The 126,316-nt window shown below is 43.2% G+C and overlaps 5 protein-coding genes and 1 long non-coding RNA gene across 8 annotated transcripts in view; 2 read left to right on the top strand and 4 right to left on the bottom strand.

Moving 5' to 3' along the window:
* The window catches only part of gins3 (GINS complex subunit 3), a 22,473-nt gene extending 18,882 nt beyond the window's left edge, over positions 1 to 3,591 (bottom strand). Inside the window, exon 1 of the mRNA XM_023985259.2 lies at positions 3,291 to 3,591. Coding sequence (XP_023841027.1) covers positions 3,291 to 3,461 — 171 coding nt within the window. The 5' untranslated portion in view covers positions 3,462 to 3,591. The remainder of the gene's footprint in view (positions 1 to 3,290) is intronic.
* Positions 3,592 to 4,793: 1,202 nt separating this feature from the next.
* znrf1 (zinc and ring finger 1) lies at positions 4,794 to 36,062 on the top strand. Of its 3 annotated transcripts, XM_023985255.2 has the most exons (6): positions 4,794 to 5,095; positions 5,450 to 5,968; positions 20,475 to 20,570; positions 31,560 to 31,665; positions 33,958 to 34,049; positions 34,837 to 36,062. In XM_023985255.2, the coding sequence occupies exons 2-5, from the start codon at positions 5,584 to 5,586 to the stop codon at positions 34,013 to 34,015; spliced, it is 645 nt and encodes a 214-aa protein (XP_023841023.1). In that variant the 5' UTR covers positions 4,794 to 5,095; positions 5,450 to 5,583; the 3' UTR covers positions 34,016 to 34,049; positions 34,837 to 36,062. The 3 variants fall into 3 exon arrangements, with proteins under 3 accessions (XP_023841023.1, XP_023841025.1, XP_023841024.1); XM_023985257.2 differs by having other exon boundaries at positions 4,794 to 5,968; positions 35,009 to 36,062; XM_023985256.2 differs by having other exon boundaries at positions 4,794 to 5,968; positions 35,003 to 36,062.
* Positions 36,063 to 37,003: 941 nt separating this feature from the next.
* On the bottom strand, positions 37,004 to 46,734 carry ldhd (lactate dehydrogenase D). Its single transcript, XM_023985254.2, has 11 exons — positions 46,509 to 46,734; positions 42,582 to 42,694; positions 42,047 to 42,188; positions 39,639 to 39,780; positions 39,166 to 39,325; positions 38,772 to 38,971; positions 38,381 to 38,509; positions 38,111 to 38,238; positions 37,911 to 38,001; positions 37,672 to 37,783; positions 37,004 to 37,549 (listed from the first exon to the last, which is right to left on the bottom strand). The coding sequence occupies exons 1-11, from the start codon at positions 46,605 to 46,607 to the stop codon at positions 37,384 to 37,386; spliced, it is 1,482 nt and encodes a 493-aa protein (XP_023841022.1). The 5' UTR covers positions 46,608 to 46,734; the 3' UTR covers positions 37,004 to 37,383.
* Positions 46,735 to 50,126: 3,392 nt separating this feature from the next.
* Positions 50,127 to 90,754, top strand: snrkb (SNF related kinase b). The gene is made up of 6 exons (XM_023985252.1): positions 50,127 to 50,474; positions 61,167 to 61,886; positions 83,572 to 83,713; positions 86,634 to 86,846; positions 87,042 to 87,179; positions 87,264 to 90,754. Exons 2-6 carry the CDS (start codon positions 61,298 to 61,300, stop codon positions 88,516 to 88,518), a joined length of 2,337 nt encoding a protein of 778 aa, XP_023841020.1. The 5' UTR covers positions 50,127 to 50,474; positions 61,167 to 61,297; the 3' UTR covers positions 88,519 to 90,754.
* Positions 90,755 to 90,758: 4 nt separating this feature from the next.
* Positions 90,759 to 94,133, bottom strand: LOC111962283 (uncharacterized). Its single transcript, XR_002877092.2, has 2 exons — positions 92,338 to 94,133; positions 90,759 to 91,600 (listed from the first exon to the last, which is right to left on the bottom strand). It is a non-coding gene; the product is annotated as an uncharacterized lncRNA (long non-coding RNA).
* A 17,448-nt stretch (positions 94,134 to 111,581) lies between these two features.
* Positions 111,582 to 126,316, bottom strand: part of LOC111962279 (anoctamin-10) — a 23,501-nt gene continuing 8,766 nt past the window's right edge. Inside the window, exons 2-13 of the mRNA XM_023985250.2 lie at positions 124,075 to 124,280; positions 123,530 to 123,703; positions 118,132 to 118,272; positions 117,402 to 117,521; positions 115,206 to 115,838; positions 114,892 to 114,947; positions 114,441 to 114,515; positions 114,051 to 114,215; positions 113,681 to 113,872; positions 113,307 to 113,444; positions 112,756 to 112,872; positions 111,582 to 112,648 (exon numbers count right to left, since the gene is read on the bottom strand). Coding sequence (XP_023841018.1) covers positions 112,640 to 112,648; positions 112,756 to 112,872; positions 113,307 to 113,444; positions 113,681 to 113,872; positions 114,051 to 114,215; positions 114,441 to 114,515; positions 114,892 to 114,947; positions 115,206 to 115,838; positions 117,402 to 117,521; positions 118,132 to 118,272; positions 123,530 to 123,703; positions 124,075 to 124,273 — 2,019 coding nt within the window. The 5' untranslated portion in view covers positions 124,274 to 124,280 and the 3' untranslated portion in view covers positions 111,582 to 112,639. The remainder of the gene's footprint in view (positions 112,649 to 112,755; positions 112,873 to 113,306; positions 113,445 to 113,680; positions 113,873 to 114,050; positions 114,216 to 114,440; positions 114,516 to 114,891; positions 114,948 to 115,205; positions 115,839 to 117,401; positions 117,522 to 118,131; positions 118,273 to 123,529; positions 123,704 to 124,074; positions 124,281 to 126,316) is intronic.

The raw sequence follows: 126,316 nt of genomic DNA, 5'->3' as shown, positions 1-126,316 counted from the left end.
GAGTCTACACGGCATGGTGTCTGACCAGATGAGTCTACAGGCTGGTTGTCTGACCAGATAGTCTACAGGCATGGTGTCTGACCAGATGATCTTTACAGCATGGTGTCTTGACCAGATGAGTCTACAGGCATGGTGTCTGACCAGATGAGTCTACAGGCCATGGTGTTATCGGCTTTTTTTGTCCTCCAATAATCGGTATCGGCTTTTTTTGTCCTCCAATAATCGGTATCGGCGTTGAAAAATCATAAATCAGTCGACCTCTAGTACCTATTAAACTGGCCACAGTGTACACAGTCACAACAAACATCTCCCCAAAATGCATTTCAGTTTGGCCACGCACAAGGCTCATGACTTTATAACGTTATATGGGTCTATAGCTACACAATGTGGGTGCTTATATTTGTCTCCTATTAATAATGAGAAGTATAGCCGCAAGCAGCAATGCCGGGGTTCAAGCTGTGGGCCCACTGAGACCATCAGGACAAAATGGACATGTCGCCCTAGAATTAGCTACTTCTGTAGTCTTTACCACGCTTGCCAAATACCAGAACATTCTTTTTTTTGCTTTTGATACATTTTTGGACCATTTCTAATGTTAAAACATCTTCTCCAGAACCGCTGGATCGCACGCACCAAATTTGCTATATCGTGTCTATGGATGCACGTCTTCAAAATTTTTGCATGCTATTTTGGCATTTATACGTGTCACATATCAGTTTGCAAACAATGCAAAAATATATCAGTGAGTTTAAAAAAGCCACATACAAACATGGTCTCTTGTTTTCTTGAGGAAGGCAGCTCAAAAATCCAGGTGTTTCAGCCTAGCTCAGTGCTTTCTGTGGTGGTGGGGCAAGCCAGGAGAAAATACGGAGTGTTGCGCCGTGATCGGCTCAGTGTTCTGTCACTCATGGGGACACCACGTCACCGCCAAGTCTAAGGGCAGAGCTAGAAAATTCTAGCCCCTTGGTTTCTGCCAGAGTTCCATTAGACATGCCCAACCAAGAAGGCTCAATGTCATTGGCCACAGATAAAATTACATCAAATCACGTTACATGTACAGTAGCTTTGATTGGACTGATCATGTTAACATCATACTTTCAAAATCTTAGCTAGCAGTCATCATCATGAATCAAGTCGACAATCTACTGACAAATCCTTTTTAATCCTTGTTGTATGAAGGAAAATAAATTTTAGATAAAAGGTATCGGTGCTCATCGGCCATAAACATTACACAAGTTACACATGGAAATCACATTACACAAGGAAATCTCAAATTCAACTATGAGTGGTTTGGAAGGATTCAGTGTGGCTAACTGCAAGTATTGCAAAGCAATGCTATTCTGTGGCATGGCTGTGTGGTCGAAAGTCTATTATTTTAAACTAGGAAAAGAGACCCTTAATCTTAAATATTCAACATTGGCCATGGTGTCAATGAAGCATGATTTGTGCCGCGCTCAAAACAACTAACTTTGAACTGAAAAATCTGGCTTTAGTGAGTTCAAGACAACTGGGAACTCAGGAAAAACGAGCTACGACTGGGAAAATAGGTTTCGAACTTTCATCCAACTCGGAATTGTAAATTCAAAACTCGGGCCTCTTTCTAGAGCTATGACCTGAAGATCACTGACGTCATCATGATTCAACCCCCCCCCCTCTCAGAGTTCCCAGTTGTCTTGAAAGCACTATAAATCCAGAGAATTACAGACTTTGATGACAAAATTTGCCCATGAAGGACTGCTGCGCCACCTTCCTGTTCAAGTGACCTGAAAAAGGTGAGTCCAAAAGTGTCTTGTATGCTGCTGCATAAATGACGCAATATGCCAGGGAGATATGTATACTGTAGATATGAAATAATACTAAGTGTATGTTGTGTTGTAAACTGTTAGTAGCCCATGTGCCTCATGCTAATAATTTGATTTATTTTCACCTCTTAATTTTGCCTACTGTTCTGACTTGGTGGTGCACATGTAGCCTATTACCTGTTTTTGAGAAATGTAATCATTGAATATTGTAAGAGCTTTCATTGTCTGGTTATATGCTCCCTTTATTTATCCTACGGTTCTGATTTTGTGTACTGGGAGAACACTAAGAACGGCCCATGTTCTGAATTATGTTGCTGTACATTTCAAAAGTGCTGAACAAATAGTTATTGACTACGTCCGTCTTAGTTCGCTCATTAATATCTTAATSGAAATTAYGGGTTACCTCTTATCCGCTCGTCGTCCCCTTACGCCATAGTTTGTACATCTAAATTGTCTGTAGAAACCACAACCAAATCAGCATTTTTTTTTAAACATTTACATTTAAGTCATTTAGCAGACGCTCTTATCCAGAGCGACTTACAAATTGGTGCATTCACCTTATGATATCCAGTGGAACAACCACTTTACAGTAGTGCATCTAACTCTTTTAAGGGGGAGGGGGGTTAGGAGGATTACTTTATCCTATCCTAGTATTCCTTAAAGAGTGGGGTTTCAGGTGTCTCCGGAAGTGGTGATTGACTCCGCTGACCTGGCGTCGTGAGGGAGTTTGTTCCACCATTGGGGTGCCAGAGCAGCGAACAGTTTTGACTGGGCTGAGCGGGAAGGCAGTAAATGAGCCTGAATTAACTGTTTCGCGGCAGACAAGGCTCCGCTGATAGCCAGGTGTAGCAGTGGTAAGAAGTTAGGACTGCTGTTGGGACAGCTTTATGTAGGCACCGTTTGTCACCGTTATAGTGCAATTAATGTATTGTGTTGTGTAGTGGCTTTGCTGGCATGCAACCCCCACTTTTTTTTTTTTGCCCCACCAAGATTTACATGCTAAAATCACCAGTGCACGTCTATGTTTGGTTCAGATTTTGCCCGGTATGGACGAGCCTTATTTGGCCCAAACAAAGGTCTATAAATTTTCAACTTTCATTCAGAACCTAAAATGAACCTTATTTCAACTTCCGGAAAAAAACATTTTTCAACGTCCGGAAAAGACGCCTTTTCAACATCCTGGAAAATATGCATTTTAAACATGAAATACCTTTCATGCTTTCATTCAGCAACAAATTTTAAGTTAATTTCAACGCCTAGAAAATACGTATTTTTCATTTTGCTTTCCCCCAGTGACTTGTGTAATGTAATGGAACTGGGTCATGATCAAGGGCTAGTGAACGAGTTGACTGAATGACTAGCAGGAATTCCAAGTGGATAACTAGTTAGCTAGCTAACAGCCACAGGTGATGAGATTAATGGCTACACAGTAACATTATCGGATGGCGTTTTTAGCTAGTTCTACATTGTTTCACATGTTCGACTGACCTCTTGAATGTCTCGCGAGTCACTCGATTTCTCCAGGAATCCAAGTCGGGGAAATGTGCATTCTGTCCGACTAGGTAGCCTCTCGTGAGAAAGCAAAATGTCATCAAGAGATAAGAAATTCTCTTCCATCCCCACCCCGGGAGGCACGGGAAGGTACGAATGTGTTTCCATTAAAAACTCACAGTAGTTCAAAAGTAGATATCCGACAAGTTATTAGCGAGCTAGCTAACTTCTGCTGTGTGGGACTGTTTACACTTTGCTTCTCTGGTTTGGCGCGAAACTTCAAAATGACCCGACATGCGCAACAGTCCACTTTTGAGCCAGGCAAGAGCAATCGATTTTCGACAGTCAAAACAATCGGATAAAACAGAGAGCTTTCTTAACATTTAGCCTATAATTACTGGTTCTTATGAGAAGAGTACATGAAAGACGTGCACATTAAAGACATATGCTTAATGCTTATTTTTCTTTGTTCTTTAAAAAAAAAAAAAATCTCCGTGCATTATTAGCAGACTAGCTATATTTTTCACTGATCATATAGGCTAAAATACTCTAACCTGTATCGCTGAAAACACGTTATTCAGTCTCTGAACAGCATGGTTATCTGAGGTGGCATGTATTTCTTTGCAACAACAATGCAAGTTTAAGTGATGGTGAGTGATTAGTAACTTGCAATTACTAATTTAGCCAGTGGAGGTCCCAAGGTCGCCTTTGTATGAAGCAGTTCAAATATTTATCTTGTGGGTGTGTTTGTTTGTAGGCTATGTTTAATGACCACATCAACAAGGATGGCCTAATTGGGTTATTTTGACCTGAGATATGACAATCTGATATACTGTTAGTTAGACTGCCTTGTTGCATGAGTGAATGGGAGTGACAGGTGTCTGTCACCCCTGACTGTGCTGTCACTCAAACCCACACATTCAGACACATAGGCCAACCTGTATCACGTGTAGCCTAAATCAAAGAGATTGTTAACACACACGCACACATTTGATGTGTGTTTCCTGGCACAGTGGCACACCCACACACATTAATAAAAGAAGGCAAAGTAAATACCTCTGACTCGTTCCGTAGGCCTATAGGCTATCCTTTGTCTTTCAACTGTGATGCCATGGAATGATACACTGTTTTCTCAGTCAGATTGCTTTTTAAGAAACACACAGTGGTAGTTTATTTTACATTCTGGCACCTTACAAATTGTTTACTGGGTTTATAAATGGTGAATAGTGTTCATTGTTTGTTTATTTATAGTTTATTTAACAGTAGGCTAATAAACAGTTAGGCAATAATTTATGCCAATAACAAATAGGACTATTTGGGGGGAAATACATCAAGGCTACTAATCAACAGGATGAGATTTAGTAGGCCTAATCCCATAATTACTCACGAGTCAATAATCTCAACAATGCAGTATATGGTGAGAAATATGAATACTGTGCCATCTGCATGTTAACTTGGTTATGACATCAGGTCATATCTCGTCCTCTGCTCACACTCTGATTTGGCAGCCGGGGGCGAGACAGACAAGAGTCATCGTTGGATTTCTAGAAGAGATAGACAACGAGGACAATCTGTTAATCAATTAATCGTGATTAAGAAGATAGAGTACTGTGTTTTCCCTCTTCACACGGTCTTTACATTGATAATCCGAGTATGCGCACTGAACGCCATTGTCTGCCAGCAGCAAGAGTGAGAGCGAGCGCGCGGATATGATAGTGCAGGGGAGCGGCATACATTGACCCGAATCTCCGGGAACTGGAGAACAAGTGGACTCGGACACACATCGTTGGAAAGACATACTGGTAGACAGACAGCAACAGTTGTCATTGCTATGATCAGCTGAGCCAGTCAAGGCAAAATAATAAATGCAAATGTGGTAGCCTATTGCGGAGAAGCGCGACTGTCGGATACGTTTGTTGCGCTTTGTGTTTGTCATCCCTGTTGTGATTTGGGGCAGGCTACCTGTCATTAGCTGTGAGGGAAAACGTGTTGCTTATCTTTATCATTTTGTTTTTCTGTCATTCGTTTGACATCATCCTATAGATTCTAGTTTTTCTCGGTTGGTGGGAATCAAAGCATTCAGTCGCTCATGTTGTGGTCAGGGAAATGGGCTGTTGCGTCTGTTAGTCAGACTTGACAACCCAGATTTTTTTTAGGTGCCGTTTTGTCTTTGGCAAAGGGCGAGAAGTCCACTGCAGACAGGCGTGTCGGGGGCGATTCCAGTGACGGCTCGACTCTCTGCGGAGCCCCCATTTCAACAACCCCCACCCATTTTGCTCGGGTGYTTTGGATGGGGGGCAAGCAAAGTACGGCAGGGCGGCCACGGGGTGCTTTTCCCGGTGTCTCGACGGATGACAGCGCAGTGCCGCCCTCGGCTCACTTTGGGCACTACCGACCAAGTGGCACTATGGGGCTACGCAGCCGCTCAGTGAGTTCAGTGGCTGGGATGGGCATAGAACATAGTCCTGCGGTGCCCTTTGGGTTTTATACCCCCAGAGGAACTGACTCGGACAGGGCGGGAGGGGGGTCTGGCACTAACGCTGCCCATGGTAACGGCTACCAGGAAACAGGCGGCGGGCATCACACGGACGGTATGCTCTATCTGGGATCCCGAGGGTCGTTGGCAGACACCTTGCCCCTGCACATTGCACCCCGGTGGTTTAGCGCCCACAGTGGTAAGTGTCAACACATCCACCTCTGGCTGGCAGCATACATCACATTTATCAGGGCTTACAGAGGGATGCATTGACATTAGGCTAGATGTCATCAGAAAACTTCCCTACCATCTATGGAACTTCATTAATTAATTTGTGAAGTGTGTGTGGCAGGCCAGTAAGTCAGGGTTTATAAAGTGTCTGACCTCTTGTATGCCAGGATGTCTCCAATACCTTGTTGTGAGAAATGATGCTAATAAGCTATGTTCCCAAATCTAGCTCAGTCAATTGGCCTATGATTAGAGAGGAGGGAGGGCCCAGCATTATCATCCGCTTACCTCAGACCACAATATGTCTCACTGACTGGGCTTGTCAGGGCCTGAGCTGCAGAAAACTGAGGACACTGGCTCAGGTCCCCAGGCCCTCATTACCAAAGCTCAAACCAGCAGCCCACAGGAGGGAAACAGAAAGTTAGGCATCATCCAGATTGTTTGCCTCCCTTTTATCGCTAGGTGACCCCTGATATTCATGTTTGTGACTGAGAAGCTTTCTGTGAGCAAGGCGGGGGGGGGGGGGGGCTAATAAAGAAGGCCTAATGACAGAAAAGATAGTCAATGTATTCAGGTTTCAGATTCACAGGATATTAATGGGGATTGAAAAGTGAAGGCCATGCTAAGTAGACCAATGCCTTACACTGGTCTTTTCTAGACCAACAGTATTAAAGATTTCCAGTAACTCCATTCTGAGCTCCATGTCCATGTCTCTGATAGAGACACCAAATCTTCAATTGTATCAATTTCAAACCCTCCAGTCTGTTGTGGTCACACTCCTATCATAGTATGTAGTATTTTTTCTGGATATTTCTTATCTCAGTGGAGCATTTGTCAGACATCTTGTTGCCTTCAATTGATTAGTCAAACTAGAAACAGTACTGGCAGTCTGCAAAGCATTTTAACACACAAAGGCTTGAGTTGCCACCATGGTAGACAGTTCTGCTGCAAAATAAACAATGTAATGACACAAAGTCACATTAGAGCACTCCTATGACAATGGGATATACTGTACTTCTCCAAGGGTTTGATCATTACAAATGGGCAATTCTATGGGAGCAGAATTACACTGGTCCAAGACAGCCCTTATCTCATTATCAAATCATTTCTGGGTAACAATTAACTAACCTACTCTGATTGTTTTCAATTAAAATTGTCAAAAAGAAGAAAAAATGCTTCTTAGGAAATAGCAATTTCTCAAGCAAGAATTTTGCTAGGACTGTCTGGGAGTGGTCTGAGTGGGGAGGCAGGCCATCAAATCATTATTATAATTTTCACAATTTCACAGTATTATTCCAACCTCATAGTGTGGAAAAATCATGTTTTTGACTGCAGTGGGCCATTAACAAACCATACAACTTTATTCACAAGGACTGCTTTTAAACATTTCCACTGAGAATTTTTCAAAAACTGATTTACAGGATGAACTGTGCAGATACGTTTAGTAACAGAATAAAGCTGTGTTACCAATTAATTATGTTACCAAACTTTGCACAGTTTTTCCAGTGAATTATTATTTTTTTACTGTGTAAATTGTTCAAAATAGTCATTTTGCATAGAGTTGTATGGTTTGTTAAACTTTGAAATCAATGTTTTTTGTTTGGCATACGTCTTAAATGGAAATATCTGAGTCTCAGCGTAATTCCGTTACAGTGGAATTGCCCAAATATCACAGAGGCCTCTGATCTTTACCAACTGGACTGTTTTGGCCTGTCCTTTTCCTCAGCCTCCGTGATACTGCATTGACACTCTATCAATAGTGTATGACAGTGCCGTGGCCAGAAATTAATTTGTGGGTGGGCCAGCGGAAACTTGGGTGGACCAAAAACAGAACAGCTAACTTCCTGCATGACAAATAATGTCCCGTTTGGACCACTGACAAGTAAATTGTTTTTTGTTGTTGTTGCTCAATCTGATTGGTTGGGCCTGGCTTCCAGTGTGTGGGCCCAGGCCCACCCAGGCCCTCCGTGCCTACGTGGCTGGTGTATGACTGCCTGATAAGCTTGATCCTGACAGGAAACCTCCTTCTGATAGTCAACTGTTTGATCTAGATGCAAGCAGTGAACAACACTGAGACAATTCTCCCTCCACTGATGCAGTTCCTATCTGCATTGCCACTTAGTGAGTTGTTCACCCACTGTTGTTGTTATGCACTTTCAGATGAAAGACCCTTTAACAATGGTCTGTGTAATATCTCTCCTGTGTTAGACCCACCGTGTTCAGTCACCTGTCACAGAGATAAGTAATCACTCACTCACCGATGTGAATGTAAACTGAGCAGAGCAATGACTGAACTCTCTTTTAGCGGAAGCCAATGTAATTGTTCTCAGATTAGAGCCATAAGCAATCATGCACTTGTGTGCACCGCCATTTTAATTGAAACGTAAATAATGACAACGATAACACACATGAACACACGCACTACTGTAGACACACACACACACACTGTTGTGGCTGGGTTTTAGTGGCAAGTCTTTTTGGAATGATGGGATTGTGGAACATATGTGCTAAACTGTCTGGCAGTGGGATTCAACAATATAGGTCACTCATTTTATTTATGTTTTCCCATCCCCTCATACACTGTCTCTCTCCCTTCTCCCATTAGCTCAGCACAGTGTATACAGAGGAAGAGGGACACACACACAGTCTACACTGGATTGCTGAGAGAGGATTTCTGTTGCTGTGACAACCATGTTGCTTGTCACTGCTGTTTTCAAGATGCACACTTGCTTGCTCCTTGCTATCCCCACAATATCCTCACACACTTGTTTCCTCAAGAGACAGAGGGCCAGGAAGGGAGAGAGGGATAGAGGGAGAAAGGAAGAGACTGAGGTAAGGGGAGAGAGAGGGATAGAGGGAGAAAGGAAGAGACTGAGGTAAGGGGAGAGAGAGGGAAGAGGGAGAAAGGAAGAGACTGAGGTAAGGGAGAAGAGGGATAGAGGGAGAAAGGAAGAGACTGAGGTGGGAAATGAGACTGAGGTAAGGTGAGAGCGGGAGAGAGGGATAGAGGCTTGACAAGTTCCTCTAACAGACTTTCTGTCACCAGTGTTTCACAGCCAGTCTGTTATTGAGTGACAGCCGACAGACCTTTCTAATAAAAGGACACCACAAATGGACGGAGCTAAGGCAGTGACGACCGTTGCCGTGGTGTAGGGACTATATCCTGTCATCACACAGCAGAGACTTTCTTAAGATAAACCTTTGACATCAGTAGCAGGGGGCAATGGCTCCTGTCAATCAACTACACTGATAATGGCAATGGCTAGCAAGCATCACTGATCACCGGATGCTTTCTATATTATTAAGCATCACAACTAAATCACATTGTTTCTCACCACAGCATAACAGCCCATTCTGTCTTATTCGCTATGTAATGATACCCCTTTCTCCMCGACACAATACACACCAGTGCCATTACACACCTCCCTCCTACCCATACTCTACCCCCGTCTCACCTGTATCTAAGGCCACATTACTTCCTGCAATCAAAGAGTTTAGCTAAAACAACAATAGGTCAGTATGTCAGCTCTCACGGCCCCCTCCTCCCCCTTTCCCTCTCCAAGTCTTTGACTCTCTCATTCAGCTGTTTCCATGGAAACTGCTGTTCTTTCCGGTAAGGTAAAGAGTTGTCTGAGTTGGGTTTGAGTTGGATGTGATGTAATCAAATGGCTACTATCCATGTATGGGCATAATGTCCTGTATTCTGAACATAATGTCCTGTATTCTGAACATAATGTCCTGTATTCTGGACTAAACAGGTCTCTAGACACACTCATACACTCCTCATTTAGTACCATCATTAGAGGGACAACCAGCCCAGACACGTGGAAAGAAGATATACACAAACAAACAAGGTCACTCATTTAATAAGATAATCTATGTTGTCTTGTCTACTCTAATGACCTGTGTAGACAGTAAACAAGCTATGTCCTTGACTTGACAGAGAGAGGGCTTGAAATAGCAAGGTGTTTGCTCTCCTCAGAGACAGAGGCTTTCTGGACAGCAGGCCGGGCAGGGTATTACAAGGAGCTAGCTGTCACCTTGCCTGCTAGAGGGAGACAGACTTCCCATCTGTACCTTTTTTAATGGTGTCTTATCCCCTCTCTCTGGTTGCATCCCAAACAGCACCCTATTCCCAATATAGTGCACTACTTTTGTAGAATCTTATGTAGGATCTTAATTTGATCACCCTATTGCAGGATAACTTTTCTGCAATGCAGGAAATGTAAAACCTGTAGTATATTTGAAGTTTGATTTCCACTTTGTAATTTCAGACTTGATTTTCCCTTTAAAAAAAATGTAGCAACCCCTACAAAAATGTCCATTAATTATAATCCACATAATTCACATTTCCTGTTACCGCAGGATGATTTTCCTGCTGTAGCAAACTGGCTCAAATTTAAGATCCTACATTTATATAAGGAATAGGGTGCTATTTGGGATGTGCACTCTGTTTGTCTGCTACTGTACCTCTCGGCTCTGTTCATAATGCTACTCCTGAACCTCTGTGCTGTGTCACTGTGTTTGTCTGGCTGGCTAACACAACTCCCCTGCTCCTCTCTTCCCTCCATCTCTCCCTATACATGATTCTCTGAGCAAAGACGGATTTGGTCGAATGTCATTTTGAAAACATCAAGAATGTAGGGAGAGATCTAGTCAGGAGAGTTTATTTTGTGTTTGTGTTCATATAATTTCACCAATGAACCAAGGGAATGCTATTAAAATATGAATCTAAATATTGATATTGTGACTTTAAAATCCAATGATCTGCTCCTGAGGTGGTCTTCTTGCTGTGAATACTCCCTTTAGATAGTGTTTATGTTTATGGAATGATTAATAATCCCCAGTTTACAATTGGCTCATTCATCCCCCTCCTCTCCCCTGTAACTATTCCCCAGGTCGTTGCTGCAAATGAGAACGTGTTCTCAGTCAACTTACCTGGTAAAATAACGGATAAATAAAAAAAAATAAAAAAAATAAAGGAACAGGTGGGTAGGCATCCTTGCATTTTAACCCACTGAAACTTACTTCTTACTTTGTTCTAATAATACATGTTTAATGATATTCTGATCTATATAAACCATCATGTATTATATACAGTGCATTAGGAAAGTATTCAGACCCCTTGACTTTTTCCACCTTTTGTTACTTTACAGCCTTATTCTAAAATTWATTAAATAGTTTTTTCCCCCCTCATCAATCTGTACGGAATACCCCATAATGACAAAGCAAAAACATGTTTTTAGAAATGTTTGCAAATGTATAATWAAAAAAAAACGGAAATCTCACATTTACAAAGTATTCAGACTCTTTATTCAGTACTTTGTTGAAGCAAATTTTGGCAGCGACTACAGCCACAAGTCTTCTTGGGTATTGGCGCAACAAGCTTGGCACACGTGTATTTGGGGAGTTTCTCCCATTCTTCTCTGCAGATCCTCTCAAGCTCTGTCAGGTTGGATGGGTAGTGTCATTGCACAGCTATTTTCAGGTCTCTCCAGAGATGTTCGATCGGGTTCAAGTCCGGGCTCTGGCTGGGCCACTCAAGGACATTCAGAGACTTGTCCCAATGCCACTCCTGCGTTGTCTTGGCTGTGTGCTTAGGGTCGTTGTCCTGTTTGAAGGTGAAACTTCGCTCCAGTCTAAGGTCCTGAGTGCTCTGGAGCAGGTTTTCATCAAAGATCTCTCTGTACTTTGCTCCGTTTATCTTTCCCGCAATCCTGACTAGTCTCCCAGTCCCTGCCGCTGAAAACATCCCCACAGCATGATGCTATCACCACCATTCTTCACCGTAGGGATGGTGCCAGGTTTCCTCCAGACGTGACGCTTGGCATTCATCTTGGTTTCATCAGACCAGAGAATTTTGTATTTCATTGTCAGAGTCCTTTAGGTGCCTTTTGGCAAACTCCAAGTGGGCTGTCATGTGCCTTTTTACTGAGGAGTGGCTTCCGTCTGGCCATTCTACCATAAAGGCCTGATTGGTGGAGTGCTGCAGAGATGGTAACCTTCCTTCTGGAAGGTTATAGCATCTCCACAGAGGAACTATGGAGCTCTGTCAGCGTGACCATTGGGWTCTTGGTCACCTCCCTTCTCCCCCGATTGCTCTGTTTGGCCGGGCGGCCAGCTTTAGGAAGAGTCTTGGTGGTTCCAAACTTCTTCCGTTTAATAATGATGGAGGCCGCTGTGTTTATGGGGACCTTCAATGCTGCAGAATTGTTTTGGTACCCTTCCCTAGATCCGTGCCTAGACACACTCCTGTTTTGGAGCTCTATGGACAATTCCTTTGACCTCATGGCTTGGGTTTTGCACTGTCAACTGTRGGACCTTTATATAGGCAGGTGTGTGCCTWTMTRWMYMATGTCCAATCAATTGAATTTACCACAAGTGGACTCCAATCAAGTTATAGAAACATCTCAAGGACGATCAATGGAAACAGGATGCACCTGAGCTTCATTTCGAGTGTCATAGCAAAGGGTCTGAATACCTATGTAAATAAGTTTTTTTTATTTTTTTATTATACATTTKCTTTAATTTTAAAAACCTGTCTTCGCTTTGTCATTATGGAGTATTGTGTGGAGTGATGAGGATTACATTTAAAAAAAAATCTATTTTAGAATAAGGCTGTAACGTAACAATGTGGAAAAAGGCAAGGGGTCTGAATACTTTACGATTGTATAATTTATGCAGAATGCTTGAGGCGATGACAGGATTGTTTTAAGTAGAGATTAATGATTCAKGAAGTGTTCAGATTCATGATTGCTTTAAAATCAATACAAGTTCAAGGTAGAAGCCAAACATTTGTCTAAATGAATTGCTACAATTAATTAAAATAGTGTGTTGGCTTTGGGTGAGTGTGTCATGATGGTCTTCAGAACATCTGGAAACTGAACATGTATACTTAATTCAAAACCAGATCTTTCCAAGTTAGTGTTCATCTGGCTCACAGTTTTGGCCTGTGGAGGCAGGGCCGGTTCCAGGCATAAGTGGTTGCTAGGAGGCCCCCAAGTGAAAAAATTAAAATAATAAACAGTACACGGAACAAAAATATATAAACGCAACATGTAAAGTGTTGGTCCCATGTTTCATGAGCTGAAATAAAAGATCCCTGAAATTTTCCATACGCACAAAAGCTTATTTCTCTCAATCTCTGTTAGTGAGCATTTTTTATTTGCCAAGATAGTCCATCCACCTGACAAGTGTGGCATATCAAGAAGCTGATTAAACAGCATGATCATTACATAGGCGCACCTTGTGCTGGGGACAGTAAAAGGCCACTCTAAAATGTGCACTTATGTCACACAACACAATGCCACAAGTTTTGAGGGAGCGTGTAATTGACATGCTGACTGCAGGAATGTTCACCAGAGCTGTTGCCAGAGAATTTAAGGTTAATTTCTCTACCTTAAGCTGCTTCCAACATAATTTTAAAGAATTTGGCAGTATGTCCAACCGGCCTCACGACCGCAGACCACGTATAACCACGTCAGCCCAGGACCTCCACCTCCAGGATCTTCTGAGACCAGCCACCTGGACAGCTGATGAAACTGGGGCTTGCACAAATAATTTCTGCACAAATTGTCTCAGAGACGCTCATCTGTGTGCTTGTCGACCTCACCAGGGTCTTGACCTGACTGCAGTTTGGCGTCGTAACCCACTTCAGTGGGCAAATGCTTACCTTCGATGGCCACTGGCACGCTGGAGAAGTTTGTTCTTCACGGATGAATCACTGTTTCAACTGTACTGGGCAGATTGCAGAGCGTGTACGGCGTCGTGTGGGCGAGCGGTTTGCTGATGTCAATGTTGTGAACAGGGGTTATGGTATTGGCAGGCATAAGCCATGGACAACAAACACAATTGCATTTTATCAATGGCAATTTGAATGCACAGAGATACAGTGACGAGATCCTGAGGCCCAGTGTCATGCCATTCATCCCCYTCCATCACCTCATATTTCAGCATGATAATGCACGGCCCCATGTCGCAAGGAACTGTACACAATTCCTGGAAGCTGAACATGTCCCAGTTCTTCCATGGCCTGCATACTTGGGATGCTCAGGATCAACGTGTACGACATCYTGTTCCAGTTCCCGCCATTATCCAGCAACGTCTCACAGCCATTGAAGAGGAGTGTGACAACATTCCACAGGCCACAATTGACAGCCTGATCAACTCTATGTGAAGGTGTGTCACGCTGCAAGAGGCAAATGGTGGTCACACCAGATACGGACTGGTGTTCTGATCCACACCCTACCTTTTTATTTAAGGTATCTGTGACCAACTAAATGTCCTGTCTCTGAGCCCGCCTGCCTTGACCCTGGGCCTGCCTGCTGTCCTGTACCTTTGCCCCACTACTCTGGATTATCGACCCCTGCCTGCCTTGACCTGTCGTTTGCCTGCTCCTGTTGCTGTAATAAATATTGTTACTTCAACACAGTTTGCATTTGGGTCTTACCTGAAACCGGATACTGTATCTTTATTCCCAGTCGTGAAATCCATAGACTGATATTATTTTTCTTGGCTTTTTAATTTTTTTTTTAGGAACTCAGTTGGGGTCTCAACTTACTATTGAGAGTAAGAATAGTAGAATACACCAAGTGCAATTTATACATTTAGTTGTGCATTAGCAGGTTTTCTCGTTATGTCAGTCACTGACAGTCACTCAATTAGCCATGTCGGCTAAAAATATCTGGATTGATAGTTAGTCTAGCCAGCTATCTAAACTTGTAGTAATCATGGCCGAATATAGACCGGGCATGCAGGGATACCCACTGGGCACATGCCCAGGGGCCCTGACCTCCAGGGGGTCCCCATTTGATTTTGTTAGTCACTCTCACTCAGATATCATATTAACATGGCATAAGTCATGGGGAAATGTGTAGAATTGCTGAGATTTAGCTTTAAAATGGCAAAAATCTCTCTCAATCCCATGGAAAAATAGGTAGATTTGCAGGAAATTAGCTATAAAAGTACACATTTTGTCTCTGCCCTAGAATTGCATGACATTTTTTATAAAACTGCAACATGTTCTCTACGCCCCATGACAAAATGTGTAGAATTGCAGGAAATTAACTTTAAAACTTTACAGTTTTCTCTCCACCGTCAAGAGGGGGGCACTAAAATGTTTTACTGCGAAGTGTGGGGCCCCCCAACCAAATCGCACTTATGGCCCCCAAAAGACCCATGTGGAGGAAATGATTCTGAGGTATTTTAACTGTGCTTATGCAGTGATGTTTGTGCCACATGAGTGAAATATTGTGTCAGATGCATGGCCTTGCCTTACCATCAGCAGTTCACTGTTATTTGCAAATAGTAGCATTTATCCAAAACCTTTTTCTGTGTTTTTCGGTCTTCCGTTTCAACCGGGCCTAGAGCCTAGATATTTATGTGAAGGTTGAATACACTTGTTACAACAATATATTGATTCAGTCGGAGTGTGGTTTCCAAAACAATTAATTTAACCGTTAATTTGATCTAAACTCATTTAGGGGGCTGATCCTATCTACTTCCTTTTTTGTTTGGTGGTTTAAGTGATCCATTTCTTATGCCTAATGTTTACAATTTAGTCTTAAATCACAGTAATTAAATTTGAAGTGCTTCTTCAGAAGGGTAAATGCAGTTTGACATCATCTAAAAGGAGATGGTGTTTCTTCTCTCACACACAGGGAGAGGAGGGGTTAGGTATCGAGAGGGTAATGATCCTGAGGAAGGAAGCTATCGTAATGCTGGTGGCCAGTCATGGACATTTTATGAGCTTCTGAGACATAGGTATTTTTGTAAGGTTTTGAATTCTTTATCATTGACGATGGGGAATGGGGCTGGACTGCAGCGGTATCATGAAAAATGCATGAAGCAGAGATTGAGTCAGTCGGCTCGGCTTGAGAAATATGTCGGCTTTGTCGAGAGGCGCCTTGGGACACTTTAACAGAAGCGCAGTGTGACGGCTCTATTTCACCTACAGAAACATGGGGGCAGCACGCTGGTCAGCTTGGGTTAGCATGCCCACTCCATAGTTACTTTAACAATGGCTTGATATCTATACAGTTGTGTGACAACATCTGTACTCTACATTGTTCAGGGTAAGTATACAGTGGCTGTACTATTACCAAGTAAGAATATCAAACCAAATACAATTTTAGTTGTCACATGCTTCGCAAACAACAGGTAGATTAACAGTGAAGTGCTTCCGGGTCCTTCCCAACAATGCAGAGAGAAGAAAAACAGAAATAATAGAAAAATAATAACACAAGGAATAAATACACAATGAGTAACGATAACTTGGCTATATACACGGGGTACCAGTACCAAGTTGATGTGCAGCGCTATGAGGTAATTAAGGTAGATATGTACATATACCACAGGAGATTGGTGTCACCTTAATTGGGGTGGACGAACTCATGGTAATGGTTGGAGTGGAATGGTATCAAATACATCGATGCTATTCCATTCGCTCCGTTCCGGCCATTATTATAAGCCGCCCTTCCCTCAGCAGCCTCCTGTGGCATATAATGTAGGCAGCGATAAAGTGACTAGGCAACAGGATAGATAATAAACAGTAACAGCAGCGTATGTGATAAGTCAAAAKAGTTAGTGCCAAAAGGGTCTAKCAGTCTTCTGGCTTGGGGGTAGAAGTTGTTCAGGGTCCTGTCGGTTCCAGATTTAGTGCACCGACCYGCGTACCGTGCAGTAGCAGAGAGAACAGTCTATGGCTGGAGTCTTTGACAATGTTTAGGGCCTTCCTCTGATACCGCCTGATATAGAGGTCCTGGATTGCAGAGAGCTTGGCCCAGTGATGTACTGGGCCGTGCGCACTACCCTCTAGCGCCTTGCCAAGCATTTGCCATACCAAGCGGTGATGCAGCCAGTCAAGATGCTCTCAATGGTGCAGCTGTAGAACCTTTTGAAGATCTGAGGGCCCGTGCCGAATCTTTTCAGCCTCCTGAAGGGAAAGAGGCGTTGTCGTGCCCTCTTCACGACTGTGTTGGTGTGTCTGGACCATGATAATTCATTAGTGATGTGGACACAGAGGAACTTCAAGCTCTTGACATGCTCCACTACAGACCCGTGGACGGGGGCGTACTCGGCCATCCATTTCCTGTAGTCCACGATCAGCTCCTTTGTCTTGCGGACGTTGAGGGAGAGAGGTTGTTGTCCTGGCACCACAATGCCAGGTCTCTGACCTCCCTGTAGGCTGTCTCATTGTCGTTGGTGATCAGGCCTACCACTGTGGTGTTAATGATGGTGTTGGAGTCGTGCACGGCCACGCAGTCGTGGGTGAACAGGGAGTATAGGAGGGGACTAAGCACGCACCCCTGAGGGGCCCCAGTGTTGAGGATAAGCGTGGCGCATGGGTTGTTCCCTACCCTTACCAACTCCCGTCAGGAAGTCCATGATCCAGTTGCAGAGGGAAGTGTTTAATCCCAGGGTCCTTAATTTAGTGATGGGCTCCCGAGTGGCGCAGCGGTCTAAGGCACTGCATCTCAGTGCTAGAGGCGTCACTACAGACACCCTGGTTTGAATCCAGGCTGTATCACAACCGGCCAGGATTGGGAGTCGCATAGTGTGGCGCACAATTGATCCAGCGTCATCCGGGTTTGGCCAGTGTAGGCCGTCATTGTAAATAAGAATTTGTTCTTAACTGACTTGCCTAGTAAAATAAAATAAAAAAAATAGCTTGGAGGGCGCTATGGTGTTGAATGCTGAGATGTAGTCAATGAACAGCATTCTCACGTAGGTGTTCCTTTTGTCCAGGTGGGAAAGGGCAGTGTGGAGTGCAATAGAGATTGTCGGGGCGTGTTGGGGCGGTATGTGAATTGGAGTTGATCCAGGGTTTCTGGAATGATGGTGTTGATGTGAGCTATGACCAACCTTTCAAAGCATTTCATGGCTACAGATGTGAGTGCTATGGGGCGATAGTCATTTAGACAGATTACATTGGTGTTCTTGGGCACAGGGACTATGGTGGTCTGCTTGTAATGTGTAGGTATTACAGACTGAGTCAGGAAGATGTTGGAAATGTCAGTGAAGACACTTGTCAGCTGGTCAGTGCATGCTCTAAGTACGCGTCCTGGTAATCCATCTGGCCCTGCGTCCTTGTGAATTTAACCTGTTTAAAGGTCTCACTTACATTGGCCACGGAGAGCGTGATCACACATAATAAATCTGTTATGGTGTGGTGGTTAGTCTTAGTTTCATGTAGGTACATTTTATTGTGTTGATTATTTGTGTTTTCTCTGCCAGTATGAAGTATGTCTTGTACGTGTGGTTTGATGAAGGGCCAGCTCTGTGTTCATGACACACACTGTGTTCACTGTAGGGAATATCTTTGTTTGCTTATGTTTTGATGCAGTCTTGTGATTTTCTTTTGCCCCTATTTGACCTCACAGTAGAGTGCTATTTCTCAGTTACAGTATGTTCTCAGAGGCTGATGTCGCCTCAGTGGATGGACACACACACACACACACACACACACACACACACACACACTTCTATTCAGTGAGAGAAAATGGGCGAAAGTCTGAACAAGATAGGGAAGGGTAAATTAGCATTGTTTCCATTCCATGATGAGGGTAAAAGGTCCACAGTGTTGTCAAGTGAACTCTGTTTGAACACTTCTTTGATCATTGGAATGGTCATAGAGATGCTGCCATATAATGTCTGCTTTGCCATTTACAGATAGGGCCTCTCTGGCCTCTTGCCTTCTGGGAGGTGATTCATGGGCTTTCTCAGTCCATCAGATCCATCCAACCTCTGCAGAGCATCTCTCTTATAAAGTCCTCCTGCACCTCCTCCTTTTTTCCTCAAATTTCTTCCATCCCTCTCTCCGTCTGTCCCTAAGGAGGGGCTGAAAATAGCAGCCAGGGGAAAATTGGGTCAGCTGCCGTGGGGGGCTGGTGGGTGGGGGGACGGCCCTGGTTTACTGACTACATTTACTTCCCTTCTTAGTTTCTCCCTACCTCTGTCTATCAATCCCACCTTCATCCCTTTGTCATACTTATCTTCCAAGCTACTCCATAGACCTCTACAGCTTGTCTTCATCTCTCCAACTCTTCTCCCGACTGTGCTGGTCCGTCTGCTTAATGCTTTATGCTCTCTAGGTAAATCCCAGACAGACTCATAGAAACCAGACAAGCCTCAAAGAAAGAGTTTAGACCCTGACTTAACACTAAACACACATTCCGGTGCGGGAGCGTGGCGTAGCGGTAGTGCTGCAGTCTCCCAAGCACATATTGTCCATGGGCAATACGGTTACAAATCCCACTACTGACACATTTATGCTGTCCTTTCCTCTACTGAATAAAGAGAAAATACGGAAGGACACATTCTGCCCACTGCTGTCCCAGCGGCACATATATATATATATATACCATTTCTAAAACATTACATGAATAACTAACTAGTAATGAAGAATAACTCGGTCATATGCTACCAGTATAAATGAATAGCAACATCTTCATGAGTGCATAGTTATAATTGTACCAAAAGCACGCTGATTTTGGCACGGCTGAGCTCATTTCTGGCCATGCACACACAGCACAGCGTGGTCCCTGTACTGAGTGGTTTCATGGCCAACGTGATAATGGCCTGCTATTGTGCATTAAAACACTGGCAAGTCCAGCCCAGCGCTGTAGGATCTGGCATGGTAACTGTGTAAATAAATGTAAAGAGTTTGGTGCAGCAGCCAGCTAAACACTACTGGGTTGCGTCCCAAATGAGACCCTATATTCCAAAGTCGTGGGGAAAGGGTGCCATTTGAGACACTGCCCTGGTGTCTGTTTTATGGTTGCTGTGTACATTTTAAAGTGTTGGGTGCAGCCAGCTGAACACTACTAGTGTCTGTGTTTAAGCAGTATTGAGAGCTCATGATGCAAAACTCAACCCGTGGCTGGATAGAGAGCGACGCCAGGAATTGATGTAATCTCCTGTTATGTGCTTTGCTAATGCTGTTGTATGCACAAAGCTGAAACCAAACATCGTAAGGGAGATAGCTAAAATAGGGCTTTGCAGTAAGTCATGTCTGCTATTTGGGATGGGATATACAGTATGTGATTAATGACTCACTCTATGTGCCAGATTTGTATCAACACAGTTTGAAAAAGAGTTTAGTTTATTAGTCAGGGACAACATACTGTATATCTCACCAGATTTTGCAACACAGCTCATTTCCATCTGCAGTCCCTTTCCATATGCAGGTAAACATTCAACGTTTTTAAGGATGATAATTGTTGTATTACATGATTAATAGGGGACAGGTCTGTATCACATTGTCATGCAAAGGGGACTGACTAGAAAAGACAGACAGTGATTCAGTGTGACTCTACATGGTTGATGCCAATGTTTGTGGTGCCCCTATTTTAGTTTGGAACATTGGTTTGTAATAATCTAAGATAATTTGTTTCACTTATTCACTGTTGTAAATTGGATGGTTGCTTTGAGCGCCAGTGTAACGTGTGTATACTAAGGTCTAACCTCGTTCTCCACAGGGTTCAAGTGTCCTGTCTGCTCCAAGTCTGTGGCGTCCAATGAGATGGAGGTGCACTTCATCATGTGTCTAAGCAAGCCCCGCCTGTCCTATAATGGTGAGACACACTTCCTCTACCTCTCCCCAGACCCTATATCCTGCTCTTGATCTCTTCTTCTCTCCCCTCTTGTTCGTCACTTTTCCTCCTCTGAATCTTTGCATTCTTCTCATTATCCCTCTGTCTCTCTCTTGCGCACGTAGCCTCTCATCCCCGTCTCCCATGATGCTCTCTCCCCCTATCTCTTACTATGTCAATGTTGGCTGTGACTGTGGGAATGTAGACGTGAACTTTATATGAGCCGTCTCTCTAGCACCAGAGCTGGGGGGTCACGGCGAGTGTTATTCCCTCCATCGATTCTCTCCATATTACTACTGTCTGTCTGTGGACAGAGAGTTCAGGATTGTCCAATGCAGACTGTAGCCATAGAAATAGAATTAGAATCCTGTATTTCTATATCAATGGCTTGAGCTGCTTGTACTTAAGTAATCACAGTATCTAAACAAGAAAAACCTGATCTTCATGCGCCATACAGTAGCGACACACAGAGATAGTGTATGTATGCCATTAGCTCTGTAATTGGTTTTGGTTCATGGGTAATCAGTATGCTCAGATTGTAGGAGAGACAGTTAAATGTTCAGAGTGTCAGCTAAGCACATATAAGTATGTTCAGGGAGTCAAGCCAGGTATATGTTCCGAGTCGATTCAGGTATACAATCAGCTTTCCCTGGGCATTATGGGTCCTTGTCTGCTGTTCTTTTCCCGTGACCATGTGTACCAGCTTGGCTCCAGGTTGTTTGATTGACAGCGTGACTAGCTGAGATGGCTGCCTGCAGCCTTGGTCACCCCTGTGATTGACTGACTGCTACCTGTTTGAGTGACCGCTTTCCGTTCCGGTCTGGGGCTGAAGGTGACCCTGTGGGCTACGTGTCACGTATGACCAGTCTGCTTTCTCGGGCTCATTTAAAGCCAGGTCTGTCAGGACGGAGAGGTAGAAGTAGATAGATGAGGGGCTGAAAAGGAATGGGGGTAGAAAAAGATTGAGATTGTAATTTTTATTAGGATCCCCATTTGCTAACGCCGTAACGCTGGCTAATCTTCCTGGGTCCAACACCAATTAATAAGACAATACAAACAACCACATTCAAGACTTCTCAGTCATTCAACAAGTAGACAATACAGATCATTAAAATACCTGACATGAACACATTTAACATTCAGTTGATGCTTTCTATTTGCTGTCCAGTCATATGGTCTATCGCATTAGATGTTCTTTTATTTTTTTGCCTGAGAAATATGGATTGGTAAATTGTTCCATTCAGCTATGGCTCTATATAAAACTGTAGATATAAGGCGATTTCTCCTTGGCTTGGGTTGTTTTAGCTGCCCTGAATTTGCCTGTCTGGTTTGGTGGTTATGTGTGTTGCTAGTATGTACTAACTGGACTGAGAAATACTTAAAAAATGTAATATAACATTCCTAAAGAAAATCAGAAGACTAGATAGTAATTTGTTTTTAACATGAAGCAATGAGAGATTCTGATGCATTTGGATAATATTCATACGGATAGAGCAATGAAGAGGTAATCTACCAGCCCTGTTTTGAGCCTTTTGAGCTTTTTTATATCTTTCTTTGCTGCAGATGACCATTTAACTGGACAGTACTCTAAGTGTGATAGGACCAGGGATTGACCATTTAACTGGATAGTACTCTAAGTGTGATAGGACCAAGGTTTGAATCACCTGATTCAGTGTGCTAGATGTTACATACTCAGAACATTTTCTTGTGACAGCAATTCCCTTACCCATCTTAACAAAAATATTATCTATGTCATGATAAAGCTGCGTCCAACATGGCGCCTAGTAGTTTCGTTTTTTTCACTTGCTGTACATGCGTTCTATTCATCGACAAATTCAATTGGGGATCATCAGCAAGCATATATCTTGAACCAAATACGATACATTTAGTTTTAGAAATGTTCAACACCAATTTGTTCGTATCAACCCATTCAGACACCATTCTTAGTTCACTGCTCAGTACATCTGTTAGCTCATTACATTCTGATGCTGCGCTATACATTGTAGAGTCATCAGCATACATGACCACTCTTACTTTGCTCATTACTGAAGGTAATGAGAAGTGGGCCTAGGCAACTTCCTTGAGGAACACCACAGTGTATATATTTACTGTTTGAAAAGCTACCATTAAAGARCAATTTTTGCCTTCTCCTGGATAGATAGCTTTCCATCCAGGATAGAGCTGCAGACTTAAAACCATAACATTTGAGTTTACCTAGTAACAGTTCATGATCAATTACATCAAAAGCAGCACTGAAATCTAGCAACACCAACTAACTTCCTGTCATCCATACTCTTTAACCAATAATCTGTCATTTATGCTAAGGCCGTACTCGTAGAATGCCCTTCTTTGTATGCATGCTGGAAACCCGTTATCAGACCATTACATGAGAAATAATCCTTATTTGTACAGATACATTTTTTTCTCCAATAATTTATTTAACTCAGGCAGCGAACTTATAGGACTATTAGGACCAGTGAATGCAGATTTTTTATGCTTAGGTAGTGGAATAACCTTTGACTCTTTCCAGACTTCTGGGCACACCCAATACATCAAGCACTTATTCAAAATACACTGCTCAAAAAAATAAAGGGAACACTTAAACAACACAATGTAACTCCAAGTCAATCACACTTCTGTGAAATCAAACTGTCCACTTAGGAAGCAACACTGATTGACAATAAATTTCACATGCTGTTGTGCAAATGGAATATGCACATTTGTGGCCTGCTGGAGGTCATTTTGCAGGGCTCTGGCAGTGCACCTCCTTGCACAAAGGCGGAGGTAGCGGTACTGCTGCTGGGTTGTTGCCCTCCTATGGCCTCCTCCACGTCTCCTGATGTACTGGCCTGTCTCCTGGTAGCGCCTCCATGCTCTGGACACTACGCTGACAGACACAGCAAACCTTTTTGCCACAGCTCGCATTGATGTGCCATCCTGGATGAACTGCACTACCTGAGCCACTTGTGTGGGTTGTAGACTCCGTCTCATGCTACCACTAGAGTGAGAGCACCGCCAGCATTCAAAAGTGACCAAAACATCAGCCAGGAAGCATAGGAACTGAGAAGTGGTCTGTGGTCACCACCTGCAGAATCACTCCTTTTTTGGGGGTGTCTTGCTAATTGCCTATAATTTCCACCTTTTGTCTATTCCATTTGCACAACAGCATGTGAAATTTATTGTCAATCAGTGTTGCTTCCTAAGTGGACAGTTTGATTTCACAGAAGTGTGATTGACTTGGAGTTACATTGTGTTGTTTAAGTGTTCCCTTTATTTTTTTGAGCAGTGTATAAGAGATTGGGGTAGATGTTTGGCTAGCTGTAGCTCTAAGCAATTTGTCGYCAAGATGATCTGTACCAGGCGACTTGTCATCCGAAAGAGACAACAGCATCCTTTCTAACTCTTCCCTTTCTACTTGATGAAATTTGATACAATCTTTTCTAAGGGTATATGACATGGAGCCATCAGTTGGAATCATAGCATTCCTCAACTTGTCCACTTTGCCTGTAAAATATGAATTAAAGTAGTTTGCGATGTCATGTGGTTTTGTAATAAATATACACTCTAATTCAACAAAAAAGGCGGACATGCTCGAATTCCTACCCATAATAGTGTTCAACGTTCCCAACAGCTTTTTCACATCACCCTTCACATCACCCAGATTTCTTAATTTACAATAACTTTGCTTATCAAACAGAGTGCCAGATTTATCTGCTACTTTTTTGGCATCATAATCATAAATTTCTCAGCTCATCATCAATCCATGGGGCACCGTTTGACCTCACAGTGCATTTTCTTAAAGGGGCGTGCTTATCAACTATACTCATAAATGATTTCTTAAACTTAAGTGACATTTCAGGATCATCCTTACTACACACTTCTAACCATTGCACATTCTTAATCTCATCCACAAATGAGTCCTGATTGAACCCTCTGTAGGACCTGCGGTAGATTATCTTTGGGCCAGCCTTTGGTATTTTAGCTTTCCTAGTGAGTGCAACCAAGTTATGATCACTGCAACCTAGTGCCACTGATACAATGTTCAGCCATGTTAGTAAAAATGTGATCGATACAAGTTGATGATGTGATACCGGACCTATTAWTGAACGTTCTGGTTTGTAATGTCATAACTTGGGTCAGGTTACATATGGTTGAAGTCGGAAGTTTACATACACTTAGGTTGGAGTCATTAAAACTCATTTTTCAACCACTCCACAAATTTCTTGTTAACAAACTATAGTTTTGGCAAGTCGATTAAGACATCTACTTTGTGCATGACAATGTAATTTTTCCAACAATTGTTTAAAGACAGATTATTTCACTTCTAATTCACTGTATCACAATTCCAGTGGGTCAGAAGTTTACATACACTAAGTTGACTGTGCCTTTAAACAGCTTGGAAAATTCCAGAAAATGATGTCATGGTTTTAGAAGCTTCTGATAGGCTAATTGAAATAATTTGAATAAATTGGAGGTGTACCTGTGGATGTATTTCAAGGCCTACCTTCAAACTCAGTGCCTCTTTGCTTGACATCATGGGAAAATCAAAAGAAATCAGACACGACCTCAGAAAAAAAATTGTAGACCTACACAAGTCTGGTTCATCCTTGGGAGCAATTTCCAAACGCCTGAAGGTACCACGTTCATCTGTATAAACAATAGTACGCAAGTATAAACACCATGGGACCATGCAGCCGTCATACCGCTCAGGAAGGAGACGCGTTCTGTTTCCTAGAGATGAACGTAATATGATGCGAAAAGTGCAAATCAATCCCAGAACAACAGCAAAGGACCTTGTGAAGATGGAGGAAACAGGTACAAAAGTATCTATATCAAGGGTAAAATGAGTTCTATATTGACATAACCTGAAAGGCCGCTCAGCAAGGAAGATGCCACTGCTCCAAAACCGTCATTAAAAAAGCCAGACTACGGTTTGCAACTGCACATGGGGACAAAGATCATACTTTTTGGGGAAATGTCCTCTGGTCTGATGAAACAAAAATGGAACTGTTTGGCCATAATGACCATTGTTATGTTTGGAGGAAAAATGGGGAGGCTTGCAAGTCGAAGAACACCATCCCAACCGTGAAGCACGGGGGTGGCAGCATCATGTTGTGTGGGTGCTTTGTTGCAGGAGGGACTGGTGCACTTCACAAAACAAATGTTATCATGAGGAGGGGAAATTATGTGGATATATTGAAGCAACATCTCAAGACATCAGTCAGGAAGTTAAAGCTTGGTCGCAAATGTGTCTTCCAAATGGACAATGACCCCAAGCACACTTCCAAAGTTGTGGCAAAATGGCTTAAGGNGTTGTGGCAAAATGGCTTAAGGACAACAAAGTCAAGGTATTGGAGTGGCCATCACAAAGCTCTGACCTCAATCTTATAGAAAATTTGTGGGCCGAACTGAAAAAGCATGTGCGAGCAAGGAGGCCTACAAGCCTGACTCAGTTACACCAGCTCTGTCAGGAGGAATGGGCCAAAATTCACCCAACTTATTGTGGGAAGCTTGTGGAAGGCTACCCAAAACGTTTTACCCAAGTTAAACAATTGAAAGGCAATGCTACCAAATACTAATTGAGTGTATGTAAACTTCTGACCCACTGGGAATGTGATGAAATAAACGCTGAAATAAATCATTCTCTCTACTATTATTCTGACATTTCACACTCTTAAAATTAAGTGGTGATCCTAACTGACTTAAGAGAGGGAATTTTTACTAGGATTAAATGTCAGGGATTGTGAAAAACTGAGTTTAAATGTATTTGGCTGAGGTGTATGTAAACTTCTGACTTCAACTGTACATTGGCAACAGAAATACGTTTCTTTCTCATTGGCCAGTTGGTGCTCAAAAAAAGCAATATTCATATCTCCCCCCCAAAATATATTTCCCTATTTTCATCAGATAACTTATCCAACATTTCGCAAATTACATCAATATATTTCACATCAGCACCAGGTGGCCTATAGCAGCCACCAACTAGTTTAGGTTTCAAATGTGGTAAATGCACCTGTACCCATAGCGCCTCTAATCCATTCAACATGAAGTCCTTACGTTGTTTTGCTGGAATATGACTCTGGATGTAAACTGCAACTTCACCCCCATATCTATTTCTGTCCCTCCTGAACATATTGTCTCCATGTATAGAGATCTCAGCATCCTCAAAAGAAGAGTCCATGTGAGTCTCTGTTATTGCCAATACATKAATATTGTTTGACTGCACTAGACAGCATATTTCATGATTTTTGTTCCTTGAACTGCATATATTCAAGTGAGCAATTAACAGACCTTTCTTTGGTAGATGCACAGTATTTATATGTCCAAACATGAATCAGCCGTTGGAATCTGAGAGAGAGATACTCAGTCAATGTGTGTGGAGCTGGAATTACTTGTCTGTTGCTCCTCCTAACTCCTTGGGAGGGAGGGTGAACAATCAGTTTGTCATACCTCAGATATGCTATGTCACCTCGTTCTCTTGCAGCCTTCATGGCTGGTATTAGTTCCTTTCTTCTTTGACGGACTGCATCTGAGAAATCCTCATTGATGAAGATGAAGGACCCTTTAAGGCGTTTGGCTTTTTCAAGGACTGCAAGCTTATCCTTGAACCTGAGGCATTTCACTACAATTGTCCTGGGTCTGGCTCCATTTGCACCACCAGTGCCCCCTGGTTTCCCAGACCGGTGAGCACGTTCCAGCTCTACCTGTTGATCCAGTTGTAGCTCCTCAGAAAACAGCTTTCGAACTTTGTCCTCTGATTCAGCCCATGTCTCACTTTGGCTTTCCTGGATACCATGTATTACAAGATTATTTCTCCTGGATTGTCCATCCAGGTAATCAGCCTWCCCAGACATGTTCTGGAGGCCCTCCCTGACTGTGGTGATTTCATTCCGCATAGAGGAACAGTTTCTGGAAAGTGTATCTTCAAGTGTGTCTTCAATACATCCACATCCTTCTGTGTGAACTGAAGGCTTGTTTTAATGTCTTGTACATCTTTAGTCAGGTCGTCCAGCCGTTTGTTGGTAGACTCCATGATCATTTGTATGAAGCTTTTACAGTTATTTTCCTGCTGAAGTATCATTTCCTTTTAGAAAACTTTCTGCTTCTCCAAGAGTTCACATACCTGTCCAGCAGAGATGTGGTCCTCGTCTTTTTTYGGAGGCATGACAGTAATGATAGTAGGACAAGCACGCTATTCACTCCGTGAAATGAGAGGCGCCAGCAGTAGAAAACTCTGGAAATTGGTGGTCCTAAAACCGAGACACATTGAAGTGCGGTCCTAGCCACAAGGGCTAACCGCTTAGCGTGCTTGGTATCTGGCAATAGTAGCCCAGGTTGCCTGGCTTGATAGTGAGCAGCAAAAGTAGAGCGAAACTGACTGGGATGGATGGAATAGTACAGAGAGTGACTGAGAAGGATGGAAGAGTCTGGAGAGTGATACAGAGATGGCTGATATAGAGTAAGAGGAGAGAGGAGAAATCTCTCCTTTTTTTGGGTTGTTTTTCAACTGTCCTGTCAAATTTTATTTCTGACACGTTTGCTTTTCTCTCGCCCTCTCTCCTCTCTATCTACTGTCTGTTCGTCTGTTCTCTCTCTCCACCCCCCCCCCACCCACCCCCTCCTCTGCCTGCAATCCCCTGAGTTAGTGACACATAGGGACAGGACTGCGGCTTATCTTATTTCCCAGAATGCTCTGTGGTCTATTGTCAATCAGCTGGGCCCACTGCCTGTCACACATCAGCAGATCTCTCTGCATGGCCAATGTACCTCCACACACACACACCATGTCTGCAGTGGCAGTGATAAATGTGTGTGTGTCTGTCTGTATTCTTACTGTTTCTGTTTGTGGAGCAGCTAGAGAGTTGTGTGTGTCTATAATAATGACATAGAGGATCCATACAGTGGGTGGGTTGGGTGAGGTGTGGGTATCTGGCCAGCAAGATTGACATTGTGATATTGGTTACTGGTTAGAAATGCCACACATTATTTGTGTGGTTTACCCAGTGGTCTTTAATGGTGCTTATACCTGTGAACTCCTGTCTACCCCAGCCAGTATTGATCCTGATGGGAGATTAACATAGGGGTGGTGACACCCAGCTAATACAGAAATATATAAGTGCATTAATATTGGTCAAAAACAGCGCCGTCCGCCATCAACTGTAAGAGACAGTGTAATATCTTGACGTTATTGAATTATTCATTTTTATTTCACAGATAAACTCCTTTCCCACTCAGTGTCATTTGCATACAGTATATTGCCAACAGAGATTTGGCATTCTTCCCAAACACATCAAATAGGATTAAAGTACTTTTTCTTTTATGGCTTTCTCAAGCATGGCTTGCTTCCCTGTGTCCTCCAGACTAGCAGGCAGCCATCACCTGTGCTGTAAAAGCCAAACTCTTTCTCTCTCCTCTCTCTCTCCAACTCTCCTCTCTCTGCAAGGGCTAAATTTAACCACAGGTATTAAAATATCATCATGCAATGTCGTAGCCCAAAAAAGACAGTGGTCAGCTCACGTGGACTGGCTACACCTATCCTTCAAACTCCAACTTACATTTCTACTAAAACAGTGTCACATTCAGTCAGTCACTCACAAACACCCCTAGATTCCTAGAAAACACACACGCATACATAAGCATAAAACACAAGACCTAACTAACTTCACACAAATAATAATGCATACCCACAGACACAAATATATAGACATATACAGTATACTGCACTGTACATTGCAGTGTGAACACCTAGACCTAAATCCCCCCATGTACACAACATTGCATGCACAAAAACACACACCTTCCCTCCCTCTGGCTGGCATAATGCGAAGAGAGCCGCTGATGCCATAGCTCCTAAGAGGATAACAAGCTAAGGAGCAGGAGTTGAGGACGGGGGGAGGAGGAGGTGCTTATTGTTCTATCTGCAAGGGTGTGGAAAGGGAACAGCTGTGTATAAATTTACTGAGGACCAGTTTTGGAGATTGAGGATGTTGTGGGAGGTAGGGAGAGAGGGGGAGGGTTGACGGGACTGGGCAGCTAGCTAAGCTGATTTACATTCAGAGCATATGTCTTCTGTCTGTCTCACTCCATCTCACGCTGTCTTCTCCTCCCTTCACCTTAGCTTCCCCACATTCCCTCTCTCATCCCTCCTCCTCCCGCTTTCCTTTGTTCTAATACTGTTTTCACCCAGTGCTCAAACCTAACCAAACATTTCATTAAGGGTCATTTAAAAATATAACCTTCACTTCCTTAAATGCTTTGAATGGACTACCAGAGGTTCAGAGCATCACGTCCACCTCACCATCCCGTTTTATAAACTGGGTAGTTTGGGTCTGTGATGCTGATTGGCTAAAACAGAATGTGTATATCAGACAATATACCACGGGTATGACAAACATACTTGTTTACTGTTCTTTCAATGGCATAGACCAACCAGGTGAAAGCGATGATCCTTTATTGATGTCACTTGTTAATTACACTTCAATCAGTGTAGATGAAGGGGGGGAGACAGGTTAAAGAAGGATTTTTAAGTCTTGAAACAATTGAGACATGGATTGTGTATGTGTGACATTCAGAGGGTGAAATGGGCAAGACAAAGAAAAGTGCCTTTGAATGGGGTATGGTAGTAGGTGCCAGATGCACCGGTTTGTGTCAAGAACAGCAATGCTGCTGGGTTTTTCAAGCTCAACAGTTTCCCGTGTGTATCAAGAATGTCCTTTGGGTGGTGGACCATTCAGCCAACTTGACACAACTGTGGAAAGCATTGGAGTCAACATGGACCAGCATCCCGGTGGAAAGCCTTTGATACTCAATATTAGGAAGGTGTTCCTAATGTTTGGTATACTCCGTGTATGTTGGTAACCAGTTTATAAAAGCAATAAGGCACTCCGCTTCACGTTGTGCCTAACAGCCCTTAGCCATGATATATTGGCCATACACCACACCCCCTTGGGCCTTATTGTTTAAGTCTACCCTTTGTTCTAAAACTCCACTCTCACTCAAACAAAACAGTCATGACAAGAAAGATGTGTGTGTGCACACACACACACACACATACACACACACACTGGTGTTTCCAGGGAAAGTATTGAGTTACTGTAACAGGATGTGGTCTGGTGTCCTACTCTGTTCTGGCACTGTGCAGTGCAGCATTTCCTGTCAAATTTAAACTAGGTTTTACTGGAATCCACAATGTCTTACTCTAAGAACAATGGCTGTTGCAAAATGTGTTTCTGTGACTCACTGTTGGGGTATGAGCTACCGTGTTCTATCCTGCTGATCATTACCTTGCTGGATGTTTCCTGTAACACACACACACACAGTATTCTGGTTCGTGTACCGTCTGCCTGTGCACAGAGACARTAACTGTGAGCCATGTTGGGTCTAGAAGCCAAACGATGTGTCGGCTGCATCAGTGAGTTGTGTTAGATACTTTGTATAAGCTGTGTGAGATGGTTGTGTCTCTGCCCTTAAAATAGGAGTCGTTGTCCCAAAAGGCGGGTAGGCAGGCGGTCTGCTTATCGGTCTGCTTATCGCTGTATTCCCGCGTGGACAGATTTTAACAGCAGTGGACCCTCTTGCTTCGCCTCTTCTTCTCTGGTTGTGTTGGTCCAGACCAGCCTGTGCTCAATGCTGCCCCCTGCTGTTTGTTTTACACAGCAGCAACCAGACCAGGCCTAGTCCTCCCTCTCCTCTGACGCACTGACTGGATGCTCTTCCACCTGAATAGCAGAGTGCACAGCTGCGTTTCTTTTGCTCTGTTCTATTCTGGTGTATCTGTTCGATTGTTGCTTTAGTGGAATAGTCTCCAGTTTTTTACTGAATTTAGTTTTGTTCTTGTGGCAGTGACACACTGCCTTTGTTTTTCATATTTGGTACGATGTGATGTGTCATTGCCACTCACCGTTGTCTTGCTTTGTGTGTGTGTGTGCCTGCGCCTGATTTCCTGTGTGTGTGTGTGTCTGCGTGTCACAGATGACGTGCTAGCAAGGGATGCCGGGGAATGTGTGATCTGTCTGGAGGAGCTGCAGCAAGGAGACACCATCGCCAGACTGCCTTGTCTCTGCATCTATCACAAAAGGTGAGGTACGACTCAGCTCTCAGGCTGCATCTCAAATTACATCATATCCCCTAGATATTGCACTACTTTTGACTAGGGCACATACGGCTCAGGTCAAAAGACATGCACCATAGGGAATAGGGTGCCAGTTGACGAACCCTCTGACTCAACTCCTGGTCCGGACTGTACAGTGCATTCGGAAAGTATTCAGTCAGACTCCTTGACTTTTTCCACATTTTGTTACGTTACAGCCTTATTCTAAAATGGATTAAATTGATGAGGGGGAAAAAAACTATTTACACACAATAGCCCATAATGACAAAGCAAAAACAGGTTTTCAAAAAATGTTGCTAATTGAAAAAARAATATATAATATCACATTTACATAAGTATTCAGAGCCTTTACTCAGTACTTTGTTGAAGCACCTTTGGCAGCATTACAACCTCGAGTCTTCATGGGTATGCTTGGCACACCTGTATTTTGGGAGTTTCTTCCATTCTTCTCTGCAGATCCTCTCAAGCTCTGTCAGGTCGGATGGGGAGCGTCACTGCACAGCTATTTTCAGGTCTTTCCAGAGATGTTCGATCGGGTTCAAGTCCAGGCTCAGGCTGGGCCACTCAAGGACTTTCAGACTTGTCCCGAAGCCACTCCTGCGTTGTCTTGGCTGTGTGCTTAGGATCGTTGTCCTGTCCAAAGGTGAACCTTCGCCCCAGTCTGAGGGCCTGAGTGCTCTGGAGCAGATTTTCATCAAGGATCTCTCTGTACTTTGCTCTGTTCATCTTTCTCTCGATCCTGACTAGTCTACCAGTCCCTACCCCTGAAAAACATCCCCACAGCATGATGCTGCCACCACCATGCTTCACCGTAGGGATGGTGCCACCACCATGCTTAACCGTAGGGATGGTGCCAGGTTTACTCGAGACGTGATGCTTGGCTGCCAGGCCAAAGTGTTCAATCTTGGTTTCATCGGACCAAAGAATCAAATCATTAAAATCCAGACTGAAAATATTTACACAAGAAGCAACCTAATATCACACAGTCAAGAAAGAATAACAGTTACATGTAGTGGAGTTACTTTTAGTCATTTCCATATTAATTCAACATTTACCAATATTTTTTTGGCCAACATCCATATATATATGTCATTTTCATTCATGTTATAAACAATTTAGAGTATTTGAGCTGCACTTTAATTTAKCTTGGAGTTGGTACTTTTTGGACTATTCCACAGTATGAGTCATAATAGCGATAACCTAGCTGTCAAACAAGGAAATGGTTCCAATTGTTTTTCCACCATTTATTTTTCCCATAGGGGATTTTAGAAACACTTAAAATAAGGGCTGTGTTTTGTGTAGATTTACCCTGGCGTAATGTTTTTGTTTCTCATGGTCTGAGTCCTTTTGGTGCCTTTTGGCAAACACCAAGTGGGATACCATGTGCCTTTTACTGAGGAATGGCTTCCGTCTGGCCATTCTACCATAAAGGCCTGATTGGTGGAGTGTTGCATAGATGGTTGTCGTTTTGGAAGGTTCTCCCATCTCCACAGAGGAACTCTGGAGCTCTGTCAGAGTGACCATCGGGTTCTTGGTCACCACCCTTCTCCACCAATTGCTCAGTTTGACCAGGGGCACAGCTCTAGGAAAAGTCTTAGTGGTTCCAAACTTCTTCCATTTAAGAATGATGGAGGCCACCGTGTTCTTGAGGACCTTCAATGCTGCAGAATTCTTTTGGTACCCTTCTCTAGATCTGTGCCTCAACACAATCCTGTCTCGGAGCTCAAGGGACAATTCCTTTGACCTCATGGCTTGATTTTTGCTCTGACATGCACTGTCCAATCAATTGAATTTACCACAGGTGGAATCCAATCGAGTTGTAGAAACATCTCAATGAGGATCAATGGAAACAGGATGCATCTGAGGTCAATTTGTCATAGCAAAGGGTCTGAATACTTATGTAAATAAGGTATTTCTGTTTTTTATTTAAGACAATTACAAAATATTCTAAAACCCTTTTTTCACTTTGTAATTATGGGGTATTGTGTGTAGATTGAGGGAATAATTTTTTWAATTTTAAAATAAGGCTGCAATGTAACAATGTGGAAAAAGTCAAGGGCTCTGGATACGTTCCCAATGTACAGTAAGCACGCAGGCTCACAGGATTACCCAGCCTGAAATGACTCCACTAGATTAATTATACTCAGTGGGGCAATACATTTAGGCTCAGTGATATACTCAGTGATATACCGTAACTGAGGCCAAAGAGATATGTGCATTCATGTAATGGTTGTGTTTTCTCCTCTCTTCCTCTCCCAGCTGTATAGACTCCTGGTTTGAGATTAATCGGTCCTGCCCTGAGCATCCTTCAGACTGACTGACCTCTGTGCTGCTAGTCCTACTACTCCAAGGTGAGAGCATCCCTTCTCTTCCACACAGGAGACTGGGGACAGGAGATTCTTACAAGAATACTATGATACAAATAGGACACTCACTCAGTGTAACTCGGTAGTAGTAATATGATGAACGTACTCTTGAAATAGCTCACTCACATCTACGCTGAGTGTACAAAACATTAAGAACACCTTCTCTTTCCATGACTTAGACTGACCAGGTGAATCCAGGTGAAAGCTATGATCCCTTATTGATGTCACTTGTTAAATCCACTTCAAACCAATGTAGATGAAGGGGAGGAGACAGGTTAAATAAGGTGAATGGGCAAGACAAATTATTTAAGTGCCTTTGAACGGGGTAGTAGGTGCCAGGCGCACTGGTTTGAGTGTGTCAAGAACTGCAACGGTGCTGTGTTTTTCACACTCAGCAGTTTCCCGTGTGTATCAAGAATGGTCCACCACCCAAAGGACGTCCAGACAACTTGACACAACTGTGGGAAACATTGGAGTCAACATGGGCCAGCATCCCTGTGGAACGCTTTTGACACCTTGTAGAGTCCACGCCCCGACTAATTGAGCAACTCAATATTAGGAAGGTGTTGCTAATGTTTGGTATACTCAGTGAAAATGCACTGTATAATGCATACATACGCACACATGCATGTACAGTATAACCACCCTGAATAAAACGAACATTCTCAGTCGTTATGAAATTATAGCATTCTGTAAGTGTGAATTATACATTTAAAATAACACCCTTAACTGTCTGTGTATCCACTTTGATTATATGGTTATAACCTCTCAGGGCACTTTATGGTCCAACCATGGATATCTGGATACTGAAGTAACCAAAACAACCAATCAATTGATCTATCAAGAAAATTCCTAGCAAACTGAACCAAAAGAAACATCAAGCCAATACTGTCACTTCCACATGCATTAAGGAGTGCCCCTCCTCCCTGCCCCTTCAGCCCTAGAGACTGCCAGTCGGCCCAACCAGGCTGACCCCTCCAGGCAAACTGCCTCACCAGGCCGCTTGTCGCCCCACCCCAGCCAGCCAGTTGCCCCACCACATGCCCTGGCCCCCTGCTCTGCCCTCCATTCTGCCTCCAGAGTCTAGCGGTCCCTGGCTCCCTGTCACTCATCTGGATCCAGTCCTCGCATGGCCTTCACCGGAAGAGACGGGGGAGGAGGAAGAATCGGGCTGGATGCACCCTGTGTGCCAGGGAAAGGTCGACTCCCAGGACGTTGTCTGATCATCCGACAGACGCCCCCCAATCACCAGAGTTACAGCACCCACCCACTCACTCATTAGCTGGAGTCACATGTGCTTCTCTTAGTCTTCGCTTTGAGGTGGAGTAGCGGTGTGTGAGGTGCAGAATTGGCGGGGCAGGGTCTGTCTGTGTAGGTTTCTGTTTGGGTTGTGTGTGGGTGGGTGGGTGGTGTCAGGGGTGTAGTTTATGCTTCTATATGTGTTGAGGCAGTGAAGATGCCAGTCAAACTACACTTGTTCTGTGTGTGGAGGGGGTACATTGTTTATGCTTGGTGGTGTGTGAGTGTGTGCTTGTGTGGAGGGGGTACATTGTTTATGCTTGGTGGTGTGTGCTTGTGTGGAGGGGGTACATTGTTTATGCTTGGTGGTGTGTGAATGTGTGGAGGGGGTACATTGTTTATGCTTGGTGGTGTGTGAATGTGTGCTTGTGTGTTGTGGGGGACAGTTGGGGTTCGTTGGTTTACGTTCTATGTGCTGGGGCGGTGAGGATGTCAGTCACCATACCTGTGGTGTGGTTGGGGTGATGATGATCTCTGTAGTGTGAGAGCCTGATTTGCTAAAGGGTCAAATAGAAGTCTGAGACAATACTGTGTGTTGGTCTGTGTTTGAAACGTTTACAATTTAGATGTCCATTTTCCCTGTGTGACTGTGTCCTTTCTCCCTTTATTTCGCTAATGTTTACAGTTACAGAAAATTGACATGACATACTCTATGTACTTATTTTTGTCCGCCAGGTTTTTGTTGTGATGGGGAGACACTGATCAGAATGAGTCATTTCTTTGTAAGGGCCTTGAGTGTGTTCATGTGAGTGTGATGCCTCTTGGCCTAAGAGACTGTCTGTGCCCCATATGCTTTCTGCTGAAATAGGTAATGTCCTCTCTGGTTGTGTTGGCTGATTTGTAATGGAGGTGTTCAAGACCCATCAACCCAAACATTTTAGAGCTATTCCGGGGTTACAACTGAGCTATTCCGGGGTTACAATTTATTTATTCACATTTAAGAAGATTTGTTTTTCCAAATCTGTCAACTCACAGTACTCTTCAGAATGCCTCTAATGTATAAAGAATAACAGAATGATGATTCTGAAAAAAACAAAAAACAAAGCTGAACAAATGGGTGAATATTTTTTTTCCATTTGTGCTAGATTAAAATGTAGAGAATAGTATTTTTGCAGGGTTATCTGCTTCATACCTGTGAGGGCACTACAAAAAACATTCATTAAGCAAGCAGACAACCACCAAGCTTCTCAGACACAGGGGAGACAGACTACTAGTCAGTTATGATATAAACTATATAACTTAATGTCTCCTGCTAACTGTAGCCCTGCTCAATGCTCTAAAGGGCCATACCTTCATTTCTTGCTTTTTAGTTTTAATATCTTTTGAWTACTTTTTTTCCCCAAGGATGTGAATGGATGCCTGTTTTGGAGGTATCAACTAATTGTCTCATGATTTTGATGTGCAATCTGTGGGATGAGTAATGATAAATATAATAATAAAAAAGTCAAAATAAACATTTTTCCCATGTAATTTCCTTAATTTGATTCCAGGCCTAAATGTTAAGTTTAACAAATCTACACATGAAATGGTGTGTAAATGCATTTAGTTACTTTGTTCACCCAATTTCAAGGCATCAGCTAAGATTGACTTAACAGGAACAAATCAGATTGTAAGAAGAAATCTTTAGACATAAGAGCAACTTCACCATGGCAATATGAGGGATTTTTATTAAAAAATACTTCATTGTCAATCAGAAGTGGCCAATTTACAGTTTAAATACAGTATGTGCACACAATTTAGCAGAAACAAAAACACAAAACGTTGCATTAGGTTTGTTGCAAATAAATAATTTCAAGCTACTGTTCCATTGTAATAACATCTAAATTAGCAGCAGTTCATTCTGAGGAACTTAACAGGAAAAACAGGGGACAGGCAAAAATAACACAATTTGCCCTTGGTACTCAGTCAGTTACGCTATAAAATACCAAACTCCTGACACCCTGTGGCAGACAAAGGTATTGTATTACACTTCATTCATTGATTCAGTGCTCTGATAAGGTCATAGCTACAGTACCTTCAGCTACAGAACCTTCCCAGGATTCATGAGGTTCTTGGGGTCTAGGGTGGCTTTGAGGCCCTGCATGACCTCGATGGCCAGGGGTCCCATCTCCTCTCGGAGCAACGCTCGTTTCCCCAGGCCTACCCCGTGCTCCCCCGTACATGTCCCGTCCAGGGCCAGTGCTCTCCTACAGCATGAGAGAAACAGAACTATAAATACAGGGATAAGAGAGAATGAGTTCAATGGTCAGGAACAAGGGGGCGATTTAATGGCGATTAAAAGGATGGAGGAAAGAGAGACATACAGTACCTGGCCAGTCGCTCAGTGAACTCATGAACTCTAATGACCTCATCCTGGTCATTGGGGTCCATGACCATTATACAATGGAAGTTTCCATCTCCAACATGACCCGCGATCGGACCTCAGAAGAGAAAGAATCCTCAATACACTACTGGTCACACACAAACATGTACAGTAACATACACAAACACTGTACCCTGAGTGATGCCCCACGAGGGAGTCTGTGTTGATTGTTAGCTAGCCGTTACCTGTGAGTCCGTTTAGCATCAGGTCCTCCTTGGTTTCCACAATGATCTGAGGGAGACGAGAGAGAGGGACGCACACATCTGTGGAGTAGGCCTGCAGGACCAAAATGGAGTCAGCACATTTCTGTTACAACATTACAAACAATAATGCCAAAGTGATTACATTATTTAGCAATAATTATTTGAGTCAGAGCCTTACTTACCTTGCAGCCCGGTCTGAGTGCCAGGGCAGCGTACCAGGCATCGTGTCGTGCCTTCCACAGGCGCCCGCGGGTCTCTGCATCCCGTGCCCAGCTAAAGTCTGACCCACCGTTAGCCTGCGTGATCTCCTCTGGACAGTTTCCAATCAACAAATAAGAAGAAATCTCACTCTCACAAGTCAAATTTACAGCAAACTATCGCAAGTAACGTTAACTTAACGTACAATTACATCACACATTCAGTATAACACCGTACAGCAACAAAACACACACCTGTGACGGTAACCTGCTCCTCCAGACTCTTCTCAGTGCCGTGGAACTCCAGGAAGAGAGTGGGGGCCACGGGGTAGGACAGCGAGTTGAAGCTGTTACAGGCGTCAATCATCACATCATCAAGGAACTCTGGAAAGGACAGACGTGGTTGGATTAGAACAAGGCTCCAGCTCCACTGAGAAGATGGTGGTAAAAAACACTTGGTCAGTGTTTCAAATAGCATCAGGTCCTCCAATTAGTGTCTAAAGCCCTTGGTTACTCTGAGTAAGAATGCATAGCAGTCTCTTGCTCAGTGTCAGTTTAAGATGGACAGGCACCTTTCAGTAAGAAAACAATGAACGCAGAGGTAAGTTCTGTGTTAAACTAGTAAACGGCCACCTCGTCTACTCACCGATGCGTGCGATGGGCACTCCAGTCTGGAGGACCTGCACAGTGCTGTCCACTGCTGCCTGGACAGAGGGGAAGGTGCACACAGCAGACACCATGGCTTCTGGCACCCCATAGAGACGCAGGGTGGTCTTCGTGATCACCCCCAGAGTGCCCTCTGAACCCACAAACAGGTTGGTCAGGTTGTACCCCGCTGATGTCTTCCTAACGGAGACGAGAGAAGGTCAAAGGTCATACATGTCCTCATTACTGGGGAAATTACAGAAAGAGAGAACACCACATAGGTTGTTAATAGCTAAACACTAAAACATGTTTTAACTGTCACTTTCTGTTTCAGGCCTGGCAGTGTAACCAATGATGTATATAACCATGAATATATTTATGTCTGGGACTGTTACCGGGGCCGGCGCCCCCTGCCTGCTGTGTGGATGATGGATCCATCTGCCAGCACCACCTCTAGGTTGAGTACGTTCTCCCGCATGGTGCCGTAGCGCACCGCATTGGTGCCTGATGCACTGGTGGCAGCCATGCCACACAGAGACGCGTCTGCACCAGGGTCTGTGTGTGCCGACAGACAGTAGAACACCTCAGTGATTTCATACCCAACACTTCACAAATATTCTTCACAACTTCAGGCACAAAATGCCAGCTAGAATGACGATCATGCAATACCATTGTACATGAAAGTAGTTTGTATGATTACTTATATCAGGGGTTCCCAACATTTTCCACCCATGGACCCCTATTTCACGATAGAAAAACGTGCCCCTTAATTTCACAATGATTAACTAAACTCAGGCGCGTGTATAGTGACAGGCCTATGGGGCCTACCCGTTGGAGCAGTGACATCATTGCAGGTCACGTGACTCACCGACAGGAAACCACAGGCCCGTGTCTCTCAGGTAGGAGTTGAGGCCTTTGCGTGTCACACCTGGCTCCACGCTCACATCAAAGTCCTCCTGATGGAGGTCCAACACCCTGTCCATGTTCCTCAGACTAAAACACACCCCGCCCTTACACACACACACACACACACACACACACAATTGGAATACTTCCTATAGACCCTCAATGAAACGTTGTGAATACAAGGACCCATGAAATCAGAGGTCAGGGATGCACTGTACAGACGTCTGCCTGCGCTGTGTACTGACAACACATTGAGCCCTTTTTCAAGACCTCTTACACAGCACCCTTCATTTAGACACCTTTAGGAGATGATGACACTGCATCCTGTCTTACTCTGTCACACACATTCCGACTAACATTGTGCGAGAAACAAAAAACGTCAATTATTACGGCTTTTACACAAAAACAACTTTCTCTCTCACTCTAGTAATCTTTCTCTCTAGGGTCATTCCATGTCATTTCAAAAAGCCATGTCACCCACCATCTCAGATTGTTATTGAGAAATAAAGCTGATTGATTGCACCCAAATTGGATTCACATAATATTCAACAAATTATAGTACCCAACATCCAATTTGGTCTGAACTTTTCCTACCATTGAGTGAGACACAAGGAATCTAATAAAATGGTGAAAAGCCACGCAGGCCAATCCCACCCATCAATCAGTGTCCTCACAGCCTGGTTCCTCTCTAGGTTTCTTCCTAGGTTCTGGCATTTCTAGGGAGTTTTTCCTAGCCACCGTACTTCTATACCTGTATTGCTTGCTGTTTTGGGTTTTAAGCTGGGTTTCTGTACAGCACTTTGTGACATCAGCTGATGTAAGAAGGGCTTTATAAATACATTTGATTGATTGAGTTCTCTATGTTTGACAAGTAGTATGGAGCTGTGGCTTAGAGTACTGCTTATTCACCATTTGTAATGTATATCCCTGTGAATCTGGTGATGGTTTTTAACCCTGTTCAGAGAAATTAGCCATTGAAGTCGCTTGCATTATTTACCATAAATGTGTGTGAAAGTACCACGTTTTGTCCAATAGATACCGCTGTTCCTGCTACTGCCACTGCACCGTTTTATCCATTTTGCTGGTCTCTTGTGTTTATTAAATGAATCACAACGTTTTCTTTGGAAATTGGGTAGAAAAACCAATAGCTTTTGCTCATGATGAAAATTGATTGTGTGGTCAATTGTATGGTCAAGCCAGTCCTCCATGAAAGCAATTCAATTTGTCCTTCTCTTAGCAACCTAATGCTTCAACCCAGCTCTCCTTGAATAGTCCAACAAATGGCAGCTGTCTGAGAACTATCCGTACGGTGCAATTCTCATATGAAGACTTTTCTTTCAAGCCCAAAACTTTGATGGCGAAATGGGCTAGTGAATAAAATGTTATGACAACCCTTATGAAATAATTCAAATATAATCCATTGCATGGCAGTCATATGTTTTTCAATCAAATTCTTAGAAAACATCTCTATTATGTAGTGTGATTAGTGACATTTACCATTAAACCCAACCTAATACAATTACCATTGCAAAACACTATATATACAGTGTGTATTTGGGACTTTTACCATTGAAGTGCTGTACCCTAATGGTTTGTTTGTTCACCAGGAATGGTCTAACTAATCCAGACCTTTTTGAAGGGAATACACCACACACAGAGGGTCTGTTTCATGGAGAGAAATTAAGCCTAGGAGAATGAAAAACGGAATTGCTTTCATGGAGGACAGGCTCGAATTGTGAGGATGACCATAAAATCTATTTTCATCATGAGCAAAAGCTATTGGTTTTCTACCCAAAGTTGCAAAGAGAATGTTGTGATCCATTTGATAAACACAAGAGACCAGCAACATGGATTAAAGGGTGTGGTGGCAGTAGCAGGAACAGTGGCATCTATTGGACAAAATGTGGTACTTTCACACTTATTTATGGTAAATAATGCAAGTGACTTCAATGACTAATTTCTCTGAACAGGGGGAAAAAACATCACCAGATTCACAGGGAATACATTACAAAGGACGCAGAAGAAGCAATACTTCATACTACTTTTCAAACACTGATAAACGATACTGTATACTGGTTGTTGGGGTTGGATTGGCATGGGGTGTGTAGGCTCCATGGGTGGCTTTTTATAATTTATTGGATTCTTTATGTCTTACTCATTGTTAGGAAGAATTAAGTTCCAAATTGGATGTTGGGTACTATATTTATTGAAGATTATCTGAATCCTATCAATTAAAATGGCTAATTTGTGTACAATCAATTATTTTAATCAAATTATATATAAATTCCTCTATAAATTCACAGAGAGATTAATCAAACTTTCCAGGCTGGTATTTATCTTTTTTCTTGACACAGACTGATTCGCTCTCACCTTAAGTGCACCTACTCCTCCCTCGAGGCCTGTGCCTGTGCCAAAGGGGATGATGGGAAGGTGGTGGTGGTGGCATATCTTGGCGAGGGCACTGACCTCCTCCACACTCCGCGGCCACACCACTACGTCTGGGGGGCGACATCTGGGACAGAACAATCACTTAGACTTATTGGATACTCCTAGAACCACAAAGGCACACCCCAAATCCCTGAAGCTATCCATCACAAGAAACACATCAGGGTTGGGTCAATTCAAATGGAAGGCAGTCAATTCAGGAATTTATATGAATTTAATATTCAGATTTCGATTTTTTTTTTAAATAGCTTCTACTGTTCAGTTTATTAAGAAGACATTGAAAATAAATGCACTTTTTTCAATTATTGAATTGTAATTTAAGTTCACTTCCTGAATTGACTGGCTTCAATTCGAATTTGACCCCAACCCTGAAACACATACACAAATCGAGTGTGTGCGTATGTGTGCATGCATGTTGGAGACAGGACACACCTGCTCTGTGCCAGACGGCTGAGCTCACCTGTGTACAGACTCGTCTCTGCCATGTTGCTCCCTGACTGCTTCACCCAAGGACACTCCATCTTCACCACACACAGAGCGGAATGCAGGGATCACCCGCTCCCACCCACCATTCTAACACAGGGACACACACAATAATAACAGTATAGCCATACCTGAACAAGGGGACTATACAAGAACCACATAGGCTTATTGGACTTGTGACTGAATTAATACACTGTATACTTCTATAGACAAGAAAGGCATAAAGGAGAATTTAAAAAAAAAATGCACAGAAATAAATGTCATTATAAGCCTTAAAAAGACATGTATACATGCTTGTAACAAGTAATAAAGCATTACTGTTCACAAGTCCCGAAAATTACAACTCCAAAAAAAACGACAAAAGATAAGGATTGACAAGGAGAGACCCTTGTTTTCAGCACCTTCTTAAGAAAGTACCCACTAAGCATTTGACGTCATGCAACGTCTTTTTTGGGCCAATCATAGACATCTATGTTTCACAAGTTTGGACGGCAAAGTACAGTAAAGAAAAGTAGAGTATAGTACAGTACAATATAGTAGAGCACTGCTGGCTTGCCTCTGAAGCTAAGCAGGGTCGGTCCTGGTCTGTCCATGGATGGGAGACCAGATGCTGCTAGAAGTGGTGTTGGAGGGCCAGGAGGAGGCACTCTTTCCTCTGGTCAAAATAGAATAACCCAATGATTAGGCTCATTGCCCTTTGTAGGGTGCCGTCTTTCAGATGGGACGTTAAACAGGTGTACTGACTCTCTATGGTTATTATAGATTGCATGGCACTTATTGTAAGGGTGTTAACCTTGATGTCCTGGCTAAATTCCCAATCTGGCCCTCATGGCCTCCTAATCAACCCTGGCTTCCAATTGGCTCATTAATCCCCCTACACTCTCCTGTAACTATTCCCCAGGTCATTGCTGTAAATGAGAATGTGTCCTCAGTCAACTTTTTTTTAAAGTAAAGCAAAGTATACTCTTGTGCAGGGTTTCCCAAACTCGGCCCTGGCCCCCCCGGGTGCACGTTTTGGTTTTTGCCCTAGCACTAGGGGCGGCAGGTAGCCTAGTGGTTAGAGCATTGGGCCAGTATCCGAAAAGTTGCTGTATCTAATCCCAGAGTTGACAAAGTAAAAAACTGTCGTTTTGAACAAGGCAGTTAACCTACTGTTCCCCGGTAGGCCGTCATTGTAAATAAGAATTTGTTCTTAACTGACTTGCCAGGTTAAATAAATACACAGCTGATTCAAATAACCAACTCATCCTCAAGCTATGATTGTTTGAATCAGCTGTGTAGTGCTAGGGTAAAAACCAAAACATGCACCCAATTGGGGCACCAGGACAGAGTTTCGGAAACCTATTGTACCCTACTAAACTGTACTCTACTAAATGTATCTCTACTGTGTCGTATTCTACCGAATAAAACTCTACTGTCCTGGGCCTGGTTTCCCAAAAGCATCTTAAGGCTAAGTTTATCGATAGATATCTGAGCACTATAAACGCTTATATTCTAACGCCTGCCTCAGACCACTCTTAGAACAGTTAAGTGCGTCGTTAGATGCCTTTTGCCCTTCCGTGTCACTTCATACACAGAAGAGGTTTATGTGTCTCTGTGATGCGGATAATTTCACAACGAAGTTGACTACAAATACAATGTCAATGTCTTTGAAATTGTTGCAAACAAGCAAAGGATGAAAAGATGCTTCAAATGAAAACTGAGATGACTGCATTAGATAAATAGCCTACCTAATGTACAGTATAGGCTACATAGGCCTATATACTGTATTTCAATGAACATGAAATACATTTCATGTTCATTCAATTTAGTTTTATTTGGCTCCTGTAACATATTTCATGATGTGTAGCCTAACATGAGCTCAATGTTCCAAATCTGTGATTTAGTGCATTTTTATTGGATAAGAATTAGAATAAGCCACCTCAATATTTGCAGCCATGAGTGTTTATCTCTCTAGTAGCTGATTCGTCATCAGTATTGTGAAATAATTATAATGTTAAGGTAAGATTTTAATGGAAAAGGGTGATCCGAGAGCAGCTCTACGTTTCTTTCGACTCCATCAGTATAGACACATGCTTCAACAAAACACTTAGCGACCGTGTGGTGTTTTGGGAAACGCATGTTACATCTTCGCCAGTTGTAGGAAAGATGCATTGTTAAAACACTCATAAGCCCGAAACCGGGATCTGTACTGTACTCTGTGTTCTACTATACTAAACTGTGCCGTACTGTATGATTCATTCAAATTTAGATCTGGCTCGCACCGACCAAACGTGTAATTGTTTGGGGGCGCACCTAATTAGACTAATACCCATCATGCTTTGCATTACATTTGTTATTACATTTAGGTCAGTCAGCAGACACTCTTATCCAGAGTGACTTGGTGCATTCAACTAATTTGTTTTTACATTTAGGTCAATCAGCAGACACTCTTATCCAGAGTGACTTGGTGCATTCAACTAAGATAAACAACAACATTTCAGTCATAGCAACAAATAAAACATCTGTAACCGTTACTCTAGAATGCTATTGTAGTTGAAGTGGTCTGCCGTCTGCTCCTCTTTCCTAGGAAGATATATCGCAAATATTATTGCGATATAATGCTTACTTAATTAAGAATGTGTAGCAGTTGAATTTTGGCCATAGATTCAATGCCTGAAAAATCAGTATTTTCCACGTCCTTAAAATACCTATTTTTACCTTTCATTCAACACCTATAATGCACTGATTTCAATGTCCGGAGAAGACGTCTTTCAACGTCTGGGAAAAAACGTCTCTGTGACGTCTGTATAAGACGTCTTTTAATTTTCGTAAAATATATATTTTGACGTCCAGCACCTGAAATGCATGTGATGTCCACGTCTGAAAAATACATATTTTCAACGTAATTTTGCTTACTTGGTAGCCTAGATGGCTAGGCTATACTTGCTCTGGAAAACTAGGTCGCATTATGCCTTCTCCCTACAGTTCTCAGCCATTAGCTTCGCCCACAAATGCCACACGTGAACTACAATCCCGACGCTGTATTGTAACGTTTATAAATGTAAATAATCATCACTTGCTATATAGCTTTCGAAAAATATCGTATCTTTCATCAGTGAGAAAGAATATTTCAAATAAAACATATACACATAATGTAGCAGTTTGCACAGATCCATTCAGCTATGGGTGCCTCCTGACTAAACTACACTTCAGCTTCACATCCCGAGTTACCCTTATGCCACGTTCAAAACAACTGGGAGCTCGGAAGTCGGATGAAATTTAAAAAAACTGGGAACACGGGATAAACTAGCTCTGACTGGGAAAAATCGATTTGAAGGATTACCCAACTCTGAATTCCAACTCAGGAACCTGGGCCTCTCTCGAGTTCCAACCTGACGATCAATGACTTCATGATTTACACTGAGTTCCCAGTTGTTTTGAACGCAGCAGTACACACAGGTGTTCTGAACATGCTAGATAGCCTCTTGTCTTCAGTAAACAAGTGCTGTAACATAGAGAAATGGCCACACTAACCTTAACACGGTGTGTATCAATTTAACCTTTAGTTTAACAAAAAAGCGAATATTTCTCGCTGATATGAAAGAAAAGGTTCTTGTGTTTCCAAAAACAGTAGCGCAAGAGATGCATGTTAATGTTCAGACCGAGCGTCGGGATCTTAACAAAACTCCCCCTACAGAAGACGCCTTCGTCCAATGACTCATGTGTAATGCAATGGAACGGAGTCATGATCAAGGGCTAAGGCTCTACTAGCCTACAGAATAAATGCAGTCGTGCATTTCGGTTATCTATCTACCAGAACAAGATTATATCATGCAGCTCATTAAGCTTTTAAACATTAACTACCGGTATGATCAAAATATCAGAACAAACGGACACATTACCAAGTTAACTGAATGCTCACTTTTAAAGTGTGTTCTTTCTTGATAGTGCGACACTGCACGAAATTAGACGTTAACAGGTGAGCGTACAAGCGTCGCGTTGGTCTCAAGGCAAAGGTCATATTCACAGATCAGAATGTCGGCACGTAAAATATTTTTTATAATAAACTACTGTATACTAAATGCACTTATCTGTTGCCTGTGATTTCATAATGGACAAAGTATTCTTCCGGATCAGAAGTTTACAGTAGTGACGTCGATACTTCTTCTTCGTTTGGTTTTCTGGTAGACCAGATGCTGTGTTGTATTGCTGCCATTCGCAGGCCAGAGTACGGATTGCATATTTTGTGACCAAAAAAAAGGGAAAAGGGGAATGGGAAAAACTTTAATTGCACCAACATCTAACCCTGCACCTATACACTATCCCACCACCCCATCCCACAACTTTGGACCTAAACGAGCCTACAACAGGCTGTCGGCCTGGGAGGATGGAACCCCTTCTCTCAAAACATCCTGTAGATCTTCTAAACTAAAAATATTTCACACCCAAATATTTATCTGCTGCTGCAACTACCACATATATTTTCTGTGATTTCCACCCAATCAGTGCAGTGCAGTTGATCACCATGGCTATAAATGCAAGAAATCCAACCTTACTAAAACATCCTCGCTGGCTCTCTCTCTTCAGGCCTACTCATGGGGGCATCCCAGTCGACTCACTCATCCTTGGGCTATCTTCTACTCTCTTCACTGCCTCAAAGGAAACTTTCTGCCCCACTTGAACTCTGGCAATCTCAACCTGTCTCTCTCTCACAGGGCACTTCGGATCCCCAGCTGCATGGGCACCTCCACAGTTGACTACAGTGCTTTCTCTATCCCAACTGCACACTCCCTCTGACTATACCTTCCTGCACATTTCTCACATCGTGGGATCTCCCTTCTACACACTGCTGCAACATGTTCGAATCCTTGGCAGCTAAAGCACCGAAGCGGGTTCAGAACATAGGCCCTCACAGAATAGCAAAGCTAAACATAACAGACAGGGTATTCTCAGTCTCACCATTGCTACCGAGTCTACGTCTTACCAAACGGTCGGTGTCACAAACACTAGGAATATACCTTTTAATTTGATCCACCTCTACACTCAACGCTATCCCACTGATCACCCTTTTTAGTGGCTCCAGAGAGCAAAGCCCACCACAGGTTGAGTCCCGAGCCGCGTGACTCCAAGTGCCCACTTCCTCTAGGAGGCAGATACACAAATCTAAACAATTCCACTTCTCGAAACTTTCACAAATGTAATCAGTTTGTCCTTTACCCAGCTTGACTCAATGTATGGGTCAGCCAAAAAGCAGGAATCCCCTCTTTCCAAAAATCGCACTCCTACCCGTCCAAAGTCATCTCTGGTACGATTCTCAGGGCAAACGTTGGAAGACTCTACCACACCTGCCACCACAGGTAGGCCCAATACATCCTGGACTGGTTCAACTTAAGAGCGCTCACCACTGCTGACTGACTCCATTTCGCGGATCATCAAGGGTCTCAAGAGAGCTTGATGACCTATAAGTGAGATTACTTGGTTTGTAATTAGGAGACATAGGTATGTACACCTTGAACGAAGGTGCATACTCAGGGGACGAGTCTCTGATCTTAACAACAAAGTCTTACGCTTTCGCGTCATCACACTTCTGACGTCGACCTCACGCCAGGTACCTGCCTACACATTAGTCTCAACTAACCAGACCTTGGGTAACGGCTTGGTCCAGTGCAGTCAAAAACATGATTTCCCTGTGTTATATATATTTCCACACTGAGGTTGGAATAATATTATAACAATTATGATAATGCAATTTTGTTGTAAGAGCTGTTTGAAAAGACCTCCTGAAATTTCTGCCTGTTTTGGTGGGATGGAGTTTGGACAGGTGCAAAATTAGTTAATAGATCAATTAGAGAGTTCCAAAGCTAGTTTTCAGTTGTCCCCTCCCACAGACCATTCCCAGACAGTCCTAGCAAAATTCTTGCTTGAGAAATTGCTCTTTGCTAAGAAGCTATTTTTGTTTCTTTTTGACCATTTTAATTGAAAACAATCACAGTAAGATACTCAGAAATGATTTTATATTGAGATAAAAACAGCTGTATTGGACCTTTTTTAACTGTAGCATTTAAAGATTGCGGAAGTAATCCGTCTGGCTCGAGACACTACCTACATATTGAGCAGCAATATCAAGCAAAACCAATCAGGTTACTAGTGTTTCAAATTTTAACATTAAACAGGGGTTTTGTCTTGAATAACATATTTGGAATAATTTGTATAATCTACTATCCATTCGACTGTAACCAAGTTTCGTAAGACATAGCCATATCTATGAACAAAAGCCATTTAATGAGCCTTTTAATTAAACCAAGCTTTTTTATCAATTTGGCCAAAGTCACAAAGTAACACATTGAATGGTGACGCATTTATAAATGCAAATGTCATAGGAAAGAAGCCTATAGTGATAGCATCGTTCCACTAGATGGGAGTATGGTACCACAAGTCTCCTCAAGGCTATTCCTCATCTAGTAGGCTATAGTCAGATGCACTATTATTTTCTTCACTTGTTTATGTAGCTAGCCATTCTATTTAGAAAGCTCTGGTTTTTGCTCTAGTGACATGTCCGCAGGTCATATGAGACAGCAGATAATTGGAATGAGATATCTCCTTTTTTCCCAAGATGAAATCAATCAAACTATCTAGCTTCTCAGCTGTGCTGCTGGTAGGTTTTGTATTATAGCCCCAGTACATAGTTTTGTCAATACACTTGTCAATGGTGATGATGGATTTTCACATTTCAGTGTGGGTCAGTGGCCTGCAGTGAGATGGGCTCGGTTGGGGGCCCTTCAACCAGGATCAATAGAGAGAGAGGGTTATTTGAGGCAGTATCTGATACCCTTATTATTCCACTGGTTCCAGAATAGCTTTTAGCAGACAAGCTGTCAGTCTGTGTGGCACAGGTCCCAACACCACAGACCAGAGCCCTCTGCTGCCTGGGCCAAATATGTTCAGAGACCTGATCAATGCCTCTGGGATGATAAAAATGCTCTCTCTTTCCACTTAGAACTCCAGGACTCTCCGCACTGTTTGCCTCTGCTCATCTGCTTTAGTTTGTTTACAGGACTTTCTGTCCTTCTCCTTGGGTTTTTACAACTGAGCTTATGTTGTGTAATATGTACTTATATTAACAAGTTGATTACATCTGTTACAGGTGTCTGAGGATAATCTTGTGTCATTTATCATAGGCTACAGTAGCCATACTGACTCAAGAGAACGTGTTTTCATTATTTCTCTGCAAAGGCATTCTAAAGAATTACAATTTGTAAAAAGCCTTTGTAGTTATGAATCATTGCTAAAGGCTACAGTTGGCCTAATGTGATGTGGTTGAAAGGCCTCCACTAATAGGCCACTCTGCCTCAACCCATAGAAATATGGGAGTAATATGGGAGTATTATCCCCATTGTTTCTTGCTTTCCTCAGCCTACCTAATTATAGACAGTGACACGCTGGCTGTTGCATTGCATAATAGTCTTCCTCTCTTGACTTCAGAACAGACATTTTTTTCCCTGTATAGGCCCTCAGCCCTTCCTCTCGCGCACTGGGAGAGAACATCGGCCGCAGAGGACGCGAGTGAGCTGGAATGCTTTGACGTCAGTAGCAGGCCAGCTCTCAGAGCCGATCAGACAGTGAATGAATGGGCGAATACTGCACTCGAATACTGCTGCGCACTCGCAGCATCGACCATCCATCCCTGTTGCCTCGTCCTTTCGGAGAAATCGGGGCATACACACGCAACTGGCACAGTGAACACAACAGGACGTCGGGAAAATATTGGAAACCAATAGCTTTACGATTCTAACTCATCAAGTAGTATTGGAATAGCAAGAAGTGCCAAGCTGTTTACAGAGGCAGGTCGCTCCACAAGCCTCAAGGATAACGCATTTTCCTCTCAATGGTAAGTTATTTTTGTAACCTTTTAAGGTAGCAATATTCTCACTCTTTTAGCAATTTTAGAATCATCATCTTTGGTTAGAATGTTATTGTCAGACCGCGGATGTTTACGACATGTCTATTTTTGTGCATTTCATCAGATGCGTAGTAGATGCGTATTTTGCGAACTCAGGACTGCAGTTGCGGAGTGGAAGTTTACCAGTCGAAAGCAAGTGTTTACGCTGGGCTGTTGTGCTGCTTGTATTAATCTACGTGGGGACAATGGGACAATTGTTATTTGCATTTTGATATCTAGCCATATGCGCTCGCAGCTTTCACAGAAAATTACACTGACTGACTGATGATCGATCCATCCGCTCTAATACCCAGATTCCTATTCAAGTTTAGCTGAAACTTTGAATGCTTTAATGCATGTAAAGAGCTGTTGATGTTCATGATCCCATAATGAAAGATGATGATGATTGTAGTACAGGGGATGATGAGTAAAATTATTGTTAATGCGTTCTGTGTGTGTTGTCCTTTGTTAGGGGGGTAGCAAGTCCGGTGGCATCTCACAGTGCATTGTGTGAACACTGATAACTCTGTAGCCTATTGGTCGTTACTGTAACAAGAGAGCTGGATCCTGGCCTGCACCTTGTCTTTTTATTGCCTTGGCTTCTCCAGGGAAACCATGGAGCATGGGTCAACTCTGAGTCATCACAGGACCACCAACCAGAGAGGGAGAGAGAAGGAGAGGGTGGACAGGAATACAGATGGGGTGATTGAATAGCAGAGGAAAGTTAACTCGAACCTACAGAGTTGATAATTGAGGGAACAAGCATGTGTTTGTGTGTATACAGTCAGAGTGCATGTGTGTGTGAGGGCTTATTGGCATGTGTACAAGTTACTGCTTATGACCATCTTGTCCTCAGTTTATTTTTAAAACATTTCCGGGACGAGACAGATTGTCCTCTGCCTGCGCTGTGTCCCCTGGGTCATGGGGAGAGCCTGGGGGAGAGAGAGGGGACAGGAAAGAAGGGAGAGCAGCCAGGTCACACATTCCCTGCAGCAGTCAGTCTCAGCACACAGCCTCTGTTAGTGCTTCGATCTGCTGCATAAGGGAACAGAGCATGTGCTGCTCAACACATCAACTAACTATGTGTCTCGGTAGGCCTTGAGAGCCATGCTGTCCTCAACTCCGCTCTCTCATTACCACTGATAGGTGAAAGGACTGGATAGGTGTCCACCATATTGATTTGACTGTCCGTGACCAAACTTTGGGCCCTAGTCATGCGGGAAGGAAGACAAGGATAGACCGATATAAGGGTATTTAAGACTAGAGGTCGACCGATTATTGGAGGACCAAAAAAAGCCGATACCGATTAATTGGCCGATTTATGTTTTTAAATTTTATTTATTTATTTATTTGTAATAATGACAATTACAACAATACTGAATGAACACTTTTATTTTAACTTAATATAATACATCAATCAAATCAATTTAGCCTCAAACAAATAATGAAACATGTTCAATTTGGTTTAAATAATGCAAAAACAAAGTGTTGGAGAAGAAAGTAAAAGTGCAGTATGTGCCATGTAAAAAAGCTAATGTTTAAGTTCCTTGCTCAGAACATGAGAACATATGAAAGCTGGTGGTTCCCTTTAACATGAGTCTTCAATATTCCCAGGTAAGAAGTTTTAGGTTGTAGTTATTATAGGAATTATAGGACTATTTCTCTCTATACCATTTGTATTTCATTAACCTTTGACTATTGGATGTTCTTATAGGCACATTAGTATTGCCAGTGTAACAGTATAGCTTCCGTCCCTCTCCTCGCCCCTACCTGGGCTCGAACCAGGAACACATCGACAACAGCCACCCTCGAAGCATCGTTACCCATCGCTCCACAAAAGCCGCGGCCCTTGCAGAGCAAGGGGAACAACTACTCCAAGTCTCAGAGCGAGTGATGTCACCGATTGAAACGCTATTAACGCGCACCCCGCTAACTAGCAAGCCATTTCACATCAGTTACACCAGCCTAATCTCGGGAGTTGATAGGCTTGAAGTCATAAACACCAGCCTAATCTCGGGAGTTGATAGAGCTGCTGGCAAAACGCACGAAAGTGCTGTTTGAATGAATGCGTACGAGCCTGCTGCTGCCTACCATCGCTCAGTCAGACTGCTCTATCAAATATCAAATCATAGACTTAATTCTAACATAATAACACACAGAAATACGAGCCTTTGGTCATTAATATGGTCGAATCCGGAAACTATCATTTAGAAAACAAAACGTTTATTCTTTCAGTGAAATACGGAACTGTTCCGTATTTTATCTAACGGGTGGCATCCATAAGTCTAAATATTCCTGTTACATTGCACAACCTTCAATGTTATGTCATAATTACGTAAAATTCTGGCAAATTAGTTCGCAACGAGCCAGGCGGCCCAAACTTTTGCATATACCCTGACTCTGCGTGCAATGACACAATTTCACCTGGTTAATATTGCCTGCTAACCTGGATTTCTTTTAGCTAAATATGCAGGTTTAAAAAATATATACTTCTGTGTATTGATTTAAAGAAAGGCATTGATGTTTATGGTTAGGTACAGTCGTGCAACGATTGTGCTTTTTTCGCAAATGCGCTTTTGTTAAATCATTCCCCGTTTGGCGAAGTTGGCTGTCTTTGTTAGGAAGAAATAGTCTTCACACAGTTCGCAACGAGCCAGGCGGCCCAAACTGCTGCATATACCCTCACTCTGTTGCAAGAGAAGTGACACAATTTCCCTAGTTACATTTTTTTTATGTTAGCAGGCAATATTAACTAAATATGCAGGTTTAAAAATATATACTTGTGTATTGATTTTAAGAAAGGCATTGATGTTTATGGTTAGGTACACGTTGGAGCAACGACAGTCCTTTTTCGCGAATGCGCACCGCATCGATTATATGCAACGCAGGACACGCTAGATAAACTAGTAATATCATCAACCATGTGTAGTTAACTAGTGATTATGATTGATTGATTGATTGTTTTTTATAAGATAAGTTTAATGCTAGCTAGCAACTTACCTTGGCTTCTTACTGCATTCGCGTAACAGGCAGGCTCCTCGTGGAGTGCAATGTAAGGCAGGTGGTTAGAGCGTTGGACTAGTTAACCGTAAGGTTGCAAGATTGAATCCCTGAGCTGACAAGGTAAAAATCTGTCGTTCTGCCCCTGAACAAGGCAGTTAACCCACCGTTCCTAGGCCGTCATTGAAAATAAGAATGTGTTCTTAACTGACTTGCCTAGTTAAATAAAGGTGTAAAAAAAAATATATGCCAAATCAGTGTCCAAAAATACCGATTTCCGATTGTTATGAAAACTTGAAATCGGCCCTAATTAATCGGCCATTCCGATTAATCGGTCGACCTCTATTTAAGACACAACCCACTCAACACTGTACTTCCCCTCCCAATTGTATTTAGATTAATATTAAAATGCTGTTCCATACAAAGGGAGAGACAGAGATAATGGAGGAGTTAAATATGTGATGAGTTTAAATGCTGGGAATGAGTGTGGAATTGAATCTCCTTTGTTGTAATGAGTGAATTGAGAATTCAGAAGAGAGAGTGCTCTCTCAAGTCTCTGCTCCCCTATTCCCACGTGGACCTCACCATGTTGAATATTGCATGATGGGAACAAGTGAGATGAGATCATACCTAAGGAAACCCCACTCTGTTCCTCCATCACCCCTCCCTCCATTTTCCCCTTCACTATCCTGACTCCATTTCCTCCTCCCTCCCTTTTCCCCTCTCCATCCCTATCCTCTCACTCTCTACTCTACCCTCTGATAAGAAACCGAATGAGTCATCCCCTTGCACTTCTCTTGTTATGCTTCTCTCACACCAGAATCCTACCCAGCTGTACCCTGTGTGTGTGTGTGTGTGGCAGTGCATGGGTCCATATTCACCCTTGTCCTTGTGTTAAAGATGCACTCTCAAACTTTTGTATAATTTCAGCCAGTAGTTTTGAAAGTGGTGCTCTTGAGCCAAAATGGATCCCCTTTTTTTGTGTACTGTGTCATCCAATTGTGTACTACATCATCCGTTTTATTTTGCAATTCGTGTGATATGTTACGAACTCAATTTGTGCAATATGTTACACATTTCTTGTGCTTAAGATCCCTGCGTGCATCTTTAAGTGTGGCCCTTCTATTGTTGTTTGTCTGGAATGTTCACTTAGGTAGAATGTGTTCTCTGCCTTTTCTGCTCTGCTAGCACCAGCACAATATATATTTTAACCAATTGGCTCAAGATGTGAGATCCTTTTTGTTTGCAAAGAAATATGCTGAGTGTACTAAAATCATGATGCCTTGGCATTGTTTATTTGTGTATGTGTGTACGTGCACCTGTAGGCGTGTGGGTGTGTGCTGCGTGAGAGTGTATGTATGTGTTAGTTTGTCGGTGTGTGTGTCTGTGTGTTTTTATAACTGTAAAAGTAATCTCCCCAGCGGAAGCCTTTTCCCGGTGTGAACACTATCAGAAGGAAACAGTGTTGTTCCCTCCCTGCTCCCTGTAGGAAGCAGCAGTCTGTTTAAGACCTGTTCTGCTTTGGTAACTGACAAGAGAGGCAGTGAAAGCCACAGTGAATAGGAGGATGGCCTTATCCTTAACTCTCTCATTCTCTGTTCTCTCCTGTTCTCTTTCTCTCTCATCTCTCCCTCCTGTCTCTTTCTCTCTCTCACTCCCCCTCTCTTTTACAGTCTACCACAGCACAGCTTGTCCACTGAGTGTTGTTTAGCATAACTGCTGCTGCATCTCTCAGATGGTAACATAAAAGCTCTATCCCAAGGACAGATCCTGAGGCAAGTCACACACATTGTGTTTGTGTGGCTGTGTTCATTTGAATGCACAAGTGAGTTTGCCTTTCTGTGTACAGTGATGTGTTTGAATACCCATACTAACTTACTTAATGAGTATATACTACATACTATATACTATTAGTTCATTTTAGTATACTGTAAACAAACAGTATCCTTTTAGTTGAGAAGACTAGCGCTTTGCCTGTCTACCAGAAGTTGATGCTGTTGCTGTGCAACCTCTTGCTAGCTTGTTAGCATAACCAATTACTAGCTAGACATCATACCACTTCGGGTGTGTTCGTAAAATCAATCTGGAGTGCCAGAGTGCACTCTGAGTGTTCGTAAATTCAGAGCGTTGTCAGATTGTGCGTTCGTAAATTCAGAGCGTTTTGCTCTCGGAGCGTTCAGAGCCCACTCCTGCCGCTCTGGCCGAGGAGTAGGGTTGATCCAAGCGTTCTGACCTCACAACAGCAGTCAAGCACCCAAGCTAACTGGCTAACGTTGTCTAGCTTGCTTGCTACTTCCAGCCACAACTGAGAGAACACCTTACTCTGCGGGCTCTCCTTCACTGCAGCCAACGTGAGTAAAACATTCAAATATTGTTAACCCTCGCAAGGCTGCCGGCCCAGACGGCATCCCCAGCCGTGTCCTCAGAGCATGCGCAGACCAGCTGGCTGGTGTGTTTACGGACATATTCAATCAATCCTTATCCCAGTCTGCTGTTCCCACATGCTTCAAGAGGGCCACCATTGTTCCTGTTCCCAAGAAAGCGAAGGTAACTGTGCTAAATGACTATCGTTCCGTAGCACTCACTTCCGTCATCATGAAGTGCTTTGAGAGACTAGTCAATGACCATATCACCTCCACCCTACCTGACACCCTAGACCCACTCCAATTTGCTTACCGCCCCAATAGGTCCACAGGCGACGCAATCGCAATCACACTGCCCTAACCCATCTGGACAAGAGTAATACCTATGTAAGAATGCTGTTCATCGACTACAGCTCAGCATTTAACACCATAGTACCCTCCAAACTCTTCATTAAGCTTGACCCCGCCCTGTGCAACTGGTTCCTGGGCTTCCTGACGGGCCGCCCCCAGGTGGTGAGGGTAGGAAACAACATCTCCACCCCGCTGATCCTCATCACTGGGGCCCCACAAGGGTATGTTCTCAGCCCTCTCCTGTACTCCCTGTTCACCCATGACTGCGTGGCCATGCACGCCTCCAACTCAATCATCAAGTTTGCAGACGACACTACAGTTGTAGGCTTGATTATCAACAACGACGAGACGGCCTACAGGGAGGAGGTGAGGGCCCTCGGAGTGTGGTGTCAGGAAAATAACCTCACACTCAATGTCAACAAAACAAAGGAGATGATCGTGGACTTCAGGAAACAGCAGAGGGAACAGCCCCCTATCCACATCGACGGGACAGTAGTGGAGAAGGTGGAAAGTTTTAAGTTCCTCGGCGTACACATCACGAACAAACTGAAATGGTCCACCCACACAGACAGTGTGGTGAAGAAGGCGCAGCAGCGCCTCTTCAACCTCAGGAGGCTGAAGAAATTCGGCTTGTCACCAAAAACACTCAAACTTTTACAGATGCACAATCGAGAGCATCCTGTCGGGCTGTATCACCGCCTGGTACGGCAACTGCTCCGCCCACAACCGTAAGGCTCTCCAGAGGGTAGTGAGGTCTGCACAACGCATCACCGGGGACAAACTACCTTCCCTCCAGGACACCTACACAACCCGATGTCACAGGAAGGCCAAAAAGATCATCAAGGACAACAACCACCCGAGCCATTGCCTGTTTACCCTGCTATCATCCAGAAGGCGAGGTCAGTACAGGTGCATCAAAGCGGGGACAGAGAGAAGCTGTTTTTCAGTCTATCTCAAGGCCATCAGACTGTTAAACAGCCATCACTAACATTGAGTGGCTGCTGCCAACATACTGACTCATCTCTAGCCACATTAATAATGGAAAAATGTATGTAATAAATGTATCACTAGCCACTTTAAACAATGCCATTTTATATAACGTTTACATACCCTACATTACTCATCTCATATGTATATATTGTACTCTATACCATCTACTGCATCTTGCCTATGCTGTTCGGCCATTGCTCATTCATATATTTTTATGTACATATTCATTCCTTTACACTTGTGTGTGTATAAGGTAGTTGTTATGGAATTGTTAGATTACTTGTTAGATATTACTGCATGGTCGGAACTAGAAGCACAAGCATTTCGCTACACTCGCATTAACATATGCTAACCATGTGTATGTGACAAGAAACATTTGATTTGATTTGAATTATTCTGTGCTCTGGCACACTCAGACGAGAGTGCTCTGAAATCAGAGTAGATAGCCAGAACGAATTAACAATGTCCATTGAGAACACACAACGACTAGACCACTTAGCTAAGCGTGACATGGATAATCAAGTCAATCAACGTTTGATTGTCAATCAACGTCAATCAAGGTAGTTAGCATATAGTTAATATACTGGAAGGTCTGATGTATTAGTAGCCAACTAACATTACTTTAAGTAGCTAGCTAACACCGGTACATACTGCTGTAATGATATGCTATGCGGTTCGTAAGGATAGCGTAGCTAACAAATTGTCAGCCAACATAACGTGTAACTTATTTGAAAAGGCATTACGTCGCTCAACGTTGTCTTAACACTGATCATAATTCGTTAAAGCAATGAATTTGTATATGCTCTCGTCGGACTTCGGCTGCATATTTTCCGCCATTTTCTTCAAATCTGAAAACGTTGTGAAGCTACGCTCATTTTCTGAATAATTGCATTATGGGGCCTAAAAGCATAGAAATAGTGTCCACTGCTTGTATACTTCGTATTTTAGTGAATTTAGTACGACATCCGGGAACTTTTGGCATACTAACTGTATCCATACTATGACCAATAACCATACTACATACTCAATTTACTTCACAAATAGTGCGGTTAGTATGAGTATTCGAACACAGCTCTAGTGTATGTATACACAGTTCAGCTAACAATGATTGATTCTAGGCTTGGCTGATACCTCAGTATATGGTATAAACGGTATATTTTGAGTTACTAACGGTATGATTTTCAAAACCATAAAAAAACAAATTTACATTTGTAAAATTTGGGGGCACCCGGGGGGGCATGCTACACCACTCCTTCTAACTATGTTAAGTATATAACTATAATAAATCTAAGATGTGTCAAATAAATGATATGCAGCTCAGGCCTCCAGCTATGCATTTGGTTTGCTAACTTGCTATGTGGCTAGATGTCTTCTTGGTTACAGTAGAGACATTAAATCCCCTCCTGGATCAAGTTCCCTATTGCTTAAATTGTTTTGTGCATTAAAAACAAAAGCTTTATTTGTATAGTTTTTTGGTTCGTGGACACTGCTCTTTTATAATTTTTGGTGGCACAGCACGCACTCCCACAGCTCCCGCTAGGGGTGCGCGCCGCGCCACTGCTTATAAGTGAAGTATAACTATGAGAGAGCTAATCATTTTTAGGTTTTTAAAATAGCGCCCTTTGCGTGCACTTCTGGTAATAATACCCCCTAACCTTAATGGAGTCCCACAATGCTTCAGGTAGGTTAGCTATAAGTTCAGTTGTCCAGCTTTGCAGTGGCAACAAAAATACAGTGTAAATATGAAGATCCACTGTCACGTTTCTTTAGCATTATACACAAGTTATGTTATGAGACTGTTTCTTGTTGGCTAAAGGTCTGGGTGTCTGCTATGCTGCAGAGAGAGAGAGAGTCCTGAGACTTGGCCATCAGACGCCCATCAGACTGTGGGTAGGTCAATAATTAGCAGCATTGATTTCTGCAGACAGAGCTCTGTGTCTGTCTGCACATGCTCCTCCAAGGACTCTGCACTCAGACACATGTGAGAAGGCCTGCTCTCTCTCCAACCCTTCTGCTTCTCATTAAAGGGCGTCTGCACTTCCTGATTTGGCCTCGTTTTTAGATATGGTTCATTAAGAAATGTGTGTCTTGGTCTCGGGGTCTGGTTTGTTGTGTGTGTTTGCAAGTGGGAAGAGTTTGCCAAATGATTTAGCTAATTAGCTTCAGCCGGCAGGTGTGCGACCGTGGCAAAGTTTGTTTGACTTTAGATAGCATTTCTCCAGGGCTAGTTAGGGACCGTCAATAAAATTACACAATGTAAATGAGGCAATATTTTCATGTTGTTCACCTTTTAGTTCTCATTAAATGCGTTCAATATTTGCATATGCATTTCTCCAATTTATAGTTGGTTTGATGTTTTTAAGTCATCGAAATATAACGCTATTGGAATTTTAACATATTGTCCCATGTATATTGTGTAATTGACCGATGGTCCCTAACTAGCCCCATAGGGATATCCAAAGTCAACCCAAATTTAAATTTACCACGGGTATCTGCACCTCGAATTGATGATTACTTGTGTGCTGCCAGCTGTGGGTGTGGGCGGGATTGAACCAAACCCAACCTTAATTTACATTGTGAGGCAGTCACGATCACAAGTCTCACAAACTCTGTTTTGGATGAGACTGACTTTGACAAAAATTATCCTATTTACACGTTTGTAGTCTAATTAATGGCACATATTAATGCCACAGACTGTTTTATAAATGAGAAGTTTAGGGGCAGTTGCTCTTTAACCATTCAGTTACACAGACAGGCACAAACTCGCGCACACACACTTGCACTAATGCGCACACACAAACGCATGCACACACACACACACCCCGATACACACACACTCACACTTGCACCCACACTGCGATACACCCACACAAACAAATTATGATATCCCATTACAGATATTGATCCATACCATTTTTGCAGGATTGCTGTTATCTGACTCCCTGCCACTAATTCCCTAAACACACTCAACATCCATAGCCTTTATCCCTTCCAACCTTGTCTGTATCTGCCACCCTCCTCCATCGAGCCCTTCCCCAACTCAATCTCTGTTTATTCTAGCTTTTCCTCTCTCCTGTCCTGGCTATTATCCTCACAGTTATGTGTATCTATGCCTAGAGCACTACAATAGTGACGCCTGTTCTGTTGTTCTTTCTGCCTCCTTTCCTGCTGCCTTCGAAAGTCCTCTGGGATTCTTGGACCGTTGCAATTTGTGAGGCACAGAAGGTTGCTTGGGTGTTTATGATGCCATTAAGGGATTTGAGATTGTTTTAATGGCATAAGGTGTCACAGAAAAAACTTTTTAGTTGTCGTAACATGGCCTCCTCAACTGTCTCTGTTTGTCGATGAGGCTACTTCCTGCTTGATGCTTCCACTCCCTTATGTTGATAGGAACACTTCCCTAACCTGTCTGTCAGGTCACTGTGTAGGCCTACTGTACACACACGCATGTACACGTATAGGTTCAATGGCGGGACAGTCTGTGTGAGAAACTGGAAATGAGAATGAAGTGCAGCCAGGAAATTTTGGCAACTGTTCTGAAGCTTAAATTCTCTATTGCATAAATTTTGACGATGGCCAGCCACTATAACTACTAAAATTAGTTTCAAGATTGTAAAAGTAGATTCTGTTCATATTGTAATATAGTTTGCACAAATGTATAGACCTCTACAATGAATAGCTTGTTGAAAGTCGTTGCATAATGTGTGTGTGTTACAGTAGCAGTACTGTAATGGCAGTCCACACAATGAGCACTCAGTCTGTACCACTGATCAGAGCACTCGCACTCGAATAAGGACCCTAGCTGCAACAGACTGCAAGGCTGAAGAAATTCCAATACATTGAGATATAAGGCTCAAAGTATATAGGTTTTAGTTTATCCCTCCATCTCGTTTGATATCAAGCACAACTCTGTTTGACATCTTCTCTGTTTGTCCAGGTAATGCATCAGTAGAGAGAGCCCTCCATAGAGCTTCAAGACCCCTCCAAGGCCCCTCATCCAGACTGAGACTGCCTCCAGCACCAACACACCACTCCCCTCACCCCGTCTCTGCCCTGCCCCACCCAGACATGGCTGCCTCCAAGAGCGGCTACGAGGGCAAGATCGCCGGCCTCTATGACCTGGATCGCACGCTGGGTAAAGGCCACTTCGCTGTTGTCAAGCTGGCACGCCACGTCTTCACAGGCCAGCTGGTGGCGGTCAAGGTGATCGACAAGACCAAGCTGGACGCCATGGCGACGGGCCACCTGCTGCAAGAGGTGCGCTGTATGAAGCTGGTGCAGCATCCCAATGTGGTGCGGCTCTACGAGGTCATCGACACTGCCAACAAGCTCTACCTCATCTTGGAGCTGGGCGATGGAGGAGACATGTATGACTACATCTTGCGCCACGAGGGTGGCGTGGCTGAGGACACGGCTAAAGTTCACTTCGCCCAGATCGTCCGAGCAATCTCCTACTGCCACCGGCTCCACGTGGTGCACCGAGACCTCAAGCCAGAGAACGTGGTGTTCTTCAGGGAGCAGGGGACCGTCAAGCTGACCGACTTCGGCTTCAGCAACCTCTTCAAGCCCGGGACCATGCTGATGACCAGCTGTGGCTCGCTGGCCTACTCCGCCCCAGAAATCCTGCTGGGAGAGGAGTATGACGCTCCGGCAGTAGGTAAGACAAATGGGGGACCGGGACGGGGGCGTGTCTGGGTGGGCAGGGGGTCTGTCTGTTCATCTGGTTGTCTGTATGGCTGTTTGGCTGGCTGGCTGTTTTCTTCATCGGAAGGGTCAAGTGATGAAATGTGAAGATAAAATAAATAGAACATTGTTTGCGTGTGACTCATTTTGCAGACAAATACATGATTCACTGAGTTTTTTTATTATATTCTGTCCGTAAGACCACATATATAGATTCAGGTCCCTCTAAGGCTAAGCCATTGAGCTACACAGAATTACCATAAATCCCCTGAGACGAAGATAAAGCTGGAGAGATGAACATGGGTGTGTCTGTGGTACTGCCTGTGGATCTATCAGTCAGGCAGGCATTCCTCTAGCTCACCCAACATACACACACAAACGTGAACAGATGGACTACTCTCTGGGCTGCATGGAATCTGGAATGGAAATGTAATTTGCGTGTGGATGGGCGGTGTGGTTGAAGCAATCCACACAGGGCTTTAATCCAGGGCAGGGACAGTGAAGCTGTGTACATGCAGGGCTTAAACCTGGAATCCTTAATGGGGAAATGGCCATGTCTGTTTGCGATATTACAACAACAAAAGTTACTGTAAACAACGAACACAGTCCCCCCCCCCCCCCCCCCGGACATCATTGCACGCGTGATAGAAGAGCACAATATGTATCACACTTTATATTTTTTACCTCAGCTCGGCAACAATAACAACGGTGGTGGGGCGGTCAGTGGCGCTGTTTCCCCCTACTGCGAATTCCATCTTTAAAGCCTAGAGCCAGGGGGATAGTTGTCTCTGTGTCAGGGTAGGAGGATTGTGGTTTTCCACTTACAGTTCAGCCTGTCTGCCCACTGATGTTGTTTTTAGTCTGGTTTGTTTGCCGCAGACAGACAGGGTTGTATCTGGATTTTTCTTCAATGAAATTAAATCAGTGGAGAGTAGTGCAGCGAGAGTAAATGTACAATGTCTCCAGTTCTGTAGTATTCCAGACGTAAGCATGCCCCAAATACACACTCCTGGCCTGCCCCAGATATGAACACCTGGCTGCACCTCATTCATCTGCTACAGGGAAATGGACTGTTGTTGTGAAAATGCACCATGACATCTTAACATGTGGAAAGTGTTGCGGTGTCATTAACACCCTAGCAGAACACTGAGCGATAGTAGAAGAGCGAGTGCAGAGTTATTCCTTGGGTTTTTAGCAGTGAGTAATCCAGTAACCCTATTAGACCTGTTAGGTAATAGCCACTGGCCAGGGAACACCTGACAGGATCACAGTTTAGAGAGACTCAAATCAGATTCATACCTCATGTCGGCACAACACTCTTCTAGTGCGCAGATGCATGGTCATGTACATTCCTTAATCATAACTGCTGATGGGCCATGTGAAAGAATGAAGATGTGCGCTACGTATTGAATATCCCCTATGGCTACATACTATAGAACATATAGTTGAGGATGTTCTCAAGCAGCCATGTGACCTATGCAGGGCTGGTAATACAGACTACAGTCATACTGACTGGGCTTTATGCAGTGGGGTGCTGGGAGTGTGCCAGTCCCTAACTGGGTCAGACTCCTCTGAGATCCAGCTCAGCCTGCCAGGTGCCAAAAGTTAAGTGGGCTTCCCACTGCAGAGGGACCGCAGGGGTTTAGGCATGTGCACTGAAACTAAAGACACAACCACAACACAACCACCACATTCACCAGTACCTGGCTTTAACTTCCACACCTCAAATAGAGACTATTGTAGCTGGGACACTGGTGACAATCACTGGAGCCACAGTATATTTTCTGATCACTGGAGCCACAGTATATTCTCTGATCACTGGAGCCACAGTATATTCTCTGATCACTGGAGCCACAGTATATTCTCTGATCACTGGAGCCACAGTATATTCTCCGATCACTGGAGCCACAGTATATTCTCTGATCACTGGAGCCACAGTATATTCTCTGATCACTGGAGCCACAGTATATTTTCTGATCACTGGAGCTACAGTACATTCTCTGATCAGTCCTATGTGTGTCACTGTGGGCACGTGCAATAATGCTTGGACAGTTCTCACCTACATTTGTAGTGGAAGCTCAAGTAAATCAGAGCAGATTTTTTTTTATCCCTCTGGTTAATACGGGTTGATTAACCTCAAACACATCTGGCACACATTTTGATAATTACATCAAAACAAGGTTATTGGCTTGCAAGGCAATGGAACTACTGTAAAATCCCAAATATTTTGACCTATTGCACGTGGGTGGCCTTGGTGTTGTGTGTGCGACTGACCAGTGGCAGTCTGCCCAGTGGGTTGAGGCTCACAGTGGTATAATCAGATTGTGTGGCATGCTGGGCACTTCAGTGTCTGGCACAGAGAAAGGTCCCATTCCACACCCAACATACGGCACGGGTCAGGTTTGGGGCATTAACCTGGTTTGAGCCCAGTCAATGAGCCTGGGAAACAACACACACACCATGTGGCTGAGTAGACCTTGTTTCTAGTATCACCTTGTCCCTGATGTTATCTGACAGGCTGTTGAAGTCAAGCGGGAAAGCCTGCTGTGTGTTGTGGTGTGGTGTGTTGTGTGTGTGTGTGTGTGTGGTGTGTGTGTGTGTGTGTGTGTTGTGTGTGTGTGTGTGTGGTGTGTGTGTGTGTGTACGCACGATTATATTTAGTGCCTTCGGAAAGTATTCAGACCCCTTGAATTTTTCAACATTTTGTTACAGCTTTATTCTAAAATGGATTCAAAAAAATCTACACACAATGCCCCATAATGAAAAAGCATAAATAGGGTTTTAGAAAATGTTGCAAATGTAATAACAAAAAACATACCTTATTTACATAAGTATTCACTTTGCTTTGAGACTCTAAATTGAGTTCAGGTGCATCCTGTTTCCATTGATCATACTTGAGATGTTTCTACTGTACAACTTGATTGGAGTCCACCTGTGGTAAATTCAATTGATTGAAGAACCCAATGGTCACTCTAACAGAGCTCTAGAGTTCCTCTATGGAGATGGGAGAACCTTCCAGAAGGACAACCATGTCTGCAGCACTCCACCTATCAGGCCTTTATGGTAGAGTGGCCAGATGGAAGTCACTCCTCAGTAAAAGGCACATAACAGCCTGTTTGGAGTTTGCCAACATGCACTTAAAGGCTCTCAGACCATGAGAAACAAGATTCTCTGGTCTGATCAATCCAAGATTAAACTATTTGGCCTGAATGCCAAGCATCGCATCTGGAGGAAACCTGGCACCATCCCTACGGTGAAGCATGGTGGTGGCAGCATCATGCTGTGGGGATGTTTTTCAGGGGTAGGGACTGGAAGACTAGTCAGGATCGAGGCAAAGATGAACGGAGTAAAGTACATAGAGATCCTTGATGAAAACCTGCTCCAGAACGCGCAGGACCTCAGACTGGAACGAAGGTTCACCTTCCGACAGGACAACGACCCTAAGCACACAGTCAAGACATTGCAGGAGTGGCTTCAGTACAAGTCTCTGAATGTCCTTGAGTGGTCCAGTCAGAGCCCGGACTTGAATCCGATCAAAAATCTCTGAGGAGATGTGAAAATAGCTGTGCAGCGATGCTCCCCATCCAACCTGACAGAGCTTGAGAGGATCTGCAGAGAAGAATGGGAGAAACTCCCCAAATACACGTGTGCCAAGCTTGTCACATCATACCCAAGAAGACTCAAGACTGTAATCTCTGCCAAAGGTGCTTCAACAAAGTACTGAGTAAAGGGTCTGAATACTTATGTAAATGTGATATTTCTATATTTTTAAATATTTTTTTTATAACTTAGCAAACATTTCTAAAAACCTGTTTTTGCTTTGCCATTATGGGGTATTGTGTGTAGATTGAGGGGGGGGAAACTATTTAATACATTTTAGAATAAGGCTGTAATCTAACAAAATGTGGAAAAAGTCAAGGGGTCTGAATACTTTCCGAAGGCATTGTGTCTCTAGACCACAGATATCCTATTACTACTGGATTCTATGGTCTAGTCTCTGTGACTCAGTCGTCTTCTGATGACGCCTGTAAATGCCATGGATGGAGCCTGAGTCAGTGTGATGTAGTAGGTTACCTGGGTGGTTATGTACAGTTACAGTATCACTTAATGAATATTCATTAGTTCAGCATGCTCTTATCCTGGTCCACTAAGCAGGTGCTGGTGTAATCTACTTATTAGGTCTTAGTGACAGAGTGCCAGCTGAGCGAGGCAGCTAGCTCACTGAGGCCCACTGCCATTATACTGCCATGCAGACCTGTTATGATAACACAGCACAACACAACACAGCAAGGTTAGGGTCAACTCCATTTACATTCAGACAATTCAGAAAGTAAATTGAATTTCCAATGTAAGAATTTCAAACTGCTCTTAGAAGATAAATGACACCTGGAAGATTGGAGTGATTGGACAGAATGCAAATGAGGTTGACCCCAGCCTTGCAGCTCTGCTGAACACTGCAAGGCGTGACATGTGCGTGTGAAAGAAGATCTTAGAGATATGATACTCCATTATATCCCTCTTTCTGCACAGATGCAGGTTTGTGGATAATGCTGAGTAGCTCTGAGAAAGAGATGTCCCTTCTGTACTGAGAAAAGAGATTACCTTAGGCCATGGGGACGTGAGTCATAAACTCCTTTTTATAGCACACTGTGTATCACTCATACACCTATGATGCAATATACAAACAAATGTACAACCACGTATTAAATATTTGTACAGGGTGTACTGGTATTTTATAGGTGGGTACTGTATGAAGCTATGAATGGATCCCAAGGGCCATTAAACTGAGTGCAGCATGACTGTCTAAACACAGTGGTCATATGATGAGGCAGAGAAAATCAGAGGCCTGTGTGTGCAGAGCCACGCAGCAGTACCAGACCCAGGGCAATGGGACAGTGGCCTGTTCTGTGTCTAACACATGGCTGCTATACTGCATAAGCCAAACAAAGCAGTGTGGAGAAGAACAGTCAGATACCATCTCAGGTCTTGTCTTGTGTCCAGGGCTATTTAAGTAGAACTTGTCTGTCTCTACCCGGATTGTGCCTAAACGGACAGTCATGGCATACTCAAAAGCAGAGGACATCTACATGTAGAATTTAGGGGATTTAGTAGCAGGCCAGTTGGCACTCATGAATATACAACTTTGAGGTAGAGTTAAGGAGAGTTGCAGCAGGTAATGCTTGTGATTATGTGCTTTCAGATAAACTATTTTTATCCATCAGTCTAAAGTGGGTGTAGTTTCCTTTCTATGATTCACCCTTACCCCATTCCATGAGGCGTCACTACATGGTGATTCAGTGGTTTAGTATGATCCTCTCATTCAGTCCGAGTGTGACAGATTTAGGGAGCGAGGAACAGATTGGGTGAGGTAGAGGGCTCTCATTATTTACTCTAGGACAGAGCATTTCCTCTGAGAGAGGGACTGAACACCATCTGGTAGGATATTTGACAGAACAGAGAGAGAGACCGGGAGAACTAGCTCTCCACACACACACACTGTTTAGAAAACTACAGGCGTTTACATTTTTTTTGGAGGACATAAATACAGCTCTTTGGCCACACACACCAGTGGTGGGTTTGGTGTCAAAATGAGAACACATGAGCAGAAAAAAAAACATATCTACTTTAAAATATGGTGGATCTTTGATGTTATGGGGCTATTTTGCTTCCACTGGTCCTGGGGCCCTTAAGGTTAACGGCATCATGAACTTTACCCTGTATCAGGATGTTTTGCCAAAAACTTGGTTGCCTCTGTCAGGAGTTGATCTTCCAGCAAGATAATAACCCAATAGCACACATCAAAATCCACAAAGAAATGGTTTATTGGCCACAAAATAATTTTGCAATGGCCAGCTTAGTCACTAGACATTGAAAAACTGTGGTTTGAATTGAAGAGGGCAGTCCATAAGGTCCCGAGTGGCGCAGCGGTCTAAGGCACTGCATCTCAGTGCAAGAAACTACATTTTCTTGGCATTTCATTACTTTAACAGAACGTTTCCTAAAATGTCCAACATGGTTACATTTAATGAACATTTTGGTAATGTTCTAGTAATGTTCTCCAACTGGTTTGACATTGGGAATGTTCTCTAATAGTTCAGAGAATGTTAAGATATGACATTCTTCTGTGGGAATTTCAGTACTTCATCATATCGTTTCCTCATGGTTCTGTTTACAGTAATGTTCTAAAATTGTTCCAAGAACATTAAATACGTTTTTCATAAAAAGCACAAGAATGTTTATTTAAAAACATACATTCTGTTATCAGCATCAACAAAACTCAAAATCTAATCAAATTTTATTGGTCACATACACATATTTAGCTGATATTATTGCGGGTGTAGCAAAATGCTTGTTTTCCTAGCTTCAACAGTGCAGTAGAATATAACAATACACAAATCTAAAAGTAAAAGAATGGAATTATGAAATATATAAATATTAGGACGAGCAATGTCAGAGTGGCATTGACTAAAATACAGAATATACACATGAGTAAATCCGTATGGAAACATTATTAAAGTGACTAGTGTTCCATTATTAAAATGGCCAGTGATTCCATGTCTATGTATATAGGGCAGCAGCCTCTAAGGTGCAGGGTTGAGTAACCGGGTGGTAGCCGACTAGTGATGGCTATTTAACAGTCTAATGGCCTTGAGATAGAAGCTGTTTTTCAGTCTATCGTCCCAGCTTTGATGCACCTGTACTGACCTCGCCTTCTGGATGATAACAGGGTGAACAGGCCGTGGCTCGGGTGGTTGATGTTCTTGATGATCTTTTTGGCCTTCCTGTAACATCGGGTGCTGTAGGTGTCCTGGAGGGCAGGTAGTGTGACCCCGGTCATGCGTTGGGCAGACTGCACCACCCTCTGGAGAGCCCTGTGGTTGCAGGTGGTGCAGTTGCCGTACCAAGAGGTGATACAGCACGACAGGATACTCTCAGTTGTGCATCTGCAAAGGTTTGTGATGGTCTTAGGGGCCAAGCCAAATTTCTTAAGCCTCCTGAGGTTGAAGAAGGTTGCACCTTCTTGACCACACGGTCTGTGTGGATGGACCATTTCAGATTGTCAGTGATGTGTACGCCGAGGAACTTTCCACCTTCTCCACTGCGGTCCCGTTGATGTGGATAGGGGCGTGTTCCCTCTGCTGTTTCCTAAAGTCCATGATCAGCTCCTTCGTTTCGGGAGAGGTTATTTGCCTGGCACCACTCCGCCAGGGCCCTCGCCTCCTCCCTGTAGGCTCTCGTCATTGTTGGTAATCAGGCCTACTACTGTTGTGTCAAACTTGATGATTGAGTTGTAGGCGTGCGTGGCCACGCAGTCACGGGAAGTACAGGAGAGGGCTGAGCACGCACCCTTGTGGGGCCCCTGTGTTGAGGATCAGTGACGTGGAGGTGTTGTTTCCTACCTTCACCACCTGGGAGTGGCCTGTCAGGAAGTCCAGGACCCAGTTGCACAGAACAGGGTTCAGACCCAGGGCCCCGAGCTTAATGATGAGCTAAGAGGATACCATGGTGTTGAAGGCTGAGCTATAGTCAATGAGCAGCATTCTGATGTAGGTATTCCTGTTGTCCAGCTGGGATAAGGCAGTGTGTAGTGCGATGGCATCGTCTGTGGCTCTACAGTATTGGGGCAGTAAGCAAATTGAAGTAGGTCTTGGGTGTCAGGTAAGGTAGAGGTGATATGATCCTTAACTAGCCTCTCAAAGCACTTCATGATGACAGAAGTGAGTGCTACGGGGCGATAGTCATTTAGTTCAGTTACCTTTGCTTTCTTGGGTACAGGAACAGTGGTGGACATCTTGAAGCAAGTTGGGACAGCAGACTGGGATAGGGAGAGATTGAATATGTCCGTAAACACTCCAGCCAGCTGGTCTGCGCATGCTCTGAGGATGCGGCTAGGGATGCCGTCTGGGCCGGCAGCCTTGCGAGGGTTAACACGCTAAAATGTCTTGCTCAAGTCGGCCACGGAGAATGAGAGCCCACAGTCCTTGGGAGCGGGCCGCGTCGGTGGCAATGTGTTATCCTCAAAGCGGGCGAAGTTGGTGTTTAGCTTGTCTGGGAGCAATACGTCGGTGTCTGACGTGGCTGGTTTTCCCTTTGTAATCCGTGATTGTCTGTAGACCCTGCCACATACGTCTTGTGTCTAAGCCGTTGAATTGCGATTTAACTTTGTCTCTGTACTGACATTTTGCCTGTTTCATTGGCTTACGGAGGCAATAACTACAATGTTTGTATTCAACCATATTCCCAGTCACCTTGCAATGGTTAAATGCAGTGGTTCACGCTTTTAGTTTTGAGTGAATGCTGCCATCTATTCACTGTTTCAGGTTTGGGTAGGTTTTAATAGTCACTGTGGGAACAACATTCCCTATGCACTTCCTGATTAACTCAGTCACCTTGTCCGTGTATACGTCAATGTTATTCTCAGAGGCTATCCGGAACATATCCCAGTCCGTGTGATCAAAACAATCTTGAAGCGTGGATTCCGATTGAACAGACCAGCGTTGAATAGTCCTTAGCACGGGTACTTCCTGTTTTGAGTTTCTGCCATATAGGGAGGACCAAATGGAGTTGTGATCGAATTTGCCAAAGGGAGGTCCTTGTAGGCATCTCGAAAAAGTGAGACCCTGAATCGCACCCACATCAATCTCATCACTTGCCTCTTCCATAGCCTGCACAAGAGGCATGCGCACAAAGGGCTGCCGGTCGTATACCTTCCACCGCCATGCCGAAAAGACCTCTTCTATGGGGTTCAGAAATGGTGAGTATGGTGGGAGGTATTGCACGAGAAATGGTGGGTGGTCAGCAAACCAGTTTTGGACTGGGGCTGCACGATGAAAGCTCACGTTGTCCCATACTACAACATACCGGGTTCTTTGATGGTCTGCATCATTCATATGCTCTGGTGGTATGAGAATGTCTGTCCAGAAATCTGTCCAGAAATGTGAGAATATGGGCTGTGTTGTATGGTCCAAGGTTGGCATGACGGTGGAGGACACCATGCGTATTGGAGATGGCAGCGCACATTGTGATGTTCCCACCACGTTGGCCAGGAACATCTATAATGGCTCTGTGGCCAATGACGTTTCTCCCCCTTCTTCTGGTCTTTGCTAGGTTGAACCCAGCCTCATCTATAAAGATGCACTCATGTGGGATTGCATGAGCATCCATTTCCAGTACTCCCTGAAAACAAAGAACAAAAGCAGTCAATATGGTGTTATCCAGTACACTGGGAAACAATGTTGCGTGTAGTGTACTGCAGTCAATATTGTACTTACATCCACATATGCTCGTCTGACCTCTTTGTTTCTTTGAGAGTTTCTCTCAAACGGCACCTTATAAAGTTGTTTCATTGTGATTTGGTTTCGCTTGAGAATGCGAGCCAATGTGGACAGACTGACTCGTTGAATGTTGTTGAATATGGAGTTGTCTTGGATGATGTGGCTTTGAATTTCTCGTAATCTGATTTCATTATTTTCCAAAACCAAGTTTACAATGGCAGCTTCCTGTACCCCGGTGAACATTTGGCCCCTCCCTCCACCATGGTTGCGTCTCTCAGTCCTTTAGAAAAACAAAAATAAATAAATATAGGACTTGGACAATGCAGCCTAAAGACATTTCCCCCACAGTAGAGTAAATTCTACAGGAAATTTGTGCAGTTAGTGTATGACATCAGCCATTCATGAAGTAAACAGGTGTCACCCAACTGATACACTATGACATGGGGTGTACTACATAGTGTGAAAGAAATTTTGGTTACATACCTGTACTCCAGTCTAAATGTCCGGATGACACAGGCGACAGTAAAACGGCTCAAGTTGGGCTGCACTCTCTGTCCAGCCTCTCGCATTGTCAGCCCATGGTTGATGACATGATCAACTAAGGTTGCTCTGWTTTCATTTGAAASTTGTTGTCTTCTTTGGCCATGAACTCCTCTACCAGCTCTACCMCTACCTCTCACTCTTCCTCCCCCTCTCATTCTCACCCTCCCTCTTCCTCTCTCTGCAACGGCTTCCATTGTTGTTGTAAAACAAAAGGTGCTCACCTGTGGTCTTTTCATAGTGCTTACTTCCTGATTGAAGTGGTAACAATTAACCAGTGAGGTGTTTGGCCAGGTGGCACATGTATTGGCCAATTAACTCATGTAGTGTCATTTTGAATGTCAGTGTTTTGAAATGGCAAACATGTGACTTTATGTCAGATTGTTGTGTCTTATGCAGAGAACAGTGTGCAGTGCATTTAAAAAGTGCCATTTTGAATTGCAAAATGTGTGTCAAGCAGAAAATGTGTTTAGACTTTTGGAGACTTGAGAAGAGGTTTTGCTCTCTGTGTGTCAGTTTAAATAATTGTGCTGTGCATGTCATTTTAGTGTGTTAGCAATTCGAAAAAACTGTAATTGTTCAGCAGTTTTATGGCTTGGGGGTAGAAGCTGTTGAGGAGCCTTTTGGTCCTAGACCTGGCGCTCCAGTACCGCTTGCCGTGCGTAGCAGAGAAAACAGTCTATGACTTGGGTGACTGGAGTCTCTGACAATTTTATGGGCTTTCCTCTGACACGCCTAGTATATACAGTGGGGAGAACAAGTATTTGATACACTGCCGATTTTGCAGGTTTTCCTACTTACAAAGCATGTAGAGGTCTGTCCTAATTTTTATCATAGGTACACTTCAACTATGAGAGACGGAATCTAAAACAAAAATCCAGAAAATCACATTGTATGATTTTTAAGTAATTAATTTGCATTTTATTGCATGACATAAGTATTTGATACATCAGAAAAGCAGAACTTAATATTTGGTAAGAAACCTTTGTTTGCAATTACAGAGATCATACGTTTCCTGTAGTTTTTGACTAGGTTTGCACACACTGCAGCAGGGATTTTGGCCCACTCCTCCCTACAGATCTTCTCCAGATCCTTCAGGTTTCGGGGCTGTCGCGGGCAATACGGACTTTCAGCTCCTCCAAAGATTTTCTATTGGGTTCAGGTCTGGAGACTGGCTAGGCCACTCCGGACCTTGAGATGCTTCTTACGGAGCCACTCCTTAGTTGCCATGGCTGTGTGCTTCGTGTCGTTGTCATGCTGGAAGACCCAGCCACGACCCCATCTTCAATGCTCTTACTGAGGGAGGAGGTTGTTGGCCAAGATCTCGCGATACATGGCCCCATCCATCCTCCCCTCAATACGGTGCGTCGTCCTGTCCCCTTTGCAGAAAAGCATCCCCAAAGAATGATGTTTCCACCTCCATGCTTCACGGTTGGGATGGTGTTCTTGGGGTTGTACTCATACTTCTTCTTCCTCCAAACACGGCGAGTGGAGTTAGACCAAAAAGCTCTATTTTTGTCTCATCAGACCACATGACCTTCTCCTCTCCTCCTCTCTGGATCATCCAGATGGTCATTGGCAAACTTCAGACAGGCCTGGCACTGCACTGGCTTAGCAGGGGGACCTTGCGTGCGCTGCAGGATTTTAATCCATGACGGCGTAGTGTGTTACTAATGGTTTTCTTTGAGACTGTGGTCCCAGCTCTCTTCAGGTCATTGACCAGGTCCTGCCGTGTAGTTCTGGGCTGATCCCTCACCTTCCTCATGATTATTGATGCCCCACGAGGTGAATCTTGCATGGAGCCCCAGACCGAGGGTGATTGACCGCATCTTGAACTTCTTCCATTTTCTAATAATTGCGCCAACAGTTGTTTCCTTCTCACCAAGCTGCTTGCCTATTGTCCTGTAGCCCATCCCGCCTTGTGCAGGTCTACAATTTTATCCCTGATGTCCTTACACAGCTCTCTGGTCTTGGCCATTGTGGAGAGGTTGGAATCTGTTTGATTGTGTGTGGACAGGTGTCTTTTTTCAGGTAACGAGTTCAAACAGGTGCAGTTAATACAGGTAATGAGTGGAGAACAGGAGGGCTTCTTAAAGAAAAACTAACAGGTCTGTGAGAGCCGGAATTCTTACTGGTTGGTGGTGATCAAATACTTATGTCATGCAATAAAATGCAAATTAATTATTTAAAAATCATACAATGTGATTTTCTGGATTTTTGTTTTAGATTCCGTCTCTCACAGTTGAAGTGTACCTATGATAAAATTACAGACCTCTACTGCTTTGAAGTAGGAAAACCTGCAAAATCGGCAGTGTATCAAATACTGTTCTCCCCACTGTAGGTCCTGGATGGCAGGAGCTTGGCCTCAGGGATGTCTGGGCGCTACGCACTACCCTCTGTATCGCCTTACGGTCAGATGCCAAGCAGTTGCCATACCAGGCGGTGATACAACCGTCGGGATGCGCTCGAGGGTGCAGCTGTAGAACTTTGAGGATCTGGGGACCCATGCCAATTCTTTTCAGTCTCCTGAGGGGGAAAACGTTTTGCCGTGCCCTCTTCATGACTGTCTTGGTGTGTTTGGACCATCTAGTTTGTTGGTGATGTGGACACTCGACCCCGTCCACTACAGCCCTGTTGATGTTAATGGGCCTGTTCGGCCCGCCTTTCTCTGTAGTCCACGATCAGCTCCTTTGTCTTGCTCACATTGAGGGAGAGGTTGTTGTCCTAACACCACACTGCCAGTTCTCAGACCTCCTCCCTAAATAGCTGTTCCATCGTTGTCGGTGATCAGGCCTACCACTGTTGTCGTCAGCAAACATAATGATGGTGTTGGAGTCGTGTTTGGTCACGCAGTCGTGGGTGAACAGGGAGTACAGGAGGGGACTAGTACACACCCCTGAGGGGCCCAGTGTTGAGGAACAGCTTGGCAGATGTGTTGTTGCCTACCCTCACCACCTGGGGGCGGTCCATCAGGAGTCCAGGATCCAGTTGCAGAGGGAGGTGTTTAGCCCCAGGGTCCTTAGCTTAGTGATGAGCTTCGTGGGCACTATGGTGTTGAATGCTGAGCTTTAGTCAATGAACAGCACTCTCACATAGGTGTTCCTTTTGTCTAGGTGGGAAAGGGCAGTGTGGAGTGCGATTGAGATTGCGTCATCTTGTGCCAGCAGCATACCACCCTGCATACACTGCTGGCTTGCTTCTGAAGCTAAGCAGGGTTGGTCCTGGTCAGTCCTGGATGGGAGACCAGATGCTGCTGGAGTGGTGTTGGAGGGCCAGTAGGAGGCACTCTTTCCTTGGTCCTACAAAAGATCCCAATGCCCCAGGGCAGTGATTGGGGACACTGCTCTGTGTAGGGTGCCGTCTTTCGGGTGGGACGTTAAACGGGTGTCCTGACTCTCTGAGGTCATTAAAGATCCCATGGCACTTATCGTAAGAGTAGGGGTGTTAACCCCGGTGTCCTGGCTAAATTCCCAATCTGGCCCTCAACCATCACGGTCACCTAATCATCCCCAGTTTACAATTGGCTCATTCATCCCCCTCCTCTCCCCTGTAACTATTCCCCAGGTCGTTGCTGCAAATGAGAACGTGTTCTCAGTCAACTTACCTGGTAAAATAACGGAGAAATAAAAATTAAAAATAAATCTGTGGATCTGTTGGGGCGGTATGTGAATTGGAGTGGGTCTAGGGTATCTGGGAGGATGCTGTTGATGTGAGCCTTTCAAAGCACTTCATCGTTACTGTAATCATTTAGGCACGTTACCTTCACTTCCTTGGGCACAGGGACTATGGTGGTCTGCTTGAAACATGTAGGTATTATAGACTCGGTCAGGGAGAGGTTGAAAATGTCAGTGAAGATACTTGTCAGTTGGTCTGCTCATGCTTTGGGTACACGTCCTGGTAATCCATTTGGCCCGCCGGCTTTGTGAATGTTGACCTGTTTAAAAGGTCTTGCTCACATCGGCTACCGAGAGCATTATCACACAGCCATCCAGAACAGCTGGTGCTCTCTTGCATGTTTCAGTTTTGCTTGCCTAGAAGCAAGCATAAAAGGCATTTAGCTCATCTGGTAGGGTTGCATCACTGGGCAGCTCGCGTCTGGGTTTCCCTCTTTAGTCAGTAATAGTTTTCAAGCCCTGCCACATCCGACGAGCGTCAGAGCCGGTGTAGTAGGATTCAATCTTGATCCTGTATTGACACTTTGCTTGTTTGGTGGTTCGTCTGAGGGCATAGCAGGATTTCTTATTGGCGTCCGGATTAGTGTCCCGCTTCTAGCCTTTAGCTCGATGCGGCTTCAAGTAGGGATATGTACGTATGGTCACTTTGGGGACGATGTCGTCAATGCACTTATTGATGAAGCCGATGACTGAGGTGGTATACTCCTCAATGCCATTGGATGAATCCCGGAACATATTCCAGTCTGTGCTAGCAAAGAGTCCTGTAGCTTAGCATCCGCGTCATCAGTATTGAGCGAGTCACTGGTACTTCCTGCTTTAGTTCTTGCTTGTAAGCAGGAATCAGGAGGATATAATTATGGTCAGATTGGCCAAATAGAGGGCGGGGGAGAGCCCTCTGGTTGCACATGTGACATGGTGGTAAAAATGAGGTAAAACTGATTTAAGTTTGCCTGCATTAAAGTTCTCGGCCTCTAGGAGAGCCGCTTCTGGGTGAATTTTCTTGTTTGCTTATGGCCTTATAGAGTTGGTTGAGTGCGGTCTTAGTGCCAGAATCGGTCTGTGGTGCTAAATAAACGGCTACGAATAATACAGATGAGAACTCTCTTGGTAGATAGTATGGTCTACAGCTTATAATAAGGTACTCTACCTCAGGCGAGAAATACCTGTAGACTTCTTTAATATTAGACATCGCGCACCAGCTGTTATTGACAAAAGGACACACACCCACCCCTCGTCTTACCAGACGTAGCTTCTCTGTTCTGCCGGTGCATTGAAAATCCCTCCAGCTCTATATTATCCGTGTTGTCATTCAGCCATGACTCGGTGAAACATAAGATATTACAGTTCTTAATGTCCCGTTGGTAGGATAATCGTAGGTCATCAATTTTTTTTTCCAATGATTGCATGTTAGCAAGTAGAATTCTTCACGCAAATGATGGGGATCTGGGCCTGTTCCCGGGAGAGCAGTATATCTTTTTCGTCGGACTCGTTAACGGAAAAGCTTCTTTTAGTTCATGGTGAGTAATCCCAGTTCTGATGTCCAGAAGTTATTTTCGGTCATAAAGACGGTAGCAGCAACATTACGTACAAAATAAGTTTAAAAAAACAATTGGTTACGGGCATGTAAAACGTCAGCCATCCTCTTCGGTGCCATCTTACCTAAGTGTGTTGGCCAACCCCACTAATTGGCCACACCTAATTGGCCACACCTGATATTAATGAGTGCTTGTTTTGTTTGAAATGGGGTCTGTTTGAATAGACTAAAATGAACAGCTTTGTATGCGGAAAAACCCCAAAACAAGGCATTTAAGCTCCATCCTGGTGGCACAGTGGACTAATTCCATGGATAAAGAACAGAAGATTATAGTTTTTAATCTCATTGATGCCGTGTAATAATAAGAAAAGTGTTTGCATGGTTCATGCCTAAGGAAATACATTTTCATGTGTTCTATCTGTGCTTGGAATCACAAAAAAGTTAACCCAAAATAAGCTAGCAGTGTCATCAAAAGTCTGTATAGGTAAAAATAAATAAAAATGATCACTGAAAGTTGTAAGGAAGTTATTCAAAAACCTCCAAATAAATGATAATTTCCTTCTCAGAGCGTTTAATAAAACCTCCCAGGAAAATGTTCAAGCAACCAGAGAAAAAAAAACGTTCTCAAATCCTCCCTGCAACCTAAAAATAAACGTTTACAGAACAGGCAACATTTTCACTTCTGTTCTCAGAATGTTTTAAAAAGGTTATGTTTTACCGGTCAGGAAACGTATGGCTTGTTTTATTTTTTTGGTGAAACCAACTTCCAAGGAACCAAATGTTAGCAGTATTCAAATTATTTCTTTTATACAGTCATTTTTGCTCCTCTTTATCAACGGTGTCAATAATTTCTGACCCCACTGTTTATAGATAGAGATTGCAGGAAGAGAACAGAACAGGAGAATAATCACAGGGATTCCACATGGGTAACCTTTGCCCTCATACAGCAATCAGTGCCATGGGGCATTCTGGCTGTCGGATGTCATTAGCTGAACCTTAACTTAAAAAGGCCAGCTATTCACGTTCTACCCTTTGAACACACATTATTATGTGCATATATCTCAGTGTTCAGGAGTCATCAGCAGAGAAAAGGGTAACTCCAGTTAATATGTTACGTAGTGGGCACACATACATATGATTTATTGGACTGTGCTTGATTAAATATGGCAGCTCAGCCAAGGAAAGGTTATTTTCTTTACGATCGAATGCTCAGTGCTCATGGTTGATTTTCACTTTTCAACTTCTGTTTACTTTCCCTGGGCTCAGAGACGAGTGATGACGATAATTGTGCTTTTGACAGGGTAAAGGGTGAAGACAGTGTTTGTGCTTGTTTAGCAGCGAGTGATGTGTGTTTTGAGTGCAGCATTACAGATCTGTCAGAAATAATGTGTGGTAAGAATATGTGGAAATTCCCAGTGGATTGAGAGAGGGAGCGTCGCATTTTGAATTTGCTGCCGTTGTATAACTGAGGTGGAGAGGGTTGTGTGGGTGGGTGTGTGTGTGTGTGTGTGTACGCGCGCATTCATGAGAGTGTTTCTGTGTGAATGTTTATATATGTGGGATAGATATGGTAACGAGGCAGAAAGAGAGTGAGGGTTATTGTTTTCATTGTCAAGAGCCCTCTGGGACAATGGTAACATGCACTCAGCAGGCATCATAATCTCCTCTGTCCCAGCATGCAGCTGTGATGACGCCCACTGTCCTGTCCCAGGAGGCTATTCTGTTCAGGCTGAGTCGTCTGACTGTCAGTCAGGGGAATGTCTCTGCTTAGACCAGCACACACTCCTCTTCTCTGGAACAATGTACAATGAACTACATTGTTTTCTACATGTGACCGACCGGCTCGATTCGGTCTTATGTAGCCAAATTTGAAATTGTGTTTTTTACATTGGATGAAAGTAAAGACTCAGAGCTAGAAAATTGTATATAATACACTGCAGTTGAGGAACAATGGGAAAGTAATTCAGCTTTGAAAGTTGATAAACTTGTAACCCCACTTTTTAAAGAATGTCTTTGAAAGTTTTGTCTACACCCATTCAGCATTGTTCACACCCTCTTAAGCCTTAGCCCCACCCATATTTTTAAGGATTCACGTGGGGCCATGTGCTAAACAGATTAAGGTAGTGTAGTATCTAAGTTAAAGTGTTGAAAGTGGTATATATCCTTATCTGACTTTGGTGCAGGTCATGTTCTTTACATTACCGTCTCTGGTAAACACTGTATCAATTAAAATCAAAGTTTATTTCTCACAGCTAACATTAGGCTATAACTAGCAATCCAAATGGCTTTCTGAGATACGAATAATAGTACTACACAGATCACGTAACGTTAGCTAGCTAACGGTACGCTTTAACTTGCAATGAAAACAACTTTCTGACAAAATTAGAAACTTATAATATCAGAAAATGTAGCTAGCTAGACTCTTACGATCTCCTTATCTATTATACTCTGCTTCCACCGGGCATTCCACTGATTTTAAAACTTGGTCAACTTCTTCCGTGAGCATGCTACATGGCAGACCAATCCAAACTCATTTCTCGGCATGTCCAGCCCACCCATTATCTCAGCCAATCATGGCTAGCGGGAAGCTTCCTGTCTTTTTCCGTGGCTAAACCAATTAGGCTCATAATTTACCCATTTGTATCATATTTACAGATGGAATACAAGTTTGTTATTAAGGCTCATGAAAGTAAACATGTTCATGATTGCATTTCTGCAAAGAAACGCATTTTGATAAAAAATGTATGTTTACGTTCAAATGTCTATCCTGTAAAGTAGTGACGTGCGACATACACCTAGTTTCCTGAAACGAGTCACATATGCCGTTTGTATAAGGATAATTATCACCCTACACACTACACACAAAACAAACTTTCCTGAACCAACACTTGCTCTTGACAGATTTGTCCGTCTGACTGCCAGATGGTGAAGCGTGATTCATCACTGCAGAGAACGAGTTTCCACTGCTCCAGAGTCCAATGGTGGCGAGCTTTACAACATTGCAACTGATGCTTGGCATTGCGCATGGTGATCTTAGGCTTGTGTGCGGCTGCTCGGCCATGGAAACCCATTTCATGAAGCTCCCGACGAACAGTTCTTGTGCTGACATTGCTTCTAGAGGCAGTTTAGAACTCTGTAGTGAGTGTTGCAACCGAGGACAGACAATTTTTATGCGCTTCAACACTTGTGTGGCCTACCACTTTGCAGTTGAGCCGCTGTTGCTCCTAGACGTTTCCACTTCACAATAACAGCACTTATAGTTGACTGGGGCAGCAATAGCAGGGCAGAAATTTTAAACTGACTTGTTGGAAAGATGGCATCCTAGGATTGTGCCAGGTTGAAAGTCATAGCTCTTTAGTAAGGCCACTCTACTGCCAATGTTGTCTATGGAGATTGCATGTCCGATTTTAAACACCTGTCAGCAACGGGTGTGGCTGAAATAGACAAATTCACTCATTTGAAGGGGTGTCCACATACTTTTGTATATACAGTGCATTCGGAAAATATTCAGACCCTTTGACTTTTTCCATATTTTGTTACGTTACAGCCTTATTCTAAAATGGATTAAATAAAAAATCAATACACAATGCCACATAATGAAAAGCAACAACAGATGTTTAGAATTACAGTGCATAAATTGGTAACAATAGACAAACACAGTGTGCTTAAACTAATAACACACAAATTATTGTATTTTTCTTGTCTATATTGAATAGATAATTTAAAAATTCACAGTGTAGGTTGGGAAAAGTATGTGAACCCCTAGGCTAATGACTTCTCCAAAAGCTAATTGGAGTCAGGAGTCAGCTAACCTGGAGTCCAATCAATGAGATGATATTGGAGATGGTTAAAGCTGCCCTGCCCTATAAAAAACACACACACAATTTGAGTTTGAAATTCACAAGAAGCAGTGCCTGATGTGAACCATACCTCGAACAAAAGAGATCCAAGAAGACCTACGATTAAGAATTGTTGACTTGCATAAAGCTGGAAAGGGCTACAAAAGTATCTCTAAAAGCCTTGATGTTCATCAGTCCACAGGAAGACAAATTGTCTATAAATGGAGAAAGTTCAGCACTGTTGCTACTCTCCCTAGGAGTGGCCATCCTGCAAAGATGACTGCAAGAGCACAGCGCAGAATGCTCAATGTTAAGAAGAATTCTAGAGTGTCAGCTAAAGACTTACAGAAATCTCTGGAACATGGTAACATCAACTCTGTTGACGAGTCTACGATACTTAAAACACTAAACAAGAATGGTCTTCATGGGAGGACACCACAGACGATGCCACTGCTGTCCAAAAAAAAGTAGAAGTTTGCAAAAAAGCTGAAGTTTGCAAAAGAGCACCTGGATGTTCCACAACACTACAGGCCAAATATTCTGAGGACAGATGAAACTACAGTGAAGTTGTTTGGAAGGAACACACAACACTATGTGAGGAGAAAAAAAAGCACAGCACACCAGCATCAAAACCTGTTCCCAACTGTAAAGTATGGTGGATGGAGCATCATGGTTTGGGGCTGCTTGGCTTCCTCAGGGCCTGGACAGTGTGCTATCAATGACGGGAAAATTAATTATCAAGTTTATCAAGACATTTTGCAGGAGAATGTAAGGCTATCTGTCCGCCAATTGAAGCTCAACAGAAGTTGGGTGATGCAACAGGACAACCACCCAAAACACAGAAGTAAATCAACAACAGAATGGCTTCAACAGAAGAAAATACGCCTTCTGGAGTGGCCCAGTCAGAGTCCTGACCTCAACCCAATTTTGAGAGCGGTTCACACCAGACATCCCAAAAATATTGCTGAACTGAAACAGTTTTGTAAAGAGGAATGGTCCATAGTTCCAGATCTGGGGAAGGGTACAAAACATTTCTGCAGCATTGAAGGTCCCCAAGAGTACAGTGGCCTCCATCATTCTTGAATGCCAAGTGTCACATCTGGAGGAAACCTGGCACCATCCCTACGATGAAGCATGGTGGTGGCAGCATCATGCTGTGGGGATTTTTCTTTAGTGGTAGGGACTGAGAGACTAGTCAGGATTGAGGGAAAGATGAGCGGAGCAAAGTACAGAGAGATCCTTGATGATAACCTGCTCCAGAGCGCTCCAGACCCCAGACTGGTGCGAAGGTTTACCTTCCAACAGGGCAACAACCCCAAGCACACAGCCAAGACAATGCAGGAGTGGCTTCGGGACAAGTCTTTGAATGTCCTTGAGTGGCCCAGCCAGAGCCCGGACTTGAACCTGATTGAACATTTCTGGAGAGACCTGAAAATAGCTGTGTAGCGACGCTCCCCATCCATCCAACCTGACAGAGCTTGAGAGGATCTGCAGAGAAGAGTGGGAGAAACAGATACAGGTGTGCGAAGCTTGTAGCGTCATACCCAAGAAGACTTGAGGCAGTAATCGCTGCCAAAGGTGCTTCAATAAAGTACTGAGTAAAATGTATGAATACCTATGTAAATGTGATGTTTCCGTCTTTTAAAAAAATATATAAATTTGCTAAATGTTCTAAAAAACTGTTTTTGCTTTGTCATTAAGGGGTATTGTGTGTAGATTGAGGAGGGGAGGAACTATTTAATCCATTTTAGAATAAAGCTGTAACGTAACAAAATATGGAAAACGTCAAGGGGTCTGAATTCTTTCCGAATGCACTGTATAGTGTATCTTAAGATGGATGCACTAATTGTAAGTCGCTCTGGGTAAGAGGCCGTCATTTTAAATAAGATTTGTTTCTTACCTGACTTGCCCAGGTAAATAAAGGTTAAACAACATGTAAATAAAGATTGTCTGTATGTATGGTATTTGAATCAGCCCCTTTTCAGGGAATTGGGGTTACATATTCGATTCGCCATCTCTCTCACGTACTCTCTCCAGTGCTCCTTTCTCTATGCACATGACTGAGAAGGACGGAGGCTTATTTTCCTGGAGAGATATCTTGGAATGGAACCATCCCGAAAAAGATTAGCTCTCTGTGGCCAGCCCCCATGTTCCACAGCTGCTCTCTACTTGTGACAGGTCACACACTGTTCTGAGTTGTTCTGGGTGCAGGATGTTCTGAAAGCGCTTCCAGAGACCTTGTGTTACCCCGGCCCTGAGGAAGGGGAGAGGGGAGGAGACAGGAAGGGCGTGCACCGTGCACGCTGAAGAATGTCACTCAATAAGAGCAGAGCCAGATAGAAGGCTCTGAGCAGGGCCTGTGTCCGTGTGGGTGAGAGGTTGCCTCTCTGTCTCTTAGGGCAAGCAATCATAGGGCCACTTACAGTGTGGGTGAGAGGTTGGCCCTGAGTGTCTCAAGGCCTGTCTGCTCGCTCCAGGTTTCAGGCTCCAGACCCAGTCTGCCTGAAGGAGGGAGAGTTATGCACTCACACAGCTGTTTGGGACAAATGCCTGGCTCTGTAAACAACATCATACACTTCAGCTACTGAAACCAGCCTATTGAGGAACAAGTTATACTGTAGATGGTTGTTTGTTGGTTTGTTTGAGTGCTTATTTTCATGATCTTGTGACCTGACCATACAAATATCTAGGCCCTGGTGATCATAGGCCGTAGGTGCGTACTCACTTTACTCAAGTGTGACAGGGTGTTTCTGTATTGTATCATATGATGACTGTATGCATGGTGTTTGTGTTACAGATATCTGGTCGTTGGGGGTGATCCTTTACATGCTGGTGTGTGGACAGCCCCCTTTCCAGGAGACCAATGACAGTGAGACGCTCACCATGATCATGGACTGTCGCTACACTGTCCCAGCCCACGTCTCCGCAGACTGCAAAGAGTGAGTACCACCCATCACCTACAGAGATAGGCCCACAGCTTTCTCTCTCACACATCCATGCATTGACCTTAACACAGTGAGAATATGTCATATGGTTTTATTATTCCATCAGATGCTGTGGTTATATGACAAAAATACTTACACACATAATAATCATGATGCCAGTCAGTTGTCAGCTCCTGTGTTTACGAATACAATGCCCCAAATTGTCCTACCCCAACCTGTCCTACCCCAGCCTACACTGCCCTAGCCTGCCCGGCCCCAGCCTGCACTGCCCCAGCCTACACTGCCCTAGCCTGCCCGGCCACAGCCTACACTGCCCCAGCCTACACTGCCTTAGCCTGCCCGGCCCCAGCCTACACTGCCCCAGCCTACACTGCCTTAGCCTTAGCCCTAGCCTGCCCGGCCCCAGCCTACACTGCCACAGCCTACACTGCCCTAGCCTGCCCGGCCCCAGCCTACACTGCTCCAGCCTACACTGCCCTAGATCATGCCCAGAAATGATAAACCAGTGTCTCCTATCTACCAAACTCTAAACCTCACACCTAACTGACAACCTTGTACAAACAGACTTCTGGACACGGTGTACCCTGTGATCATTGGCTGTTTTTGTCAATGGGGGCTAGCCAATCACTGAATAGGGAATACAATACTGAGTGTTGATTTTAAGGGGCCAGCCAACCAGTGGGTAGAATAAAGAGCTGGCTAAAGGGAAAGTTCATGTCAGGCGTTATAGGAAATTGAGTGAGTTGACTGCAACCCATGCTGTATTGGATTGGCATGGGTGCGATCAATCCCTGCATACCTAGTCCATTCCATATCTGACCCCAGATCTCACCCCAGCTCTGGTATATATTAAAGATCAATCTTGACAAAACTGTATTTGTTTTAAAAGTTGTGTTAGCTGAGCCCCTTGGTACCAGTGCTATTTGTGGTTGAGACTGAAGAACACCCCTGCAGCCCCTGAACCTCAGACCAGAGACCTGGCAGATGTTGTGGTTCCGAAGCAGATGATTCTGCCTCAGGCATCTGGATGACTGGCTCAGGAACAGTTCCAAACATAGAACATGGGCCACATGACCAGGGCCCTGATGAAAGCTCCTTTAATGGGATGATGATTTCTTGCTAAACAGTTTAGTCCTGCGGGCAACAATCAACTGAGCAAAAGCAGAGACCTCCTCTCCCCACCCTTCATCTCTTTCTTTTTCTCTCTCTCGTTTCCCAGCTATTTATTATTCTCTCTTCTTCTCTCTCTCTTCCTCTCTCTCTCTCTCTCTCTCTCTCTCTCTCTCTCTCTCTCTCTCTCTCTCTCTCTCTCTCTCTCTCTCTCTCTCTCTCTCTCTCTCTCTCTCTCTCTCTCTCTCTCTCTCTCTCTCTCTCTCCTCTCTCTCTCTCTCTCTCTCTCTCTCTCTCTCTCTCTCTCTCTCTCTCTCTAAGCCTACTCTTAATTTGTATTTAGTGCTTTACTCTACAGTAGTGTTGTGAGATATGCATGGGTCAGTTAGGATGGTATGTAAATAATTAATTTCTATAAATATTTAAGTAGTTGTATGAATAGGATATACCAAACACCAACAGCATTATTGGAGGTTCAGAGAAGCATGGGTACTTGAACAGTATAGATGGATTTAAGGGCAAATAGAACATTTCTGATAAGTGCATAGGCTGATTTGGTGATCCTGGTCTTACATGGTTAAAGCAGGTAAAGACACACGCGCACACACAGACAGACAAAACATTAGGAACACCTAATATTGAGTTGCGCCCCCTTTGCCTTCAGAACAGCTTAAATATCGTCAGGGCATGGACTACAAGGTGTCGAAAGCGTTCCACAGGGATGCTGGCCCATGTTGACTCCAATGCTTCCTACAGTTATGTCAAGTTGGCTGGATGTCCTTTGGGTGGCGGACTATTCTTGATACAGACAGGAAACTGTTGAGCGTGAAAAACCCAGCAGCATTTCAGTTCTTTAGACACTCAAACCGGTGTGCCTGGCATCTACTACCATGGTACTCATACACAAGCCATGCTTCATTTGTCTCGCGGCTTTAAAATACTTATTTAACTTGTCCCCTCCCCTTCATCTGCACTGATTGAAGTGGATTTAACAAGTGACATCAATAAGGGATCATAGCTTTCACCTGGATTCACCTGGCCAGTCATGTCATGGAAAGAGCTTAGTGTATACACATACACTAAGCTCCTGACTTGGGCTCCCGAGTTGGCGCAGCGGTCTAAGGCATTGAATCTCAGTGCTAGAGGCGTCACTACGAGAACCTGGTTCAATTCCAGACGTGATTGGGAGTCCCATAGGGCGGTGCACAATTGGCCCAGTGTCGTTAAGGTTTGGCCGGGGTAGGCCATCATTGTAAATAAGAATTTGATCTTAACTGACTTGCCTAATTAAATAAATAAATAAATGTGACACGGGGGGTGCAGTGGCACCCCCTGATGGTAATTCAAATGAGCTTGTAGAGGCTGCTCTCAGCCTTTCACTGCAGTGCAATAAAACAGTCGCATGAACAAATAGATGTCTGATGCAGACTTTGCATACCTCTATGCACACACACATATAAGACAGAAATACAAAGTCCCCATCCTGTCTCAGAGCCTGCATGATGATGCCAAGAGTCAGACTATGCCATGCTTCTCAGCAAATTATCTGCCTGGCCCTGCATGGATGCACCTAAAGAATGTCTGAGGTCTGCAGGCGCTCATAAATATTGATTAACTATGAGATAGACAGTTTGATCTCATTCCCTCTCCTATCACAGATATATGGGGTTATGTGCTTTGCCTGTCAATTACTGAATCAGTGTACATGAGAACTTCACTCACTTCACTCACTGTTCCAAAAGGAGATATTTATATATAGTATCTGGTCCATAGATAATGAATTCTCTCTCTCTCTCTCTCTCAGTCTGATCTCCCATATGCTGCAGAGGGATCCATCTAGCCGCGCCTCCCTGCAGGAGATCGAGAACCACCCCTGGCTGCTAGGGGTCGACCCCTCGCCCGCGGGACACAGTGCCGCTCCCCTCACCTCCCACCGTAGCCTGTCCCCAGAGGAACACGAGGTCATCCTCCAGGCCATGACCAGTGGCAACATTGCAGACCGCGACGCCATCCAAGAGTGAGGACTTCTCTACATCTCCCTCTCCTTCCCATATTCTCTCTCTCTCAATATCTATCCTCTTCCTTTGTACCCTGCCACAGATCTGTAAGTTTTTCAAGCAAGGGAGCTTGGTGATATGCGTTATGGATGTAGTTAATTTTGATAGTTAATTATTTTATTTTAAGTGTATACCAATCATTGTGTTGCACCCAGGGCTCTAGAGGCAGACCGATACAACCACATCACAGCCACGTATTACCTGCTGGGGGAGCGCATCCTGAGAGACAAGCAGGAGCAGCCCAGCGAGATGCCCAAAGTCGACAGCGCATGGGCTGAGCCACCACAACTCCAGTAAGACCTATTCACGTCCCTCACATTACATACTAGGCCACTAACGGATCATGAACACTACTAATGTCCCTGTCTCTTCTACAGGAGGCCACTGTCTGAGCCTCTGGATCTGGAGCAGAGGGGGCTCCATGGACTGCTGCCTGGCTGTCCCCGCCGAGGGGTGTCAGAGTCTGGGGACTTCCTGGCCCACAGGCCCCTTTTGCTCCAGCCACAGCCAAGTCGCACAGAGAGCCCCTTCCCTGAGTACAGCACAGGGCTCTGCCTGGGGCTCACCCTGCACCCCCCACTCCCTGATGAACCCCTGCAGGTCAAAAGCCTGGGAGCCCTGCAGCTGATCTGTGAAGAGGATGAGGAAGAAGAAGAGGAGGAAGAGGCAATCAAACCACATGTTGGACTTCATAATATTCAAGCACTGCCTCACACAGTAGGCTTGGTATCAACCACTGGGTCTACAGAACAGTCAAGTCCCATACTCTCAGTTACAGAGGCTCCACAGAGGCACCCAGTTAGAGTAGTGCCAGGTCAGGGAGAGGAAACAGGCCTGTTGGGCACCTCAGTGAAGGAAGCACTGGAGACAGAGAGGGGGGAGGGGGACAGGGAACAGCAGGACAAGGTTTCCAGCCACAACAAAGATATGGAGCCTGACCAGGTGGCAGCCAGACAGGAACAGGGTACAGTGGAGTCAGAGGAGAAGCCCATGGAGGAAGAGGACATGTCATGTGACCCACTGAGGCTAGGTAGTCATGCGACTTCAGACCAGCCAATCAATGGTTTAGAAAACCTGGTTCAGACAGTGGTAGATAGTCAACTCACTCCTAAAGCTCATCCTCCATGCCTGTCTCGCCTAGGGCGGGTGCAGTGTTGTCGGGGGCAACGAGAGCCTCCTACCCCATACATCATGGAAGGGGAGGAAGACACTATGCTTGAAAACAACAACAACACCACAGAGTCCAAGCCTAAGCTCCTGGTGCAGGGTGGGGGTTCCACTCCAAGCGCTTCACCCCGCTCTCTGCCACGTAACCACTGTGTGGACCTGGGTCCTGACGGAGTGGAGACGACACGCAAGGTGGGTGGGCCTGGAGGAGAGTCTGAGGGGGAAACGCCGGAGGAGCTCCAGTTGGAGAGATCCCATATTGCACCACAGGGTCCTCTTGGGCTCAGAGAGGTGGGGACCGACCCTGCGGTCAGACTGGATCCTGGGAAGGGGAAGAACGTGAACTTGCGAGACCGCCTACTGCAGTTCCCCCTCTGTGAGAAGGCCTTGTCCTTCAATATCCAGCCCACCTCCAAGGAGAAACTCCTGCCCTTCGCCCAGTACAACTGCTGCCACGTGCTGTAGGCGGGGCCACCTGTAGCTTTACCTCCCTATACCTCCCACATCACTCACTCACTTTATAGCCTGGCCACGGGGCACAAACTAGGGGTCCTCAGGCCCCTCAAGACAGCTTTACACCAGGCCAGAGCCTGTCACTGATCCATCTAGTTCAACACAAAACACCAGAGCAGTCTGGGTCCTGCCTGAACTAGAAGTCTGCATCCGACCTGAACTGAACTATCTTACTGTGACCTCAGACATTTTCTAGACAATTCTTGTTAGATCTGTGTAGCCCTTACCTCGTTATACTTAGCATCTACCGCTGCTTCCTTTGTGAGAAAATAACTCAACTTCTTGTGCTGCTACGTACTGAAGTTTATTAACTGCTTTTTGTGTAGTCTTCTTAGACTATCACTATATAGTATATAGCTTTGTATTGATTGCTATTTTAAAATCCCTTATATCGTAGCTCTTCATTTTGCACTAGCTTATCTCGAACTGAGCCCATTTCAGCGTATGGTATGTTGTTACTCTTAGGCCTGCTAGTACAGTGCTATAATTGTAATGTCTAGCATGAAGATGATGCATGCTGTAGAGGGGACAGCTATACTCCCTGCCTCAGCCGCCCGCCTACATTTGCTCAGCTAGCGGACTGATGAAAGGGTTGTGCTATTGACAATGTAGCTGGAAGCATGGTATCATTTAATACTGGCGGTTGGATACGTCAGTGGTAATCTGAGAGGTGTACAGTCGCAAGGTTTGGGACCTAAACTGACTAATGCAGGGAGAGCAAAATCTGTGAACAATTGTTGGACAGGGTTTAGTACAAGAGACTTTTGAAAATGGATATGATTAAATCGACTACGGAAATGCAGGTCTTCCAGATTGTTTGTGTGTATATGTACTTTATTTAAAAATCTTTAATCGTTATTCTTACAAATGATATTGAACCCTTTTATTTTGTCGGACAACAGTTTCTTTGTCGTAGGACATATCCACAGGTGCGTGATTATAACTATTGTTTTGTGGTATCTAAGTGTGACAGAATGAATCAGTCTCATGAGTGATGACAGATACTGTACATTAAATCCCTGTATTTAAATCTGTATTATTTACCACATATGCCTCAGTGTACTCTGGGCCGTTAAACAAACAAACCGTGTCCCTGCATATTGTTGTTGGACTTGCCTGGGGATTTGTGTATATATGTATTCTGTCTGTCTATTGTTCTGAGAGTACACCTATACATACTATTAAGAGATACCACTTGATAAATCAGAAATCCTAATCTAGATGCGAACTAGCTATTATGCAAAGAGAAATGTTATTGGAAAGTGTTATAGAACGAGAGTCCTCAGAAAGCTGTGTTCTTTCTCTTCAGTGGAATCCCCAGAGGACTGTATGAGAGCAGAATTAATGGCATACTTTTAGCCCCCTCATTGTGGAAGAGAAGAGTGTAGTGATGGACACAGAGCACTATCTTTAGCTGGCACACATTCATATGATATGGACACTTCAACCTCCCCTGTCTCCTTTCCTCTTCTGTGATTGGAATGGGGGGGGTGGTCTCCATTCCACTCCGCCAACCAGCTGTCTCCTCCACACCTAGCCTGGAGTCACCTTACCTGGAAAGTGTCTGTCTGTCTGTCGGCCCATTGAACCTGATTTAAACTATGACTATAGGGCTGGATTCAATTTATAGCGCAGAAGATCAGCGTTGTAGCACGGTTTACATTTTTAAGTAATTTTCGATTGAGCCGAAATATGAAGTGTTTACCGCGGAAGCACTGCATTTAAAACGGCAATTTGCGGTTGCTAGGTCCATTTTTGGACTTTTAAATTGGTGATATACCCACTCATTCCTGAAGAATATAACTTATAAATGCCTAATGAGCTTAGTTCAACTGTTGTACCCCATCACAATACATATTTTAACCTTTTACACCTCTTTGTTTGTAAACAAACATTGTATAGCCTCCAAACATGGTTAAGACTATCATTTTAATCTCATAGCTGGTCAGTCCTTGCACCCATAGCTCAGTCTATGAATTTGAGAGCGCTTACATTTCTCCAGCCCCATCCCTCCGCTGTTTACCAAATCAGTGGTGGGGTGGCCATTGTTGTTTGAACGGCAGATTTCACCTTTAAATTTCAATCACGCTATAACGCTGATTTTAGGCGCTACGGATTGAATACAACTCTAGGTCTCAATGAGATTTATTTATTTTTGTATTTATTTATTAAAATGGATTAAACCAGAGATATGGTGTGTGATGTGATTTAATGGGGTATATGTACTATAGGAAGGATAAAGCAATGTATTATTACTCCTCTGAAACGGTCATGGAACATTGTCTTTTTTTAGCAGGTCAGATGAAAGTCCAAGTGAATTTCAGTACATTTTGACTAGAGCATACTGTACAAATGATTTTGATGGCAAAGTAAACTATACTAAATCAAGTACAACCATCAGCCTTGCTATCTACATTCATCCAACACTGCATCAGTTCTGAAATCTTCATTTTTAAAAGATACTGATAATACATATGTAATAGATAGGCCTACATGTATTCCAACAACAAGCTCATCAATCCAAATGTTTTAAATATAGTAAACTTCAAGTAGAAGTGCACAGATATATTATGTGATATCAAGTACTCTCGTTGTATTTGTGATGTGCCTATTATAAGTTAAGCGTACAATGTAACACTGATAATGTGAAATTACATGGAACACACTGTGGGAACATTTTACAAAATGATAAGCAAGATGAAGAAAAAAAAAGTATGCTAATGCTGTATTAACCCAATGAACTTAGCTCTTCTTCTTTGTGTTTCCCTTTAGTCCCTGGCCTTCTCTCTAGTATCTCCCATGACATGAGAGACCACTCTAGTTATGACTGAAGCAGTGCTCCAGAGGGAGATACTGACAGAGTTTCTTGGGGCGGAGAGCAGGTTCTCATGGCTCAGCTCCCAGACTTGTCTGTGGATCATCACCATCTTCGTCGTGGCAGCTGGTTCTAATGAGCCCCCAGGTCCAGAGTCTCCAGACCAACACTGGAAGGGAAACACAAACACCCTCGGGGGTTCCACAGCCTTCAAAGTTTCTGCAGGAGTCAAAGGGAGATGTTTGTCATTGAGCTGATTGTTCCTTAAGATTCAGGGCTTTTCTATATCATTAACGATTACTCTAAATCTGATCACTCTCAGCTGCTGCTCAAGACCTTGCAGAGAGTGGATCGCAATCTGTTCCCTCTTTATTCTCACCCAGTCATGCTTGTCTTGGATCATAAAGGCTAGAATCATTTTGACCAGGATCAGGACAATACCATATTGATCGATTTGGGACAAAAGCGTGAAAATTGGCACACTTGTATAATTTTTCACGCTGAACAAAACCTGATGAAACGTCATTTAATCAAAGCCCCGGTTCGACCTGTAGCGCCTCCTATAGGTCAATGGTGAAAATGCATTTACCTGTATTGATGTTTTGGGTCATGGCTTCCACTGTGTTGGGTCTATATAGCCCCAGGGGGCACTACATGCTTGCACGGGGCTTTGCTGAAATGGCACTATATCAGTTTTTTTTCAGCGTGAAAAACTATACAAGTGTGCCAATTTTCATGCTTTTGTCCCAAATCGATCAATATGGCATTGTCCTGATATACAAGCGTTCCAATTTTCACTCGTCTATACCAAACGGAACAATTTTTGAAACGATCTACTGGATTAATGCTGACAAACACACACACTTATGTCAGTTGGGCAGACGATGAACAGTAACAACGTACTGTACCTCCATCAGGATGGCTTCCCAACCCTAAACCTCTCCCTCGTACTGTACCTTGACCAGGATGGTGAAGAGTATGATGTTCTTGCCGCTGATCCATCCCTCCAGACAGAACAGCCGAACCCGAGGAGGCAGCAGCCAGCAGTTAGACATGACTGAGACAAAGCCCAGAACCTCAAACGCTGTCTGAAACATACACAGGCATACAATAATATGGTTACAGGGACATACAAGCACAGGAGCAAATACAGAAACGTGCATAGTGACATAGATGGGCACTGATTAGACAATAACATTAACCACTACACATTGCGCACATCTATTTATTTACCAGATTTATCTACATAGATCATTTGCAGTAAAATTCCCTTTCTGTTCACATTTTCAAATTCCTTAGCTTAATACCACCTGACCTGCCACACTCCCATGTTGCACACGGGCTGAGAAGGGTTTCTGGAAGAGTTTAAAAATGTTGTACGCATCTGCTCTGATCTCGGTGATGTTGTTAAGGAGCAGAAGGACATCACAAAATGACATCACAAAATAAAAACCAATATGACATTAGTTTTATATAGATCATCTCTGACCCTTCCCCACATTCTTATGTTAGAAGTATTGATCCAGTATTCGCTTTTGAACGTGTTAGAGTTTCGTCGGGAAAACTGTCTGTGGAACAAAGATACATTCCTATGCGCATTTAAAGAGGGAGGAAGAGAGTCTTCTTCTACCTTAATTTACGACAGGGCGTGAGGTGTCAAAACCCACCCACACCAGTTCCCTCCTCCACTCTGCGGGTGAGAGAGGGTCTGGTGGAAGTTTATTAATTACAAACCTGATCTGCCCATTTGGATCACACAAGGACAGTCGTGACAACAGCGTGTATTTAATGATGGTGTTTAATCATGTTTTCTGGACATAACAAAGGATCGATTTTTGGTCTGGTTCTTTACACTATTTACATGAACAATATTGGTTTATCTGTAAAAAAAACTTTCACCTGTATGAAGATGACACTGTTGTGTTTGCTATTGCCCCACAGCTGACCAGCCTCTGTCAGAGCTTCAATCTGCCTTTTTTTGCCCTGCAGAAAGCCTTTGTTGAACTGAAATACAGTGGTAAGAAAAAGCATGTGAACCCTTTGGAATTACCTGGATTTCTGCATAAAATGGTCATCAAATTTGATCTGATTTTTATCTAAGTCACAACAATAGACACACATAGTGTGCTTAAACTAATAACACAGAAATTGTGTTTTTCTTGTCTATATTGAATACATCATTTAAACATTCACAGTGCAGGTTGGAAAAAGTATGTGAACCCCTAGGCTAATGACTTCTCTTAAAGCTAATTGTAGTCAGGAGTCAGCTAACCTTGAGTCCAATCAATGAGATGATATTGGAGATGTTGGTTAGAGCTGCCCTGCCCTATAAAAAACACTCACAAAATTGGAGTTTGCTATTCACAAGAAGCATTGCCTGATGTGAACCATGCCTCGAACAAAAGAGATCTCAGAAGACCTACGATTAAGAATTGTTGACTTGCATAAAGCTGGAAAGGGTTACAAAAGTATCTCTTAAAACCTTGATGTTCATCAGTCCACAGGAAGACAAATTGTCTATAAATGGAGAAAGTGGAAGAGGTGTGAAGAGGTGTGTAGAAGAGGTGTGTTTTCTGTTGTCCTTTGCAGAAGCTTGAATTGTTGACCGTGTGCGTTCGTTTCCTGTGTGAGTTTTTGAGACTTAATGTTTGTCGTTTTTCAAGTGTACTGTGATCCTGCGGCTGCCATTCTCAGTACAGTATTATGTTTATCCTTGGATTCCTTGTCTGGTCTCTTCTCTGCACCTGGGTCCAACCTCATCACGTCACACACAGAGCAGGATGGAGGAAGTCAGGGACAGAATAAGGACTACGGTACTAGGTTTAGGTCAATAGGTGTATGCGGATTGCTGGTCCACACCCCCTCCAATGTGATGTTTTAACACACACTAACATACAAACACTGTGGTCCTGAAATCAAGGTAGGGCCTGGTCAGGAGTCCTGAACACAGACCTAAACCCACAAGCACTTAATGTGTCAGCATGCTTCAGTTTGGCTGGCGCTTAGTTGAACTCGGGGAGCGGAATTGAACGAGTGTTCTCGCATACTCCTTTAAAAGACCTTTGATTGAAAAACGAGAAAAAGCGGCAATAGTACTGGTTGTCCATTTTGAGACGCTGTAGCCCAGTATACACTTCCTCAAAATATTCAACATTTATCTAAGAAATCTATAATTAATTTTTATGTTTTGCCATAGAGATTTTAGTCACGCAGTTTTGCATCTAACTAAGATGTTTGGTGCAGTGTTTAAAAAATAAATAAATGTGCATGAAAACGAGCTGTCTCTCGTTGAATGACAACAAAGACTTTATTGAAGAATTCCTACTGTTGACCAACCACCTATGAAGGGGTGTAGACTTCGGCTCCGAACTTCAGGTTACCTCCAGAAAAACTGTTGTGTGCCCGAACAGCCGAAGAACCCTTGCCGAAGTCCAAAACGAACAGAAACATCACAAAATGTTATCATAACAATATATATGCACGAACTCTACCGAACTGTTTCGGCTTGGAAGCATGCGGATGCCTTTACCCACTACGGAGCTGTCCTTGCAGATGGTTGAGTCGGAGTTGCAGGACAGGAATGCAGTGAAACTTCTCATTACCTTTAGGGTGTGGAGCTCTGTTCACTGTCTCACAGAGCTCTGACTCACAGACCACAACCGCCACACTACTGAATACATACAGCACACAATTATACATATTTAATGACTAAAGAGATACATATTTTATATTACATTGGTGGTAAGTTAAGTAATTAAAAGAAGAGTTCTCAACTAGGTTTGTGAAAATGATCAAAAATAGATGCAACAATTTAGTTAGTGATAGTGACAAGCACCATCTGTACGTGGTCTCATGATGGATTATCTTAAATTATTTCCACTACTAGCTTGCTAACTTGTTTATGATGGGGCAATATGCCAGACAATGGCATGCCATAGCTCTCTGTTCTTTATGACAGCTGGAAGGTCCTCTGTTTGGCAGATATGTATGCTGTTTGACATCAATCCTTGATTAGTGCTATTACTAAGGTAAAGAATAACAGAATGATATACAGTTCAGTACAGTACATCAACATGACTATAAAAAATTATAGTAGGTTCAAAAGACAAACATGGGCTGGCTCAAAAACAAAAACATGACAAGTGATCAGAAATATACAGGCATTTATTTTCAGATACATAGAGTTCCAGTCAAAAGTTTGGACACACATTCATTCAAGGGTTTTTCTTAATTTTTTTACTATTTTCTACATTGTAGAATAATAGTGAAGACATCAAAACTATGAAATAACACATATGGAATCATGTAGTAACCAAAAAAGTGTTAAATCCAAATATATTTTAGATTTGAGATTCTTCAATGTAGCCATCCTTTGCCTAGATGACAGCTTTTCACACGCTTGACATTCTCTCAACCAACTTCACCTGGAATGCTTTTCCAACAGTTTTGAAGGAGTTCACACATATGCTGAGCACTTGTTGGCAGCTTTCCTTCACTCTGCGGTCCAACTCATCCCAAACCATCTCAATTGGGTTGACGACGGGTGATTGTGGAGGCCAGGTCATCTGATGCAGCACTCCATCACTCTCCTGGATCAAATAGTCATTTTCTGTACACAGCCTGGAGGTGTCTTGGGTCATTGTCCTGTTGAAAAACAAATTATAGTCCCACTAAGCGCAAATCTGACGGGATGGCGTATCGCTGCAGAATGCTGTGGTAGCCATGCTGGTTAAGTGTGCCATGAATTCGAAATAAATCACCGACAGTGTCACCAGGACAGATTTCCACTGGTCTAATGTGCATTGCTAGTGTTTTTTGGCCCAAGCAAGTCTTTTCTTCTTATTGGTGTACTTTAGTAGTGGTTTCTTTGCAGCATTTCGACCATGAAGGCCTGATTCACGCAGTCTCCTCTGAACAGTTGATGTTGAGATGTGTCTGTTACTTTTACTCTGTGAAGCATTTATTTGGGATGGAAATTCTGAGGCTGGTAACTCTAATGAATAATAATAATAATCCTTTGCAGCAGAGTTAACTTTGGGTCTTCCTTTCCTGTGGCGGTCCTCATGAGAGCCAGTTTCATCATAGCGCTTGAAGGTTTTTCCGACTGCACTTGAAGAAACTTTCAAAGTTCTTGACATTTTCCAGATTGACTAACCTTCATGTCTTAAAGTAATGATGGACTGTCGTTTCTCTTTGCTTATTTGCGCTGTTCTTGCCATAATATGAACTTGATCTTTTACAAATAGGGCTATCTTCTGTATACCACTCCTACCAAATACCATCACGAACACCATCATTGTGCGCAGCTCGATGGTGACAGATTTTGGCCTGCCTATCATCTCTGGACCGATCAAAATCCACTGTTACCCAGGAGCCCGTGTCCATGACATCAACCCCCCCCTGCCCACGGTTCTGGCCAACTACTCCAATATTGACACCATTGTCATACACATAGGTTTTAACGACCTTCCTTTTTTGCGATCTGAGGAACTGAGGGAGGACTACAAACCTTTTTTAGACACACTTGCTAGCACAAGGAAGATGCTAATTATCTCTAGCCCCCTCCCGTGCTGACAAAGGGGTAGAGAATGTTTCAGCCGACTCTTTGACCTGAACGAGTACCTGAAGAAACTTTGCAATGACATGAATGTATTTTTTTGTGACAACATTGATTTGATGTAGGAGCAACCAGCACTTTTTTAAAAGAGACGGGATTCACCCTAACCACAGTGGTTCCAGGATTATTTCCAGCAACATCTCAAACTGTTTTAGAGACTGACGGACAGGGTCTGGTAGTGCTCCAGTTCTCCCTGTCAGAATAAGCAACAGAGGACTTGGAAAACATATCAACTCCTATAGAAATGGCACTATGGTTATTGTGAGTAACCTAATTTATGTTCCATTATCTCCGCCTACTGTAACATTCTCTGTTTCACAGAAACATGGCTCTCTCGGGATATGTTGTCGGAATCGGTCCAGCCACTGTGCTTCTCCATGCATCGCGCTGACAGAGATAAACACCTCTCTGGGAAGAGGAAGGGCGGGGGTGTATGCTTTATGATTAACAACACATGGTGCGATCACAACAACACACAGGAACTCAAGTCCTTCTGCTCAACCGACCTAGAATTCCCTACAATCAAATACCGGCCATTCTACCTACCAAGAGAATTCTCTTCAGTTTTAGTCACAGTACACCCCCCCCCCCCCCCCCTCAAACGAACATCAAGACGGCCCTCAAGGGACATCACTCGATTCTATGTAAACTGGAAACTATATACCCGGAGGCTACATTTATTGTAGCCGGGATTTTAACAAAGCAAATTTGAGATTAATGTTACCTACATTTTATCAGCATATTGATTGCACGACACGTAGGGCTAATACTCTCAACCACTGCTACTCTAACTTCCGTGATGCATACAAAGCCCTCCCTTCGGCAAATCCGACCATGACTCCATCTTGCTCGTCCCGGCTTATAGGCAGAAACTCAAACAGGATGTACCAGTGACGAGAACCATTCAACGCTGGACTGACCAATCGGAAGCCACGCTCCAAGATTATTTTGATCATGTGGACTGGAATATGTTCCAGTCAGCCCCAGAGAACGACATTGATATATGCTGACTCGGTGAGTGCGTTTATAAATAATTGCATTGGAGATGTTGTAACCACTGTGACTATTAAAACCTACCCTAACCAGAAACCATGGATGGATGGCAGCATTCGCGAAAAACTGAAAGCACGATCCACCGCATTTAACCATGGAAAGAGGTCTGGTGATATGGCTGAATATAAACAGTGTAGTTATTCCCTCCGCAAGGCAATTAAACAAGCGAAATGCCGGTACAGGGACAAGGTGGAGTCACAATTCAACGGCTCAGACACGAGACGTATGTGGCAGGGTCTACAGGAAATCACGTCTATAAAAACAAAAACAGCCACATCACAGATGCCAACGTCACGCTTCCAGACAAACTAAACACCTTCTTTGCCCGCTTTGAGGATAATACAGTGCCACCGTCACGTCTCGCTAACAATGTCTGCGGTCCCCCCCTCTCCTTCTCAATGGCTGACATGAGTAAAACATTTAAAAATGATAACCCTCGCAAGGCTGCTGGCCCAGACGGCATCCCTAGCCACGTCCTCAGAGCATGCGCAGACCAGCTGGCTGGTGTGTTTACGGACATATTTAATCGCTCCCTATCCCAGTCTGTTGTCCCCAGATGCTTCAAGCTGGCTACCATTGTTCCTGTACCCAAGAAGGCAACGATAACAACTAAATGACTACCGCCCCATAGCACTCAATTCTGTCATCATGAATGTGCTTTGAGAGGCTAGTCAAGGATCATATCACTGCCACCTTACCGGCCACCCTAGACCCACTTCAGTTTGCATACCGCCCCAACAGGTCCGTAGATGACGCAATCGCCATCATACTGCACACTGCCCTATCCCATCTGGACAAAAATAATAGCTACGTAAGAATGCTGTTCATTGACTACAGCTCAGCATTCAACACCATAGTACCCTCCAAGCTCATCAAGCTGGAGGCCCTGGGTCCTTTCTGACGGGCTGCCCCCAGGTGGTGAAGGTAGGAAACAACAACTCCACTTCACTGACCTTCAACACTGGGGCCCCACAAAGGTGTGTGCTCAGCCCCCTCCTGTACTCCCTGTTCACCCACAACTGCGTAGCCATGCACACCTCCAACTCAATCATCAAGTTTGCAGACGACACAACAGTAGTGGGCTTGATCACCAACAACAACGAGACAGCCTACAGGGAGGAGGTGAGGGCACTCGAAGTGTGGTGTCAGGAAGACATCCTCTCACTCAACGTCAACAAAACAAAGGAGAAAGGAGGGAGCACCCCCATATCCACATAAAAGGGTCAGCAGTGGAAAAGGTGGAAAGTTAAGTTCCTGGGCGTACACATCACAGACAAACTGAAATGGTCCACCCACACAGACAGTGTGGTGAAGAGGGCGCAACAGCGCCTCTTCAATCTCAGGAGGCTGAGGAAATTTGGCTTGTCACCCAAAACCCTGACAAACTTTTACAGATGCACAATTGAGAGCATCCTGTCCGGCTGTATCACAGCCTGGCATGGCAACTACACCGCCCTCAAGCGCAAGGCTCTCCAGAGGGTGGTGCGGTCTGTACAACACATCACTGGGGGCAAACTATCTGCCCTCCAGGACACCTACAGCACCAGATGTCACAGGAAGGCCAAAAAGATCATCAAGGACAACAACCTCCCGAGCCACTGCCTGTTCACACCCTTATCATCCAGAAGGCGAGGTCAGTACAGGTGCATCACAGCTGGAACCGAGAGATTGAGAAACAGCTTCTATCTCAAGGCCATCAGACTGCTAAACAGCAATTTCTAACTCAGAGAGGCTGCTGCCCACATTGAGACCCGATTACTGGACACTTTAATAAATGCATCACTAGTAATTTTAAACAATGCCACTTTAATGTTTACATATCTTACATTACTCATATATATACTGTATTTTATGCCATCTACTGCACCTTGTTATGCAGGTGAATGAGGACCCAAAAGCGACGTAATAGAAACAGAGTCTTTATTCCAGTATCAAACAAACAATGATTCTCCTGGATATATCAAAGGTAAATCCAAAACAGGAAACTGAAATCCTCTCGTCAGTAGAGAGGAACGACAGGAGACGCGACCACAGACTGCAGGTCGCTTCAGGAAGGCACAGGCCGTAGCCTGTCTCTTATACACATCTAGATGTGTATAAGAGACAGGGACCATTTAATAAATGCATCACTAGTAATTTTAAACAATGCCACTTTAATGTTTACATATCTTACATTACTCATATATATACTGTATTTTATGCCATCTACTGCACCTTGTTATGCAGGTGAATGAGGACCCAAAAGCGACGTAATAGAAACAGAGTCTTTATTCCAGTATCAAACAAACAATGATTCTCCTGGATATATCAAAGGTAAATCCAAAACCTGTCTCTTATACACATCTAGATGTGTATAAGAGACAGGGGGAGGAGAGAGAGAGAGAGAAAGAGGGAAAGAACCTAATAAGACCAGCAGAGGGAAGCACAGGGACAAGACATGATGATCAAAGACAAAACATGACACACCTTGCCTATGCCGCTTGGCCATTGCTCATCCATATATTTATATGTACATATTCTCATTTACCCCTTTAGATTTGTGTGTATTAGGTAGTTGTTGGGGAATTGTAAGATTACTTGTTAGATATTACTGCACTGTTGGAACTAGAAGCACAAGCATTTCACTACACTCACATTAACATCTGCTAACCATGTGTATGTGACCAATAAAATGTGATTTCTAGTGAATTTATACAAGCTGTTTTCTCCTACCTATAAGGGCACAAGGCGAGACCCAGATGCAGACACGGGAGGCAGATGGTTTGAGTCTTTGATATTTATTATAATCCAAAAGGGGTAGGCAAGAGAACGGTCGTGGACAGGCAAACGGTCAAAACCGGTTCAGAGTCCAGGAGGTACAGTGTGGCAGGCAGGCTCGAGGTCAGGGCAGGCAGAATGGTCAGGCAGGCGGGTACAGAGTCCAGAAAACAGGCAAGGTCAAAACCGGGAGGACTAGCAAAGAGAATAGAAAAGGCAGGCGCACGGGAAATACACACTGGTTGACTTGGAACATAAAAGACGAACTGACACAGACAGATAGAAAACACAGGTTTAAATACCCAGGGGATAATGGAGAAGATGGGTGACACCTGGAGGGGGTGGAGACAAGCATAAGGACAGGAGAAACAGATCAGGGTTTGACACTACCATTCTGATAGATTGGAGACTGTCAGAAAACGTAGTTGTAACGTTAATAATTTGGTTGTTATTCCATTGGTTCCTTCGAGGCATATGCCCCAGGGGCAGAGTGGACCACACTCCTTGAATATGGCGTTTTTAAATGTTAGAGCAATCAGAAGTAAAACCTTTCTCTTGAATGACCTCATTACTGAGCGCAAAGTTGATTGCATGTATCTCACTGAAACATGGCTGTCATCAGACTGTAGTGCTGTACTACATCTTTTCATACTCTATCAGAAAAGGGGAAAAAGGGTGGGGGGACAGCCTCTATTTTTACTCATGCTCTCAGCTGTAAGGACATTTCGTTTGGCGTCTTTGGATCTTTTGAGCATCATGCTATACTGTTTAAATGTGAGCCACCAGTGCTGGCCATAACCCTGTATCGGCCACCAAGGAACTGCCCCACTTTCTTTACTGATTTATCTGAACTACTGTTTCTTGTTCTTGAGAACTATGATAAAATCAATATGTTGGACGATTTTAATATTCATGTTGACAAATAGACTGACTCCAAAGCCATTGAATTTACAGTATGCATTTTTTTTTAGCTCTATGGACTTTATCCAACATGTTACTGGGCCTACCCGGCCATTCTCTGGACCCGGTTATTACTAGGGGTCTTTCTATTGACATATTGTTGATGTTGCTTTATCTGATCACCACTGTGTATTTTTTACTACCTTGTTGCCCATAGCACAGGGTAATACTGAACACATTATTAAGAAACGCTATCTTACCTCTGAAGTGAACTTTACTCCACATCTAAATGTGATGAGTTTGCGGCATACTTCAGACATAAAGCTGGGTATCAGTCAAACAAGACCAGATGAGAAGTTTAATATGTGCCCTAGCCTACCACGCAAAGGCACTATGGATTTATTTTCCCTGGTTGACCCAAAAATGTTCAGGAAAGTGATATCACAACACAAGCTTTGAGAGAAAATTAGAGAAATAAGCTTTTTGTGCATGTGACACATTTCTGGGATCTTTTATTTCAGCTCATGAAACATGGGACCAACACTTTACATGTTGAGTTTATATTTTTGTTCAGTATAGATATTGGTGACTGAGTTATTTTATTTTATTGTTGGCAGGTGTTATGGAATAAGTTAGCTAGGTTAAGTTTTAGGAGCATAATTAGACACTACCATTACACACTTCCACATCTCATCGCTAGGTGCAGCAGCAACCGAGTTCAGGTGCTGCGGCTTGATAAATCGACAGGTGGGAGCAATCAGGTGGATTGTGTGAGAGAGGTGGCAGGAAGCCACTCAGCCTGCCTTTGTTTGTTTTACATTACCTTTCCTTTTTGGCATGCCTTTGTGTATTTTTTCCTTTTTGTATATATTTCTGTTTCGTCATCATCTGAACAAAAAATAATGACCTTGTACTGGCTGACGATGGGAGTCATGACTCAGCTGGACCTAAGGTAAGGTTGCTGTTTCCCGGGGTACATGCATTCAACACCTGGTCACATACGTTTACTTCTCACATTTATGCACACATCAAATCAGGCCACAGACCATGTAGTTATGTCTAAGACCCCTAGACATAATGAGAGCAGCAAAATCAGTAGGCTAGTTATTGGTTTTGTAACAACAGTAATAGTACTGAGAGCTGCACTTCACCCCCCTAAGTGCCACCTCAGTTATAGCTCTCCACCGGATACACTGTTCCAACCGGGGCAGGATGTCGACGTGTTTGCTATCCCTCCATCCTGCTTAGTTCCAAGAGGAACAGGACGACAGAACACCAGTTGCCATCAAGCGCCATTCCTGTTGCATCCAGGCACCTGGCCAAGAGCACAGAGCAACAGAAAAAAGGAGATTCCTCATTGCGCCACTAGAGGTCATCAGTCCCTCAGGTGAGCGAGGTTCCTCTTCACCTAGGACATCCTTACAGGCTGGGGAAGATTTTCACGCATGCGCAGTCTCCCCACCGGTGATGGACTGTGGTAGCTTGGGAACGGTAGGCATCAGCCTGGTATCCTATTATGTGTTTGTGCATTTTTGGCTTTTGGCAACTCGGCACCATTACTAGAGGATTGTGCTGCGTCCTTTATTAGAGCCAGGGAACATGAAGTATGTATTCACGCTACTTCTCAGTTCCTGAAGAAGGTGAAGGGGGCAGGTCCTGTCGGACTAGGCCCCGGATAGCTATCTGGTGTCTTAAGCCAACAGTGCTATTGTATCTCTCGCCTAATCCTTGTACCCTGAGTTGGTTTCCTTCATAGGAAAACAATCATTAAGTAGCACATCACCACATGGCCATAGCGAACCGTCTCGGGGCTCGCCACACTTCAGAGTGGATGTTTTTCCCTCTCTCGGCTGTCACCCTGCATGGGCATAGCGTCAGGGGAATCAGAGGGGAGGCGTTATCACCTAGTGTGGAGCACACCTTTAGCCTTCTAGGATCAGCTAGGCTCGTATAATCTCCTAGCTAACTAGTTCTCCATCCACTTGGTTAACTGTCCTGCAATGTCATTTCCATTCTATCCTACAAGAGGAATTTGACTGCACTGATGACCCACAACCGATAGGGCGCGTTCGCTCCCTTCATCTAATGGGCTGGTTCCAGACTGTTGGAGACAGCAGGCACTCTTCACTTTGCTGCTAGTAATGTGTGTGCTTCCTAAGGTAATGTCACTAACAGATCACCCTGCTCTGTTCCTGTGTTGGACTCATGCTAGACAGAGTGGCTTATATGGTCCAGCGGTTACAGCCGCAGACCCCGGCACACATATATGTCAGAGTCAGCGTGGGTTATATTCCGGTCCACTATCTTTAGTATGGATGTCTAGCAGTGGAGGCTGCTGAGAGGACGGTTCATAATAATGGCTGGAATGGAGTGAATGGTATCAAACACATGAAAACCACATGAAAACCACGTAAAATAGAACCAAGTTCTATTTTAGTGCCTGGCTATGCAGATGCTCGTTGACGCACGTGAGCTGTTTGGATTAAATGATTGAATAACATGTATTTTACAATGCTTGCACACGTAACGCAAGCGGTGTGGTCAGCATGTCAGTTTCACCACTTGTGCCTGTACCTTGACCCGGGTTACCCCTAGACCGTCAAACTCAATCAGCCCACGGGCCATATTGAAAAAACACAATGAATTTGCGGACCAGACACAGTTTGTTTGACCACAAGATGTCACCAAATGATTTCCCCAACACTTTCCTTGGCTGCCACTGCTCTTACTCAAAAACAAAAAATGTCCTCTGTGTCATCACAACTTTTGGAGATATTTAAACAAAGTTTTTTTGGTAAGTTGATCAAATGTTTTGAAATGTTGAAAAAGTTGTAGATATATTCCAATGAAGTTAGATCTATATACACTACTGTTCAAAAGTTTGGGGTCACTTAGAAATGTCCTTGTTTTTGAAAGAAAAGCACATTTGTTGTCCATTAAAATAACATCAAATTGATCAGAAATACAGTGTAGACATTGTTACTGTTGTAAATGACTATTGTAGCTGAAAACGGCTGATTGTTTTATGGAATATCTACATAGGCGTACAGAGGCCCATTATCAGCAACCATCACTCCTGTGTTCCAATGGCACGGTTGTGTTAGCTAATCCAAGTTTATCACTTGAAAAGGCTAATTGATCATTAGAAAACCCTTTTGCAAATATGTTAGTACAACTGAAAACTGTAATTCTGATTAAAGAAGCAATAAAACTGGACTTTAGACTATTTGAGTATCTGGAGCATCAGCATTTGTGGTTTCGATTACAAGCTCAAAATGGCCAGAAACAAAGACCTTTCTTCTGAAACTCGTCAGTCTATTCTTGTTCTGAGAAATGAAGGCTATTCCATGCGAGAAATTGCCAAGAAACTGAAGATCTGGAACAACGCTGTGTACTACTCCCTTCACAGAACAGCGCAAACTGGCTCTAACCAGAATAGAAAGAGGGGTGGGAGGCCCCGGTGCACAACTGAGTTACCCTTTTATCGTTATGAATGTGTTTCTACCTGTCATTTAAGCAGGTAGATAGTGGTTAGTGTTGGGCCAGTAACTGAAAGGTTGCTGGATCAAATCCCTTAGCTGACAAGGTAAAAATCTGTCATTCTGCCCCTGAACAAGGCAGTTAACCTACTGTTCACCGGTAGGCCGTCATTGTCAATAAGAATTTGTTCTTAACTGACTTGCCTAGTTAAATAAAGGTAAAATTAAATACAAAATTGTTTTGACAATGACTAGCCCAGTTATTGCTAGTTTATGCTAACTTGCTAGCTAGCAACTTCACTACCAGTAAATGCTAACCAGCTAGCTAGTTAGCATAAGCTGCTAGGAGTGCTAGCTAGCAACCTTACTACCAGATCGCCTGAGGTAAAATACACAAAAAAGGAAAACGGAACTCATTGCAGTTGTAAATGTTTCCACTAGTGACAGCTTTACATTTAATGCTACTTTATAGCCTTTTATCTATTTTACACAGCATTTTATGTCATATAGCTAGATGGCTAGCTATGTTTATTAAGAGAGCTTTTCCATTGGCATCTCTCCCCCTGTTGTCAGTCACAGGTGGGGACTGGATTAGGTGTGAGCAGTGCAGGAGGTGGGCTCATGAGTTGTGCTACAATTTTACTGGGGATAGCTTTATTTGTGACCTATTTACAAATTAGAATCGTGCAATAGCAGAGCACAAGTTGCCACGAAGTTACACTGAATTAATTAGTTAAGTTATGAGTTATTGTTCTTAAAATCAAATCGATCAAATTATATTTGCCACGTGCCGAATACAACAGGTGTAGACCGTACAGTGAAATGCTTACTTACAAGCCCTTAAACAACAATGCAGTTTTAAGAGAAAGAAGTGTTGAAACCTCTTAAGGATCCGCTCCTTTTTTCAATTTTCACCTAAAATGACATACCCAAATCTAACTGCCTGTAGCTCAGGAGCAAGGAAGCAAGGATATGCATATTCTTGATACCATTTGAAAGGAAACACTTTGAATTTTGTTGAAATGTGAAAGTAATGTAGGAGAATATAACACATTAGATCTGGTAAAAGATAATACAAAGAAAAAAACACTTTCTTTGTACCATCTTTGAAATACAAGACAAAGGCCATAATGTATTATTCCAGCCCAGCAGCAATTTAGATTCTGGCCACTAGATGGCAGCAGTGTATGTGCAAAGTTTTAGACTGATCCAATGAACCATTGTATCTCTGTTCAAAATGTTGTATCAAGACTGTCCAAATGTGCCTAATTTGTTTATTACTAACTTTTCAAGTTCAAAACTGTGCTCTCTCAAACAATAGCATGGTATTATTTCACTGTAATAGCTACTGTAAATTGGACAGTGCAGTTAGATTAACAAGAATTTAAGCTTTCTGCCAATATCAGATATGTTTATATCCTGGTAAATTTTCTTGTTAACTACAACCTCATGCTAATTGCATTAGCCTACGTTAGCTCAACCATCCCATGGGGGACTCACCGATCCTAAAGAAGCATTTATTTAGTAAAATAAAGTAAAAATAAATCAATAAATAAAACATAAAAATACAAAAGAAGAAAATAGAAAAATAACAAATAATTAAAAAGAGCAACAATAAAATAACAGTAATGAGCCTATATACAGGGGGTACCGGTACAGAGTCAATGTGCGGGGGCACAGGTTAGTCAAGGTAATATGTACATGTAGGTAGAAAGTGACTATGCATAGATATTAAACAGAGTAGCAGCAGTGTAAAGAATGTGGGTGGGGGGTCAATACAAATAGTCCAGGTAGCCATTTGATTAGCTGTTCAGGAGTCTTATGGCTTGGGGGGTAGAAGCTGTTTAGAAGCCTTTTGGACCTAGACTTGGCTCTCTGGTTCTGCTTGCCATGCGATAGCAGAGAGAACAGTCTATGACTAGGGTGGCTGGAGTCTTTGGCAATATAAATGTTATATTATTGTTATTGGTTTACCATCGAGAACCACTTTGGAAACAAGCTTTTTAAATCATATTTTCAAGTGATAACCCACATTGTACATTTTGTTGTTTTTGTCTGTTACTCAAAATAAATTGAATTCATATTCCAATGTTATTAGTTATATTTTAATGAGTTAAAAACAACTATTGAAAACCTTTTGCTCCTTAATGCCATTTTAAAGTGCTGTGATTTAAAATCTTGCATTATTCAAATAATATTTAGTGTAATTGTACATAATGGATTGTATGGAAAAGGAACAACAAAGAAAATTAATGTGCAGGTGAATTTAAGAGGGACTACATCAAATCATAGTGCGGATATTAATGTGGATATTAATGGTGACGTGCAACATTAATACCCTATTTGTTCATCCTTTGCTGCTATGCCTGCAGATGTGCATAATATGCTGTAACCATAATCAAAGTATTTAATAACTCCAAATAACTTTTTTTTTTTAAACTAGCAAGGTTGTTGTAATAAACTTAAAACATGCTTTCCATTTTTTTGCACTGCATGGATCACCGGTGCGATTGAATGCAGCATTGCTGTGTGACGCAATCAATGTCTTGTAGATGAGTAGCCAGCCTAGGCTGCTGCTCAAATGTTGCTGTACTAGGCTTACATGTTTATCCTTCGTATGGTGTTTTTTTGGGGTGGTTATTAATTGTCAAGCTTTAAAAACCGAAGTCAGACTGCAACATTTTAGTAGCCTAGCTAGGACTGTGGCATGTCTGTACACTTTCCCTCCGCTGCAGGCTGTAAACCGGAGTCATGAAAGCAGCGCATTTGATGTTGGATTCACCGACGCGAGCGCATCAGGCTATGATTTCATGAAGTAAATGACTCCAACTGTTGACTCATTACTCGCGTGCAGTGGTGGAAAAAGTACGCAATTGTCATTAAAAGTAAAGATACCTTAAAACTTCTTGCAACTATAGGGGGTGCTGTTCCGCATTAGCATTTTTTGGTCTCCAAATTAAACTGCCTCGTGCTCAATTCTTGATCGTACAATATGCATATTATTGTTATTATTGGATARAAAACACTTTCTAGTTTCTATAGCCGTTGGAATTTTGTCTCTGAGTGGTACAGAACTACTTTTACAGCACTTTTTCCTTTTGATTTTCCTGCAGGGAGTCAGATTTCAGAAATGTTGACCCCTGATCTGGGGTCGGTTTTAAGGTGCGTGTAATGCTATGGAGAAACCGACACTGCCTACGTCTTCCTCTGGGTGTCAGTACGTCATCACGCTTTGATGGAGTCGATTGCACAATCAGAGCCACTATAAAACAACAAAACGTGGAAGTACCGTTCTTTCCCTTGCGCGTCTTACGCAAGATGGACATCGGACTTGCCCTCTTCCAAATGGTTGTTTAGCCAGTGATATTTCTCCGGTCATGTTTTTACTCGTTATAGTTGTTAAAAACATCATAATGTAGTTAATTGAACCGTTTTATAGCATTTATTATATCCGTTTAGTGCGATTTTGAGGAATTTCTTTGTCGTGCACTTTGAAGCTTTGGGCACGTTTCGGGGTCTCGGTCGATGTTAGTGGACATTTCGAAGGACAGAGGACATCTATCGACCAAAAGAGATTAGACCCAAGAAAGGATACATTGCCCAAGAATCTGATGGAAAATCACCTCATAGTAAGAAATATTTAATATGATAAATCGTTGTTCTGTCGAAATATTTTAAACGCATAATCCGCCTTTTGTTTGTTATCGCTTCACTTGGCGAACCCTGTATTGCACAGTAAGGATAATTTTAGAAATGTAAATCAGCGGTTGATTAAGAACTAATTTGTCTTTCGATCCTGTCAACCCTGTATTTTTTAGTCAAGTATATGATTAGCTTTCGATTAAACTAGATCACTCTGAAAGATGACGTCCGACATTTTGAGGCTTGATTTGCTAGTATTTTCATTGTATAACCACGGTTTTGTATGGCTAAATATGCACATTTTCGAACAAACTCTATATGTATGTTGTAAAATGATGTTACAGGAGTGTCATCGGAAGAATTTGAGAAGGTTAGTGAAAAAATTAATATATTTTGGCGATGATTACGTTATAGCTCTCTTTGGCTTGAATCGATGCTCTGGTAACGTTTGCACATGTGGTATGCTAACTTATCGATTTATTGTGTTTTCGCTGTAAAACGCTTAGAAAATCTGAAATATTGTCTGAAATCACAAGATCTGGGTCTTTCCATTGCTATGCTTTGTTTATTTTTATGAAATGTTTTATGATGAGTAAATGGTCATACACGTTGCTCTCTTTAGTAATTCTAGTCGAGTTGTGATGGTCGGTGCAATTGTAAACTGTGATTTCTACCTGAAATATGCACTTTTTTCTAACAAAACCTATCCTATACCATAAATATGTTATCAGACTGTCATCTGATGAGGTTTTTTTTGGTTAGTGGCTATTTATATCTTTATTTGGCCGAATTTGTGATAGCTACTGATGGAGTAAAAAACTGGTGGAGTAAAAAAAGTGGTGTCTTTTGCTAACGTGGTTAGCTAATAGATTTACATATTGTGTCTTCCCTGTAAAACATTTAAAAAAACAGAAATGATGGGTTTTTTCACAAGATCTGTATCTTTCATCTGGTGTCTTGGACTTGTGATTTAAATGATATTTAAGATGCTACTATCTACTTGTGAAGCTATGCTAATCAGTGTGTGGGGGGGGTGGGGGGTGMTCCCGGACCCGGGGTAGAGGCTCGTGAAAGGTTAATAGAAATGACTCAAGTAAAAGTGAGTCACCCAGTAAAACCCTTCTTGAGTAAAAGTCTAAAAGTATTTGGTATTACATATACTTAAGTATCAAAAGTATAAATAATTTCTCATTCCCAATTAAGCAAACCAGACAGCACAATTTTCTTTTTTTAAATTTACGGATAACCAGGGGCACACTCCAACACTGACTTCATTATAAACGAAGCATGTGTTTAGTGAGTCAGCTAGATCAGAGGCAGTAGGGATGACCAGAGATATTCTCTTGATAAGTGTGTGAATTAGACAATTTTTCTGTCCTGCTAAGAATTCAAAATGTAACGAGTACTTTTGGGTGTCAGGGAAAATGTATGGTGTAAAAAGTACATACGTTTTACTTAACACCACTGCTCGCGTGTCTTATTGTTCTTTAGTAGTAATTTATACCCGCGTGTGAATCCTTTATCTTATAACTTTTTGACAACCAAGATGACATTTTCTGTAGGATACAGCAATGACCCGTTGGAACCGAAACTTGGCATGGACATTTAGCCTACAACACGTTCACACTTTTGGTCCCGTAGAAGATTCACCCAGTGCCATTAGTGATGATATGATACAGCACACTGGCTGGCTCGTGTGTGGGTCTTGGAGGGGTGTGTGTGTGTGTGTGTGTGTGTGGCAATGCACTGCGGTTTGGCGTGCAGCACTGTGGCAGTACTTGCTGTGACTTGTAGAGCACTGCAACATGGGCGTTATGGAAGCGGCCAAGCGGGCCAAAATCAATTGACAACGCAAATCATTGCACTGCTGATAGAAATGTCATTCGCCGGATTGACAGTGTGATGCGCAAAATACTACACATAATTAAACTTCTGCTACCATTTCTGCCAATCCGTCTACGCATACAGTTTGACGAATACGTTTGATAAATCCAAGGTAATCACCACACCGAACGCACTGCTGCAAGGCAAAAGCAGCGTTTCATTGGAAATGAATGTAATTCTGGTGTATCAAAATGCCAAGACGCTGTCGGTGTTTTCGAAGCGTCAACATAGGCCCATTTTATCCTTTGAATGAGTGGAGGTTAATATAATCGTGATGATTTCGGAGCTCTTCCACCAGAAGTATGGCTGCAACATGGGAATGGTCACTCTGTTTTGGAGACTGGTTTTTGTTCGGATGACTGACGTGCCCAAAGTAAACTACCTGTTACTCAGGCCCAGAAGCTAGGATATGCATATACTTGGTAGCATTGGATAGAAAAAACTCTGAAGTTTGTAAAACTGTTAAAATAATGTCACATGTCTGTGAGTATAACAGAACTGATATGGCAGGCGAAAACCAGAGGAAAATCCATCCAGAATGTTGTTATTTTGAGGTCACAGGCCATTTCAGTGCTTGCCTATGGGAAATACAAATAGATAGGACCCAGTTCCTATGGCTTCCACTAGAAAGGGAAGTGATTATTGCACAAGCGAGCCCATAGGTTAATCAGCAAGCATGGTGGAATTGGAGTTTTTTGACCAAGTAGGTGTTACCCCAGAAATGAGTGACCTCACTCATATTATCATAGAACCAGGTTTATGTAACCTTGCGTTTTTCTCTTTTTAACAGGTCAAACGATAAAAATGCACAAATTAAACTTCGTTTTTTTCCAACTAGAGCAAGAAAGAGAAATAGCCTACAGTGAAGTGTGCTGATTTGGGATGTTTATTTTATTTGGCTGAACATAACTATCTCCTCTCATCCAACACAGCATCTCTTCTACATCTTCAATTTTAAAAGATACATATGAATATAGTATGTATTCCAAAATCAAGTTAATCATTAATCCTTATGTTTTAACATTTGCAAAATCTTCAAATAATTTGATTTTAGTAGGTTTGTAATGTGCTTGAAACGTACAATGTAACACTCATTATGTGAAAGTACGTAAACCACTGGAGAAAAAAAATATTTATAGCAAATTAAAAACTTGCATAGTATGTGCCACACACAAAGTCCAAAGCTACCCACTATTTCAAGAAATCTGACACCTAAGCTGAAGCTGCAAAGCTACATTAAAACAATGAACAACACACCTAGCTCTTCATTGGGTTTCGCTTCAGTCCCTGGCCCCTGCCTCTAGTATCTAACATGACTTATAAAGCAAAGCAGGTTCAGAATTAAAACCTGAGTTTCTGCATCAGCTGAGACTGCAACAACCAGATGCTAACAACACTTCCTACTTAATATGGCGGTCTATTTAAGCTGACCAGGTTCTGCTCACACATCCTCTGCTGCCGCTTGCTGCTACTGCTAGTATGCATTTGTTTTTCTTGCTACACACCACCACCAAAACCTCCACCACCCCAACCTCCACCTGTTTGGTTCTGTTTTCCTTCCTGCAGGTGGATTGGTATAGCACACCTGTAGTTATTATATGTTGACGCTTTGCTCTGACAGTGAGCTACCCTGACAGAGCACAGCCTATTGCCAAGACGTATTGTTCATATTCTCTAATAAATGGTTAAACGAATACCTGGTGTTTCCTTTCTGAACTGTATTTATGCCTGGAGAGGGAGTCCTTCAGAGGGAGATACTGAGGGAGCTTCTCAGACTGGCTGGCTCCAGGGTTTAAGTTCACAGGCCAAACAGACGTGTCTTTATATCCTCCTGTCCGTCCTCGTTATGGCAGCTAATTCTAATGAGCCCCCTAGTCCAGACCACCACTTGAAGGGCAACAGGACACTCACTCTCCCACAGGGGCTTCATAGCTTCTGTAGGATCAAAAGGAGATGTTTGATTGTCAGATGCCAGGTTGTTCCAGTAACTGGCAGGGATGTTCTATATTATTAGTGATTATTCTTGATTAGATCATTCTTACCTGCTGCCCTAGAGCTTGCATAGAGTTAAACTCGATTTGTTCCCTCTTGATTCTGACCCAGTCAGGCTCATCTGGGATCATAAAGGCTAGAATCATCTTGACCAGGATCAGGACATGCTGACAAACACATTTTAGTCATTTAGCAGACGCTCTTATCCAGAGCAACTTAAAGGAGCAATTAGGGTTACGTGCCTTGCTCAAGGGCACATCGGCAGATTTTTCACCTAGTCCGCTCGGGGATTCAGACCAGCAACCTGTCGGTTACTGGCCCAATGTTCTTAACCACTAGGCTACCTGCTACCCTCACCCTATGTTGGTTGGGCAGATGATGACACTGTAATATTCTGTAAATAAGACAATTGTTATGAACCATATACTGTACTGTTATGAACAAGATACTGTACCTCCACCAGGAAGGCTCCCCAAACCTAACTCCCCTTCCTCATACTGTACCTCCATCAGGAAGGCTCCCCAAACCTAACTCCCCTCCCTCATACTGTACCTCCACCAGGAAGGCTCCCCAAACCTAACTCCCCTCCCTCATACTGTACCTCGACCAGGATGGCGACGAGTATGATGTTCTTTCCGCTGATCCCTCCCTCCAGACAGAACTCCTGGACGCGAGGGGACAGCAGCAGCAGCCAGCAGTTAGACATGACTGAGACAAAGCCCAGAACCTCAAACGCTGTCTGAAACATACACAGGCATACAATAATATGGTTACAGGTACATACAAGGACAGGAAAAAATACATGCAAATGTACACAGGGACATAGATGGGCACTGATTAGGAAATAACATTAACCACTACACGTTGCTCACATTTATTTATTTACCAGATTTAGCTTCATAACACATTTCTGTGTGCATTAAAAATGCCCTCTCTGTTTGTTCAAATTCTCACATCGCCCAAAACCCTCCTGACCTGCCACACCCCCATATTGGACACTGGGGCAGAGAATGGCTTGCGGAACAGTTTGCAGATCTTGTAGGCATCCCCTCGGATCTCTGTGATGTTGTTGAGRAGCAGGAGGACGGCGGTGAGCGGGTACACACAGGAGAACAGACTCAAATACCCAAACTGCAGCAGCAATTCAATGTACTCCGCAAACAGGCCCTGAAACGTAGCAACAGACGCAATAACACCAAAACAAATATACACCAAACATACAGTACATATGCAAATACACCCAACCCTGATTCTACCCCTTAAGGCACAGATGCAAGGAAACCAAGGCAGACGAGCACAATGAAGCGAAATAGAAGAAGAAAAAAAACATTTTACATGGACTTACTGGAAAAGGAGGAAGGCTTCTCTGGGCTCTGAGTTTGTCCACCTCTAGGTCGTCCTCCTGCTCTTTCTTATGGGGAGCACTGAGGAAGCGGTCGACTATAAATGGCACCACCACCTCTGTACACTGGTTCATCAGCTGGTTCCCAATTAGCATAGAGGCAAGTCTCTGTGCAAAAATCGATAGTAAACAAACATAAATAGTTACATACTGTATACACACTCTCTCTGGGATCAATTACTACACACAGTGCACAGAGAGAACGTGATCTGTTCTGTTGCAGAGTGCAAGAAAACATATTTTAGATCTACCCTTTAAAATGAGGTATTTCCACATTGTATAACTTTTCCTCCGGCCATAGACAAACAGTGCTGCCCAGCTGAAATCTCTTACCTTGCGTAGCAGTGGTAGGTCCTGTTTGTAAAAGGCAATGTGGAAGAGCACAGCAAAGTTGTTGAAGAAAGTAAACTGAAAATGAGAAAGGGAGATGTTGGCTTCAATTAATATCTCTGGAGGCATGACTACAGATCCTGTATCTGATTTGCCTCCCACATCTGCTTATAAAAAAAAAGCTGATACTATCTGCACAGTAATCTTATCTGTATCACAATACATTTAGCTCTGCACCATTTCTTACATTTGTCATTTACCAGAAGCTCCTATCCAGAGCAATTTACAGGCTAAATGCCTTGCTCAAGGGCACAACAACAGATGTAGCACTTAGTCGGCTCCTGGATTCAATCCAGCTACCTTTCATTTACTGGCGCTTTTAACAGCTATGCTACCTTTCTCCTGGGAGGAGGAGGATGATAGACTGACAGATGGGGAAGGAAGACTGACTGACCAGGAGGACTTTGGTGGTATGATGGTTCTGGAAAGAGGACTCCTCTCGGTGGTTTTCTATGTGGGGAAATCAGACAGATTTTCAGTGGACAGTTATCACACACAAACTGTGACACCTTGCATCCAATTGCATTCTCTATTATTCTATGAATCTGCTCTTTGGTGAACTTAGCTCTGTGTTCCCAAACATTCTAACCCCTACTGCAATTATTCATCAACCTCACACATATTCTCTCTCCCTCTTTTATAACCCCTTCTATCATCTCTTCCCTATCTAACCCATCTCCCTCCCCATTGCCCAGTGCCCTCTCTCACCCCACTCGGTGAGTTGCATGGCCACAGMGTGGTACACATTCYYYARYATGKTGGTGTAGACWRTGTGGGCYATGGAGGGCAGGTAGAGCAGAGCTCCAGAGAACAGGGAGCCGCTGTCCTGATGGAAGCCCTGTACCAGGGCCTCTCCGTGGTAGAAGCCTGTCATCCCCAGCACCACCAGTCCCAGGAACAGCCCCACTAGGGGCAACGACACCAGTCCTACACGCAGCTGTCTCTGCCACTCCGGGAACAGGGGCTCCAGACGACCTGTTTCAGGGTTGAGCCCCAGGGTACCGTGGAAGCCAGGGCGGGGCCCGGCAAAGCGCTCAGCCAGGTTCAGTGTGCCCCAGCGGTGGGAGAGGGAGGAGCTCCGGCGCTTCCACAATTCGATGAACAGCGTGGACCACAGCATGCTGAATACAGCCTGTACCATGTGACCACTGACCGAGGGGCCATCGTCGTCCTCCTCCATCACCCCCTCCACGGCCTGCTCCTTCACCACCCCACCACCTCCAGGCAGCAGAAAGGTCAGGACCAGGCCCAGGAAGGCAGGGGGAACCAGGGCCCAGGTGTAGAAGTCTAGAAAGCTGAAGTAAAACGCCACGGTGCTTCCAAAATATGATTGTATTGCATCTGCACAGGAAGAGAGCAATCATTAGCAGGACAAAGGAGCAAATGTGTGTGTGTGTTAGAGCTGGGAGATAAATTCACACATTTTTTGCGATAATAATAAATCAGCAATAAATTACAATAAAAAAACATCCGGGAGGGGCTAGGCAATATGGGTAAAAAGTCATATCGCGAATGTAACTATTTTGCCCAATAACAACAATATACAACAATAATAAAAAAAAATCAATGGACAGTTACTTTACATTAGTGGTATGGCACTAGACAATTTGTCAGTGCCAAGTAAAACAACTGAGATGGTAGCCTATGGTTAAAACAGTAAGCTATTTCATCTAACACATCCAGGAAATGCATGATTTGAGATTTTGATGTGCAACCTGTCAAAATTCTTCAGAGAATTTGACAACATCTTTGCATATTGGCCTCATGGCTGTATTCTTCAGCACCTGAGGAAGTGGGAACTCAAAACACTTAGCTAGATTGCTAAATATAAATATGAGCCATGCAGGCTCAGTAAATATAGGCTCAGTAAATGTAGGCTCAGTAAATGTAGTCTAATGTCCTACAAAAGCCTTTCACCGCTATGCCTAAGCTACAGTTCCACTTGTAAAGTGGTGCCATGAACTCAATATCAAGAGGTGAGAAATACATGATCTACTCACAGAAAGCTGTGACTCTCCTTTCTGTAACTAGAACAACACGAGTTGCTTTGAAAACTGTATTTTTCTCACAATACCATTTTGAGCAAAGGTCATATGCTTGTGCTTCTCAGAATGCATCTCTACCTCCACAGTGGGGATTTGATTTGATTTGCATCTCTTTAAGTCCCCATTTGGACTAATCTTCCAAGAGTCCTTAAACATTAATACAATTTATAATACAAACACATTTTCACATATAACACACTATTACAAACATACATAATATACTAACAATGACCCAATAAATACTCAATCTAAAAAATATTGATTCTTCATCTACTATAGTCCCACAACATTTCTATGTATTTAAATGGTTTTAAAATAATGTTTAAATTTATATATTGAAAGGTTTCTGGTTTGCTCAGTTAATTAATTCCATTCCTTTATTGCTCTAAATCTAAATTTTCTTTTGCCTATTTCTCTTTTCTGTCTGGATAACGCATAGATGGTAGACAATCTATTCCTAGTATTTATGGAATGTCTGTCTCTTACCAACTGAATACCGTTATGAATAGAACTTGGCTGTTTTAAATGATGTATATTATGAAATTAAATAAGCATGTTTTTTCCAATTATCTTGTCGATTGATGACCTCACAGTGGGGAGATGGGAATGAGAGTCAGCAGCCAACAGCAAAACAGGGACAGGCAGATACTTTCAAAGCAAGAATAAACATAATGCATAGACTATTGCTGTTGACCAAATAATGGTATTAGCACCATCTACAGGAACGTTGTGTAGCAAAATCACCGACATAGTAGGAAGTGTCTGTGTCTGTAATTTTTGGTTTATCATCCCAGCTCTAGTGTGTGGGTGAATACAGTATAACTATTTTGTGTTTGCTTTACTGTATGTTGTTGTTTACCGAGAGGCTGTCCCCATATCTGCTTCTTATAGTACCAACTTCTGCCGAGGTCATTCAGTCTCTGCTGGTTATGTAGAGGGAAGATGTCCTTTATCACTCCTGCCCTCACCAGCTTCTGACCTACAGCACAGAGACAGGACGGATGGGCTACTAACATTATTACACATACAGGAGGTAACATAGCCAGAAGCTTGGCAGCATACGTAAGGGACAGTGCAGATCACAGAGCAGTGACAGAGGACCGGAGAGAGCACTGAAATAATCAGCCAGAGGTGGTGCTCTGCTCTGCTGCAGAACAGCTTAGCTAAGCAAGATCATGACATAGGAGACAGAACATGCTGAGGTAAACCGAATAGCACACATGCGCACAAACAATACTACTCATATTACAGAGCAAGTGATAAAGCTTCATATGATACCAACTTTTGCTTTGTAGCACCTACTTTGCAGCACATTGTGGAGTCTTAATGGAGGCCTGGGTAAGGCCAAATGTCACAAATATTCCAACTTCAATTAATAATTTCTCAATTATGCATGAAGATACAAATGTCAAGTACATGTCAACAATCCTTCCTATTGAAGGACCTTTATATGGATAATATTTAGTGAAAATACCCAAAATCAGTTGTTTTTTGATCTAGTTTCATGAGGAATCACCCAACATCCCCATTTTATAGTATATCACTCTATTCACGTACCTAAACACACACACGCACATGTAAAGACTCACAGATGTTCTCCCAGGCCTCCAGGACCCCTGGAGCCTCTGGGACTCCAGGGATTCTTTGCTTCTTCTGGGCCTGTAGAGAGTCCAGCTCATTCTTGACTATGTACTGACGCTCCGCTAGCGTCAGGAACTCCTGCATGTCATCTGGTAACACAGAGAACAGGCGTCAATCAAGATTGTCGTGTGTGTGTGTATATATATATATAATAATATATACACACACACACAGTTCTGGAAAAAATTGAGACCACTGCAAAATTATTATTTTACTATTTATAGGTATGTGTTTGGGTACAATTAACATTTTTGTTTTATTCTATAAACTACTGACAACATTTCTCCCAAATTCCAGATAAAAATACTGTCATTTAGAGCTAGTATTTGCATAAAATGACAACGTCAAAATAACAAAAAAGATGCAGTGTTGTCAGACCTCGAATAATGCAAAGAAAATAAGTTCATATTCATTTTTACACACTACTAATGTTTTAACTTAAGTTCAGAAATCAATATTTGGTGGAAAAACCCTGATTTTCAATCACAGCTTTCATGCGTCTTGGCATGCTCTCCGCCAGTCTTTCATATTGATGTTGGGTGACTTTATGCTACTCCTGGCACAAAAATTCAAGCAGCTCGACTTTGTTTGATGGCTTGTGACCATCCATCATCCTATTGATCACATTCCAGAGGTTTTCAATGGGGTTCAGGTCTGGAGATTGGGCTGGCCATGACAGGGTCTTGATCTGGTGGTCCTCCATCCACACCTTGATTGACCTGGCTGTGTGGCATGGAGCATTGTCCTGCTGGAAAAACCAATCCTCAGAGTTGGGGAACATTGTCAGAGCAGAAGGAAGCAAGTTTTCTTCCAGGAAAACCTTGTACGTGGCTTTTTTCATGCATGGGTGCGAAACCTGGAGAGGCCTACAAGCCACAGTGTCTCGCACCAACTGCAAAGAAAAAGCCATATCTCAGACTGGCCAATAAAAAGAAAGATTTATATAAAAAGAACACACACTGGACAGAGGCACTCTGCCTAGAAGGCCAGCATCCCGGAGTCGCCTCTTCACTGTTGACGTTGAGACTGGTGTTTTGCGGGTACTCTTCAATGAAGCTGCCAGTTGAGGTCTTGTGAGGCGTCTGTTTCTCAAACTAGACACTCTACTGTACTTGTCCTCTCGCTCAGTTGTGCACCGGGGCCTCCCACTCCTCTTTCTATTCTGGTTAGAGTCAGTTTGCGCTGTTCTGTGAAGGGAATAGTACACAGCGTTGTACGAGATCTTCAGTTTCTTGGCAATTCCTCGCATGGAATAGCTGTTTTTTCTCAGAACAAGAAGAGACTGACGAGTTTCAGAAGAAAGGTCTTTGTTTCTGGCCATTTTGAGCTTGTAATCGAACCCACAAATGCTGATGCTCCAGATACTCAACTAGTCTAAAGAAGGCCAGTTTTATTGCTTCTTTAATCAGAACAACCATTTTCAGCTGTGCTAACATAATTGCAAAAGGGTTTTCTAATGATCAATTAGCCTTTTAAAATGATAAACTTGGATTAGCTAACACAACGTGCCATTGGAACACAGGAGTGATGGTTGCTGATAATGGGCCTACAAAAATCAGCTGTCTCAGCTACAATAGTATATTTACAACATTAACAATGTCTACACTGTATTTCTGATCAATTTGATGTTATTTTAAGGGACAATAAATCAGGACATTTCTAAGTGACCACAAAATTTTGAACTGGTGTGTGTGTGTGTTTATATGTATATATGTGTGTGTATATACAGTTGAAGTCGGAAGTTTACATACACCTTAGCCAAATACATTTAAACTCAGTTTTTCACAATACCTGACATTTAATCCCAGTAAACATTCCCTGTCTTAGGTCAGTTAGGATCACCACTCTATTTTAAGAATGTGAAATGTCAGAATAATAGTAGTTATTTATTTCAGCTTTTATTTCTTTCATCACATTCCCAGTGGGTCAGAAGTTTACATACACTCAGTTAGTATTTGGTAGCATTGCCTTTAAATTGTTTAACTTGGGTCAAATGTTTCAGGCAGCCTTCCACAAGCTTCCCACAATAAGTTGGGTGAATTTTGGTCCATTCCTCCTGACACAGCTGGTGTAACTGAGTCAGGCCTCCTTGCTCGCACAAGTTTTTTCAGTTCTGCCTACAAATTTTCTATAGGATTGAGGTCAGGGCTTTGTTGTCCTTAAGCCATTTTTCCACAACTTTGGAAGTATGCTTGGGGTCATTGTCCATTTGGAAGACACATTTACGACCAAGCTTTAACTTCCTGACTTATATTGAAGCAACATCTCAAGACATATCTACATAATTTCCCCTCCTCATGATGCCATCTATTTTGTGCAGCAAAGCACTCCCACAACATGATGCTGCGTGCTTCACGGTTAGGATGGTGTTCTTCGGCTTGCAAGCCTCCCCCTTTTTCCTCCAAACATAACGCTGGACATTATGGCAAAAACAGTTATTTTTGTTTCATCAGACCAGAGGACATTTCTCCAAAAAGTATGATCTTTGTCCCCATGTGCAGTTGCAAACCGTAGTCTGGTTTTTTTATGGCAGTTTTGGAGCAGTGGCCTCTTCCTTGCTGAGTGGCCTTTCAGGTTATGTCGATAAAGGACTCATTTTACTGTGGATATAGATACTTTTGTACCTGTTTTCCTCCAGCATCTTCACAAGGTCCTTTGCTGCTGTTCTGGGATTGATTTGCTCTTTTCGCACCAAAGTACGTTCATCTCTAGGAGACAGAACGTGTCTCCTTCCTGAGCGGTATGACGGCTGTGTGGTCCAATGGTGTTTATACTTGTGTACTATTGTTTGTACAGATGAACGTGGTACCTTCAGGCGTTTGGAAATTGCTCCCAAGGATGAACCAAACTTGTGGAGGTCTTGGTTGATTTCTTTTGATTTTCCCATGATGTCAAGCAAAGAGGCACTGAGTTTGAAGGTAGGCCTTGAAATACATCCACAGGTACACCTCCAATTTATTCAAATTATGTTAATTAGCCTATTAGCCTATCAGAAGCTTCTAAAGCCATGACAAAATTGTATGGAATTTTCCAAGCTGTTTAAAGGCACAGTCAACTTAGTGTATGTAAACTTCTGACCCACTGGAATTGTGATACAGTGAATTATAAGTGAAATAATCTGTCTGTAAACAATTGTTGGAAAAATTACATTGTCATGCACAAAGTAGATGTCCTAACCGACTTGGCAAAACTATAGTTTGTTAACAAGAAATGTGTGAAGTGGTTGAAAACGAGTTTTAATGACTCCAACCCAAGTGTATGTAAACTTCTGACTTCAACACTATATATATATATGGACATGTTGTAGAACAATAGTGAACACATCAAAACTATGAAATAACACATATGGAATCATGTAGTAACCACAAAAAGTGTTAAACAAATCAAAATATATTTTAGATTTGAGATTCTTCAAAGTAGCCACCCTTTGCCTTCATGACAGCTTTAAACACCCTTGGCATTCTCTCAACCAGCTTCATGAGGTTGTCACCTGGAAGGTTCTACAGCTGCACCATCGAGAGCATCCTGACTGGTTGCATCACTGCCTGGTACGGCAATTGCTCGGCCTCCGACCACAAAGGCACTACAGAGGGTAGTGTGTACGGCCCAGTATATCACAGGGGCTAAGCTGCCTGCCATCCAGGACCTCTACACTAGGCAGGGTCAGAGGAAGGCCCTAAAAATTGTCAAAGACTCCAGCCACCCTAGTCATAGATTGTTCTCTCTGCTACCGCAAGGCAAGCGGTACCGGAGCGCCAAGTCTAGGACCAAAAGGCTTCTCAACAGCTTTTACCCCCAAGCCATAAGACTCCTGAACAGGGAATCAAATGGCTACCCGGACTATTTGCATTGCATTGTGATTTGAATGCATTTCAATTAACAGGTGTGCCTTGTTAAAAGTTAATTTGTGGAATTTCTTTCCTCAATGTGTTTGAGCCAATCAGCTGTGTTGTGACAAGGTAGGGGTGGTATACAGAAGATCAACCTATTTGGTAAAAGACCAAGTCCATATTATGGCAAGAACAGCTCAAATACGCAAAGAGAAACAACAGTCCATCATTACTTTACGACATGAAGGTCAGTCAATACGGAAAAGTTCAAGAACTTTGTAAGTTTCTTCAAGTGCAGTCGGAAAAACCATCGAGCGCTATGATGAAACCGGCTCTCATGAGGACAGCCACAGGAAAGGAAGACCCAGAGTTACCTCTGCTGTTCATTAGAGTTACCAGCCTCCTTCAAGTAACACACACATCTCAACATCAACAGTTCAGAGGAGACTGTGTGAATCAGGCCTTCATGGTCGAATTGCTGCAAAGAAACCACTATGTACTAAAGTCACCTATAAGAAGAAGAGACTTGCTTTGGCCAAGAAACACGAGCAATGGACATTAGACCGGTGGAAATCTGTCCTTTGTTCTGATGAGTCCAAATTTGAGATTTTTAGTTCCAACCGCCATGTCTTTGTGAGACGCAGAATAGGTGAACGGATGATCTCTACATGTGTGGTTCCCACCATGAAGCATGGAGGAGGTGTGATGGTGTGGGGGTGCTTTGCTGGTGACACTGTGATTTATTTAGAATTCAAGGCACACATATCCAGCATGGCTACCACAGCATTCTGCAGCAATACACCATCTGGTCTGCGCTTAGTGGGACTATCATTTGTTTTTTAAAGGGAAAATGTCCCAACACACCTCCAGACTGTATAAGGGCTATTTGACCAAGAAGGAGAGTGATGGAGAGCTGCATCAGGTGACCTGGTCTCCACAATCACCCGATCTCAACCCAATTTAGATGGTTTGGGATGAGTTGGACTGCAGAGTGAAGGAAAAGCAGCCAACAATTGCTCAGCATACGTGGCAACTCCTTCAAGACTGTTGGAAAAGCATTCCAGGTGAAGCTGGTTGTGAGTGCCAAGAGTGTGCAAAGCTGTCATCAAGGCAAAGGGTGGCTAGTTTGAAGAATGTGAAATATATATTTGCTACAGTTATAATTGTATTTCTTTAACACTTTTTTGGTTACTACACGTGTTATTTCATAGTTGTGATGTATTCACTATTATTCTACAATGGAGAAAATAGTAAAAATAAAGAAAAACCTTGAATGAGTAGGTGTGTCCAAACTTTTGACTGGTACTAATGTATGTATATATATTTTCATATATTTATATTTAATATGTAATTTGGGCTATATTACCACACTCTTACAACAGTGAATGTGTGTCTCTATTCCTACAGAATGTGTATTGGGTACTGAAGATCTACACAACAAGTTCAATGACTTGTTATTAACTGCTGATGCTGTTAATCTCCCTCTACTTTCCCCCACCATTACCAACGTTCTTACCAACGTTGCTGAAGTTGTCTCTGTCGTGGTAGGAGAAAGCAACCATGTCTTCATTGTGGTATTTCTTACACAGACCCAGATCCTCTGTGGCTTTGAGGAATGTGCAGCGAGGAGCAGACACCATGATCACATCCCCACACTCATCCTCTCCAGGGTGGGCCAGCAATGCTGCTCCTAGTCCAGGGAGGAGGAGAGGGTCAACTTCAATACTTCTGCCTCTACTGCAGTGATCTTAGAGGATGTATATGCTTTTGTTTCAGCCCAGTACTTAATGACACAGCTAATTTAGCTAATAAACTGAGATAGCCCCGCAGTTGTATTGTGCAACACTTTGAGTCAAAAGTCTTTGTCAGGCTTAACCCACATGCATAAAGCATTCACTGGATGAGGGTACACTACTTTTAAACTCTTGATTCAATAAGCTAATCATCAAGCGCAGGGGAATCAATTGAATCAGATGTGTTAATAGCACTCAGCAGGACCAAAACAAGCGACAGACTGAAGAACAGTCAGACCTCTGCTGATAACCCGACATGACCTCTCACCTCCGTGTCTCTTTGAAGCTTCAATCAGGGAGATGAGCCACCTCTTGGTGACAGGCTGGACATTGTCTGACAGCTGGATGAGGACCAGGGGCTCCACCTGCTTAGACACACAGCAGGGACAGCTGACCTGCGTCCATGAGTCCTGGGACAGGACCTTGGTCTGTGTCTGGACAGAGCCATTATCACCCAGCGACGTCATCACGTCCCTGTGGAGAGGCAGTGTGAGGAGGACAAGGAGTTTTGTACAGCACTTTGAGATATTAGCTGATGTACGAAGGGCTATATAAAATAAACTTGATTTGATTTTGATTTGATTTGACTGTATCTGTTATACACTGTAATCCACACATTTACAAGAAAGAGGATTTTGACACCCACCATCTCTGATGGTTTCTGTAGTTAGAAACAGATAAGATAAGCATTCCTGCAACATGATTTGGATTAAATATAATTTGATCTGAGAAATTTAACTAATAGATTGCACCTCAATTGGCCATTTTAATTTATAGTATTTATATAATATTCAATAAATATAATACCCAACATCCAATTTGGACCAAACTTCTTCCTACCAATGAATATTTAGATATAGGTTTGCCAGTGGATATCTGTAATGGTAGACTCAGTAATTCCAGTTTAGTCTATCGTTTTTCTGATGTGATCAATTATTCCTTCAGATTTAATCATACTTAATTATCCATTGTCTCCTGGCCACAGAACAATTAGCAAAAAATATTTGATATCGCTACTAATGTCACACATTACATTCATCCTAGGTAATGTACTATCAACTGGCATGCTAAATTAGGCAGCTGTATATGTGAGGGGGAAAACAAATATATATTATCTATAAAGATTCTAAAAAGGCTATTAGGTAGCTAGCTAGCTTAAACACAATAGGATTATGATCAGGATGTCTGGTCTGGTCTCTGTTTCACTGTATCTTAACTAAGCCTGTTGGATGAGCTAGCTAGGTTGAAACTGCTGGGGTAGAGCTAACTCCCACCATCAGCCTAGTTTATCAATGTAGCTAGCTAATGATTTTAGATAGGAAAAACTATATTTGCTAGTTATATATTTTTAAAGACTTGCTACTGACTATTGAACACTTTTTGCCAAACGAGTTATCTAGTTCCCCTGAATGTTTATTGATGGTAACTGGAAAAAGTAGTGAAGAGGCTGTTGTTTTGGTATACTTTAGCTGATATAGAATAGGCTTGTACATGGACACATTAGTGTTTCATTAACTAAGTTGGACTGAATAGGCACATTTTTATTCATGTTTTTGTCATTGTAATTCAGGTGAAGGGAGTAAGATCACTAGAAAGGAGCATGCTGACAGACCAGGAAGAAAGCTGTTGTTGCACAGCAAAGGTATTACAGTCAATGGGGGGGAGACCTCTTTGTTCAGTACTTCCTGTAACATTTCGCCTGTAAAGTCCTGGAGATCCAGAAATCCATTTGCCGCCTTCACAATGATGTCTAGCTTCTTAGATTTTTTATTAGTTTGACTAGTGCAATTTATCACTTTCGCTATAAACACAACAAAGTCCACCTTCGCTGTTAGTGTGTCGGGATCCTTCTCCTGCATGGCAGACTGTGGGACATCCACTACTATCTCTACTCACTCCTTTAGCTATTTTCACTGCCTCACATAGGAGACCTGCTGGAAAGCTTTGATCCTAGCTACTGCGACCTCCTTCCTCCTTACAGGGCACTCCAGGAACGTGATCACAATTACAGCAACATGCTTCATCTGACTCTTTAACTACTAAGTTACATATTTATTCCTTCGACAAACACTTGCCAGATGTCCAAACGTTTTACAACTGTAACACTGCTGCGGCTTCTGTGCATATGGTCTCACTGCATATCTCACATACCCAAATCGGGAGAACCACTGCATCAAACGACAGTAAAACCGATAGACTTTGCTTCTTTCCATCTATCATTTGATTTAAGTGTTGTCTACCACTCCTGGCATGTTATCCCTAAAACACACAGCCTCTAAGTCCAACGAGACACAAGAGATGACACCTTTTTAACCAGCACCCTACTCTGAAAATCATAGCTTTCCACTACATACAGTGGGGAGAACAAGTATTTGATACACTGCCGATTTTGCAGGTTTTCCTACTTACAAAGCATGTAGAGGTCTGTAAGCAGGTTTTCCTACTTACAAAGCATGTAGAGGTCTGTAATAAAAACAAGTAATTAAGTAATTAATTTGCATTTTATTGCA

This window comes from Salvelinus sp. IW2-2015, linkage group LG4q.1:29, assembly GCF_002910315.2.
Source record: "Salvelinus sp. IW2-2015 linkage group LG4q.1:29, ASM291031v2, whole genome shotgun sequence".
Lineage (NCBI taxonomy): Eukaryota > Metazoa > Chordata > Actinopteri > Salmoniformes > Salmonidae > Salvelinus > Salvelinus sp. IW2-2015.
This window is presented reverse-complemented; position numbering and strand designations above follow the sequence as displayed.

What these genes read in the sequence shown, in the direction of transcription:
- znrf1 (XM_023985255.2), top strand. Translation starts at nt 5,584, where the DNA reads ATGGGGGGCAAGCAAAGTACGGCAGGGCGGCCACGGGGTGCTTTTCCC. An exon ending in GTGGTTTAGCGCCCACAGTG is followed by an intron (nt 5,969 to 20,474) that starts GTAAGTGTCAAC and finishes CGTTCTCCACAG; the next exon opens with GGTTCAAGTGTCCTGTCTGC. An exon ending in CTCTGCATCTATCACAAAAG is followed by an intron (nt 31,666 to 33,957) that starts GTGAGGTACGAC and finishes TTCCTCTCCCAG; the next exon opens with CTGTATAGACTCCTGGTTTG.
- ldhd (XM_023985254.2), bottom strand. Translation starts at nt 46,607, where the DNA reads ATGACCTTTGCCTTGAGACCAACGCGACGCTTGTACGCTCACCTGTTA. An exon ending in AGAAAGAACACACTTTAAAA is followed by an intron (nt 42,695 to 46,508) that starts GTGAGCATTCAG and finishes TCCCTGTGTTAG; the next exon opens with AATGGTGGGTGGGAGCGGGT. An exon ending in GAGGAGTAGGTGCACTTAAG is followed by an intron (nt 39,781 to 42,046) that starts GTGAGAGCGAAT and finishes TGTGTGTGTAAG; the next exon opens with GGCGGGGTGTGTTTTAGTCT.
- snrkb (XM_023985252.1), top strand. Translation starts at nt 61,298, where the DNA reads ATGGCTGCCTCCAAGAGCGGCTACGAGGGCAAGATCGCCGGCCTCTAT. An exon ending in GTCTCCGCAGACTGCAAAGA is followed by an intron (nt 83,714 to 86,633) that starts GTGAGTACCACC and finishes TCTCTCTCTCAG; the next exon opens with TCTGATCTCCCATATGCTGC. An exon ending in GACCGCGACGCCATCCAAGA is followed by an intron (nt 86,847 to 87,041) that starts GTGAGGACTTCT and finishes TGTTGCACCCAG; the next exon opens with GGCTCTAGAGGCAGACCGAT.